At 36.0% G+C, this 144,179-nt stretch overlaps 6 protein-coding genes, 1 long non-coding RNA gene and 1 pseudogene across 8 annotated transcripts; 4 read left to right on the top strand and 4 right to left on the bottom strand.

The window, feature by feature from the left end:
• Positions 1-63,288: 63,288 nt before the first annotated feature.
• LOC143567506 (purple acid phosphatase 2-like) lies at positions 63,289-79,509 on the top strand. Its single transcript, XM_077053910.1, has 8 exons — positions 63,289-63,883; positions 64,365-64,565; positions 64,806-64,917; positions 64,993-65,222; positions 78,175-78,313; positions 78,418-78,638; positions 78,766-78,887; positions 79,219-79,509. Exons 1-8 carry the CDS (start codon positions 63,695-63,697, stop codon positions 79,412-79,414), a joined length of 1,410 nt encoding a protein of 469 aa, XP_076910025.1. The 5' UTR covers positions 63,289-63,694; the 3' UTR covers positions 79,415-79,509.
• A 2,105-nt stretch (positions 79,510-81,614) lies between these two features.
• Positions 81,615-83,231, top strand: LOC143567514 (F-box/FBD/LRR-repeat protein At1g13570-like; annotated as a pseudogene).
• A 3,287-nt stretch (positions 83,232-86,518) lies between these two features.
• On the top strand, positions 86,519-87,435 carry LOC143567513 (F-box/FBD/LRR-repeat protein At1g13570-like). Its single transcript, XM_077053918.1, has 4 exons — positions 86,519-86,602; positions 86,682-86,795; positions 86,880-87,035; positions 87,112-87,435. The coding sequence occupies exons 1-4, from the start codon at positions 86,519-86,521 to the stop codon at positions 87,433-87,435; spliced, it is 678 nt and encodes a 225-aa protein (XP_076910033.1).
• Positions 87,436-87,446: 11 nt separating this feature from the next.
• On the bottom strand, positions 87,447-98,097 carry LOC143567505 (uncharacterized). Its single transcript, XR_013141427.1, has 3 exons — positions 97,849-98,097; positions 87,601-87,644; positions 87,447-87,526 (listed from the first exon to the last, which is right to left on the bottom strand). It is a non-coding gene; the product is annotated as an uncharacterized LOC143567505 (long non-coding RNA).
• A 2,627-nt stretch (positions 98,098-100,724) lies between these two features.
• LOC143567504 (uncharacterized) lies at positions 100,725-107,398 on the top strand. Its single transcript, XM_077053909.1, has 12 exons — positions 100,725-101,018; positions 101,098-101,207; positions 101,952-102,021; positions 102,776-102,917; positions 103,002-103,139; positions 104,630-104,769; positions 105,375-105,422; positions 105,518-105,628; positions 105,979-106,160; positions 106,280-106,401; positions 106,491-106,567; positions 107,212-107,398. Exons 1-12 carry the CDS (start codon positions 100,827-100,829, stop codon positions 107,329-107,331), a joined length of 1,452 nt encoding a protein of 483 aa, XP_076910024.1. The 5' UTR covers positions 100,725-100,826; the 3' UTR covers positions 107,332-107,398.
• A 441-nt stretch (positions 107,399-107,839) lies between these two features.
• On the bottom strand, positions 107,840-110,840 carry LOC143567503 (chromatin remodeling protein SHL-like). Its single transcript, XM_077053908.1, has 5 exons — positions 110,767-110,840; positions 110,316-110,661; positions 110,157-110,225; positions 109,503-109,617; positions 107,840-108,027 (listed from the first exon to the last, which is right to left on the bottom strand). Exons 1-5 carry the CDS (start codon positions 110,831-110,833, stop codon positions 108,001-108,003), a joined length of 624 nt encoding a protein of 207 aa, XP_076910023.1. The 5' UTR covers positions 110,834-110,840; the 3' UTR covers positions 107,840-108,000.
• Positions 110,841-112,483: 1,643 nt separating this feature from the next.
• LOC143567509 (beta-galactosidase 3-like) lies at positions 112,484-119,495 on the bottom strand. 2 transcript variants are annotated; one of them, XM_077053912.1, is made up of 18 exons: positions 119,112-119,495; positions 118,912-119,007; positions 118,691-118,803; positions 118,533-118,599; positions 117,998-118,090; positions 117,742-117,885; positions 117,204-117,295; positions 117,008-117,113; positions 116,839-116,926; positions 116,469-116,587; positions 115,617-115,781; positions 115,364-115,542; positions 115,176-115,279; positions 114,399-114,508; positions 114,089-114,199; positions 113,867-113,980; positions 112,856-113,058; positions 112,484-112,637 (listed from the first exon to the last, which is right to left on the bottom strand). In XM_077053912.1, exons 1-18 carry the CDS (start codon positions 119,340-119,342, stop codon positions 112,526-112,528), a joined length of 2,247 nt encoding a protein of 748 aa, XP_076910027.1. In that variant the 5' UTR covers positions 119,343-119,495; the 3' UTR covers positions 112,484-112,525. The 2 variants fall into 2 exon arrangements, with proteins under 2 accessions (XP_076910027.1, XP_076910028.1); XM_077053913.1 differs by lacking the exons at positions 117,008-117,113; positions 117,204-117,295 and having other exon boundaries at positions 119,112-119,493.
• An 8,545-nt stretch (positions 119,496-128,040) lies between these two features.
• On the bottom strand, positions 128,041-128,816 carry LOC143567502 (protein CASPARIAN STRIP INTEGRITY FACTOR 1-like). The gene is made up of 3 exons (XM_077053907.1): positions 128,644-128,816; positions 128,475-128,530; positions 128,041-128,384 (listed from the first exon to the last, which is right to left on the bottom strand). Exons 1-3 carry the CDS (start codon positions 128,708-128,710, stop codon positions 128,238-128,240), a joined length of 270 nt encoding a protein of 89 aa, XP_076910022.1. The 5' UTR covers positions 128,711-128,816; the 3' UTR covers positions 128,041-128,237.
• Between the last annotated feature and the right edge of the window lie 15,363 nt (positions 128,817-144,179).

Genomic DNA, 144,179 nt, shown 5'->3' with positions numbered 1-144,179 from the left:
CTGGCATCTGAAGACTTATGATGTTATAATTTTAATGCTTTAATGTTGAAAGACAATGGATGTTTTGAGACAAGTTATGAATTATGTAATGTTTTATGAAAGTTTTATATTCCGCGTAAATGTTTTAATTAACTCTGATATTTAGAACTGTGTTTATGAGTAAATCCAACACGAAAGTAGGGCTACCGGTAACGGGGCCTTACAAGTTGGTATCAGAGCATAAGTTCGAGAGATTTAAGCATCATACATGCTTAGACTCGAACAGAGAATGGGATTTAAGTAAGAAAGGAAAGAAGATGCCAGTTCAAGAATGCCATGTGTCGCTCAAGCAAGATCAGTAAAGGTAAATTGTATGATTAAATGATATATGTTAATGAGAAAGAAAAGATATGTGAACGACAGGGATAGGAATAATTGATTGTTGATTTGACTAACTTCTTAAGTAGAACCAGCACAAATAGACTCATAAAGGGAAGTCTATAGGACACGGAAAGCAACGTGAACAGCTAGTCACAGCTGGCCACTGTTATTACCTGTTAGCCTTGCTATCCTTGTACTGAATAGTTCCTTGAGTGATGATGTTTGTGTTTTCCCCTTAGAATACAATGGCTGGAGCTGGAGACATTGTTGGAGCTGGAGGTCGCACTGGACGACGCGGCAGGCCTCGTCGTGTCCAGCAACCTTCGGTTGAGACAGCTTCCAACACCGAAGCTGAAGGAAGCGCAGCTGGAAGAAACCCGGAAAACAATGAAAGAGTTCAACTGGATCCCGCCATTCAAGCAGCTATTGTTCAAGCTGTGGCCACTGCTGTGAAGAATATTATCCCGGGAAGGTCTGCTGGAAGCCGAGAAAGAACTGTTGAAGGGGCCGGTGGTAATGGTAGAAAGGATGACGAGAGGGAAAGGGGTGACTCAAGTGAGGTAAGGTCTGTGAAAGATGATGATAGGAAGAGGGGCCGAGGCGGTTGCAACTATAAGTCCTTCAAAGGTTGTGACCCGCCTAAGCTGACTGGTTTAGGAGACGCAATCGCTACTCTTCAGTGGATAACCGCCATGGATAAGGTTATCCGCATTAGCGAGTGCCGTCCCGATCAAGCGGTAGGTTATGCAACTCAATCATTCGAGGATGAGGCTATGTTTTGGTGGGAGAGTGTGGAGCAGAGGAAGACCCGTGAAGAGATTAAGGAGTTGAAATGGGACGATCTGAAGGAGTTAGTGATGATGAAGTTCTGGCTGACGCCGAGGTTGAAAGGGCGGAGATGAAGTTCCTAAACTTGAAAGCTGGAACAATGACACATCGTGAGTACACCACCGAGTTCAATCGAATGTCTAGGTTGGTGCCCGATATGGTCAACACTGAGGCTAAAAGGATCAAGTGTTACGTGAGGGGATTACCACAGAGAGTCCGCATGTTAGTCAGGACAAGTAAACCTGCTACTTTCGATTCTGCTGTCGAACTCGCAGAAATGGTCTATGCAGACTTGACTGCGGATGATGTGGTGGTGGGAGACGAGAAGAAAGAAAAGAAATGGGTCGCTCCTGCTAAACGACCCGGTACCCAGATGTGGAACCCTAAGAACAAGCAGCCCAGAGTTTGGGAGAAAAGGTCGTGCAAGACCTGTGGCAAGGCACACAGTGGTGAGTGTAGGTGGGGAAAGGGTTCGGATACATGTCATAAGTGTGGAAAGATTCATGCCGGAGAATGTAGATTTGGGTCGAATGTTTGCTACAAGTGTGGGAAGGCAGGTCATTATGCTCATGAGTGCAGTTCTAAGCCTGCATGCTACAAGTGTGGTAAGACAGGTCACTTTGCTAGGGAGTGTACCGAGAGTGAAGCTGGAGGTAGTGGAAGGAAAAATGCCGATCAAGCTAGGCCAAGAACTAAAGCCTACATGCTGACCCAAGAACAAGCCAAGCAGATTCCGGATGTTGTCACAGGTACGTTTCTAGTGAACGGTGTTTCCGCTTCTGTATTATTTGATTCGGGCGCAAACAAAAGTTTCGTAGCCACACCATTTAGTAAACTAGCTAAAATGAAATGTTGCCGAGTGTCTGAAACTTTTGTAGTAGAAACCGCCAGTGACACTTCGGTTAAAATAACAAAAATGGTTAAGAACTGTAAGATAGAATTGGAAGGACATGAGTTCCCGATTACCTTGTACGTTATGACCTTGGGAGGGTTCGATGTGGTTTTGGGTATGGATTGGTTGTCTGAGTTTGAGGCTCAGATAGTATGTAAGAGTAGGATTATAAGGTTAAAGTCATTGGATGGTAGCGCGGTAACGGTCTATGGTGATAAGGAAAGTTCTGGGGTTAATGTCATTTCGATGATGAAAGCCGAGGGTTTGCTAAGGCGAGGGTGTTGTGCCTACCTGGCGTATGTCGTCAACGCTATGGTCGAGACGAAAGAGATGAAAGATGTTCCTATTGTGCGCGACTACCCAGAAGTATTCCCTGAGGATCTTCCGGGGTTGCCACCAGAGCGAGAGATAGAATTTCAGATAGATTTAATACCAGGAGCCCAACCTGTCGCAAAAGCGCCTTACCGTCTAGCACCGTCTGAGATGAAAGAATTGATGTCACAACTGCAAGAACTCCTCGACAAAGGTTTCATAAGACCGAGTGTTTCCCCGTGGGGCGCACCAGTATTGTTCGTGAAAAAGAAGGATGGAAGTATGAGGATGTGCATAGACTATCGTGAGTTGAATAAGCTTACGGTAAAGAATAGATATCCGTTGCCAAGGATTGATGATCTGTTTGACCAACTGCAAGGTTCAAGTTGGTTCTCACGAATAGATCTCAGATCAGGCTACCATCAGCTGAAGGTGAAAGAGGCAGACATCCCTAAGACAGCGTTCCGAACGCGGTATGGACACTACGAGTTCCTCGTAATGTCATTCGGTCTAACCAATGCTCCTGCAGCATTTATGGACATGATGAATAGGGTGTGTCGACCGATGTTGGATAAGTCGGTTATCGTCTTCATCGATGATATATTGGTTTATTCAAAGAGCGAGTCTGAACATGCTGAGCATCTGAGAGAGGTACTTGAGACTTTGAAGAAAGAGAAGTTGTATGCCAAGTTTTCGAAGTGCGCGTTCTGGTTAAGAGAAGTGCAATTTTTAGGTCACGTGATTAATCCTGAAGGGATTACCATGGACCCAGCTAAGATTGAAGCGATAACGAATTGGAAGACTCCGCAGAATCCGACTGATATACGAAGTTTCCTAGGGTTAGCTGGCTACTATAGGAGATTCATCGAAGGTTTCTCCAAGATAGCCGCACCGCTGACCGGTATGACCCGAAAGTCGATAGTATTCAGTTGGGGAAGGTTTCAGGAAGAAGCCTTTGAAGAATTGAAGAAGAGGCTCACGCAAGCTCCAATCCTTACTTTGCCCGATGGCGACGAGGATTTCGTTGTTTGTGCTGATGCCTCGCATCAAGGGTTAGGTTGCGTGTTGATGCAACGGGGGAAGGTGATAGCTTACGCGTCTAGACAGTTGAAGGTCCATGAAAGTACTTATCCGACGCATGATCTGGAGTTAGCAGCTGTAGTGCATGCTCTTAAGATATGGAGGCATTATCTGTACGGTACTAAGTATACTATCTATACCGATCATAAGAGTTTAAAGTACTTCTTCGAACAGAAAGAACTGAACATGAGGCAGAGAAGATGGTTAGAATTGATAAAGGATTACGACTGTGAGATTAGGTATTACCCCGGTAAAGCTAACGTGGTCGCTGATGCGTTAAGTCGTAAGAATGAGGAAGTCCTTGCAACAGTGAAGTCATATAAGTTGATCATGAACTCAAGTCTTTTTGAAGAAATCATCAAAGTGCAGTCAGAAGTGTTAGTAGACGAAGGGTTAGTAAAGAAAGAAAGGATTTATGGCCAGCAAGATGAGTTGATGGAAAACACTCATGGAGTTAAAACTAGATTTGACCGTATGTGGATTCCACGCCATGGTGATCTTAGAAGTCGAATCTTAGATGAAGCTCATAAGTCAAGGTTCTCAATCCATCCTGGAGCTACAAAGATGTACCAAGACTTGAAAAGAGATTACTGGTGGCCAAGAATGAAGAATGATGTAGTGGATTATGTTAGTAAGTGCTTAACTTGCTTACAAGTCAAGGCCGAGCACCAAAAGCCTTATGGGAAGATGCAACCGCTAGAGATACCTGAGTGGAAATGGGAACACATCACCATGGATTTCATAACTAAGCTACCTCGTACAGCTAAGCAACATGATACCATCTGGGTGATTGTGGACCGTTTGACCAAGAGTGCTCACTTTCTGCCCATACGAGAGGCCATCTCGTCAGAAATGTTAGCAAGCTTGTTCATCAAGGAAGTTGTAACCAAGCATGGAGTACCGTTATCGATCGTGTCCGATAGAGATACACGGTTTACTTCGAGGTTCTGGAAGAAATTCCATGAAGCTATGGGTACGAGGTTGAACATCGGTACGGCGTGTCATCCTCAAACTGATGGACAGTCCGAAAGGACGATCCAAACCCTTGAGGATATGCTACGTACTTGTGTTTTAGATTTTGGTGGAAGTTGGGATGATCATCTGCATCTGGCAGAGTTCTCCTATAACAACAGTTACCATTCAAGTATTGGTATGCCACCGTTTGAGATGCTTTACGGTAGACGATGTAGAACCCCGGTGTGTTGGGGCGAGATTGGTCAGAAAGAAATGGGAAGCCTAGAAGTAGTTCAAGAAACGTCTTCAAAGCTTGATCAGATCAAAGCAAGATTGAAAGCCGCGCAAGACAGACAAAAGTCTTATGCAGATAAGAGGCAACGACCAATTGAGTTTAACGTGGGTGACTATGTGATGCTCAAGGTCTCGCCTTGGAAAGGAATTATCCGTTTTAGGAAAAGAGGAAAGTTGAGTCCGAGGTACATTGGACCGTTCAAGATTGTAGGTCGTGTGGGTGAAGTAGCTTATAAACTGGATTTACCCGATGAGTTAGAAGGAATTCATTCAACCTTCCATGTTTCTCATCTGAGGAAGTGTCTAGCTGATGACACGTCTCACGTGCCATTAATGGACATTGAGGTTGATGAACAATTGAACTACATCGAGCAACCGATAGAGATCGTTGATCGCAAGGAGAAGCAGCTTCGTCACAAGATTATACCTTTGGTAAAAGTAATATGGAAACACCGCAAGGGATCAGATGCTACTTGGGAAGCCGAGGATGAGATGCGCAAGTTTTACCCTAGTTTGTTTATGTAATAGTTAGGTTTCGGGGACGAAACCTCTTTAAGGGGGGAAGACTTGTAACATCCTAAAATTTTAATGATGAATAAAGGAAGTTATGTTTAGTGATTTCGCGTAATTGATTAATGTCGGGGAAGGAGCGGGTCTTGGACTTGGATTAATTGAGATGGGTTAAATGAGAATGGGATTTCAGGGATATAAATACCCCCAAAATCCCAAAATATCTTCATTTTCCCCCACTCTCCTAAACACACATACACACACACCAAGCACACCCAAAACTGCCGCCGGCTGGGCCGAGAAAGAAGGAAGGATCGAGCGAGGTCCGGGTAAGAGAGAAAGATTAGTGGTGATACCAAGATAAACGAGATCCAAACAAGCTCAAAAGGTATGATTCTTGATCTTGGAAGTTTAAAGATCCGAGCTTTTAGTGTATAAACGACCGAAAATGGTCGGGAAGGGTAGTGGGTGGTATTGAACCTTAACAAGGGTGTTAAAATCGCCCGAAATGTTGATCAGAAACCGAAACAGCGGACATCTGGGCAACTTCGCCTTCATCTGGGCAACTTCGCCTTCAAGCGATGAACTTCGCCTGCAAGCTAAGTTCGCCTGATGAACTTCGCCTGCAAGCTAAGTTCGCCTGATGACAAGTTCGCCTGAGGTTTAAGTTCGCCTGATGACAAGTTCGCCTGAGGTTTAAGTTCGCCTGATGATAAGTTCGCCTGAGGTTTAACTTCGCCTAAAGCTAAGTTCGCCTGAGGTTTAACTTTGCCTAAAGCTAAGTTCGCAGGAGGTTTAACTTCGCCTAAAGCTAAGTTCGCCTGAGGTTTAACTTCGCCTAAAGCTAAGTTCCCCAGAGGTTTAACTTCGCCTGCAAGCTAAGTTCGCCTGATGACAAGTTCGCCTGAGGTTTAAGTTCGCCTGATGACAAGTTCGCCTGAGGTTTAAGTTCGCCTGATGATAAGTTCGCCTGAGGTTTAACTTCGCCTAAAGCTAAGTTCGCCTGAGGTTTAACTTCGCCTATAGCTAAGTTCGCAGGAGGTTTAACTTCGCCTAAAGCTAAGTTCGCCTGAGGTTTAACTTCGCCTAAAGCTAAGTTCGCCTGAGGTTTAACTTCGCCTAAAGCCAAGTTCGTTTAGAAAATAAATTAAAAATCTAATGAAAAATGTGTTAAGACAGTTAATGGAAATAAAATTTTTCCAAGCTGACCCCAGCCAGGGGCTCTGCCCCTTGGACCCTGCTAGGGGCTGCCGCCCCTAGACCCCGCTGCCAGGGGCGCTGCCCCCGGACCCCCGTTCGTTGTGGGTCATATAAAGATAGAAATACATTATGAGAAGTGATAGTTAATTGATACGTATACTTGTTATACAGTCAGCCGTGCACAACTGAAGAAAGGGATTACGATTAACGGTGAACGTAACCGTGTTCAGGTGAGTTTCTAGCCCCATTTATGTGTTATGTTTTCAGGGCTGTGTGCATACTCAATATGTTTGTTAATACTCTTATCCTAAGAGATAAGTGTATGCCTTATGTGAATAATGTGAAATGTATGAATGATGGCTTGACGGTACGTGAACGATCTTCGGATATTGCACGTACTGTCAGGTTGTAACGCTAAGTTAAGGTAAGTATGATATGTATGCTTATGTGTATGAATGTGATAAAGTTAATAAAAGAAGGAAATGATGGTTGTATGGTTACGAAAAGGGTACCGAGCCCTAATAATACTCGAGGTATGATGTATGGTTGTATGGTAACGAAGAGGGAATCGAACCCTACTAATATTCGAGAACTAGGGAACCGAACCCTACTAATATTCGAGGAAAGAGGGAAACCGAGCCCTAATAATACTCGTGGAAAGAGGGAAACCGAGCCCTAATAATACTCGTGGAAAGAGGGTACCGAGCCCTAATAATACTCGAGGAAGGAGGGTACCGAGCCCTAATAATCCTCGAGGAAGGAGGGTACCGAGCCCTAATAATACTCGAGGAATGTAGGGCGTAATGCTCTTTATAACGTAAGATATGAAAGTAAGTTAATACAAAAGAAAGTAAGTAAGTAAGTAAGAAAGTAAGAAAGTATGAAAGTAAGAAAGTAAGGAAGTATGAAAGTATGAAAGTACGAATGAAAGAATTTAATGTTATGTGAATGGTATGATTATGTGATTATCTAGAACTCACTCAGCGTAGCTGACTTTTAGTATGGACGCAGGTGAGTAGGATGAGACAGCTGGCTTGAGCGGGGACACATGGCAGAAGAATAAGAGCCTGGCATCTGAAGACTTATGATGTTTTAATTTTAATGCTTTAATGTTGAAAGACAATGGATGTTTTGAGACAAGTTATGAATTATGTAATGTTTTATGAAAGTTTTATATTCCGCGTAAATGTTTTAATTAACTCTGATATTTAGAACTGTGTTTATGAGTAAATCCAACACGAAAGTAGGGCTACCGGTAACGGGGCCTTACATGTTTGCAAGATGGCAGTCTAATTTAGCACCATTTGATTTCGACATAATATATAAAAAAGGTACTGATAATAGTTTACCTGATTATTTAACAAGAGAATATCTTAACCCTATTCTGCAGGAATACATTCCTCATCTGATGATGTTAAACTTTAATTTTCTAAAATATGAATATTATTCATTTCAATAGATGAAAATTCTTGAGATTCAGAATCAGATTCAGAATTTATCAAAATATTTGATAAAGTTTCTTTCAACTTTTCATCTGTTAAATTATTAATTTTTCTTTTTACCCAGCAAGTTTTTTCGTTGTGTCCAGGACGACCACATTTTTTACATATAATAAAAGGTCTTGAGGCTTAAATATTCCTCTAACTATATTATTAGAATTTATTCTTAATTCTTCTATTTTCCTGTCAGGAATTTCTTCTCTGATTTGAGAAGTAGAAGCTCTAGATGGACTTCTAACAGTATATTCAAAAGGGGATATATGTTGAGACGAAGCTTTCGAAGACAAAGATCTAGTTATTCTAGGATTTATTTTTTCAAATTGTATTTGGATAGATCCTTCATTTGTTTGTATTATTTCTAATGGATTATTATCTACATACTGTTGTGAAGGAGTACAATTATTAATTACCCAATTTTCTGGAAAATTTATTTCTTCCTATTTTATTTTTCTTCTGGTTGTAATATTAGATTTTCCAAAATTAGTTTCTATAACTATTGTTTCATTTAATGGTTTATCAACCATCCTAAAATGGGGATTCAAAGTAAATAACGGTTTGTAATATATTCTATAGCAAATACACATCACTTCTGACCCTGGAGCATAATTATATCCATGGGTTTTGACATTTAAAGTGAGAGCATCTGTAATATTAACATCAGATAGTGATAATTGTAGATTAGGATATACGTTAAAATAGACTGGACCATGTGCCAGGCTAGATTGAATTATTCCTACTAGGGATTGTTTCCAGTTTAAATTTCTACCATCCCTTAAAGCTGCAATGAAGCTTTCTGGTAACCCTTCAAGGGTCAGTGGTTTGAAAGCAATTTGAACCAAACCTATATGTATAAATTTATATTTATCTTTTTTATATTTTTCTAAATCTCTGTTATTAAGGAGTTTTATTATCATATCTTCTTTATTAAGAGAAATCGTTTCTTCAGTAGTTTTTACTACCTGTTTTAAACCAATTCTTTCAAATGTTCCTAGTTTATAAACTAGTTTATAATCAACCTTTGGAATTGTCCATTTATTTAATAAATCTAAATTATGAGGGATATCATACTCTTCCTCAATACTGTTTTTAACAGTATCTTTATCTTTTAGGATATTCATAATTTATTTCAAGTGTTGAATTTCCCCAATGATACCAGTTAACCACCATGGCTCTGATACCATAATAATTTTTTAATTTTTATACATAAAATTTCATATTAATTTTTATACATAAAATTTCATAATAATTTTTAATTTTTATTCATAAAATTATATACCATAATAATTTTTAATTTTTATAAAAAACCATAATAATTTTTTAAAAACTCATACATAATATAAAAATTGTAAAGAATCGTGTATGAAACTTTAGGTACTATGGTTTCTTTACCCATATTTCAACTGGCTAATAGTATTAACATGCGGTCAGTACAGGCCACGCCCTAGAAACGCCTTTAATCAACACGGCAACAAACGGGCTACCATAATTCGACCACGATATTAATATTATGCCTGTTTTAATATAGAACCAACCTAAAAATTTTTCATCCATGACTCTTTTTTTTTTTTTTTTTTTTTTTTTTGAGTCATGGTTTATGACTTATATCATCTGGGTTAATTCAACACTTTGGGATTTAGCTTGTCATTAAGCTAAATAATAATAAAGAAAAGTTAAGTATACTAACCTTTAAAGGGATTATGTGCAGATTAAGTTGTCTTCACAAACTTCAGACTTTTTATTTAATAGAGAGAATTTTTACAATAGCTAAGATATTATAGATACTAGAGAAGGAAGTGATGCTTTCCTGAATTAATCTGAGCTCCTTTTATAATGAGAGTCTCAGTATACAAACAAACTACAATAATTTATAATAATTCTGCTTTTTGAAAATTTTCAAAAGTCTTCATAATTATGTCTGCTATAATTGAGTAAAGCAGCCTGCTTTATTAAAACAGATTCTCCTTTATTAAAGTAGTCAGCTTTATTAAAGTAGATTCTTCTTTATCCAGTATTATTGGACTATCTTTTTCTTGTCTTTCTGTGTTGTCAGGGATTCCTTTAACGATGCTAATTCAGCTTCCAGAAGTTCTTCATCAAGCTCTTCATCTTCATAAACATTTTGAGCATCTTCAGCTGCTTCATTATTTTCTGAAGATGTTATAGACATATCAGACCTTTTTTCTGGTTGAAGGTTTTTAATTAGGTCCTTCTTGACTTCTTCTAAGTACTTCTGAATAATTTCATCTTTTGATAATTGATCATTTGATAGTTGAATCTTCTTGACAATTTGTCTGAATGGACTAGGAGCCTCTTTCTGTTGTTTCAAACGTATTTGTTCTTCATATTCTTCAATTGTAGACTTTAGTAAGTCTATCGTTTCTTGGCCTTCAATATTACCTTGATCATCCATTTTATTCATTTTCTTCCAGAACTTTGTATAAAAAGTCCTTCTTAAACATAGGATATTTTGTTGAGTATAACCAACTTCTGGAGACCACTTCCAGATCCAAGGGATTCCAAACTGAGTGAAATAATGCAATGAAGATATTCCTTCAATATTTATATTATTATACTCCATTTCTATTAGAGTTGGAGAAACTTCAGACCATTTCTGAAAAAATCCTTTATAAGGTTCAGGTAGAATTTTTATAGCTGGACCATATGACATCCACCATTTATTAAACCAATTTGGAATATCCAAGTTATAAACTTGTGGACATATTTTGAAGAACCAAGAATGCTTCTTCTTTGAATTTTCATATAAAAAGGCTTTATTAAATGCCTCTATATAATCCCAATAATTAAATTTTAATGGTGCCCTAGATTCAGGGTGATAAACTTCTCTTTCTTTAAGAGGAGATGTTCCCCATGTCTCAACGGATATTATCTGTTTAATTATTACTTTGCTGAAATTATAAATCTGGGTATTACCCGAATTATAATGTGTAATCTCACAAGATTCTGTGGATCGTAGAATCGTCTCATAATATAATCTGGGTTTATAAGATCCTGCAGGATATGATCCTGTATCCATATATTTTTGGATTAAAATCCATGGTTGATCTTTATATTTAAGATCTTTAAATTCTAGGAGCAATATTATCTCCTTGTATGGAGTCTGATTATATGCTCCATCATCTGGGTCTTCTGTAGTAATATTCACATATGAGGGTTTATTAGCCTCTTTTCTGGAGTTTTTCCATGAAAGGAATTCTTCTAATAAAGAATCCTGGTTTTCATTACTTCCAGTATTACTAGAAGTGGTTGCAATATTTGCGATATTAGCAGCTATTAGCCTTTGTTGCCCAATTTGCGCAATTACTCTGCTATTATTTTGACTAGCTCTCCCTCTTCCTCTATTAGAGGAATGAAAATAATTTCCTCTTCCACGAGGATACATACCTGAAATAAAATATAAGTTATCCACAAGAAATTATTTTCTTGTTTTCCTTTAGAATCTCAATTCGATCCATGTAGCAGCTATATTGCTGCCATTCGTAATTTAAAAGAAATTGTTTTTGGTGAGATGATAATGAAAAATCCATGTTTAAATTATGGATATGAAAAGCATGCATTGTGCTCATTTGATTATAAAAATTGATTCTTCTATCTATTGATGAAATAACTATTCTCAGGGGTCCCTTATACACCATTATTCCTGCAGAATAGTGTTAAGATATTCTCTTGTTAAATAATCAGGTAAACTATTATCAGTACCTTTTTTATATATTATGTCGAAATCAAATGGTGCTAAATTAGACTGCCATCTTGCAAACATTTGTTTGGAGACATCATGTTTAAAATCTTTACTAAACATATATTTAGCAGCTTGACAATCAGTTTTTATAATAAATTTTTGATTATATAAATCGTCTTGGAATTTCAAAACGCATTTGACTATAGCTAAGATTTCTTTAGCAATAGTAGCATAATTCTTCTGACTTTTATTCCATTTTCCTGAATGGAATCTAACAAGAAATTCCTTCTTATCAATTGGAGATATTTGTTTTAATATGCCACCGTAACCTATTTCACTGGCATCTGTTTCAACAACTTTTTCCCATTCTGGGTTAGCTAACATTAAACATGGTAGGTTTTTTACTTGATGTTTAATTTTTTGGACTGCCTTAGTATGATATTTAGTCCAAGGAGGAGGATTATTTTTTAATCTATCATATAAGATAGCAGTATCATCTGCTAGACCCTGATAATAAGGAGAAATATAATTCAAGCTTCCTAAAAATCTTTGTAATTGGGTTTTATCAATTATTTCATCTGGAAATTTTGAAGCAAATTCTATACTTCTGTTAATAGGAATTATATTTCCTTTTTCAATATTGTGTCCTAAAAACCTTATATTAGTTTGAAATAAAACCATCTTGGGTCTACTTATAACCAAACCATTTTTTATTATTATATTCTTAAATATTTCTAAATGTTTAAAATGTGTTTCAATATTTGTTGATAATTGTACTCCTTCACAAGAGTATGTAGATAATAATCCATTAGAAATAATACAAACAAATGAAGGATCTATCCAAATACAATTTGAAAAAATAAATCCTAGAATAACTAGATCTTTGTCTTCGAAAGCTTCGTCTCAACATATATCCCCTTTTGAATATACTGTTAGAAGTCCATCTAGAGTTTCTACTTCTCAAATCAGAGAAGAAATTCCTGACAGGAAAATAGAGGAATTAAGAATAAATTCTGATAATATAGTTAGAGGAACATTTAAGCCTCAAGACCCAGAATTAACAGAGTCTGAAATGAATTTCTCAATTTAATGGATTCTGGAAAGAAAATAGATTTTAGCCAAGGTTCTTTGGCAAGAAAACAAATTTGTGAAGAATTTAAATTAACCAAATGGGAATCGTTTAGAAAATGGTTCTTTAAAAATTTTGAAAGTCAAGATTTTGAATTCTTTCAAAAAGAATTTTATGATGAACGAGAAGAACAGAATAATATTATTCCGTTTGTTCCATGGTTTTTGAACAAATATACAAATAATATGATTTCAGTTATACAAAGAGAATATAATATAAATGGTCAAATCCAAAAAACAAATTTTCCTCCACAATTACCTTTTAAATTAGAAAGAGATAATGAGGTAAGATATTACCAAGCTTTTCAAAAATTACTTGAGGATGATACATTGCCCATAACAATTATGCATATTAACAATCTTTTCAGACAAAATAATTATACCAATTTATGTTTGGTCGTTATAGGAGAACAATTAGGTGCTTTAAATAACACAATAAATGAACTTATAAAACATTCTTTAAATAAAGATAAAGAATGTAGGAGAACAATTGTGTTATTTAAGCACCTAATTGTTCTCCTATAACGACCAAACATAAATTGGGTAATTAATAATTGTACTCCTTCACAACAGTATGTAGATAATAATCCATTAGAAATAATACAAACAAATGAAGTATCTATCCAAATACAATTTGAAAAAATAAATCCTAGAATAACTAGATCTTTGTCTTCGAAAGCTTCGTCTCAACATATATCCCCTTTTGAATATACTGTTAGAAGTCCATCTAGAGCTTCTACTTCTCAAATCAGAGAAGAAATTCCTGACAGGAAAATAGAGTAATTAAGAATAAATTCTGATAATATAGTTAGAGGAATATTTAAGCCTCAAGACCCAGAATTAACTGAGTCTGAAATGAATTTCTCAATTTAATGGATTCTGGAAAGAAAATAGATTTTAGCCAAGGTTCTTTGGCAAGAAAACAAATTTGTGAAGAATTTAAATTAACCAAATGGGAATCGTTTAGAAAATGGTTCTTTAAAAATTTTGAAAGTCAAGATTTTGAATTCTTTCAAAAAGAATTTTATGATGAACGAGAAGAACAGAATAATATTATTCCGTTTGTTCCATGGTTTTTGAACAAATATACAAATAATATGATTTCAGTTATACAAAGAGAATATAATACAAATGGTCAAATCCAAAAAACAAATTTTCCTCCACAATTACCTTTTAAATTAGAAAGAGATAATGAGGTAAGATATTACCAAGCTTTTCAAAAATTACTTGAGGATGATACATTGCCCATAACAATTATGCATATTAACAATCTTTTCAGACAAAATAATTATACCAATATATGTTTGTTCGTTATAGGAGAACAATTAGGTGCTTTAAATAACACAATAAATGAACTTATAAAACATTCTTTAAATAAAGATAAAAATAAGGATGGAGAAATTATAGCTACACCATCTATTCAGCCTCCTCCAGAGGTAAAAGATTTTAAATTAAAATCTAACAAAGAGATTTCAAAGTTACTTGATGATAAGTTAAAAAATCTTGGAGAAAAATTCCAATCTTTACATATTAATACATTATCAGAAGAATTTGCGGAATCTATAGATAATAATAATTATCAACAAAAGATAAATGAAGAGATTAATAAACTCCAAAAGTTTGCTGAAAAACCTACTCAAAGATTATATTATTATCCTAGACCAACTCCCCAAGACGTACTAATAGAAGAACAAGAATATGTTGTTAATAATTCCTATCATGGAAAAAATATTTACGAATGGAATATTGATGGTCACACAGAAAGACAAATTTATAATGTTGTCCATAGAATGATGATGTATAGTACAATTTGTAGAAATAATGGCAATAATGATACAAACATAGCTAGAATGATAGTAGCTGGGTTTACAGGTCAATTAAAAGGTTGGTGGGATAATTATTTATCTCAACATGATAGAGAAGTCATACTAAATGCAGTTAAGGAAGAAGATAATGTCCAAAAGCCAAATGCTGTCTACACATTAGTAATTAATATAATTGAACATTTCACAGGAAGATGGTCTGATAATTCAGAAAATATCAGAACTCTTTTACAAAACCTTAGATGTAGAACTCTTACATCTTTTAGGTGGTATAAAGATACTTTTTTAAGCAGAGTTATGGAACTCCCAGAGTCCAATAGTACTCATTGGAAATCCAAATTCATAGATGGTTTGCCTCCTTTATTTGCTGAGAGAATTAGAAAGACTCTTAGAAAATGGGAAGTTAACATAAATTATGAAAATTATACTTATGGCAAGTTAATAGGTACTTGTATCCAGGAAGGATTATCTTTATGTAATGAAATAAAATTAAATCAACAAATTAAGAAACACTCTCTTAATGAAAAGAGACAGTTAGGACAATTTTGTTCACAATTTGGAATGGAAGAAATCCATGATCCTAAGAATAAAAAGGTTTTCAAATCACAAAGAGCTAATAAAGTTTACAAAAGAAAACAAAAGAAAGAACAAAGAAAAGAAGATAGAAAATTTAAGAGGAAAAGAGATTTTAAACCTAATAGACCCAAAATTATATGTAAAAAATGTGGTCGTCCTGGACACAACGAAAAAACTTGCTGGGTAAAAAGAAAAATTAATAATTTAACAGATGAAAAGTTGAAAGAAACTTTATCAAATATTTTGATAAATTCTGAATCTGATTCTGAATCTCAAGAATTTTCATCTATTGAAATGAATAATATTCATATTTTAGAAAATGAAAGTTTAACATCATCAGATGAGGAATGTATTCCTTGCAGAAATGGTGAACAATGTTTAAACTCTTCTGATAAAGAAGAAGAAAATCTCTATCAACTTATTGCTCAATTTCAAGACATGGAAATAAATGTTATTTCTAATAATATACTGGATCTTCTTAAAGTCATAAAAGATTCTGAAATAAGAGAGAGAATAATTTCTCAAATGATAAAAGAAAATCAGGGAGAAACATCTGATGAGAAAATTTCTCAAGATTTTCAACCATATACTTTAATGGAAGTTAAGAATCAACTAAATCAAAAATATAAGGTTAATAAACCAGTTAGTATTGAAGAATTAAGAATTGAAATTGATAATTTAAAATTTGAGATAAAAAATTTAAAAAAGAATAATGAATATCTTGGAGAAAGATTAACAAGAATAGAAAAAGGAAAGTCCATTGACAATAGTATTGAAGAAGAAGAAAATTTCTTGTCTGTAATTGAAAGGATAACGTCACAAAAATGGCATATAAAAATTAAACTGTTAATAAACAATGATTTCACAAAAGATTTGATTGCTCTAGTTGATAGCGGAGCAGATTTGAATTGTATCCAAGAAGGTATTATACCAACAAAATATTTCCAGAAAACAACTCATAGACTTAGTTCAGCTAATGGTGAACCTTTACAAATTAATTATAAACTGCCTAAAGCTTATATTTGCAATAATAAGATGTGTATAGCTAATAGCTTTATTTTAGTCAAAAACCTTACTAATCAGATTATACTTGGAACACCTTTTTTAAATCAAATTCTTCCTCTACAAAGGGTGGATAAAAATTCAATTGTTGGAACATATGAGGGGAAACAGGTAATTTTTAATTTTGTTTCTGAACCAATCACAAGGTTCATAAATAATGTAAAAGAATCTTTGTTACAAGCAAAAGAGAATCAAATAAACTTTCTTAAACAAGAAGTAAATTACATTACAATAGAAGAAAAGTTAAAAAATCCTAAATTACAGGAAAAAATAAATTTAGTCCAACATCAATTCTCTTTACAAATATGTAATGACCATCCTAATGCTTTTTGGGATAGAAAGAAACATATTGTTTCTCTTCCTTATGAAGAAGACTTCAAGGAAAGCCAAATACCTACGAAAGCGAGACCATGTCAAATGAATTCTGAATATTTACAATTATGCAAAAAAGAAATAAAAACCTTAATTGAGAAAAGTCTTATTAGACCCTCTAAATCTCCTTGGTCCTGCACAGCTTTTTATGTAAATAAACATTCTGAACAGGAAAGAGGAATTCCAAGGTTAGTAATAAATTATAAACCATTGAATAAAGTTTTAAAATGGATTAGATACCCTATTCCAAACAAAAAAGATTTATTGGATAGATTACATAATGCTGTAATCTTTTCAAAATTTGATTTAAAATCAGGATACTGGCAAATCCAAATAGAAGAAAAGGACAGGTATAAAACTGCTTTCACGGTTCCAATAGGACATTATGAATGGAACGTAATGCCATTTGGATTAAAAAATGCTCCTAGTGAATTTCAAAATATTATGAATGATATATTCATTCCTTATGGTGATTTTATCATCGTATATATTGATGATATCTTAGTATTTTCAACAAATATTGAAACACATTTTAAACATTTAGAAATATTTAAGAATATAATAATAAAAAATGGTTTGGTTATAAGTAGACCCAAGATGGTTTTATTTCAAACTAATATAAGGTTTGTAGGACACAATATTGAAAAGGGAAATATAATTCCTATTAACAGAAGTATAGAATTTGCTTCAAAATTTCCAGATGAAATAATTGATAAAACCCAATTACAAAGATTTTTAGGAAGCTTGAATTATATTTCTTCTTATTATCAGGGTCTAGCAGATGATACTGCTATCTTATATGATAGATTAAAAAATAATCCTCCTCCTTGGACTAAATATCATACTAAGGCAGTCCAAAAAATTAAACATCAAGTAAAAAACCTACCATGTTTAATGTTAGCTAACCCAGAATGGGAAAAAGTTGTTGACACAGATGCCAGTGAAATAGGTTACAGTGGCATATTAAAACAAATATCTCCAATTAATAAGAAAGAATGTTTTGTTAGATTCCATTCAGGAAAATGGAATAAAAGTCAGAAGAATTATGCTACTATTGCTAAAGAAATCTTAGCTATAGTCAAATGCGTTTTGAAATTCCAAGACGATTTATATAATCAAAAATTTATTATAAAAACTGATTGTCAAGCTGCTAAATATATGTTTAATAAAGATTTTAAACATGATGTCTCCAAACAAATGTTTGCAAGATGGCAGTCTAATTTAGCACCATTTGATTTCGACATAATATATAAAAAAGGTACTGATAATAGTTTACCTGATTATTTAACAAGAGAATATCTTAACCCTATTCTGAAGGAATAATGGTGTATAAGGGACCCCTGAGAATAGTTATTTCATCAATAGATAGAAGAATCAATTTTTATAAATGAGCACAATGCATGCTTTTCATATCCATAATTTAAACATGGATTTTTCATTATCATCTCACCAAAAACAATTTCTTTTAAATTATGAATGGCAGCAATATAACTGCTACAAGGATCGAATTGAGATTCTAAAGGAAAACAAGAAAATTATTTCTTGTGGATAACTTATATTTTATTTCAGGTATGTATCCTCGTGGAAGAGGAAATTATTTTCATTCCTCTAATAGAGGAAGAGGGAGAGCTAGTCAAAATAATAGCAGAGTAATTGCGCAAATTGGGCAACAAAGGCTAATAGCTGCTAATATCGCAAATATTGCAACCACTTCTAGTAATACTGGAAGTAATGAAAACCAGGATTCTTTATTAGAAGAATTCCTTTCATGGAAAAACTCCAGAAAAGAGGCTAATAAACCCTCATATGTGAATATTACTACAAAAGACCCAGATGATGGAGCATATAATCAGACTCCATACAAGGAGATAATATTGCTCCTAGAATTTAAAGATCTTAAATATAAAGATCAACCATGGATTTTAATCCAAAAATATATGGATACAGGATCATATCCTGCAGGATCTTATAAACCCAGATTATATTATGAGACGATTCTACGATCCACAGAATCTTGTGAGATTACACATTATAATTCGGGTAATACCCAGATTTACAATTTCAGCAAAGTAATAATTAAACAGATAATATCCGTTGAGACATGGGGAACATCTCCTCTTAAAGAAAGAGAAGTTTATCACCCTGAATCTAGGGCATCATTAAAATTTAATTATTGGGATTATATAGAGGCATTTAATAAAGCCTTTTTATATGAAAATTCAAAGAAGAAGCATTCTTGGTTCTTCAAAATATGTCCACAAGTTTATAACTTGGATATTCCAAATTGGTTTAATAAATGGTGGATGTCATATGGTCCAGCTATAAAAATTCTACCTGAACCTTATAAAGGATTTTTTCAGAAATGGTCTGAAGTTTCTCCAACTCTAATAGAAATGGAGTATAATAATATAAATATTGAAGGAATATCTTCATTGCATTATTTCACTCAGTTTGGAATCCCTTGGATCTGGAAGTGGTCTCCAGAAGTTGGTTATACCCAACAAAATATCCCATGTTTAAGAAGGACTTTTTATACAAAGTTCTGGAAGAAAATGAATAAAATGGATGATCAAGGTAATATTGAAGGCCAAGAAACGATAGACTTAATAAAGTCTACAATTGAAGAATATGAAGAACAAATACGTTTGAAACAATAGAATGAGGCACCTAGTCCATTCAGACAAATTGTCAAGAAGATTCAACTATCAAATGATCAATTATCAAAAGATGAAATTATTCAGAAGTACTTAGAAGAAGTCAAGAAGGACCTAATTAAAAACCTTCAACCAGAAAAAAGGTCTGATATGTCTATAACATCTTCAGAAAATAATGAAGCAGCTGAAGATGCTCAAAATGTTTATGAAGATGAAGAGCTTGATGAAGAACTTCTGGAAGCTGAATTAGCATCGTTAAAGGAATCCCTGACAACACAGAAAGACAAGAAAAAGATAGTCCAATAATACTGGATAAAGAAGAATCTACATTAATAAAGCTGACTACTTTAATAAAGGAGAATCTGCTTTAATAAAGCAGGCTGCTTTACTCAATTATAGCAGACATAATTATGAAGACTTTTGAAAATTTTCAAAAAGCATAATTATTGTAAATTATTGTAGTTTGTTTGTATACTGAGACTCTCATTATAAAAGGAGCTCAGATTAATTCAGGAAGGCATCACTTTATTCTCTAGTATCTATAATATCTTAGCTATTGTAAAAATTCTCTCTATTAAATAAAAAGTCTGAAGTTTGTGAAGACAACTTAATCTGCACATAATCCCTTTAAATGTTAGTATACTTAACTTTTCTTTATTATTATTTAGCTTAATGACAAGCTAAGTCCCAAAGTGTTGAATTAACCCAGATGATATAAGTCATAAACCATGACTCAAAAAAAAAAAAAAAAAAAAAAAAGTCATGGATGAAAAATTTTTAGGTTGGTTCTATGTTAAAACAGGCATAATGTTAATATCGTGGTCGAATTATGGTAGCCCGTTTGTTGTCGTGTTGATTAAAGGCGTTTCTAGGGCGTGGCCTGTACTGACCGCATGTTAATATTATTAGCCAGTTGAAATATGGGTAAAGAAACCATAGTACCTAAAGTTTCATACACGATTCTTTACAAGTTACTTTTTTCAAAATAAATTTTTTATTAAATTAGAATGGTACTAAAGTTTCATACACGATTCTTTACAAGTTACTTTTTTCAAAATAAATTTTTTATTAAATTAGAATGGTATCAGAGCCATGGTGGTTAACTGGTATCATTGGGGAAATTCAACACTTGAAAATAAATTTATGAATATCCTAAAAGATAAAGATACTGTTAAAAACAGTATTGAGGAAGAGTATGATATCCCTCATAATTTAGATTTATTAAATAAATGGACAATTCCAAAGGTTGATTATAAACTAGTTTATAAACTAGGAATATTTGAAAGAATTGGTTTAAAACAGGTAGTAAAAACTACTGAAGAAACGATTTCTCTTAATAAAGAAGATATGATAATAAAACTCCTTAATAACAGAGATTTAGAAAAATATAAAAAAGATAAATATAAATTTATACATATAGGTTTGGTTCAAATTGCTTTCAAACCACTGACCCTTGAAGGGTTACCAGAAAGCTTCATAGCAGCTTTAAGGGATGGTAGAAATTTAAACTGGAAACAATCCCTAGTAGGAATAATTCAATCTAGCCTAGCACATGGTCCAGTCTATTTTAACGTATATCCTAATCTACAATTATCACTATCTAATGTTAATATTACAGATGCTCTTACTTTAAATGTCAAAACCCATGGATATAATTATGCTCCAGGGTCAGAAGTGATGTGTATTTGCTATAGAATATATTACAAACCGTTATTTACTTTGAATCCCCATTGTAGGATGGTTGATAAACCATTAAATGAAACAATAGTTATAGAAACTAATTTTGGAAAATCTAATATTACAACCAGAAGAAAAATAAAATGGGAAGAAATAAATTTTCCAGAAAATTGGGTAATTAATAATTGTACTCCTTCACAACAGTATGTAGATAATAATCCATTAGAAATAATACAAACAAATGAAGGATCTATCCAAATACAATTTGAAAAAATAAATCCTAGAATAACTAGATCTTTGTCTTCGAAAGCTTCGTCTCAACATATATCCCCTTTTGAATATACTGTTAGAAGTCCATCTAGAGCTTCTACTTCTCAAATCAGAGAAGAAATTCCAGACAGGAAAATAGAGGAATTAAGAATAAATTCTGATAATATAGTTAGAGGAATATTTAAGCCTCAAGATCCAGAATTAACTGAGTCTGAAATGAATTTCTCAATTTAATGGATTCTGGAAAGAAAATAGATTTTAGCCAAGGTTCTTTGGCAAGAAAACAAATTTGTGAAGAATTTAAATTAACCAAATGGGAATCGTTTAGAAAATGGTTCTTTAAAAATTTTGAAAGTCAAGATTTTGAATTCTTTCAAAAAGAATTTTATGATGAACGAGAAGAACAGAATAATATTATTCCGTTTGTTCCATGGTATTTGAACAAATATACAAATAATATGATTTCAGTTATACAAAGAGAATATAATATAAATGGTCAAATCCAAAAAACAAATTTTCCTCCACAATTACCTTTTAAATTAGAAAGATATAATGAGGTAAGATATTACCAAGCTTTTTTCAAAAATTACTTGAGGATGATACATTGCCCATAACAATTATGCATATTAACAATCTTTTCAGACAAAATAATTATACCAATATATGTTTGGTTGTTATAGGAGAACAATTAGGTGCTTTAAATAACACAATAAATGAACTTATAAAACATTCTTTAAATAAAGATAAAAATAAGGATGGAGAAATTATAGCTACACCATCTATTCAGCCTCCTCCAGAGGTAAAAGATTTTAAATTAAAATCTAACAAAGAGATTTCAAAATTACTTGATGATAAGTTAAAAAATCTTGGAGAAAAATTCCAATCTTTACATATTAATACATTATCAGAAGAATTTGCGGAATCTATAGATAATAATAATTATCAACAAAAGATAAATGAAGAGATTAATAAACTCCAAAAGTTTGCTGAAAAACCTACTCAAAGATTATATTATTATCCTAGACCAACTCCCCAAGACGTACTAATAGAAGAACAAGAATATGTTGTTAATAATTCCTATCATGGAAAAAATATTTACGAATGGAATATTGATGGTCATACAGAAAGACAAATTTATAATGTTGTCCATAGAATGATGATGTATAGTACAATTTGTAGAAATAATGGCAATAATGATACAAACATAGCTAGAATGATAGTAGCTGGGTTTACAGGTCAATTAAAAGGTTGGTGGGATAATTATTTATCTCAACATGATAGAGAAGTCATACTAAATGCAGTTAAGGAAGAAGATAATGTCCAAAAGCCAAATGCTGTCTACACATTAGTAATTAATATAATTGAACATTTCACAGGAAGATGGTCTGATAATTCAGAAAATATCAGAACTCTTTTACAAAACCTTAGATGTAGAACTCTTACATCTTTTAGGTGGTATAAAGATACTTTTTTAAGCAGAGTTATGGAACTCCCAGAGTCCAATAGTACTCATTGGAAATCCAAATTCATAGATGGTTTGCCTCCTTTATTTGCTGAGAGAATTAGAAAGGCTCTTAGAAAAGGGGAAGTTAACATAAATTATGAAAATTATACTTATGGCAAGTTAATAGGTACTTGTATCCAGGAAGGTATTATACCAACAAAATATTTTCAGAAAACAACTCATAGACTTATAGAATAGAATGATTTCACAAAAGATTTGATTGCTCTAGTTGATAGCGGAGCAGATTTGAATTGTATCCAAGAAGGTATTATACCAACAAAATATTTTCAGAAAACAACTCATAGACTTAGTTCAGCTAATGGTGAACCTTTACAAATTAATTATAAACTGCCTAAAGCTTATATTTGCAATAATAAGATGTGTATAGCTAATAGCTTTATTTTAGTCAAAAACCTTACTAATCAGATTATACTTGGAACACCTTTTTTAAATCAAATTCTTCCTCTACAAAGGGTGGATAAAAATTCAATTGTTGGAACATATGAGGGGAAACAGGTAATTTTTAATTTTGTTTCTGAACCAATCACAAGGTTCATAAATAATGTAAAAGAATCTTTGTTACAAGAAAAAGAGAATCAAATAAACTTTCTGTAAGGCCCCGTTACCGGTAACCCTACTTTCGTGTTGGATTTACTCATAAACACAGTTCTAAATATCAGAGTTAATTAAAACATTTACGCGGAATATAAAACTTTCATAAAACATTACAATATTTCATAACTTGTCTCGAAACATCCTTTGTCTTTCACATTAAAACATTAAAATTAAAACATCATAAGTCTTCAGATGCCAGATTCTTGTTCAGTGCCATGTGTCTCCTCAAGCGAGCTGCCTCATCCTACTCACCTGCGTGCATACTAAAAGTCAGCTACGCTGAGTGAGTTCTAGATAATCACATAGTCATACCATTCACATAACATTATATTCTTTCATTCATACTTTCATACTTTCATACTTCCTTACTTTCTTACTTTCATACTTTCTTACTTTCTTACTTTCTTTTTTATTAACTTACCTTCCTATCTTACGTTATAAAGAGCATTACGCCCTACATTCCTCGAGTATTATTAGGGCTCGGTACCCTCTTTCCTCGAGTATTATTAGGGCTCGGTACCCTCTTTCCTCGAGTATTATTAGGGCTCGGTACCCTCTTTCCTCGAGTATTATTAGGGCTCGGTACCCTTCTTCCTCGAATATTAGTAGGGTTCGGTTCCCTAGTTCTCGAATATTAGTAGGCTTCGATTCCCTCTTCGTTACCATACAACCATACATCATACCTCGAGTATTATTAGGGCTCGGTACCCTTTTCGTAACCATACAACCATACATTATCATTTCTTTCTTCTATTATCTCTATCATGTTCATACACATAAACATACATAACATACTTACCTTATACATAGCGTTACAACCTGACAGTACGTGCAATATCCGAAGATCGTTCACGTACCGTCAAGCCATCATTCATACATTTCACATTATTCACATAAGGCATACACTTATCTCTTAGGATAAGCGTATTAACAAACAGCCCCGAAAACGTAACACATAAATGGGGCTAGAAACTCACCTGAACACGGTTACGTTCTCCGTTGATCGTAATCCCTTTCTTCAGTTGTGCACGGCTGACTGTATAACAAGTATACATATCAATTTAACTATCACTACTTATAACATCTTTCTAGTCTTAATTACTACCCACAACGAACGGGGGTCCGGGGCAGCGCCCCTGGCAGCGGGGTCTAGGAGCGGCAGCCCCTAGCAGGGTCCAAGGGGCAGAGCCCCTGGCTGGGGTCGAGCTGCCTGGTCAGCTTGGAAAAATTTTATTTCCATTAACTGTCTTAACACATTTTCATTAGATTTTAAATTTATTTTCAAAACGAACTTGGTTTAGGCGAAGTTAAACCTCAGGCGAACTTAGCTTTAGGCGAAGTTAAATCCTCAGGCGAACTTAGCTTTAGGCGAAGTTAAACCTCAGGCGAACTTAGCTTTAGGCGAAGTTAAATCCTCAGGCGAACTTAGCTTTAGGCGAAGTTAAACCTCAGGCGAACTTAGCTTTAGGCGAAGTTAAACCTCAGGCGAACTTAGCTTTAGGCGAAGTTAAACCTCAAGCGAACTTAGCTTTAGGCGAAGTTAAACCTCAGGCGAACTTATCATTAGGCGAACTTAAACCTCAGGCGAACTTGTCATCAGGCGAACTTAGCTTGCAGGCGAAGTTCATCAGGCGAACTTAGCTTGTAGGCGAAGTTCATCGCTTGAAGGCGAAGTTGCCCAGATGAAGGCGAAGTTGCCCAGATGAAGGCGAAGTTGCCTAGATGAAGGCGAAGTTGCCCAGATGTCCGCTGTTTCGGTTTCTGATCAACATTTCGGGCGATTTTAACACCCTTGTTAAGGTTCAATACCACCCACTACACTTCCTGACCATTTTCGGTCGTTTATACACTAAAAGCTCGGATCTTTAAACTTCCAAGATCAAGAATCATACCTTTTGAGCTTGTTTGGATCACGTTTATCTTGGTATCACCACTAATCTTTCTCTCTTACCCGGACCTCGCTCGATCCTTCCTTCTTTCTCGGCCCGGCCGGCGGCGGTTTTGGGTGTGCTTGGTGTGTGTGTATGTGTGTGTTAGGAGAGTGGGGGAAAATGAAGATATTTTGGGATTTTGGGGGTATTTATATCCCTGAAATCCCATTCTCATTTAACCCATCTCAATTAATCCAAGTCCCTGATCCGCTCCTACCCGATATTAATAATTAAAAACGCGAAATCACTAACATAACTTTCTTTATTCAACATTATAAATTTTAGGATGTTACAAGTCTTCCCCCCTTAAAGAGGTTTCGTCCCCGAAACCTAACTATTACATAAACAAACTAGGGTAAAACTTGCGCATCTCATCCTCGGCTTCCCAAGTAGCATCTGATCCCTTACGGTGTTTCCATATCACTTTTACCAAAGGTATAATCTTGTGACGAAGCTGCTTCTCCTTGCGGTCAACGATCGCTATCGGTTGCTCGATGTAGTTCAATTGTTCATCAACCTCAATGTCCATCAATGGCACGTGAGATGTGTCATCAGCTAGACACTTCCTCAGATGAGAAACATGGAAGGTTGAATGAATTCCTTCTAACTCATCGGGTAAATCCAGTTTATAAGCTACTTCACCCACACGTTTTACAACCTTGAACGGTCCAATGTACCTCGGACTCAACTTTCCTCTTTTCCTAAAACGGATAATCCCCTTCCAAGGTGAGACCTTGAGCATCACATTGTCACCAACGTTAAACTCAATTGGTCGTCGCCGCTTATCTGCATAAGACTTTTGTCTGTCTTGCGCGGCTTTCATTCTTGCTTTGATCTGATCGAACTTTGAAGACGTTTCTTGAACCACTTCTAGGCTTCCCATTTCTTTCTGACCAATCTCGCCCCAACACACCGGGGTTCTACATCGTCTACCGTAAAGCATCTCAAACGGTGGCATACCAATACTCGAATGGTAACTGTTGTTATAGGAGAACTCTGCCAGATGCAGATGATCATCCCAACTTCCACCAAAATCTAAAACACAAGCACGTAGCATATCCTCAAGGGTTTGGATCGTCCTTTCGGACTGTCCATCAGTTTGAGGATGATACGCCATACCGATGTTCAACCTCGTCCCCATAGCTTCATGGAATTTCTTCCAGAACCTCGAAGTAAACCGTGTATCTCTATCGGACACGATCGATAACGGTACTCCATGCTTGGTTACAACTTCCTTGATGAACAAGCTTGCTAACATTTCTGACGAGATGGCCTCTCGTATGGGCAGAAAGTGAGCACTCTTGGTCAAACGGTCCACAATCACCCAGATGGTATCATGTTGCTTAGCTGTACGAGGTAGCTTAGTTATGAAATCCATGGTGATGTGTTCCCATTTCCACTCAGGTATCTCTAGCGGTTGCATCTTCCCATAAGGCTTTTGGTGCTCGGCTTTGACTTGTAAGCAAGTTAAGCACTTACCAACATAATCCACTACATTGTTCTTCATTCCTGGCCACCAGTAATCTCTTTTCAAGTCTTGGTACATCTTTGTAGCTCCAGGATGGATTGAGTACCTTGACTTATGAGCTTCATCTAAGATTCGACTTCTAAGATCACCATGGCGTGGAATCCACATACGGTCAAATCTAGTCTTAACTCCATGAGTGTTTTCCATCAACTCATCTTGCTGGCCATAAATCATTTCTTTCTTTACTAACCCTTCGTCTACTAACACTTCTGACTGCACTTTGATGATTTCTTCAAAAAGACTTGAGTTCATGATCAACTTATATGACTTCACTGTTGCAAGGACTTCCTCATTCTTACGACTTAACGCATCAGCGACCACGTTAGCTTTACCGGGGTAATACCTAATCTCACAGTCGTAATCCTTTATCAATTCTAACCATCTTCTCTGCCTCATGTTCAATTCTTTCTGCTCGAAGAAGTACTTTAAACTCTTATGATCTGTATAGATAGTGCACTTAGTACCGTACAGGTAATGCCTCCATATCTTAAGAGCATGCACTACAGCTGCTAACTCCAGATCATGCGTCGGATAAGTACTTTCATGGACCTTCAACTGTCTAGACGCGTAAGCTATCACCTTCCCCCGTTGCATCAACACGCAACCTAACCCTTGATGCGAGGCATCGGCACAAACAACGAAATCCTCGTCGCCATCGGGCAAAGTAAGGATTGGAGCTTGCGTGAGCCTCTTCTTCAATTCTTCAAAGGCTTCCTCCTGAAACTTTCCCCAATTGAATATTATCGTCTTTCGGGTCATACCGGTCAGCGGTGCGGCTATCTTGGAGAAACCTTCGATGAATCTCCTATAGTAGCCAGCTAACCCTAGGAAGCTTCGTATATCAGTCGGATTCTGCGGAGTCTTCCAATTCGTTATCGCTTCAATCTTAGCTGGGTCCACGGTAATCCCCTCCGGATTAACCACATGACCTAAAAATTGCACTTCTCTTAACCAGAACGCGCACTTCGAAAACTTGGCGTACAACCTTTCTTTCTTCAGAACTTCCAATACTTCTCTCAAATGCTCCGCATGGTCAGACTCGCTCCTTGAATATATTAATATGTCATCAATGAAAACGATAACTGACTTATCCAACATTGGTCAACACACCCTGTTCATCATGTCCATAAATGCTGCAGGAGCATTTGTTAGACCGAATGACATTACGAGGAACTCGTAGTGTCCATATCGCGTTCTGAACGCCGTCTTAGGGACGTCTGCCTCCTTTACCTTCAGTTGATGGTAGCCTGATCTGAGATCTATTCGTGAGAACCAACTCGAACCTTGCAGTTGGTCAAACAGATCGTCGATCCTAGGCAAGGGGTATCTATTCTTTACCGTAAGCTTATTCAACTCACGATAGTCTATGCACATTCTCATAATTCCATCCTTTTTCTTCACAAACAAAACCGGTGCGCCCCACGGGGAAACACTCGGTCTTATGAAACCTTTGTCGAGGAGTTCTTGCAGTTGTGACATCAATTCTTTCATCTCGGACGGTGCTAGACGGTAAGGCGCTTTCGCGACAGGTTGGGCTCCTGGTATTAAATCTATCTGAAATTCTATCTCTCGCTCTGGTGGCAACCCCGGAAGATCCTCAGGGAATACTTCTGGGTAGTCGCGCACAATAGGAACATCTTTCATTTCTTTCGTCTCGGCCGTAGCGTTGACGACATACGCCAGGTAGGCACAACACCCTCGCCTTAGCAAACCCTCGGCTTTCATCATCGAAATGACATTAAGCCCAGAACTTTCCTTATCACCATAGACCGTTACCGCGCTACCATCCAATGACTTTAACCTTATAATCCTACTCTTACATACTATCTGAGCCTCAAACTCAGACAACCAATCCATTCCCAAAACCACATCGAACCCTCCCAAGGTCATAACGTACAAGGTAACAGGGAACTCATGTCCCTCCAATTCTATCCTACAGTCCTTAACCATTTTCATTATTTTAACCGAAGTGTCACAAGCGGTTTCTACTATAAGGGTCTCAGACACTCGGCAACATTTCATTTTAGCTAGTTTACTAAATGGTGTGGCTACGAAACTTTTGTTTGCGCCCGAATCAAATAATACAGTAGCGGAAACACCGTTCACTAGAAACGTACCTGTGAAAACATCCGGAATCTGCTTGGCTTGTTCTTGGGTCAGCATGTAGGCTCTAGTTCTTGGCCCAGCTTGATCGGCATCCTTCCTTCTACTACCTCCAGCTTCACTCTCGGTACACTCCCTAGCAAAATGACCCATCTTACCACACTTGTAGCATGCAGGCTTAGAACTGCACTCATGAGCATAATGACCTGCCTTCCCACACTTGTAGCAAACATTCGACCCAAATTTACATTCTCCGACATGTATCTTTCCACACTTATGACATGTATCCGAACCCCTTCCCCACCTACACTCACCACTGTGCGCCTTGCCACAAGTCTTGCACGACCTGTTCTCCCAAACTCTCGGCTGCTTGTTCTTAGGGTTCCACATCTGGGTACCGGGTCGTTTAGCAGGAGCGACCCCTTTCCTCTCTTTCTTCTCATCTCCCACCACCACATCATCCGCAACCAAGTCTGCGTAGACCATTTCTGCGAGTTCGACAGCAGAATCGAAAGTAGTAGGTTTACTTGTTCTGACTAACATGCGAACTCTTTGTGGTAATCCCCTCACATAACACTTGATCCTTTTAGCCTCAGTGTTGATCATATCGGGCACCAACCTAGACATTCGATTGAACTCGGTGGTGTACTCACGATGCGTCATTGTCCCAGCTTTCAAATTTAGGAACTTCATCTCCGCCCTTTCAACCTCGGCGTCAGCACAAAACTTCTTCATTACTAACTCCTTCAGGTCGTCCCACTTCATTTCTTTGATCTCTTCACGGGTCTTCCTCTGCTCCACACTCTCCCACCAATACATAGCCTCATCTTCAAACGATTGGGTGGCATAACCGACAGCTTGATCGGGACGGCACTCGCTAATGCGGATAACCTTATCCATGGCCGTTATCCACTGAAGAGTAGCGATTGCGTCTCTTAAACCAGTCAGCTTGGGCAGGTCACAACCCTTGAAGGACTTATAGTTGCAACCGCCTCGGCCCCTCTTCCTATCATCGTCTTTTACAGATCTTACCTCACTTGAGTCACCCCTTTCCCTCTCGTCATCCTTTCTACCATTACCACCTGCCCCTTCAACAGTTCTTTCACGGCTTCCAGCAGACCTTCCCGGGGTAATATTCTTCACAGCAGTGGCCACAGCTTGAACAATAGCTGCTTGAATGGCGGGATCCAGTTGAACTCCTTCATTGTTTTCCGGGTTTCATCCCGCTGCGCTTCCTTCAGCTTCGGTGTTGGAAGCTGTCTCAACCGAGGGTTGCTGGACACGACGAGGCCTGCCGCGTCGTCCAGTGCGACCTCCAGCTCCAACAATGTCTCCAGCTCCAGCCATCGTATTCTAAAAGGGAAAACACAAACATCATCACTCAAGGAACTATCTAGTACAAGGATAGCAAGGCTAACAGGTAATAACAGTGGCCAGCTGTGACTAGCTGATCACGTTGCTTTCCGTGTCCTCTACACTTCCCTTTATGAGTCTATTTGTGCTGGTTCTACTTAAGCAGTTAGCCAAATCAACAATCAATTATTCCTATCCCTGCCGTTCACGTATCTTTTCTTTCTCATTAACATATATCATTTAATTATACACTTTACCTTTACTGATCTTGCTTGAGCGACGCATGGCACTCTTGAACTGGCATCTTCTTTCCTTTCTTACTTATATCTCATACTCTGTTCGAGTCTAAGCATGTAGGATGCTTAAATCTCTCGAACTTTGCTCTGATACCAACTTGTAAGGCCCCGTTACCGGTAACCCTACTTTCGTGTTGGATTTACTCATAAGCACAGTTCTAAATATCAGAGTTAATTAAAACATTTACGCGGAATATAAAACTTTCATAAAACATTACAATATTTCATAACTTGTCTCGAAACATCTTTTGTCTTTCACATTAAAACATTAAAATTAAAACATCATAAGTCTTCAGATGCCAGATTCTTGTTCAGTGCCATGTGTCTCCTCAAGCGAGCTGCCTCATCCTACTCACCTGCATGCATACTAAAAGTCAGCTACGCTGAGTGAGTTCTAGATAATCACATAGTCATACCATTCACATAACATTATATTCTTTCATTCATACTTTCATACTTTCATACTTCCTTACTTTCTTACTTTCTTACTTTCTTTTGTATTAACTTACCTTCCTATCTTACGTTATAAAGAGCATTACGCCCTACATTCCTCGAGTATTATTAGGGCTCGGTACCCTCTTTCCTCGAGTATTATTAGGGCTCGGTACCCTCTTTCCTCGAGTATTATTAGGGCTCGGTACCCTCTTTCCTCGAGTATTATTAGGGCTCGGTACCCTCTTTCCTCGAGTATTATTAGGGCTCGGTACCCTTCTTCCTCGAATATTAGTAGGGTTCGGTTCCCTAGTTCTCGAATATTAGTAGGGTTCGATTCCCTCTTCGTTACCATACAACCATACATCATACCTCGAGTATTATTAGGGCTCGGTACCCTTTTCGTAACCATACAACCATACATTATCAATTCTTTCTTCTAATATCTCTATCTTGTTCATACACAAAAACATACATAACATACTTACGTTATACATAGCGTTACAACCTGACAGTACGTGCAATATCCGAAGATCGTTCACATACCATCAAGCAATCATTCATACATTTCACATTATCCACATAAGGCATACACTTATCTCTTAGGATAAGTGTATTAACAAACATATTGAGTATGTACACAGCCCCGAAAACGTAACACATAAATGGGGCTAGAAACTCACCTGAACACGGTTACGTTCTCCGTTGATCGTAATCCCTTTCTTCAGTTGTGCACGGCTGACTGTATAACAAGTATACATATCAATTTAACTATCACTACTTATAACATCTTTCTAGTCTTAATTACTACCCACAACGAACGGGGGTCCGGGGCAGCGCCCCTGGTAGCGGGGTCTAGGGGCGGCAGCCCCTAGCAGGGTCCAAGGGGCAGAGCCCCTGGCTGGGGTCGAGCTTGGCTTTACACATTTTTATTTCCATTAACTGTCTTAACACATTTTTCATTAGGTTTTTAATTTATTTTCTAATCGAACTTGGCTTTAGGCGAAGTTAAACCTCAGGCGAACTTAGCTTTAGGCGAAGTTAAATCCTCAGGCGAACTTAGCTTTAGGCGAAGTTAAACCTCAGGCGAACTTAGCTTTAGGCGAAGTTAAATCCTCAGGCGAACTTAGCTTTAGGCGAAGTTAAACCTCAGGCGAACTTAGCTTTAGGCGAAGTTAAACCTCAGGCGAACTTAGCTTTAGGCGAAGTTAAACCTCAGGCGAACTTAGCTTTAGGCGAAGTTAAACCTTAGGCGAACTTATCATCAGGCGAACTTAAACCTCAGGCGAACTTGTCATCAGGCGAACTTAGCTTGCAGGCGAAGTTCATCAGGCGAACTTAGCTTGCAGGCGAAGTTCATCGCTTGAAGGCGAAGTTGCCCAGATGAAGGCGAAGTTGCCCAGATGTCCGCTGTTTCGGTTTCTGATCAACATTTCGGGCGATTTTAACACCCTTGTTAAGGTTCAATACCACCCACTACACTTCCCGACCATTTTCGGTCGTTTATACACTAAAAGCTCGGATCTTTAAACTTCCAAGATCAAGAATCATACCTTTTGAGCTTGTTTGGATCTCGTTTATCTTGGTATCACCACTAATCTTTCTCTCTTACCCGGACCTCGCTCGATCCTTCCTTCTTTCTCGGCCCGGCCGGCGGCGGTTTTGGGTGTGCTTGGTGTGTGTGTATGTGTGTGTTAGGAGAGTGGGGGAAAATGAAGATATTTTGGGATTTTGGGGGTATTTATATCCCTGAAATCCCATTCTCATTTAACCCATCTCAATTAATCCAAGTCCCTGATCCGCTCCTACCCGATATTAATAATTAAAAACGCGAAATCACTAACATAACTTTCTTTATTCAACATTATAAATTTTAGGATGTTACACTTTCTTAAACAAGAAGTAAATTACATTACAATAGAAGAAAAGTTAAAAAATCCTAAATTACAGGAAAAAATAAATTTAGTCCAACATCAATTCTCTTTACAAATATGTAATGACCATCCTAATGCTTTTTGGGATAGAAAGAAACATATTGTTTCTCTTCCTTATGAAGAAGACTTCAAGGAAAGCCAAATACCTACGAAAGCGAGACCATGTCAAATGAATTCTGAATATTTACAATTATGCAAAAAAGAAATAAAAACCTTAATTGAGAAAAGTCTTATTAGACCCTCTAAATCTCCTTGGTCCTGCACAGCTTTTTATGTAAATAAACATTCTGAACAGGAAAGAGGAATTCCAAGGTTAGTAATAAATTATAAACCATTGAATAAAGTTTTAAAATGGATTAGATACCCTATTCCAAACAAAAAAGATTTATTGGATAGATTACATAATGCTGTAATCTTTTCAAAATTTGATTTAAAATCAGGATACTGGCAAATCCAAATAGAAGAAAAGGACAGGTATAAAACTGCTTTCACGGTTCCAATAGGACATTATGATGGAACGTAATGCCATTTGGATTAAAAAATGCTCCTAGTGAATTTCAAAATATTATGAATGATATATTCATTCCTTATAGTGATTTTATCATCGTATATATTGATGATATCTTAGTATTTTCAACAAATATTGAAACACATTTTAAACATTTAGAAATATTTAAGAATATAATAATCAAAAATGGTTTGGTTATAAGTAGACCCAAGATGGTTTTATTTCAAACTAATATAAGGTTTTTAGGACACAATATTGAAAAAGGAAATATAATTCCTATTAACAGAAGTATAGAATTTGCTTCAAAATTTCCAGATGAAATAATTGATAAAACCCAATTACAAAGATTTTTAGGAAGCTTGAATTATATTTCTCCTTATTATCAGGGTCTAGCAGATGATACTGCTATCTTATATGATAGATTAAAAAATAATCCTCCTCCTTGGACTAAATATCATACTAAGGCAGTCCAAAAAATTAAACATCAAGTAAAAAACCTACCATGTTTAATGTTAGCTAACCCAGAATGGGAAAAAGTTGTTGAAACAGATGCCAGTGAAATAGGTTACGGTGGCATATTAAAACAAATATCTCCAATTGATAAGAAAGAATTTCTTGTTAGATTCCATTCAGGAAAATGGAATAAAAGTCAGAAGAATTATGCTACTATTGCTAAAGAAATCTTAGCTATAGTCAAATGCGTTTTGAAATTCCAAGACGATTTATATAATCAAAAATTTATTATAAAAACTGATTGTCAAGCTGCTAAATATATGTTTAATAAAGATTTTAAACATGATGTCTCCAAACAAATGTTTGCAAGATGGCAGTCTAATTTAGCACCATTTGATTTCGACATAATATATAAAAAAGGTACTGATAATAGTTTACCTGATTATTTAACAAGAGAATATCTTAACCCTATTCTGCAGGAATAATGGTGTATAAGGGACCCCTGAGAATAATTATTTCATCAATAGATAGAAGAATCAATTTTTATAATCAAATGAGCACAATGCATGCTTTTCATATCCATAATTTAAACATGGATTTTTCATTATCATCTCACCAAAAACAATTTCTTTTAAATTACGAATGGCAGCAATATAACTGCTACAAGGATCGAATTGAGATTCTAAAGGAAAACAAGAAAATAATTTCTTGTGGATAACTTATATTTTATTTCAGGTATGTATCCTCGTGGAAGAGGAAATTATTTTCATTCCTCTAATAGAGGAAGAGGGAGAGCTAGTCAAAATAATAGCAGAGTAATTGCGCAAATTGGGCAACAAAGGCTAATAGCTGCTAATATCGCAAATATTGCAACCACTTCTAGTAATACTGGAAGTAATGAAAACCAGGATTGTTTATTAGAAGAATTCCTTTCATGGAAAAACTCCAGAAAAGAGGCTAATAAACCCTCATATGTGAATATTACTACAGAAGACCCAGATGATGGAGCATATAATCAGACTCCATATAAGGAGATAATATTGCTCCTAGAATTTAAAGATCTTAAATATAAAGATCAACCATGGATTTTAATCCAAAAATATATGGATACAGGATCATATCCTGCAGGATCTTATAAACCCAGATTATATTATGAGACGATTCTACGATCCACAGAATCTTGTGAGATTACACATTATAATTCGGGTAATACCCAGATTTACAATTTCAGCAAAGTAATAATTAAACAGATAATATCCGTTGAGACATGGGGAACATCTCCTCTTAAAGAAAGAGAAGTTTATCACCCTGAATCTAGGGCACCATTAAAATTTAATTATTGGGATTATATAGAGGCATTTAATAAAGCCTTTTTATATGAAAATTCAAAGAAGAAGCATTCTTGGTTCTTCAAAATATGTCCACAAGTTTATAACTTGGATATTCCAAATTGGTTTAATAAATGGTGGATGTCATATGGTCCAGCTATAAAAATTCTACCTGAACCTTATAAAGGATTTTTTCAGAAATGGTCTGAAGTTTCTCCAACTCTAATAGAAATGGAGTATAATAATATAAATATTGAAGGAATATCTTCATTGCATTATTTCACTCAGTTTGGAATCCCTTGGATCTGGAAGTGGTCTCCAGAAGTTGGTTATACCCAACAAAATATCCCAGATATTATAAGGGTCTGGTCCCTAACATCACAGATATTATAAGGGTCTGGTCCCTAACATCACAGATATTATAAGGGTCTGGTCCCTTGCTTTCGAATATTAGTAGGGTTCAGTTCCCTCTTCGTTACCATACAACCATGCATCATACCTCGAGTATTATTAGGGCTCGGTACCCTTTTCGTAACCATACAACCATACAACCGTCATTTCCTTCTTTTATTAACTTTATTACGTTCATACACATAAACATTCATATCATACTTGCCATATTTATAACGTTACAACCTGACAGTACGTGCAATATCCGAAGATCGTTCACGAACCATCAAGCAATCATTCATACATATCACATATATCACATATGGCTTTATAACGTTACAACCTGACAGTACGTGCAATATCCGAAGATCGTTCACGAACCATCAAGCAATCATTCATACATATCACATATATCACATATGGCATACACTTATCACTTAGGATAAATGTATTAACAACACATCAAGTATGCACACAGCCCCGAAAACATAACAAGGAATGGGGCTAGAAACTCACCTGGATCCTGTTACGCTCGCCGTTGATCGTAATTCCTTTCTTTAACTGGGCCCGGCTAACTGTATAATATTTACACATATCAATTAACTACTACTACTCGTTTTGTATTTCTATCTATATATGACCCACAACGAACGGGGTCCGGGGGCAGCGCCCCTGGCAGCGGGGTTCTAGGGGCGGCAGCCCCTAGCGGGGTCCAAGGGGCAGAGCCCCTGGCTGGGGTTAAGCTGCCTTAACACATTTTCCAATAGGTTTTTAATTTATTTTATAAACGAACTTCACTTCAGGCGAAGTTAAACCTTAGGCGAACTTGGCTTCAGGCGAACTTAAACCTTAGGCGAACGTGGCTTCAGGCGAACTTAAACCTTAGGCGAACCTGGCTTCAGGCGAAGTTAAACCTTAGGCGAACCTGGCTTCAGGCGAAGTTAAACCTTAGGCGAACTTGGCTTCAGGCGAAGTTATACCTTTGGCGAACTTGGCCGTAGGCGAAGTTACGCTTGAAGGCGAAGTTACGCTTGAAGGCGAAGTTCATCAGGCGAACTTAATCTTGCAGGCGAAGTTATCGCGCTGCAGATCTGTTTGCCCATAACTCCTTCGTTTCTTAGCCAAATAACTCGATTTTGGTACCCACGGAATCGTATGATCGGCGCCTACAAATCCCAACCATCAAATCGGCCTAAAATCGACGTTTTAGGGGTCCGATTTGGGCAGTTTGGGTTTCGGGTCCGGTTAACCCATCCAATCCTAACCATTTTCAGTAATATTAACTTTGTTGGATTTGGTCTTACCTTACCAACTCAGATCTATCAACGAAATCTCGGGTCTCGGCTTCGAATCTTGATCGGTTAGAAAGCGGTGTTTTGAGGAGTGTGTGGAGTGTGTGTGGAGTTTGGTGAGAAATGAGATATTTTGGGATTTTGGGGGTATTTATATCCCAGAAATCCCATTCTCATTTATCCTATCTCAATTGATCCAAGTCCATGACCCGCTCCTACCCGATATTAATAATTAAAAACGCGAAATCACTAACATAACTTTCTTTATTCCACATTATAAATTTTAGGATGTTACAAGTCTTCCCCCCTTAAGGAGGTTTCGTCCCCGAAACCTAACTATTACATAAACAAACTAGGGTAAAACATGCGCATCTCATCCTCGGCTTCCCAAGTAGCATCTGATCCCTTGCGGTGTTTCCATATTACTTTTACCAAAGGTATAGTTTTGTGACGAAGCTGCTTCTCCTTGCGATCAACGATCTTTATCGGTTGCTCGATGTATTTCAATTGTTCATCAACCTCAATGTCCATTAATGGCACGTGAGACGTGTCATCAGCTAGACACTTCCTCAGACGAGAAACATGGAAGGTTGAATGAATTCCTTCTAACTCGTCGGGTAAATCCAGCTTATAAGCTACTTCCCCCACACGATACAAAATTTTAAATGGTCCAATGTACCTCGGACTTAGCTTCCCTCTCTTTCTAAAACGGATAATTCCTTTCCAAGGCGAGACCTTAAGCATCACATAGTCGCCAACGTTAAACTCAATTGGTCGTCGCCGCTTATCTGCATAAGACTTTTGTCTGTCTTGAGCGGCTTTCATTCTTGCTTTGATCTGATCGAACTTTGAAGACGTTTCTTGAACCACTTCTAGGCTTCCCATTTCTTTCTGACCAATCTCACCCCAACACACCGGGGTTCTACATCGTCTACCGTAAAGCATCTCAAACGGTGGCATACCAATACTCGAATGGTAACTGTTGTTATAGGAGAACTCTGCCAGATGCAGATGATCATCCCAACTTCCACCAAAATCTAAAATGCAAGCACGTAGCATATCCTCAAGGGTTTGGATCGTCCTTTCAGACTGTCCATCGGTTTGAGGATGATACGCCGTACTGATGTTCAACCTCGTCCCCATAGCTTCATGAAATTTCTTCCAGAACCTCGAAGTAAACCGTGTGTCCCTATCAGACACGATCGATAACGGTACTCCATGCTTGGTTACCACTTCCTTGATGAACAAGCTTGCTAACATTTCTGACGAGATGGCCTCTCGTATGGGCAGAAAGTGAGCACTCTTGGTCAAACGGTCCACAATCACCCAGATGGTATCATGTTGCTTAGCTGTACGAGGTAGCTTAGTTATGAAATCCATGGTGATGTGTTCCCATTTCCACTCAGGTATCTCTAGCGGTTGCATCTTCCCATAAGGCTTTTGGTGCTCGGCTTTGACTTGAAAGCAAGTTAAGCACTTACTAACATAATCCACTACATCGTTCTTCATTCCTGGCCACCAGTAATCTCTTTTCAAGTCTTGGTACATCTTTGTAGCTCCTGGATGGATTGAGTACCTTGACTTATGAGCTTCATCTAAGATTCGACTTCTAAGATCACCATGGCGTGGGATCCACATACGGTCGAACCTAGTCTTAACTCCATGAGTGTTTTCCATCAACTCATCTTGCTGGCCATAAATCCTTTCTTTCTTTACTAACCCTTCGTCTACTAACACTTCTGACTGCACTTTGATGATTTCTTCAAAAAGACTTGAGTTCATGATCAACTTGTATGACTTCACGGTTGCAAGGACTTCCTCATTCTTCCGACTTAGCGCATCAGCGACCACGTTAGCTTTACCGGGGTAATACTTAATCTCACAGTCGTAATCCTTTATCAATTCTAACCATCTTCTCTGCCTCATGTTCAATTCTTAACAAGCCCTCGGCTTTTATCATCGAAATGACATTAAGCCCATAACTCTCCTTATCACCATAAACCGTCACCGCACTACCATCCAATGACTTTAACCTTATCATCTTACTTTTACATACTATCTGAGCCTCGAACTCAGACAACCAATCCATGCCCAAGACTACATCGAACCCTCCTAAGGCCATAACATACAAAGTAACAGGGAACTCATGTCCCTCTAACTCTATCTTACAATTCTTAACCATTTTTGTTATTTTCACCGAAGTGTCACTTGCGGTTTCTACTACAAAAGTTTCAGACACTCGGCAGCCTTTCATTTTAGCTAGTTTACTAAACGTCGTAGCTACAAAACTTCTATTCGCACCAGAATCAAATAATACAGAAGCGGAAACATCGTTCACTAGAAACGTACCTGTGACGACATCCGGAATCTGCCTGGCTTGTTCCTGGGTCAGCATGTAGGCTCTAGTTCTGGGCCTAGCTTGATCGGCATCCTTCTTTCCACTACCTCCAGCTACACCTTCAGTGCACTCCCTTGACATATGGCCTGTCTTGCCACATTTGTAACATGCTGGCTTCGCACTGCAATCATTGGCATAATGCCCTACCTTCCCGCACTTATAACAGGCATTCGACCCCATTCTGCATTCTCCACCATGGGCCTTTCCACATTTGAGACAAACATTAGAACTTTTACCCCACTTGCACTCACCACCATGCCTCTTTCCGCAGGTCTTACACGATCTCTTCTCCCACACTTTCTGTTTCTTATCCTTGGAGTTCCATAACTGAGTACCGGGTCGTTTAGCAGGAGTGACCCCTTTCTTCTCTTTCTCTTCGTCCCTTTCCACCCTATCATCCGCGGCCACGTCGGCATAGACCATTTCCGCGAGTCCAACAGCCGAATCAAAAGTAGCAGGTTGAATCGCCCTGACTAACATGCGGACCTTTTGTGGCAACCCCCTCACATAACATTTGATTCTCTTGACCTCAGTGTCAACCATGTCAGGCACCAACCTAGATAGTCGGTTGAACTCCGTGGTATACTCACGATGCGTCATCATACCGGCTTTTAAATTCTGGAACTTCATCTCCGTTCTTTCAACCTCGGCATCTGCACAGAACTTCTTCATTACCAACTCTTTCAAATCTTCCCACCTCATCTCTTTGATCTCTTCACGGGTCTTCCTCTGCTCCACACTCTCCCACCAATACATAGCCTCATCTACGAATGACTGAGTAGCATAACCCACAGCTTGGTCGGGACGGCATTCGCTAATGCGGATAACCTTGTCCATAGCGGTTATCCACTGGAGAGTAGCGATTGCGTCTCCTAAACCAGTCAGCTTAGGCGGGTCACAACCTTTGAAGGACTTATAGCTGCACCCACCTTGTCCTCCTCTCCTATCATCGACTTTCACAGACTTATCCCCACTCGAGGCCCCTCTTTCACCTTCCCCATCCTTTCTACCATCACCACCCGCCCTTTCAGCAGTTCGCTCACGGCTTCCAGCAGATCCTTCGGGATTCAGGTTCTTCACAGCAGCAACTACAGCCTGAACGATGGCTGCTTGAACTGCGGGGCTAAGTTGAACTTCTTCGTTGTTGTTCTGGTCTCCTCCAGCTGCGCTTCCTTCATCTTCGGTGTGGGAAGCTTCTTCTACCGAAGGTTGCCGGACAAGACGAGGCCTGCCACGACGTCTAGTGCGACCCCCAGTTTCAACAAATTCTCCAGCTCCAGCCATTAGTATTCTAAAGGGGAAAACACAAACATCATCATTCAAGGAACTATTTAGTACAAGGATAGCAAGGCTAACAGGTAATAACAGTGGCCAGCTGTGACTAGCTGATCACGTTGCTTTCCGTGTCCTATACACTTCCCTTTATGAGTCTATTTGTGCTGGTTCTACTTAAGCAGTTAGTTAAATCAAACAATCCATTATTCCTATCCCTGTCGTTCACATATCTTTTCTTTCTCATTAACATATATCATTTAATCATACAATTTACCTTTACTGATCTTGCTTGAGCGACACATGGCATTCTTGGACTGGCATCTTCTTTCCTTTCTTACTTAAATCCCATTCTCTGTTCGAGTCTAAGCATGTAGGATGCTTAAATCTCTCGAACTTTGCTCTGATACCAACTTGTAAGGCCCCGTTACCGGTAACCCTACTTTCGTGTTGGATTTACTCATAAACACAGTTCTAAATATCAGAGTTAATTAAAAACTTTACGCGGAATATAAAACTTTCATAAAACATTACATATCAATTCATAATCATGTCTTAAAACATTCCTCTTGTCTTTCAAAATCAAAACATAACTTATAAAACATATCAGCTCTTCAGATGCCAGGCTTTAGTCTTCTGCCATGTGTCCTCCACTCAAGCCAGCCGTCTCATCCTACTCACCTGCGTGCATACTAAAAGTCAGCTACGCTGAGTGAGTTCTAGTTAATCATACAATACCATACAATACCTTATTACATACATACGTACTTAACCTCATAACTTTCTTTCATACACACATAAGTACTCATACCTTCACTCTTACTTATATACTTTCCTTCTTACTTACATACTTTCTTTACATTCATAATCATACGTTTTAAAGAGCCTTTCGCCCTATAACCTCACAGATATTATAAGGGTCTGGTCCCTAACATCACAGATATTATAAGGGTCTGGTCCCTAACATCACAGATATTATAAGGGTCTGGTCCCTAACATCACAGATATTATAAGGGTCTGGTCCCTAACATCACAGATATTATAAGGGTCTGGTCCCTTGCTTTCGAATATTAGTAGGGTTCAGTTCCCTCTTCGTTACCATACAACCATGCATCATACCTCGAGTATTATTAGGGCTCGGTACCCTTTTCGTAACCATACAACCATACAACCGTCATTTCCTTCTTTTATTAACTTTATTACGTTCATACACATAAACATTCATATCATACTTGCCATATTTATAACGTTACAACCTGACAGTACGTGCAATATCCGAAGATCGTTCACGAACCATCAAGCAATCATTCATACATATCACATATATCACATATGGCTTTATAACGTTACAACCTGACAGTACGTGCAATATCCGAAGATCGTTCACGAACCATCAAGCAATCATTCATACATATCACATATATCACATATGGCTTTATAACGTTACAACCTGACAGTACGTGCAATATCCGAAGATCGTTCACGAACCATCAAGCAATCATTCATACATATCACATATATCACATATGGCATACACTTATCACTTAGGATAAATGTATTAACAACACATCAAGTATGCACACAGCCCCGAAAACATAACAAGGAATGGGGCTAGAAACTCACCTGGATCCTGTTACGCTCGCCGTTGATCGTAATTCCTTTCTTTAACTGGGCCCGGCTAACTGTATAATATTTACACATATCAATTAACTACTACTACTCGTTTTGTATTTCTATCTATATATGACCCACAACGAACGGGGTCCGGGGGGCAGCGCCCCTGGCAGCGGGGTTCTAGGGGCGGCAGCCCCTAGCGGGGTCCAAGGGGCTGGGGTTAAGCTGCCTTAACACATTTTCCAATAGGTTTTTAATTTATTTTATAAACGAACTTCACTTCAGGCGAAGTTAAACCTTAGGCGAACTTGGCTTCAGGCGAAGTTAAACCTTAGGCGAACCTGGCTTCAGGCGAAGTTAAACCTTAGGCGAACCTGGCTTCAGGCGAAGTTAAACCTTAGGCGAACCTGGCTTCAGGCGAAGTTAAACCTTAGGCGAACCTGGCTTCAGGCGAAGTTAAACCTTAGGCGAACTTGGCTTCAGGCGAAGTTATACCTTAGGCGAACTTGGCCGTAGGCGAAGTTACGCTTGAAGGCGAAGTTACGCTTGAAGGCGAAGTTCATCAGGCGAACTTAATCTTGCAGGCGAAGTTATCGCGCTGCAGATCTGTTTGCCCATAACTCCTTCGTTTCTTAGCCAAATAACTCGATTTTGGTACCCACGGAATCGTATGATCGGCGCCTACAAATCCCAACCATCAAATCGGCCTAAAATCGACGTTTTAGGGGTCCGATTTGGGCAGTTTGGGTTTCGGGTCCGGTTAACCCATCCAATCCTAACCATTTTCAGTAATATTAACTTTGTTGGATTTGTTCTTACCTTACCAACTCAGATCTATCAACGAAATCTCGGGTCTCGGCTTCGAATCTTGATCGGTTAGAAAGCGGTGTTTTGAGGAGTGTGTGGAGTGTGTGTGGAGTTTGGTGAGAAATGAGATATTTTGGGATTTTGGGGGTATTTATATCCCTGAAATCCCATTCTCATTTATCCTATCTCAATTGATCCAAGTCCATGACCCGCTCCTACCCGATATTAATAATTAAAAACGCGAAATCACTAACATAACTTTCTTTATTCCACATTATAAATTTTAGGATGTTACACAGATTATACTTGGAACACCTTTTTTAAATCAAATTCTTCCTCTACAAAGGGTGGATAAAAATTCAATTGTTGGAACATATGAGGGGAAACAGGTAATTTTTAATTTTGTTTCTGAACCAATCACAAGGTTCATAAATAATGTAAAAGAATCTTTGTTACAAGCAAAAGAGAATCAAATAAACTTTCTTAAACAAGAAGTAAATTACATTACAATAGAAGAAAGGTTAAAAAATCCTAAATTACAGGAAAAAATAAATTTAGTCCAACATCAATTCTCTTTACAAATATGTAATGACCATCCTAATGCTTTTTGGGATAGAAAGAAACATATTGTTTCTCTTCCTTATGAAGAAGACTTCAAGGAAAGCCAAATACCTACGAAAGCGAGACCATGTCAAATGAATTCTGAATATTTACAATTATGCAAAAAAGAAATAAAAACCTTAATTGAGAAAAGTCTTATTAGACCCTCTAAATCTCCTTGGTCCTGCACAGCTTTTTATGTAAATAAACATTCTGAACAGGAAAGAGGAATTCCAAGGTTAGTAATAAATTATAAACCATTGAATAAAGTTTTAAAATGGATTAGATACCCTATTCCAAATAAAAAAGATTTATTGGATAGATTACATAATGCTGTAATCTTTTCAAAATTTGATTTAAAATCAGGATACTGGCAAATCCAAATAGAAGAAAAGGACAGGTATAAAACTGCCCTCACAGTTCCAATAGGACATTATGAATGGAACGTAATGCCATTTGGATTAAAAAATGCTCCTAGTGAATTTCAAAATATTATGAATGATATATTCATTCCTTATAGTGATTTTATCATCGTATATATTGATGATATCTTAGTATTTTCAACAAATATTGAAACACATTTTAAACATTTAGAAATATTTAAGAATATAATAATCAAAAATGGTTTGGTTATAAGTAGACCCAAGATGTTTTATTTCAAACTAATATAAGGTTTTTAGGACACAATATTGAAAAAGGAAATATAATTCCTATTAACAGAAGTATAGAATTTGCTTCAAAATTTCCAGATGAAATAATTGATAAAACCCAATTACAAAGATTTTTAGGAAGCTTGAATTATATTTCTCCTTATTATCAGGGTCTAGCAGATGATACTGCTATCTTATATGATAGATTAAAAATAATCCTCCTCCTTGGACTAAATATCATACTAAGGCAGTCCAAAAAATTAAACATCTAGTAAAAAACCTACCATGTTTAATTTTAGCTAACCCAGAATGGGAAAAAGTTGTTGAAACAGATGCCAGTGAAATAGGTTACGGTGGCATATTAAAACAAATATCTCCAATTGATAAGAAGGAATTTCTTGTTAGATTCCATTCAGGAAAATGGAATAAAAGTCAGAAGAATTATGCTACTATTGCTAAAGAAATCTTAGCTATAGTCAAATGCGTTTTGAAATTCCAAGACGATTTATATAATCAAAAATTTATTATAAAAACTGATTGTCAAGCTGCTAAATATATGTTTAGTAAAGATTTTAAACATGATGTCTCCAAACAAATGTTTGCAAGATGGCAGTCTAATTTAGCACCATTTGATTTCGACATAATATATAAAAAAGGTACTGATAATAGTTTACCTGATTATTTAACAAGAGAATATCTTAACCATATTCTGCAGGAATAATGGTGTATAAGGGACCCCTGAGAATAGTTATTTCATCAATAGATAGAAGAATCAATTTTTATAATCAAATGAGCACAATGCATGCTTTTCATATCCATAATTTAAACATGGATTTTTCATTATCATCTCACCAAAAACAATTTCTTTTAAATTACGAATGGCAGCAATATAACTGCTACAAGGATCGAATTGAGATTCTAAAGGAAAACAAGAAAATAATTTCTTGTGGATAACTTATATTTTATTTCAGGTATGTATCCTCGTGGAAGAGGAAAATATTTTCATTCCTCTAATAGAGGAAGAGGGAGAGCTAGTCAAAATAATAGCAGAGTAAATGCGCAAATTGGGCAACAAAGGCTAATAGCTGCTAATATCGCAAATATTGCAACCACTTCTAGTAATACTGGAAGTAATGAAAACCAGGATTCTTTATTAGAAGAATTCCTTTCATGGAAAAACTCCAGAAAAGAGGCTAATAAACCCTCATATGTGAATATTACTACAGAAGACCCAGATGATGGAGCATATAATCAGACTCCATACAAGGAGATAATATTGCTCCTAGAATTTAAAGATCTTAAATATAAAGATCAACCATGGATTTTAATCCAAAAATATATGGATACAGGATCATATCCAGCAGGATCTTATAAACCCAGATTATATTATGAGACGATTCTACGATCCACAGAATCTTGTGAGATTACACATTATAATTCGGGTAATACCCAGATTTACAATTTCAGCAAAGTAATAATTAAACAGATAATATCCGTTGAGACATGGGGAACATCTCCTCTTAAAGAAAGAGAAGTTTATCACCCTGAATCTAGGGCACCATTAAAATTTAATTATTGGGATTATATAGAGGCATTTAATAAAGCCTTTTTATATGAAAATTCAAAGAAGAAGCATTCTTGGTTCTTCAAAATATGTCCACAAGTTTATAACTTGGATATTCCAAATTGGTTTAATAAATGGTGGATGTCATATGGTCCAGCTATAAAAATTCTACCTGAACCTTATAAAGGATTTTTTCAGAAATGGTCTGAAGTTTCTCCAACTCTAATAGAAATGGAGTATAATAATATAAATATTGAAGGAATATCTTCATTGCATTATTTCACTCAGTTTGGAATCCCTTGGATCTGGAAGTGGTCTCCAGAAGTTGGTTATACCCAACAAAATATCCAATGTTTAAGAAGGACTTTTTATACAAAGTTCTGGAAGAAAATGAATAAAATGGATGATCAAGGTAATATTGAAGACAAAGAAACGATAGACTTAATAAAGTCTACAATTGAAGAATATGAAGAACAAATACGTTTGAAACAACAGAAAGAGGCTCCTAGTCCATTCAGACAAATTGTCAAGAAGATTCAACTATCAAATGATCAATTATCAAAAGATGAAATTATTCAGAAGTACTTAGAAGAAGTCAAGAAGGACCTAATTAAAAACCTTCAACCAGAAAAAAGGTCTGATATGTCTATAACATCTTCAGAAAATAATGAAGCAGCTGAAGATGCTCAAAATGTTTATGAAGATGAAGAGCTTGATGAAGAACTTCTGGAAGCAGAATTAGCATCGTTAAAGGAATCCCTGACAACACAGAAAGACAAGAAAAAGATGGTCCAATAATACTGGATAAAGAAGAATCTACTTTAATAAAGCTGACTACTTTAATAAAGGAGAATCTGCTTTAATAAAGCAGGCTGCTTTACTCAATTATAGCAGACATAATTATGAAGACTTTTGAAAATTTTCAAAAAGCAGAATTATTGTAAATTATTGTAGTTTGTTTGTATACTGAGACTCTCATTATAAAAGGAGCTCAGATTAATTCAGGAAAGCATCACTTCCTTCTCTAGCATCTATAATATCTTAGCTATTGTAAAAATTCTCTCTATTAAATAAAAAGTCTGAAGTTTGTGAAGACAACTTAATCTGCACATAATCCCTTTAAAGGTTAGTATACTTAACTTTTGTTGATAATTATTATTATCTATAGATTCCACAAATTCTTCTGATAATGTATTAATATGTAAAGATTGGAATTTTTCTCCAAGATTTTTTAACTTATCATCAAGTAATTTTGAAATCTCTTTGTTAGATTTTAATTTAAAATCTTTTACCTCTGGAGGAGGCTGAATAGATGGTGTAGCTATAATTTCTCCATCTTTATTTTTATCTTTATTTAAAGAATGTTTTATAAGTTCATTTATTGTGTTATTTAAAGCACCTAATTGTTCTCCTATAACAACCAAACATATATTGGTATAATTATTTTGTCTGAAAAGATTGTTAATATGCATAATTGTTATGGGCAATGTATCATCCTCAAGTAATTTTTGAAAAGGTTGGTAATATCTTACCTCATTATCTCTTTCTAATTTAAAAGGTAATTGTGGAGGAAAATTTGTTTTTTGGATTTGACCATTTATATTATATTCTCTTTGTATAACTGAAATCATATTATTTGTATATTTGTTCAAAAACCATGGAACAAATGGAATAATATTATTCTGTTCTTCTCGTTCATCATAAAATTCTTTTTGAAAGAATTCAAAATCTTGACTTTCATAATTTTTAAAGAACCATTTTCTAAACGATTCCCATTTGGTTAATTTAAATTCTTCACAAATTTGTTTTCTTGCCAAAGAACCTTGGCTAAAATCTATTTTCTTTCCAGAATCCATTAAATTGAGAAATTCATTTCAGACTCAGTTAATTCTGGGTCTTGAGGCTTAAATATTCCTCTAACTATATTATCAGAATTTATTCTTAATTCCTCTATTTTCCTGTCAGGAATTTCTTCTCTGATTTGAGAAGTAGAAGCTCTAGATGGACTTCTAACAGTATATTCAAAAGGGGATATATGTTGAGACGAAGCTTTCGAAGACAAAGATCTAGTTATTCTAGGATTTATTTTTTCAAATTGTATTTGGATAGATCCTTCATTTGTTTGTATTATTTCTAATGGATTATTATCTACATACTGTTGTGAAGGAGTACAATTATTAATTACCCAATTTTCTGGAAAATTTATTTCTTCCCATTTTATTTTTCTTCTGGTTGTAATATTAGATTTTCCAAAATTAGTTTCTATAACTATTGTTTCATTTAATGGTTTATCAACCATCCTACAATGGGGATTTAAAGTAAATAACGGTTTGTAATATATTCTATAGCAAATACACATCACTTCTGACCCTGGAGCATAATTATATCCATGGGTTTTGACATTTAAAGTGAGAGCATCTGTAATATTAACATCAGATAGTGATAATTGTAGATTAGGATATACGTTAAAATAGACTGGACCATGTGCCAGGCTAGATTGAATTATTCCTACCAGGGATTGTTTCCAGTTTAAATTTCTACCATCCCTTAAAGCTGCTATGAAGCTTTCTGGTAACCTTCAAGGGTCAGTGGTTTGAAAGGAATTTGAACCAAACCTATATGTATAAATTTATATTTATCTTTTTTATATTTTTCTAAATCTCTGTTATTAAGGAGTTTTATTATCATATCTTCTTTATTAAGAGAAATCGTTTCTTCAGTAGTTTTTACTACCTGTTTTAAACCAATTCTTTCAAATGTTCCTAGTTTATAAACTAGTTTATAATCAACCTTTGAAATTGTCCATTTATTTAATAAATCTAAATTATGAGGGATATCATACTCTTCCTCAATACTGTTTTTAAAAGTATCTTTATCTTTTAGGATATTCATAAATTTATTTTCAAGTGTTGAATTTCCCCAATGATACCAGTCAACCACCATGGCTCTGATACCATTTTATTTATTTTTCATTTATTTATTTTTCAGACCCAGCGTTAATAAAAATTTTATTTTGAATTTTTCAGACCCAGCGTATTTTTCAGACCCAACGTTCGTGTATGAAACTTTAGGTACTATGGTTTCTTTACCCATATTTCAACTGGCTAATAATATTAACATGCGGTCAGTACAGGCCACGCCCTAGAAACGCCTTTAATCAACACGGCAACAAACGGGCTACCATAATTCGACCACGATATTAACATTATGCCTGTTTTAATATAGAACCAACCTAAAAATTTTTCATCCATGACTCTTTTTTTTTTTTTTTTTTGAGTCATGGTTTATGACTTATATCATCTGGGTTAATTCAACACTTTGGGACTTAGCTTGTCATTAAGCTAAATAATAATAAAGAAAAGTTAAGTATACTAACCTTTAAAGGGATTATGTGCAGATTAAGTTGTCTTCACAAACTTCAGACTTTTTATTTAATAGAGAGAATTTTTACAATAGCTAAGATATTATAGATACTAGAGAAGGAAGTGATGCCTTCCTGAATTAATCTGAGCTCCTTTTATAATGAGAGTCTCAGTATACAAACAAACTACAATAATTTACAATAATTCTGATTTTTGAAAATTTTCAAAAGTCTTCATAATTATGTCTGCTATAATTGAGTAAAGCAGCCTGCTTTATTAAAGCAGATTCTCCTTTATTAAAGTAGTCAGCTTTATTAAAGTAGATTCCTCTTTATCCAGTATTATTGGACCATCTTTTTCTTGTCTTTCAAAAAGCAGATTCTCCTTTTTTTTTTTTGAGTCATGGTTTATGACTTATACCATCTGGGTTAATTCAACACTTTGGGATTTAGCTTGTCATTAAGCTAAATAATAATAAACAAAAGTTAAGTATACTAACCTACATTGTAGCTCGAGAGGAAGTGAATGGAATACATACATATCTTGTCGCTCACAAAGAACTCGGGAAACAACAGATAAGGAGATAGACAAAACATATGAGGAAGAAACATATGAGGATACTGAAGAATAGATGGATAACTTCACTTGTAATACGCTTTTTTAATTATGTTGTTTTGTTAAATAATGTTTTACATTGATGTTCAACTCAGGCATTACTATTAGTATGCAATTGTTATGTCAACATAAGACATTACTATTTTTTTTATCAGTATTTGTTTTGAATAAAATTATTACTTTTCGATTTGAATGTTATGATAATATGTAAAGATTGTACATATATGTGTATTATAAAGACTGTACATATGCTTATATTATATTGATTATATATTTGTAAATTTAGAAAGTTATAGATATTCCATCTAATAAATCTATAAAAACACGAGTCAGTTTCCAGAGTTCTATACACTCAACTTAGATTACCACTTTAAGGAAGTTCTATTTTACTTTGTTTTTTTTTGTTTCATTTATTATTTCTTTACACCAACCTATATTATTATTTTACAATTTTAATTGTAGTCAATCTTTTATTTTCGTGCAGTATTACCTGTGTTTTTCTTGTTAAATATAATAATACACCATCCTACCACAAATTATACTTATATGTATATTTGAAAATTAAACATTTTATACATTTAATATATGTATTAACAAATTTTTAGTAGGAATATTGATTTTAATTTCAATGAAATTCCACACACACACACACATCTAACTATACTATTAAAGCAATAAGCTTTAAGTCCGTATACCCCATTCCTATTGGTTGATTCTCATAGTTTCAATTTATATCAATGTCTTCTCTAATTTTCAAGTTAATAAAATAAATCAGTAATATATTAAATTAAGATTCATCAATGCTATTAAATTATTATCTTTCCTCTTTCTCTTAATCTTTAATTTTTCATTTTGAAAACTTAAATAATAAATAATAATGTAATAATGTAATAATTTAATATTACATTTAGCTAAAAATGTAAATTTAAATTAATTAAATACGAAATATTATTTAGCTATAGTTTGAATACGAAATATTTAAGTATTCAAAAATGAAAAAAAGTTAAGACAATAATACGAAATATTATTTAGCTATAGTTTGAATACCAAATATTCAAAATTTCTTTTTGAAAATTTAATTATTTTTGGTTGATTTCATTCACCACCTTTGTTATTTTTTGCTTGATTTCATTCACCACCTATGTTAATTTTATAGATAATATATAATAAATAATTTAATTATTATTTGTTATTTCATCAATAGAAGACATTACAGATAATATATATATATATATATATATATAATATAGAGATACCGATATAAAATATTATAATTGTGTTAAAATATTATATTATTTAAATTTAAATAAAATAATTTAAATATGTCAAATTCGTAAGGAAATTAAGGAAATTAGGAAAGGATGACCCATTTTATTAAGGTAAGGTTTAATTACGGATTTGTAAATTTTAAATTTTGATATTCCCTCATTCCTATTTGAATTAAGTTTTACTATAATATATAATAAATAATTTAATTAATTATTTGTTATTTCATCAATAGAAGAGATTACGAATATATATATATATATATATATATATATATATATATATATATATATATATATATATATATATATATATATATATATATATATATAGGGTAAGGATCCTAAAAGAACCCTTTGCAAATTGAGAACTTTGAGAACCATTTTGGACCACTAAAAACACCTTTAAAAAAATTACTTAAAAAAATCATAAAACAAAAAATAACGAAAATTTTAAAAAGTAAAAAAAACCAAAATCTTATATTTCATTCCGGTTTCATTAAAAAAAATAAAAAAAGTCGTATTTTACACATATGTATAAGTTTATTTAATCTTTAGTTACGTAATATACACATATGTACAATATCATTTACCTTAAATTATACACATGTGTATAAAAAAACATGTAAATGTACATATATGTATATATTATACATATGTGTCTATAATTTAGCTAAACCGAGTTTTTTTATTTATTTTTATTTTTTTTATTAAACCGGGATGTTAAAATAAGAATTTTGGTTTTTTTACTTTTTTCATTTTTGTTTTTTTTTTATTTTATGATTTTTTTTTAATTTTAGGTTTTTTGTGGTCTAAAATGGTTCTCAAGGTTCTCAATTTCAAAAATGTTCTCTCATGATCCTGATCCGATATAAAATATTATAATTCTGTTAAAATATTATATTATTTAAATTAAATTTGTCAAATTCGTAAGGAAATTAAGGAAATTAGGAAAGGATGACCCATTTTATTAAGGAAATTAAGGAAATTACGGATTTGTAAATTTTTAAATATGATATTCCCTCCTTCCTATTTGAATTAATTATTGTCTAAATTATGGTCTAAATTTGAATGTAAATTTTATTTAATTTACAATCATTAAGTTTTACTATAATTACGTTAGTTGACCCATTGACCCATTGATCCATTGACCCACTGATTTCATTACAGTCATTTACTTTTAAGAATTAAAATACAAATCCATTGACCCTTTCACCCATTCACTTATTATTGTCAATATATTACAACAATTAGTAACTTTTTTATTTTCACACCTTATATGAATTACAACACATAATTAGTAACTTACATTTTTACATTATGTAACATTGCATTTTACAGAACTACCATTACATAAAATTCAAAAATTTGTAAATATATTATTTGTATTTCGAATCTAATTATGTAACATTGCATATTATTTGAAAATCCATTAATTACGATATCAATTCTATTCCTTCTTACTATATTTTTTTTGAAAATTTTTGAAATTTCCTAAATTTATGTTTCTAATCAAGAACATTTATACCTTCCTTCTATAATTTTCTCTACCCTAATTCATTTGGTATAAATATGTACACTTGATAGGCTAATTCTTACACCATCAAGGTATATTTAGCAAAAACGAGTTGCTTTATGCCAAGGTTTTTAGTTTTTATTGTTTATATATCTTCCATTTTCATATTTCATTTTTAGGCTTAAAATTGTTATTGTTATTTAATTTTATTTTTTTTGTGTTTTTGTTAAATTTTACTAGCAAGATGGAGCCAACAAATATCATCATGTTGAACCAACTCGATGTTCTTAATAGTGAGTGTATCCTAAAGGTCCGTATTTTGAAACTTTGGTGGCTGAAGGACAACTCAAATCCCGGGCAATATTGGTCCATCGAAATGATTGTTCAAGACGAAATGGTATTCTTAACACGTTCATTAATTTACTATATATTCATACAACTATTTACTAATCTTAATAATAATGTGGCAGGGCAACAGAATGCAAGCCTATGTAAGGAAGCCTTGCATTCTCAAACATGATGTTTGGCTTGCAGAGAATAAATCTTTGATTGTTCGGAAGGCCTCGCTCGGTGCAAATATGTCTACATACAAATACATCGATTGCCCACGCAAACTTTGTTTCACAGCCTAGACGCATCCCTCTAATTCCTATGAATTTGAAGGCCACTTTTATGGGCTGAAATTTGTTACTTTTGATGACATAAAAGCCAAAAACTTTCCACATAACAGAACTATAGGTTATTTGTATTTATTTTTTACCACCTCATTTTGATTATTAAAAATTTTGTGACTAACTTTAAACATAATAACCCTCATTATATGTATAGTTATTTATATATTTTATTTCTAGATGTCATCAGACATGTTACCAAGTGTTTTAATAATAAGAACTCATTCTTAAGGGAAGCTCAACATCAAAACCAAAGAACAATGGAGTTTTGTGATTTGAGGTATAAAGATTATATTTTTTTGCTAATATTTTGTTATTATATATATATGTAAAGGTTTGTACAAATTCATAAAGTTGTAAAGGTTTGAACCATTCATGTTAAATTTAGGAAAGGATGACCCATTTGATTAAGGAAATGGTTTAATTACAGAATTTGTAAAATTGAATTAATTATTATCTATTCTTTGAATGTAATTAATTTGTAAATTTGAATTAATTACTGTTTAAAATATGGTGTAAATTTGAATGTAAATTTGAATTAATTAACAATCATTAAGTTTTACTGTTATTACGGGTGTTGACTTGTTGACCCATTGACCCACTGACTTAATTACGGTCATTAAGTTTTAACAAATATACAACGGATTTTGACTCATTAATTTATTCTAAATTAGCAGTTAATTATTTAAATATACAATTTTGGCCCATTTTAATATAATTTCGCAAATTATCAATTAATCACCTTGTATATTTATTTACGGCAATTGTATATTTTAATTAAAATTTTTATATTTTAATTATAAGTTGTATATTATTTGAATAATGATTTGAATATTTGATTAAACATTTAAGTGTTTACTATAAATACACCTGTTGACCCATTTAATGCTTCTAAATTAAGTAAACATTGATATAAATATATTGTTTTGATTTATACTTTTAAATATTCAAATTCTAATTCATATTATTCTAATTGATAATACAGTTCAATTCTATTTAAAATGTTTTAATGTTAATAAATCAAAACCGTATTGGTTAGTTATTTTTTCACACCTTATATTAAGTTTAGAATTATTTAAATGCTGATATATACCATAATTTTATATTTTATATATAACCTATTACATTATTTTCAGTAATTTTATAATTTTCAATCAGGGTATTCAGTATATAAATATATACCGTAAATTTGTATTTTAGATATAACCTATTAAATTTTTTCAATCATTATATTTGATGGCATTCAAATACATATTTTTATATAATAGTAAATACATAAACTTAATTTATATTTTTACGTTAGTAACTTTAGAGACTTTAATTGCCTATTTAACTATAGCCTAAATTTAAATATAGTATAGAATTATTTTAGGAACATTACATTTAAGGTTTTCACCATTTTTCCCTAATTTATGAACTTTTCATTCAAAATTTAAAATTTTAAAAATTCATTAATCATAATTACCTTATTTTCGTCCTTATTTTAAGTTAATTGACTTTTCATAAATTATTCTTCCTAATACAATACAAAATTCGTGTATAAATACTTAGCATTCATATGCTCATTCTTACATTATCCAAACTTCCTTAGCAACAACGATTTACTTTCTTTTTAAGCTTTTTAAATTTTGTTCTTTTTATTTCCTCCAATTTTGTAATGTATTTTTCGGCTTAAAATTCATATTGTTCAGAAATCAAATTTGTGTTTTTATTTTTTATTTTTTAACCACTAGGAAAATGGAGCCAAAAGACATCACCATCTTGAACCAATTTCGGTAAGAAAGATTAATTATTTTCCGGTAAGGTTTTATTTGATACTTTAATGACCGATTCTCATATTATTCATTATTTTATTAACAATTCTTTTTCTTTTTTATTTTTTTGTATTGATTTTAATTATAATATAATTTTCTTATAGTCTTTTTAGGTTCTATATGAAAATCAAAGATTTAATGGAGATGTTGAACTATTATGGGTTTCTGGTAAGGTATTATGGAAAATACTATTATTCCCGATTCTCATATTATTCATTATTTCATTGTTCATTCATTTCTTTGCCATTTAAATTATTGGTTTTATTATTTTTATTATTTCTGTTACATCCATTTGGAATTAAATTATTTTTGTTATTGTTAATTATTCAGGTTATAATCATTGCAATATCAATTTTTCCGGCTATTGGTAATTATTCCGGCTATACATTATAACAACAATTTTACATTTGTTCACATAATTCAAATATTCCATAATTGGTAATTTTTTCTATTATTTTACATTAATTGTTATTGTATTTAATTATGATTATTCCGGTTAATAACAAAAGTTCCGTTTAGTTAGAATAATATATTATTTAACATTTATTTAATTTTATCATTTCAGCTTATGGCTCCCAACTAGAAATGCTAATGTCATGGATGGAGTATTTGTTGTAAAAATGTCTTACTTTTTGTACAAGATTAGATGTATATATTTTTATTATTAATGTATTTTTGTATTTTTCACAATTCATGTAATTTAATTGGTTTTTATATATTTAATCTTATATTGTTGTTGGCCAAAGTGTATTTAATAAATTTCCATGATTTTGAATAATTTCAAAATCGTTTTAATATATTTCTCTGGTTATCATTATTGGTCAAATTCTATTTAATATGTTTCCATATTTTTAATTTAAATTTAATATCATAGGCAATTAAATCACCAATGTCAACGAAATTAAACAAATTTGTATACTTTCCAATATCATCAAACTTTATATTTTAAAATAATACACATTTATGTGCTTATCTAAACTCATTTTCAAAGAATACTGTAAAAAGAAAGCTATGCTTCCATTTGAATTAAATTATATTTGTTATTGTTAATTATTCAGGTTATAGTAGTTGCAATATCAATTTTTCCGGCTATTGGTAATTATTCCGGCTATACATTATAACAACAATTTTACATTTGTTCACATAATTCAAATATTCCATAATTGGCAATTTTTAATATTATTTTACATTAATTGTTATTGTATTTAATTATGATTATTCCGGTTAATAACTAAAGTTCCGTTTAGTTAGAATAATATATTATTTAACATTTATTTAATTTTATCATTTCACCTTATGCTCCCAACTAGAAATGCTAATGTCATGGATGGAATATTTGTTGTAAAAATGTCTTATTTTTGTACAAGATTAGATGTATATATTTTTATTATTCATGTATTTTTTATTTTTCACAATTCATGTAATTTATTTGATTTTTATATAATTAATCTTATATTGTTGTTGGTCAACGTGTATTTAATAAATTTCCATGATTTTGAATCATTTTCAAAATTGTTTTAATATATTTCTCTGGTTATCAATATTGGTCAAATTCTATTTAATATGTTTCCATATTTTTAATTTAAATCTAATATCATAGGTAATTAAATCACCAATGTCAACGAAATTTAACAAATTTGTATACTTTCTAATATTATCAAACTTTATATTTTAAAATAATACACATTTATGTGCTTATCTAAACTCATTTCCAAAGAATATTGTAAAAAGAAAGCTATGTTTCTATAATATATTAAACTATTCTCTAGCCAAGGTTATTGTGCAATTTGATTTTGTATTATCAATATATCATATGTTGGAGACACTTGTCTTCGTGGATATAAAGATTATTAATATAGATCAATAACTAAAACCAATAATTTAAGATTTATACATACTGTTGGGCTCAATGAGAACTACTATATATTTACGAACCACTAAAAATTATTTAGTTCACCTTTTGTATGTATTAAAAGATTAAACATTATTAGTATCTTACTAATGGAAAATAAAATGTGTCACTATATCAAATGGTTGCCACATCCGGACTGTTATTAGTAGCCATATGGATATGTAGTTAGGCATGCCAAAATGTATTGTTGTGCAAGTTCTTGTCAAGATTTAGAACATGTTTTTTAGCTAATATGGGTTATTAGCATCTTGAGTTCAAGTCATAACAAGTTCAAGTCAAGATTAAAGTGTATACAAGTTATGACTCTATGAATCGTTAACAAGTCATATAAGTCAATTGATGTTTCTAATTGTTCAATTATTAGCTATTAAAAAAACCAATTTATTCCTTTTTATATTAATCTTTGACAACACTGAAATACTACAAATTAAAGTATAAACCTTGTATACAAGGAAGTATTTAGGGAGTTGTAAATACTAAATTTATGATACTATTTTTATTTAATAATTAAATTGTATAGACTTTTGTTCGTGTTTATTTTAAATTACACTTCAAGTAGTTCTTCCTACATCTTGTCAAAGTGAAACGTACTTAAACTATAAAAAAAACACGAGGCTCACAGTTGGATGTCAATCCTTACATGTTGAAGAGATAAAGTAATTTGCGAATTAACTATTGGATATAGGTGAAGGGAATGTTGGGGGGGTCCAAATGACGACGAATGAATGTACAAATTCCCGATGATATTTTAATTAACAATTCATTATATCCAGTATATGATTTAATAGACTTTGTATATCATTCGATTTTAGACAAGTTCAATGAACTTACTTTCAAGAACGGACGATATTGTCGATTAAAATTATATATGTTTATTAGACGATTTCTATATTTCCACCCGTGGCGCCCACGGGTTAATAACCTAGTATATATATACAGATCAAGGTTATAATAAGAAGTAGATTTTTCCTAAGAAGTGTATGAAGTGTGTTTTCACCATTAAATCTAATAAAACATACCACAAAATAAACACACTTTCCATATTTATTGTCAGATCAACATATCTAACGCAATAGATTACATGTTACAATTATTAGGCACACTCCACTTCTTATTTATCCCTACCATATATATATATATATTATACTGACTATACATATATGTATGTTTAATAAATTATACATATATGTACATTATGTCATGTTTGCCTTTTTAACATCCTGTAAGGCCCCGTTACCGGTAGCCCTACTTTGGTGTTGGATTTACTCATAAACATAGTTCTAAATATCAGAGTTAATTAAAATTTTCGCGGAATAATATAAAACATCAACCATTCGTTACATATATCCATAATTTGTCTTTCAAAACATAACATAAATCATAACATTCAAAACATCATGACAATCTTCGGATGCCAGCCTCTTCAATCCTGCCATGTGTCCATCTCAAACTAGCTGTCTCAATCTGTTAACCTGCGTGCATACTAAAAGTCAGCTACGCTGAGTGAGTTCTAGTTAATAACATCACTTACTTTACATACACATATACGTGCCCGAGGGTACGCATTACATACTTAACCTGTCCATAAATCATCATACGCAATCATAACTAACCTTACGTTATAAAGAGCATTCGCCCTACATACCTCGGATATTATTAGGGTTCGGTACCTTCCATCCTCGGATATTTTTAGGGTCCGGTACCCTTCATCCTCGGATATTATTAGGGTATGGTACCCTCCATCCTCAGATATTATTAGGGTCCGGTACCCTCCATCCTCGGATATTATTAGAGCTAGTTCGTTGTGCTCTCAACTAACGAATCACCCTTCAATTCGCTAAGTTACCATAGCGAACTAGGGCTAGGTCAGGGAATGTTCTGACATTCCCTGACACCCCTAACCTCGTATTAACTTTTCCGGCGCCGTCATCGCCGGGGAAAACGTGTTTTAACTCGTTTTTTCACCGTTTTTCGTCCCGTTCGATCCATATCTGAGCTAGGGTTGCCTAAGATCATCTTAGGTTCGGTTTATACCCGATTCCATCCGGATCTCGTGACTTAAACGGTTTAACGGTGTCGGCTCGTAGTTTCGCGATTATATCTAACGGTTTAAGTTAATAAACATCATACTAGTAATACCTCGGGTTGGTGCTCGGTTTCCTTCTTGGTTTCGGCTAGAGAGAAAATAGAGAACTATAGAGAAGCTTAAGTGTGTGTTTTGGGTGGTGTATGGAATATGTGTGAAATGAAATTAAATGGTGATTAAGGGTTTATATATTTATCGATCTTGGGCTTAAGCCCATGGTCTTTCCTTCTTTCTTTCCTAACCCAAGTCCATAACCCATATCCATTTACCCAACACTAGATCAACTCGTAATCTATTTATTTAAACCGGTAACGACCCACTATAAAATAGACGAAATTTATTTTATTATTATAACCAAAAGTAGGATGTTACACATCCTAACCAAAAATCGAACACATAAACAAATAACAAATGTCGTATGATAGATTCACTAAAACATATAAACAAAAAATAACATCAACATGCTTGACTACCACAGGATCATATAAATTGTTATAAAATCGATTTTAACAACAAATTTGTAGAAATGACAGCACTATGCCACATAAACAATGTAGAAGAACTGTGAATGATCACATTCTTTACATAAGCAATGACGGTGAAACTTAGCATGCCTTGTGAGATCATGGAAAATTTCTAGCTTGAAATTTGCCATGTCTTCCATGAAATCTGGTTGTACATATTTTTCCTTAATTGTTTTTAACTTTTTAATATATTTCTCAAACTATAGGTATAACCTTGTGACGAAGTTGCTTCTCCTTGCGGTCGACTATCTCGATCGGTTGCTCAATGCAGTTCAATTGTTCATCAACCTCAATGTCTATCAGTGGCACGTGAGACGTGTCATCATCTAGGCATTTCTTTAGGTGAGAAACATGGAAGGTTGAATGAATTCCTTCTAACTCTTCTGGCAAGTCTAGCTTATAAGCTACTTCACCTACACGATCTATAATCTTAAACGGTCCAATGTACCTTGGACTCAACTTTCCCCTCTTCCTGAAACGAATAATTCCTTTCCAAGGCGAGACCTTGAGCATCACATTGTCACCAATGTTAAAATCAATCAGTCGTTGCCGTTTATCAGCATACGACTTCTGTCTATCTTGAGCAGCTTTCATTCTTGCCTTGATCTGATCGAACTTCGAAGAGGTTTCTTGTACAACTTCTAGGCTTCCCATCTCTTTCTGGCCAATCTCTCCCCAACACACCGGGGTCCTACATCATCTACCGTGAGTATCTCTAATGGTGGCATACCAATACTTGAATGGTAGCTGTTGTTATAAGAGAACTCTGCTAGATGCAGATGATCATCCCAACTTCCTCCAAAGTCTAAAACACAAGCACGTAGCATATCCTCAAGGGTTTGGATCGTCCTTTCAAACTGTCCATCGGTTTGAGGATGATACGCCGTACTGATGTTCAATCTCGTTCCCATAGCTTCATGGAACTTCTTCCAAAACCTCAAAGTGAATCGAGTATCTCTATCAGACACGATCGATAACAGCATTTCATTCTTGGCCACAACCTCTTTTATGAACAAATTTGCTAACGTTTCTGAAGAGATGGCCTCTCGTATGGGTAGAAAGTGAGAACTTTTGGTCAAACGGTCCACAATCACCCATATGGTATCATGTTGCTTAGCTGTACGGGGTAGCTTAGTTATGAAATCAATGGTGATGTGTTCCCATTTCCATTCTGGTATCTCTAGAGGCTGCATCTTTCCATAAGATTTCTGGTGCTCTACCTTGACTTGCAAACAAGTTAGGCATTTACTGACATAATCTTCTACATCATTCTTCATGCTTGGCCACCAGTAATCTCTTTTCAAATCTTGGTACATTTTTGTAGTTCCTGGATGAATCGAATATCTTGACTTATGAGCTTCATCTAAGATTCGACCTCTGAGATCTCCATGGCGTGGTATCCACATACGGTCAAACCTAGTCTTAACACCTTGAGTGTATTCAATCAACTCGTCTTTCTGACCGAAAATCCTTTCTTTCTTCACTAGCCCTTCATCTACCAACACTTCTGACTGTGCTTTAATGATTTCATCAAACAGACTTGAATTCATAATCAACTGGTATGACTTCACTGTTGAAATGACTTCCTCGTTCTTACGACTTAGCGCGTCGGCGACCACATTAGCTTTACCAGGATAGTACTTAATGTCGCAGTCGTAATCCTTAATCAGTTCCAACCACCTCCTCTGTCTCATGTTCAGCTCTTTCTGTTCGAAGAAGTACTTTAAACTTTTATGATCCGTGTAAATGGTACACTTAGTACCATACAGGTAATGCCTCCATATCTTTAAGGTATGCACTACTACTGTTAGCTCTAAAGAATGCGTAGGATAAGTACTCTCATGGACTTTCAACTGTCTAGACGCGTAAGCTATCACCTTTCCTCGTTGCATCAACACGCAACCTAACCCACGATGCGAAGCATCAGTACAAACAACCAAGTCCTCGTCACCATCGGGTAGAGCAAGAATTGGAGCTTGCGTGAGTCTCTTCTTTAACTCCTGAAAAGCTTCCTCTTGAAACTTACCCCAACTGAATACTATCACTTTTGGGTCATACCGGTCAACGGTGCGGCTATCTTGGAGAAACCTTCGATTAATCTCCTATATTAGCCAGCTAACCCTAGGAAGCTTCGTATATCAGTCGGATTCTGTGGAGTCTTCCAATTCGTTATTGCCTCAATCTTAGATGGGTCCACGGTAAACCCTTCAGGATTAATCACGTGACCAAGAAATTGCACTTCTCGCAACCAGCACGTGCATTTCGAAAACTTAGCATATAACTTCTCTTCCTTCAGAGTCTCCAATACTTCTCTCAGATGCTCAGCATAGACAACAACGAAGATTGAAGATGATGATAATGATATTTTTTTAGTTTTGGGTTTTTTATTTGCATTCCCCAATAAACTAAAAATTTGCAGTGAGAATTGGGAAGATTTCTTTTCCTGGCAATGTTAACTTGATTGAAGTCTCGTTCCTGCCTGATTCTTCGTGTTTCCGGCGATGATGCTCGGCCACCGTTCAAGTACCTAGTTAGCTTAACTTTGGTACCCAAGTCAAGTGAACTCGACTTTATAGTATTATGCACTTTAAATCGTTAACGTAGTTTTTCAATTTTGGACATAAGTAAAAATATTAATTGTGGTTAATTAAGTACTAGCCATTTTGTTTGAGTTCTATGTTGTTAGAGCTTCACAACGAACTAAACCGTATTCAAAATGAAGCTAAGATCAATAGGATATCAATTCTCGAAGTTATGTGTTTGATGTAGCGAAAGACAAGTTACAAAAATATGGAACCAAGTATAAGACAAACTAAGAGTGGAAGGGGCACTCGTGGGTATTACTCATGCATCGGCCAATCCTACATCGTCATTTCATATATAAAGTTTGGTGACCATGATCGATAAACACAAAAAAAGAAGAAGAATATTTAGATTATAAGCTCGATCTTTGTAATTCTCATTAGCTCGAAAATTACAATACACAATTCTTCTTAAACTCTCTTAATGATATAACCCACAAGCTCGAGTATATATACTAATTTAAACTTGAAAACCTAATTAGACTAGCATACAAACATTTATCATACTCAAATACTAATTAGTAAAAACAAATTTAAATAATAATTAATAAATAAATTTCTTGTTATCCAAGTCATTGACTTACAAGTATGATAAGTCAAACACTTATCATACTCAAATACTTATCATACAAACACTTTTCACCAAGTGATTTATTCTATGTAAACCAAGTCACGTGCCTAACTTGATAATCAAGACACCAATCCATCATAGGCTCGATGGGTCAGCCCAACCCGTCTCATTGACTCGAGGAAGGGAATTATCAATCAATCAATCAAGCCCTGTATATCCCACCGCATAGCACGCTATCGGTAGGGTCAACAGAGAGTAGATGTAGACAAGTCTTTCCTCTATCCGTGAGAATAGAGAGGTTGCTTCCAGAAATACCCTCGGCTCATAAAACTACATACAAGTAAACAGAGTAAACATGCATTTTACAAGCAAATACACTTAGCAATATATAGATAGTAAACTACCAAATAGCAAGGAATCTGTAACCTACTAAGAATATGGCATACGAAGCAAAAAGTAGCATCAAACAAAATATATACATAAACAACAAGGAGTCAGGCTAGCCAACTAGACCCTAAATACAAAGCTAAACTAACTAGGTACCTGAGGAAGGGAATTAAGTTCAACAATATATACCCTCAAGTCCAACAATATATAACTAGGTACCACAATTAATATTTTTACTTATGTCCAAAATTGAAAAACTACGTTAACGATTTTAAGTGCATAAAACTGTAAAGTCGGGTTCACTTGACTTGGGTACCAAAGGTGGGCCCGCACGTGAACCCCAATTATGCCAATGTAATGACAACAAATTAACAATATTCTTAACTTCAACAAACTTCGATGATACAATCAAACTGAGACAAGAACAGAAAATGGTACAATCAAACCAAGACAAAAACAAAAAATGGTACAAGTCATTCTACCTAGAAATCACCGTAGTTATTGAGTACATGTCAAAATCCAAAGTTTTGGACATGTCACACCGTAAAAAACCTCTATAAGTATCCTCCTTAATAAGATAACACCAAGAACACCATCTAGTGTGTTATTTAAATTATTTTATTTAGAAAATGGGATTTTGCAAGTGGTTTTTGCTTGCATGTTTATGTATTTTGGCATTGGATAATGGAGGTAATTTATTGCTGCTCTCTAATGGAGGTATTACAAGCTCTTTTGTTAGGAATGAAGAAAGAAGCATAGACATGCCCTTTGATAGTGATGTCTTCAGGGTTCCTCCTGGCTACAATGCCCCTCAACAGGTGATGCTAAATTATTTATATATTGTTCTTACAATCTTTTTTTCTCAATATTTATATATTGTTGTTAAAGATATATTCTGAAAACATCCTAAATGATTTTGGTAATTATTTTGTTGCAATGGTGGTCTGTTATATATAGAGACATTTTACAAGCAAGACCCTAAACTTATCACTAACCGACCTTTCAGGTAAAAAGGTTCGACTTGAGGGTCACAGTCGAATTGAAACTGGAGGGTCACGGTCGAATTAAAATGAGTTGGTTACAAATGGTAGGATTGAAGCGGGTCAACGGTAGGATTAAATCTTAAAGCATTATAAAATAAATTTTTTTGGAAGCTACTGATAAAAAATGTTTTAAGCATTTACTAATAAATTACACAAAATAATCAACTTATTTGTGAGTCATGCTAATAAAACTGGAACTATTGCATTTAAAATAAACAAGACATGTCATTAATTATGATGTTTTTCATTTCTTAAGGTTCATATAACACAAGGAGATCATGTGGGAAAAGCAGTAATAGTGTCATGGGTCACGGTGGATGAACCGGGTTCAGGCAAAGTTCTCTATTGGCCTGAAGATGGCACCCAGAAGGACCAAGCTACAGGCCAAATCAACACTCACAAGTACTACAATTACACCTCTGGTTACATACATCATTGTACCCTCCAAAATTTAGAGGTCTATTTTCAACCTCTTTACATTTTAGATCATTCATGTGATATAGTAGTATGTTTTTTTAACTTTATTTGCATTGCTAGTATCGGTATATATATATACTGCAATGAGGGGGAATAATGCAAGTATTATATTATTTATTGTATATCAAATTAAAAGTATGAAAATACATTATTATTTTATAATAGTATCCATTTCTTTGTTATTAGTTTATTAACACAACTTTTAACAAACTTATGACAGTCTAATACCAAGTATTATTACGAGGTTGGGATTGGTCATACTACAAGGAAATTTTGGTTTGTGACTCCTCCTGCAGTCGGTCCAGATGTGCCCTATACTTTTGGAATCATCGGTATGTTTATTGGAACTAGATCTTGTGTTTTGTTGCACAAAATGTGACTTGCTTAATTAAGTTGACATTGTGTAGGGGATCTTGGTCAAACATATGATTCAAATGTCACACTTACACATTATGAATTGAACCCGATTAAAGGGGAGTCAGTGTTGTATGTTGGTGATTTGTCTTATGCCGATCACTACCCGTATCATGATAATCGGAGGTGGGATAGTTGGGCAAGGTTCGTTGAAAGAAGCGTTGCTTATCAACCTTGGATCTGGACAGCCGGAAACCATGAACTCGATTATAATCCTTCCATAGTAAGTAAACGAAAATGATTATTGTATTTGGTAAGATGGGAAGGTTAAACTTCATGTGAAAATGGATCATCTTGTAAGTGAACCTACCCGTAAACATAAGTTTGTCCAATTTAAGTTTATTATAAGTAGTTAACGTGTTAAGTATTGAAGAGGTATGTACCCGCCTCAACACCAAGCAAGGCGGGTCAACCCACAAGATAAAGACATTATGAAGGCACAAAGCCAAAACCCAGGCGCATGGCGCATACAAACATGCTCAGGCATCATATGCTCGCGCATCACATATGCGCGCGGCGCATATCGCATGCTCTTGCACATCACATATGCTCGCGCGTCACATATGCGCGTGGCGCACCAGCGCGCGGCGCATATCACACGCTCGTGCATATCACACCTGCGCATGAAATATCTGCGCGTGAGAATAAAAAGAAGACTTCGCGCATCCTCAGGATGGGCGCATATCACACGTACACATAATCAACCTCGTCCTTATCCAAATCAGGATCAGGGCAACCTTGATTGTGCACGTCAGGCACTCTTCTAGAAGGCATCTTTTTAAGGAGTAAGAATATGCTGATGTTGACAGCTGCCAAATGAAAGGTCGACAACTCAGCATGACACATGTGCTACCACATGATTACAACCAACGAGAAAGCGCCAGGTGTCCCAGAGGACACGTGGCGCAGTGCGATTGGAGGAGGCCAACGAGGCTGAGCCCAACCAGTGGAAACCCTAGCACTATAAATACAGCATCAACTCCACTTTGATGACACATTCATTCACACTCAATCATTGACAGTTACAAGCAGTGATATCACATTCAATCATATTGAATTATATTCACTCACAGTCAGTTACAGAAAAACACACAGTCACACAATCAAGAGTATTCAGCGATTCAGCAAGACTCTTGAGATTCACTGACTCACACATTATTATCTTCTCCACAAAGATACTGATTCTCACGCCGGAGGGTTACCCCAAAGAGGACCCCTCTGTCCCTTTCTGAGGGGTAAGTAACGGCGCTGTTCATTTTGTAGGTGGAAGAACACGGATCCAGAAGAACCATCGGTGAAACAGTTTAATCATACCCGAGGAAAGTAGATCTGCTACCAGTGAGTAGATCCACGTTTCTTCATTGGCGCCATCCACTGTTACAAACGGCAATCAGATCTCATCCAGATCTACAAAAAATCAATCACCATGGTTTCTGGAGTTCGTAACGTTGATCAAGCTCTGGAGGATATTGAACGTGAGGGTGTTAACGACGGACAGCAGGTTCTGAGGGTTCCGCGTGATTCTACGCGTACCACCAGCAACCGTCCCTTCGTCACAACCCCTCACGGCCAGACTGAAACTCCTCCAGACGATCACACGTTACAAAATATGGCCGGCGCGAAGCTGAAAGGACCAATGGGTCCAGAAGATGAAGCAAATGATCCGAATGAATGGCTCATAAACGAGCAGCGGCGTCTGATTGAAAAGTACAACGACATGGTCAAGCAGAAGAAGCTAGCCGACCAAGCACAAAGGCAAGCTTTTGATAAGCAGACTACAAAGAGGCCGCGCGCGCCGGAAGAGGGACATTCTGTTCACACTGCACACACTGAGTTCAGTGATGAAGAAGTGCATAGCATGAGGAAGACACGGGATACTCATGCAGGAGGCTCACAGCTTCGCGCGCCTGTGAACATGGCGCCTGGAGCCAGAGCAGATCTGGATCTGCACATGCCGTACAGCCCACCGATCAGAGGGCAAGTGGACGTAACCACGCCCTATAGACCAGCCATCCTGGTAAAACACTCAAAGTTTACTGCGCGCATCGCGCAGGCTCCCATCCAGCACAAGACAAAGATGCCAAGTGGTCTGGGCAAATATGATGGCACAACAGATCCAGATGACTTTTTGCAAGGTTTCTATAACACGGGAAACCTAGAGAGCTGGACGATGCCAACATGGTGTCATATGTTTGCTCGCTGCCTCACGGGCGCAGCGCGGGTATGGTTCGAGAGCTTGCCGACAGGGCAAATTGATGGGTTCGAGGAACTATTAGAAAAGTTCCAAGCCCACTTCGTACAGCAGCGCAGGCACACGCGCGATCCTGATGACATCATGCACTGCATACGCAGGAATGATGAAACGATTGAAGATTACATCACTCGTTTCAATCAGGAATCCCTGGCAATCGGGGGCATAACTGAGCAGCTCCTGCGCGTGGCCTTTATACAAGGCGCGCGCAGTGACCAACTCCGCCGGGCTCTTGTAAGCAAAGATGGTATGCCCACCACGTGGGCCAAGTTAATGGAGGCATCGCGAGTTTTCGCGAGAAATGAGAAACAGATTGCCCAAGATAGGGCAAGAGAAAGAGCGCATCAGGCAGAATCACCGCGCAGCAAAGATAAGAGGGCCAAACAGAACTCTGTATGGTCCAGGTTGCAGCCAACAAGTTTTTCTTCCGCGGAAAAACAAGCGCAACCAACCTCACCACAGCCCCAAAAAGAAGTTCGTAATCGCGGGGAGGGTGACAAGAGGGAGGGCGGCAGAGATCCTAGCAGACCTTTGCCAAGAATATGGACGCCCCTCACTAAAACACCTTCACAGGTGTTAAGTACTGAGAATGTCCAATTCAAGCCCCCCAAACAACTACACTACAAGGGACCGCAAAACAGTGGCAAATATTGTGAATTTCACAGGTCCCCGGGCCACAACACCGACGCATGCCATCATTTAAAGGATGCGATCGAGAAGGATGTAAAGTCGGGCAGGCTGGCTCACTTGGTAAAAAACCAAAGAATAGAAGATGAGCAACCGGAGGGAGCCTCTGCCAACAAGAAGTACAAAAGAATCTGTGTGGCTGAGGGGGGACGACAAGGGCAGACGTCAAGAAAGAGAAGCGCGCAAATCCACGGAGATTGGCGCGAGCAGCAAGTCATCTTCCCAAGAATCAGGGGAGGCCCTTCAATAAGCAGTCCTCTCGTCATTACCACACACATTGCTCATTACGAAGTGTCAAAGGTCCTGGTGGACACTGGAAGCGAATCTGACATTATGTATGAGCAGTGTTTCAGAAAGTTAGACCCGGCAGACCAAGCGCGGCTCGAAATTGTGAACGCACCAATCTGTGGTGTCTCAAATGAAATCATACATCCCCTAGGCCAGATTCAGTTTGAACTAACTATGGGGGATGATGAGCACAAGCGAGCCGAAGTTGTCAACTTCTTGGTCTTGCCCACCACGTCATGCCACAATATGATCCTGGGTAGGGGAACGATTGCCCAATTTAATGCTGTACCGTCGCCAGCGCACGGCGCATTGGGGATCCCTACACCAACAGGCGTAGCATTTGTTTACCGCGATCATTTGTGCGCAGTGACAAGCACGCCGCGGGAAGGGAGAATGAAACTTACAATGGCTGACAATGCGCCAGAGAAGTGGATTTTAAACCCAAAATTCCCAGAGCAAACGGTCACAATTGGCGCTACCATTTCAGACGAAACGAGATTGAGAATGAAAAAGTTGCTCACAAAATACACGTCGGTTTTCGCGTGGCAACACTCCGATATGACGGGGGTCCCGCGAGACTTGGCGCAACATTCTCTTAACACGTTTAAGTCGGTGGAGCCAATTGCACAGAAAAAGAGAATCATGGGGGATGAAAAGGCGAAGGCCATGAATGAGCAAGTGGAGGACCTGTTGCGCGCAAACATCATCCGCCCGATTCGATACCAGACATGGGTAGCCAATCCTGTGATGGTAAAGAAAAGCAACGGGTCATGGAGAATGTGTATTGACTTCAAGGACCTCAACAAAGCATGTCCGAAAGATTGTTACCCCCTCCCAAACATCGACGCAAAGGTGGACTCCGTGGCGCCATTCAAGCTCAAATGTTTCCTGGATGCCTACAAAGGCTATCACCAGATTCAAATGGCACCACAGGATGAAGACAAGACGGCCTTCAGAACCGACAAGGGTGTTTTTTGATACACAAAAATGCCCTTTGGTTTAAAGAATGCGGGCGCAACCTATCAGAGACTTATGGATTCGGTTTTCAGTGAACAAATCGGAAGAAATCTAGAAGTCTACGTCGATGATTTGGTGATCAAGAGCAGGGAAGAGAGACAAATGCTCAAAGACATCGAGGAAACTCTTCAGCGCCTAACGGAGGTTAACATGAAGCTCAACCCGAGCAAATGTACTTTCGGCGCAGAAGAGGGGAAATTTCTTGGTGTAATGGTCACTAAGGATGGTTTCAAGGTGAACCCTGAAAAGGTGGAAGCCATCCTTGACATGCCTTCACCATCCACCATGAAAGAGGTTCAGAAGCTGAATGGTAGATTGGTGTCAATCAACAGGTTCCTAGCGAACCACGCCAGCAAATCTACTCCATTCGTTAACACCTTGAGGAACTGTTTGAAGAAGAGCCAATTCAAGTGGACGCCTGAGGCCGAGCAAGCTTTCACTGAGATAAAAGAATGTCTCATTAAATTGCCAGCGCTCACAGCTCCACTTCCTGGCGAGACCCTTACATTGTACCTGTCAGCTGGAGACCGCGCGATCGGCGCAGTATTATTGGTGGATCGCAAGGGGATACAAACGCCGATATACTATGTGAGTCGGGTGCTCACAGACCCTGAGACGCGCTATTCCATCATGGAAAAGTTAGTTTTGTCACTAACACACGCGTCGCGCAAGCTCCATAGATACTTCAATGGTCATCCTATTGAAGTTCTGACTGGTTACAACATCCAGCAAGTCTTGCGACGTCCCGCGCTCTCCGGAAGGCTGACAAAGTGGGCGCTGGAATTAGGTGAACACACGATCACTTATAAGCCCCGTCCAGCGATAAAGGGTCAAGTTTTGGCGGATTTCATCACGGAAATCCCAGAGGGAAAGATTGAAGAAGCTCAGCGCGAGGTAGACCCTCCGCGAGCAAATGATGAAGAAGATGTTTGGAGGCTATTCACTGATGGAGCCTCCAACAGCGAAGGGTCCGGCGCAGGCCTCAAACTGGTGGACCCTGATAATCATGAATATACTTATGCTATCAGGTTGGACTTCAAGAGTACCAACAATGAGGCTGAGTATGAAGCCCTGCTGGCTGGTCTGCGCATCGCGCGCAAGTTTGGGGTTAAAAGACTAGAGGCGCATGTTGATTCTTACTTGGTAGCTGCTCAGGTCAACGGCCTATATGACGCCAAGGAGAACACAATGCCTCTGTATCTAGAGCAGGCAAAAAAGCTCGTTGAGCAGTTTGACTTCTTCAGAATCATACACATCGCGCGCAGCGAAAACAAGTCCGCTGACGCGTTGAGTAAAATGGCATCAACTAATTTTGATCACTTTGGCAAAGATGTCAGGGTGGAAATAATGAGCAGCCCGTCAGTGCAAACGCAATCGGTCCTTGTAATTCATACAACTCCTTCATCCTGGATAACTCCAATAATGGAATTCCTGAACGAGGGGAAGTTACCGGATGATCGCGCACAGGCGAGAAAGATAAGACACAAGGCACAGAACTATGAATTACTTGATAGTACATTATATCGGCGCTCTTATCTTGGACCGCTCATGAAATGCCTGGATGCTGAAGAAGCAACCTATGTGATTAAGGAGATTCATGAAGGAATCTGTGGAATTCACGCTGGTCCGCGCATGGTGGTTGCCAAGGCGATGAGCTCAGGCTACTATTGGCCAGGCATGTACTTGGATGCGCTAAAAGAAATCCAAAAATGCAAGGCATGTCAGAGCTACGCGCCAAACACCATGCGTCCAAAGAACAACTTGATTCCAGTCACCTCCGCATGGCCTTTCCACAAATGGGCCATTGATATTGTGGGGCCCCTGCCGCAAGCGCAAGGGCGAGTGAAATTTTTGGTAGTGGCGATAGACTATTTCACAAAATGGGTTGAAGCCAAGCCACTAGCAAAAATCACAGCTGAGGCGATGAAGCAATTTATCTGGAGCCACATCATTTGCCGTTTTGGCCTTCCTATGGAAATTGTGAGCGACAATGGCAAACAATTCACTGACAGGAAGATATCAAGCTGGCTCAAAGAATTGCACATCAACCAAATCTTCACGTCCGTCTACCACCCTCAGGGGAATGGCCAAGTGGAGCGCGCGAATCAAAGTTTGCTAAATGGGCTGAAGAAAAGGTTGGAGGGAGAATCCCATTCTTGGGTCGAAGAGTTACCTAATGTCCTGTGGGCGCACAGGACATTAAGCAAAACTAGCAATGGCGAATCACCGTTCAGCCTAACCTATGGGACAGAGGCTATGATCCCAGCGGAAATTGGATGCCCATCCCATAGGGTACTCATGATGAGCAAAACTGATAACGAGCGTGAAAGAAGATTGGACCTTAACTTGCTTGAAGGGCGCAGAGAAGCGGCTATCATTAATGAAGCCAGATACAAGAAAAAGCTGGAAAAATATTATAATCAGCGCGTTAAAGAGTGCCACTTCAAGAAAAATGATTTTGTCCTTCGAAACAATGAAGCTAGTCGCGCAATACCCCCAGGAAAAATGTCCCCCAATTGGGAGGGACCTTATCAAATTTCAGAAGATTTGGGGAAAGGCGCGTACGCTTTAAAAGATTTGAATTAAAAGATTTGAATGGAAAAAAGATACCGCGCGCGTGGAACGCGGCACAACTTAGAAAATGCTTCATGTAAAAAGTTCAAATTTGTAATCAAGGCTTTTAAGCCATCATGAATGATGATTCGCGCCATCTTTCAATATTTGTCGCGCTATCTTTCAATATTTGTTCTATTACCTTTGCATACATGTTTCACACTTCCTTTATTAAATTGGAACAATATGACAACACTATATTGACTTCAAAACAAAATAAAGCGAAGTAAAACATACATGCGCGAGCCTTAGCTCAAACGCGTTAACGAGTCTTAACTCTAAAACGTCAGGGCCTTAGCCCAAAATTACGAGCCTTAGCTCAAACACGTTAATGAGTCTTAACTCTAAAAACGTCAGGGCCTTAGCCCAAAACAAAGAGCCTTAGCTCAAAACACTCACAAACATCCATCTTACATCCCGCGCAGCCTGATCATAAAAATCCTTAAACAAAACTAAGGCAAAGTACATGCCATATCATGTTAAGGTCTCAGGTCGAGGCCGCGCGCGGAACCATAGTGGATATCTGAGTAACACAAGCTGACATGTAATGGCTAAACTCATACTTCCATACCGCGCGACAACGACGCGCGAAAAAGAAATAACGAAAAGTTAGCGCGCATGTCAGCATGAGCAAGATACTGCGAGAACCACAAACAAAATAGAACAGAGGTTAAGTGAATAATTTCCTTACAACCTTGTTCTTATTTTAACGTGCAAGCATATCTTATATCTATACAACCAAACATGAAGAGATGAATGGAAATGCGCAAGATATGAAAAGGAGAGAACAAGTTTCATTCCATTGGATCGAAATTTACAAGTATGATGAGTTACAAATTACAAGTATAAAAAAATAAATATACAAAATTTGATGAAGGGCTTCTCAAGTCTCCACGTCGACGTCAGCCGCTTCATCACCCTCATCATCTCCCGCAGCATCTGGCGCGGTCTGCTCCTCATCCCCGAACTGACCATAGTCAAGTTCTTCCTCCTCATTGGAGTCTTCGATCACAACGGTGTCACGAGCAGATTCTTTCGCCGCGCCAGAGCCGCTGGCAGGGGCAACATCCCCCGCGCCACCATCATCGCCACCAGCCCTCTCGCAATCATCAAGCAACTTCTTTAGCGCGCCGAGGTCGGGCTGGTCAGCAAGCGCAGCTATCTGTAAATCATTAGAAAAGTAATGAGTACAAAACACTTAGAAAAGTTAGTAAAGTAAAACTCATTAAGATCAAGGTACCTGCATAAGGATGGGGATGGGAGTATTCATATACTTTTCCCCCACCGCGGCCATGTCCGCGCAGGCCGCATCGCTCTTGTAAGGGTACTCGGATGGGTTCTTCCTCAACATGCCATACTCATACCCATCCGTAAACCCTTCAGCTCGGCCCACCAAACGCGCGGCGGCATTGCAGTCCATCACAAGGGCTTGAAACTCGGCGGAATATTTCATCGCCAAAGCGCAGCGAGCCATGCCCTGTGACACCAGCCATTGGCGATCCTGCGCGAGGCCAGCAACAGACGTCTCGAGGGCAGGAACCTGAGAGTTTAATAACTCAACAGTTTCCTTAGCCTTTTTTAGTTCCTCCTTATCAGACGCTGCTGCCGCCAAAATTTTTTCTTTCTCCGCCTGCGCAGCACCAAGTGCTTCCTGGCTAGATGCCGCCGTGGCCAAGGCCTCATCTCTATCGGCCTGCGCGGCCGCCAAATCCCTTTTCAGGCGCGCAACCTCGCTCTCCAGTGATGATTTCTCAGTGATACTCTGGATGATAGCTTGGTCACGCGCCTCGGCCTGCTGTTCCAAGACACGCACTCTGCGCGCGTACTTGGCAACTTCGGCCTCCGCCAACTGCTGCTTCTCCCGCGCAGCTTGGAGCTCATGCCCGCGCTTGATGTATGCGGTGTTGGCACTTGCTCGGTTTTCACTGAGCTCCGCCTGGAGTTTCTCAGCTCGCGCGCGAGCATCAGACAGGTTCCAGGCGGCCACCTTAGCCTCTCGCTGGGCTTCCACAAGAGCGTCGCGTACTTTAATATAATCACGACGAAGCTCTTGGGAAGCAGCGAAGAAAGCCGACCCAGCGAAAACATGGTCGTTCAGCAAGTCCGCGCGGGTGCGCTCCTCCTGATACCTCCTTTCAGTAGGAGGCACGGCATGAGCCCAGAAGTCCTCGCATACGCCCATGGATTGAAAGGAACTCTCTTCATTAATATTCCATCTCGGGCGGTAAACGTGGACACCTTCCTGCAAAACACAAGAAAAGTTCTAAGTCATAAAACATACTTATATGGAGGTACGCGCAGCGCACCAACAAATCAATACATACCTGCGGGGATGAAGCAGGAAAGGCAGCGCCAGCCCCACCAGAAGTCCGCGCTGCGAACACTTGCGGCATCACAGGGCTGGCGCGGTCTCCCAAGGAGTCTTCAACTTGAACCCCCTCGTCCTCCTCATCTTCTTCAACAGGCCTCTTCTCCTGCGACCTGGAAGGCTCCAAGCCAGCCTCGCTGGGAGGGCTGCGTGCAGGAGGAGGCGAGGGAGGTCTCGACACCGCCAGTTCGGCGCGCAATACGGTTTCCTGCTCCTTGGTAATCCCAATAAGGGGAGACTCAGCACTAGCAGGAGCAGGACCAGAACCAGCGGCGCCGGCAGCGGCGCCAGGAGTATCACCAGCAACTGTTGCGCCAGCTACAACTCCTATGAACAAATAAACAACGAAAAATTGTTTATGACTGACTCCAAAGGGAAAAATTCAGAAGACATATGTGCAAAACTTACCTTGGCGCAATTCTGTTCGCGCATCGAACATCGCCATAAAATCCATTCTACCCTTTTCAGAGGGTAGAACAGGGGACTTCGATGGAGTCCCCGGCGCAGCCGTGGCACCTTGTGGCGCCTGCGGCTGATCTGTTACCGTCGCTGCCTCTGCAAACATTTAAAGGAGCAAAGGTTTAATAACAATTCAGCCAGATGAAGATAAATAAAGTATACCTGTTGCAGGCGCGGCACTGCTTCTCTCTTCAGCCGCGCGAAAGGAGGAGGCGACGCCACCATACCTCAAGTGGACAGGAGGTCTGCCCACTCTCACAGGCAGAGAAGCTAAAGAAACCTTTGTGGTAAACACCTGGGTTTCCTTAGGTCCCTTCGTTTGAGCATGGGGATGAGCGACAGGGGTGTCCTCTTTCTTCTGTTTCTTACTGGCCCCTGCGCCAGATTTCCCCTTAGCTTTGCGCTTTAGTAGAGGCGCCTCCTCTTCCTCCTCCTCCTCTTCCGCGAGCTCTAGCTCGTAGTTTTCAAGCGCATCTACAAAAACAAGCGACAGAACTGTTAATAAACTTGGGTATTCTAAAGGAATGAGCAGGAGTGCGAAGGCTTACCAGGCGCGTCACCGTCAAAGTCAAAATCCAGATCCACTGGGATGAACATGTCATCGAAGCGATCCGGGAAACCAACCTCCCCAACGCCAAGTTCGACGGAGCCGCCCTCCACATGTTCATCATAAGCGGCAAGGATGTAATCCTTGGTGACTGCGCAAAGACAAGTTAAATGATATCAGCAAAAGAACGATGTTCGCGCAACGAAAAAAAAAAAAACAAAAAAAAAAAAAAAAAAAAAAAAAACTTACACAACCCGTCGACTTGGATAACGGGCTCAAGCGCGCTGTCGGCCCAGAGCCTGCTCATGCCGACCCCAACCAGCGCCTCCTCGCAAATTTTCTTCGCGGGGGATGGTTCAGCGGTCAGTTTCTTAACCCATGCGCCAGTTGGGTTCTTGAGGACACCCTCATCCGCAGGCGCAGAAGTGATAGAGCGCATGGTCATACGGATGGGGATCACACCGGCCTTAATGTAAAAAAACCTCTCAGACCAGTCATGAAGGCTCTTGAATGAAACAGTGGAGCACTTCACCTTCTGACTGCGAGGAATAAAAGAGATCCAATTGTCTTGGATCTTGGCCTTATAAAAATATTGAAAGCGCCGAGGAGTGGGTTCCTCGCGCTGGGATTTGCACATGAACTCAAAGTGAGTCACGCGCACGAGTCCAAACAGATGGACTTGGGATATGTGAATCCCATAGAACTTCAACAGTGCACCCACAAACCTTGTCATCGGGAGACGAAGGTTGCAGTGAGTGAAAAAGTGGCTATATAGGGATATATAGCCGGCAGGCGGGTCCGCCGCCGTTTGCCCGGACCTAGGCAACATGCAGCCAAACAGGGTGGGAAAGCCCTGAGAGGTGATGAGGTTGTCGAGATCTGCCTGCTTCAATTTGCAGGGGATTTCATTCCACCTTTTGGTGGCCTTGGTCCTCCCTACTTCCTCCGATGTGGTCTCAACAACCTTCTTCCCCTTCCCCTTTTGCTTCAATGTCGACATCACCACAGATTTCACACGGCGTCTTCGAGAGGCAACGGAGGTGATTGAAGGGCTAGACGAGTATGAACTATCAGACATACAACTGTAATAGCCGATAATCGAGGATTCGAATCGATGTAAACACTCAAATCAGAATGTGAAAGCAGAAATTTGAATTTTAGCAACAATGAAGATGAAGATAAAAATTTCCTAAGGGCCTGCTTTTATAGGCCCAGGAGAGAGAAATGTGGCAGCTGATCGGATTTCACGCGCCCCCACTCGCAGGGGCAACCCAACGAAGGCGCGACACGTGTCCCTAACAGCTGTGTGAGGGGACAAAATGATGTAACCGACCTGCCACGGAACAGAGACGCGCCCCCACTCGCAGGTACTAACCAATGCGAGTGCGACACGTGTTCAAGACAGCTGTGTGAGGGGACGTGAAAGGCAACTGTAGCACCTCGAGCACACGAAACGTCTGACACGTTTACGGCGCACGTCATCACCAACCAACCACGTGTTTGGACCTTTCGTTTTCAACCAAATAGATAGAACTTCGCGCGACGATGGAAACAACCAAGAAAACGACAAAACCCCCTATAAAAGGACAATTCAGTGAGTCTAATATCTATCTTACCACGCTCGCGCAAGATAAGACACACATTAGACTGGGGGGGCTTGAAGAGGTATGTACCCGCCTCAACACCAAGCAAGGCGGGTCAACCCACAAGATAAAGACATTATGAAGGCACAAAGCCAAAACCCAGGCGCATGGCGCATACAAAACATGCTCAGGCATCATATGCTCGCGCATCACATATGCGCGCGGCGCATATCGCATGCTCTTGCACATCACATATGCTCGCGCGTCACATATGCGCGTGGCGCACCAGCGCGCGGCGCATATCACACGCTCGTGCATATCACACCTGCGCATGAAATATCTGCGCGTGAGAATAAAAAGAAGACTTCGCGCATCCTCAGGATGGGCGCATATCACACGTACACATAATCAACCTCGTCCTTATCCAAATCAGGATCAGGGCAACCTTGATTGTGCACGTCAGGCACTCTTCTAGAAGGCATCTTTTTAAGGAGTAAGAATATGCTGATGTTGACAGCTGCCAAATGAAAGGTCGACAACTCAGCATGACACATGTGCTACCACATGATTACAACCAACGAGAAAGCGCCAGGTGTCCCAGAGGACACGTGGCGCAGTGCGATTGGAGGAGGCCAACGAGGCTGAGCCCAACCAGTGGAAACCCTAGCACTATAAATACAGCATCAACTCCACTTTGATGACACATTCATTCACACTCAATCATTGACAGTTACAAGCAGTGATATCACATTCAATCATATTGAATTATATTCACTCACAGTCAGTTACAGAAAAACACACAGTCACACAATCAAGAGTATTCAGCGATTCAGCAAGACTCTTGAGATTCACTGACTCACACATTATTATCTTCTCCACAAAGATACTGATTCTCACGCCGGAGGGTTACCCCAAAGAGGACCCCTCTGTCCCTTTCTGAGGGGTAAGTAACGGCGCTGTTCATTTTGTAGGTGGAAGAACACGGATCCAGAAGAACCATCGGTGAAACAGTTTAATCATACCCGAGGAAAGTAGATCTGCTACCAGTGAGTAGATCCACGTTTCTTCAAGTATGATTAATAATAATCAAAGTTTTTAAACAGAACAATATGCAAGATTGCATTTTTTTTTAAAAAAATATACTTCAGATGATTTTAATCTGTTTTCATTTTTTTTCCTTTCGTTTTAAGTAACATTTTACACGTAGTAATTATCAGAATATACAAAACTCATATGAAGATATCGAAGATATAATTATTTTGAAAATATATTTGTTTAAATAAGTGTTTGATTTCTTTACGTAATGATATCTTCATATGAGTTTTGTATATTCTAATAGTAATGATGTATGGCTTGATATAGGGCGAAAGCGAGCCATTTAAGCCTTTCCTTCACCGATATCATGTCCCTTTTAACTCATCAGGGAGCACCAAACCCCTATGGTACTCAATCAAGAGAGCTTCGGCATATATCATTGTATTGTCTTCCTATTCGGCATACGGTAAGACTTATATTATTTATTGTTATAATTAAATAATCTTCCAATACGAAAAACTATTAACTATGATAAAACTATATATGTAACAACTAATTAAACTGGTGTAGGAACTTACACTCCTCAATTTATGTGGCTCGTGGAGGAGCTACCTAAGGTCAATAGAAGCGAAACTCCGTGGTTGATTGTTCTTATGCATTCGCCATGGTACAATAGCAACGCGTACCATTACATGGAAGGTGAGACCATGCGAGTTATGTTTGAGCCATTGTTTGTGGAATACAAGGTTGACATCGTGTTTGCTGGTCATGTTCATGCTTATGAGCGCTCAGTAAGTTGGATACAATCTAACATTTATTAGATATATGCATCTAATTGTGTCGGCGTGTCGCGTAAATCTTTAATGAAATTGGGACACAAATTTCTCACCATTTTTTTTCAAATGATTACACACACAGAATCGAATATCCAACATTGCTTATAACATAGTGAATGGGAAATGCACTCCTGTATTTGACCAAAATGCCCCTGTGTACATCACCATTGGAGATGGAGGCAACATTGAAGGCCTAGCAACTATGTAAGACTACGTTTTATTTAAAAAAATTCTCTCTTTTGATATTATTTGTTTCTTTCTTCTTCTATTTAATCCATCTTTATATTTATATATTGTCATATAAGGCCCAAAATGATTAAACATGATTCTACACTTGATCATAGAGTGATGGTCATTTCAGTTGGACCATCAAGTAGTAGCGGCTCGATTAGCTTTTATTTACCTCTAATAAGATGGGTATGAGGTGGTTTAGCGTGAGCTGGTTGGGTGTCGAGCTAGGTTGTGGGGGTTCGACGTTTATCTAGAAGCTATACATGGAAAATAGACCCTAATGCACTATTTTTTGTTCATGCAGCATGACGGAGCCACAACCAAGCTATTCAGCATTTAGAGAAGTGAGTTTTGGTCATGCAACAATGGAAATAAAAAATCGAACACATGCGTACTACAGTTGGCATCGTAATTCAGATGGATATGCTGTTAAATCTGATTCAGTAGTGTTTTTTAATAGATATTGGTATCCAAAAAACGAATCTGAATTTGAAACTTAATAAAAAAGTAGTCGTTTTGGATTTCTTGGCAAAAAAATAAATAAGCTTGTGTTTGATTGATTATTTGGAAAATGTATACTTGTTGTAATACTTCAATTAAAATGTGTTCCCAACTCCATTTTACACATATGATTCCTTTGACCCAATAAACCCAACCTATGGAACTTCTAACTTTTTTTTGGACAAGCCCAGTATGTTAGTAACATTTCGGTACGTTTGGTTTGGTATGGTTTGATTTTATTTCACTCTTTCGTACTCCAATAACATTTTGAATTGAAAACCATAAAAATCATATTTAAAGAGTACCTCCTGTACTGTTAAGCCGTTACTATGTACAAAACCGTCTATTGAAAAACTTGCTCGATCATACTCTTTTAACATTTGTTCTACTAGATTGCGTGTTACCATTGATAATGAATCAAGTACGTAGAGTGTCTGACGACTCAATAAGGAACTAGTGAGACATTGAGACAAATTTCTATATTCATTCATAACCAGAACAAACCATACAGTAAACATACTTGAACTAACAGAGAATGGATACGGTAGAAACACTAATTTGTGTAGAAACTATAAGAATAGATCTTGGTCATCCATTTTTAAATCTAGTGGATGAAATTCTTTCATGTCAAACTAAGGAAATTTACGTTTAACAATTGGAAGCAAGGGTATAATAGTCAAGTTATTTTTCTTATATTCAAAAACTACCAGAAAATCATCCGAAATCTTCGTACAATCACATGGCTTTGAAATTTCATAAACATCTTAGAGGATTTCTTTGTGATTTTAACCCACCGTATTATTATCAAGATGAAATATATAAACAATACTAGCACATGTGATATCATAATTCATAACAACACAAGAAGTTTATAATTCTTTTTTACCAACGACATTTTTATCTTTTTGTTCATACCAAAACCATATTCTTAACAAGCTTCAACTATGTGTTCGATAACTACGCAACATCTAGTTAGGAGCTTTATCTTTCGTTTCAATGCCAACACCATAATTTTATTTACAGGTTTCATCTCCATGTTCAATACCAACATCATAACTTTCGATAAATTCCGTCACCAACTACATCTTCATCTTCGTATACCAACACCATATTTTTCATTACTAACACCATAATTTTCGTTACCAATAATTGTCGTCACCAACTACATCTTCATCTACGTGCTCGATACCAACACCATCCATGTTTATAATTTCCCTCACCAACTTCATCCTCATCTTCGTAATAATACCAACACGGTATTATTCATTACTAACACCATAACTTTCGTTACCAACACCATCCTTGTTCATAATTTCCATCACCAGCTTCATCTTCATCTTCGTGTTGAGTACCAACACCACATTCTTCATTAGTAACACCATAATTTTCGTTACCAACATCATCCTTATTTATAAATTAATGGTAGTAGCACTTATAATATCATTACCGCACAAACCGTTTACAATACCAACACCACATACCTTGTTGAATGGGATCGTCCATCGCTAATCAGATTTTGGAAAACCTTGAATGTCGAACGAATATCATTAAGCACAAACCATTTACAATAAAACACCACATATATGGTTGAATCGGATCGTCCATTACAAATCAGATTTTGAAAAATCCTGAACATGGAACGAAGTGTGATTAAAGATCATGAAATAATCAGATGTTGAATAAATCGTGGATTGAATAAATCGTGGATTGAATTTTGGTAACTGGTGATGCTATTATTTGCATGATTATAGGAATTGAGATTTTGGCATTTTACCATAATGCCTTTTTTTATTTAATTATAAATTTTCATTTGTCATAACCTAATTGGTTCCTACAATTCTTACCAAAAAACCATTTTCTATTTGATCCTACCTCTGAACTAACAATGGTAATTATTGGTAATTATTACCCTAACAACCCTTAACTTCCAACAAATGACCCTAAGGTCCTATTTCTATTTAGGGACAACTCATTTCATAATAACCTCTCCTATTTGCGGACGACATACCTAATTTAGCCGATCAAAGTCGCTCGCCGTGGACTAACCGGCAGCCGATTCAAGCAGTTAGTGTTACCCTCGACCCTTGTCTGTGTTACGGATTTATTAATCTAGGGTCTCTTTTACAATAATGGTAAGTGTAGGGACTCCTTTGTAATGGTTGAGGGTACAGTTGTAATTTAGCCGAGAATGAGAATGGATTAGTTTTGTGACCTATTTATCTCTCTTGTTATTTTACATTCCGGCCGGCCTAAACCCTAGTATGCAATTCATATTCAGCTTCTATTTATTTATTTTTCAGATGTTGTCATGATCAAAATATCCTAAATATAATTTGTTCCGTATATGTTTGCAAATCCTAGGTCTAACTCTAGTTATGGAGTATGAAAACCCAACAGGTAGTGCTAAAAAGACACAATGCCTAGATTCAGATATCATCAGCAGCCTTCCTCAAAATATAATTGAATGTATTCTTAGTCGAATGCCGATCCGAGATGCGGTGAGAACTAGCGTCTTGTCAAAGAAATGGCAATATTGTTGGCAAAGCATGCCCAAGCTTGAATTTACAGGAGATATGGTCGAATTACCGCCTAATTCTGATTACACACCAATTGTGAGATACAAGCTTGCATCTGTCATCTTCCATGTTTTGTTATCACACAACGGTCCAGAAGTACTAGACTTCGACTGTCCGGTTACTCGTCTTGATTTTGAATCTGAGGTTGCCAAGATGATGAGTTATCTTGCAAAGGGAAATAAATTAAAAGAACTATACTTTGAAAATGTTGGTGTTGATGTTCGCCTCTACAAGCTTCCTGTTTTTTTCTTTTCATTGCAACGACCAGAGGTTATACATCTCCAAAACTGTATTTTTGAACCTCCACTGGCGTTTAATGGATTTAGTCGCTTGACAACCATGGTTTTTTGGGATATTGAGGTTTCTCCTCAAACGCTTCAACGGTTCCTCTCCAAGTGCCCGATGCTTGAGAATATCCATTTGGTAACCAACTATTTACAAAGTTCCTTTAGTTAATGATAGATGTTAATCTGTTAGTATATATAAAGGTATTTTAATGCAGTGGGATCTAGAGAATGTCTTTATAGCAGGCGGAAACAAGATTACATTCGCTGATGTTTTACAGTGTGTGCCTTTGATTAAGACTTTGCATGTCTCAAAGGATTACGTGAAGGTAATATTTAGGTTAAAGATTATATCTAATGTAAGAATACCCTTGTATTTGTTTGCTAATTTTGGCCTTTGTATTCGGTTAAAGTACTTATCTGCAAGTGGCATGCCACGCACGCTTCCAACTTCACTCGTCCATCTCAAAGATCTTGAATTGTGTGTGTGCTTGATGGATCGAAACGAAATGTGTTCTGTCATTTGTATTATCCGAAGCTCTCCTGTCTTGGAGAAAATTGTTTTTTGGGTAAATAGTATTATTCTTATTTATGGTAGTGAATAGTGATTCTTTAAACTTTTTCATTTTTTGACATTTATAACATGTTTTCTGATTAGATGTATGATAATGAGAAGTTGCCTGATCAACATACTCCCAACTTTCTTGATCCAAAAGACAGATTTGAACTTGAATCATCTTGTGATATTGGAGATACGAATGATGAGTAATTACTCACCTATTGTGATGGAATTTGCGAAACTCGTCATGGCCAAGTCACCTGTGCTAAAGAAAGTACAAATTCACTTTCATTGTACTGATCCTGTTAATCGTGAAGAATTGAAAATGCTACTACTCTCATTTCCTCGAGCATCACCTTCTGCGAAGTTAATCATTGGCCGCCCACCAAGGCTATAAAGGCTGTTGTTTTTTTTGTGAAGCTACTTATTTTCCTTTCCAGAATGCTTTTATGGACTATTTTGCGTGTGTTTTGATGATTTCGTTTTGTGTTCTTTATGAAATATCACAAGTTGATCCGAAGCTTTCATTTAAAGTAAATCATCTTGGTTTTGAACCTAAATATATGAGTTCATTATTTAGCTATAGTCTCCAGTGATACAGATCTTCATGGTTAAATTATCGAGAAAGTCCAACTCATAAGCCATTACATATTGCAACTAGTTTTCAATTGTTTAATCTGGTTTATCGGGTTGTCACGGCCAATCGTTCTAGTTGAACTTCATTCGAAATGAAGTGAAACTCGACAGATCTTCATTCTTGAATTTAACTCCATCCTTGTTTTTGAAAAGAAATTGAACCAATATACACCCTTACCAATTTGTTGGAAATCACTAAGATTTAAAAAGTTGTAAAGAAAGTAGCTTGAAACAACAACTAGCCTTCCTCAGAGATGAGGCTATATTTTGTGACACTCTTATTTTCACGAGCTACATTTTTTTTTTGGACAAATATTAATAACATAAAAGAAATTAGTAATTAAAGTGTTCTTGATGAGTTATTCAAGTTAAATCTCTTGCTAATTCTTTTCAACTCCAATCTAACCCGTAATTTTTCATATTTAGTTTTCCTTTCAATTTGTACAACTTATGACTTCGTCGTCATGATCAACAGTGGTATATATAAACATCAATCCAGTTGAAGTATATGATAATCAACCACATAATAAATTGATTTGAATAAATTTATAAAGCCCCCGATTTTTCTATTTGTGAGGCATCTAAGTGTGATAACAAATGTGTGTTCACTGTTTACAAACTATTTAGTTAGTCGATATTTTATACTTATGTATGCTGGCTTGTTGCTTTGACTAAGAACAAAACATCCCAAATTTTCTAGCCACAACATTTGATTTTCAAAGAAAACGGGTAATAACTAATTTAGGTAAATAGTAAATTAGTAATTGGTTTAACAGTACGTTGGACTTATTTTTAAAAGGTTCAGCTAATTCTAGCCCATTAATTAATATAAAAATGTATCCATCACTTGTGGCCCAATGGTAGTAGGCTTGACTCTTGAGTTTTCCCAAACCCACCCGGGTTTTCACCCACTGTGTTTTACGCTAGAGAGTCTTGCTCTTGTGTCAGTACAGTGACTGTCAAGTGTCAGTCGGCGTGGAATGCCAAACTTTTAAGCCAGTGTGGATCCGGTTAATTTGGTTGGGTGTCGAGGTTGTCCGGAACATTTATCTAGAAGCAATACATGGAAAATAGACCTTGATGCGCTAATTTTTGTACTTGCAACATGACGGAGCCGTAACCAAAGCATTCGGCATTAGAGAAGCGAGTTTTGGTCATGCAACAATGGAAGTAAAAATTTGAAAACATGTGTACTAAAGTTGGCATCGGTATTTAGATGGATATGTTGTTAAATCTGAATCAGTAGTGTTTTTTAACAGATACTAGTATCCAAAATAACGAATCTAAAGTTGAAAATTAGTCGATAAGTCATTGTTTTGGATTTCTTGGCAATGTAGATTTGTTGTAATACATCAATTAAAATGTGTTCCTGACTAGGGGTGTTCATGATTTAGTTTTAAACCGTGAAACCCGCTCAAACCGCCGAACGGTTTGGTCACACGGTTGGCTTTTAATTTCCGTAAGGTTTCAGTCGGTCAATTTCAAAACTTACAAACCGTGATGAACGTTTTAGTTTATGGTTTATACCCAAAACCGCCCGTATAAAACCGGACCAGTCCGTTAAGTTTATGCATACATTTTTATTTTAAAATTATTTATATTTTACATTTTATATTTAATATTATGGTTAATAAAGATAGATTGGATCTAATATTGAAATGCTAATATAGCCTACAAATCAACATCAATATGGTTCAGAAAGCTTTTGTAACAATACCCTCTTATTTCAGTAGACATATGGCCAATAAGTCAATAACAGTAAACTAATAAATGTTTTTGCTTGCATGATGTGTTAACACGCAAGTCCTCTAACAACAAAACTTATTTATTCTCCATGATGAATTCTTTCCATTATTTTGTGCATTTTATATAAAGTCTAAACCGTGAAACCAAACCCGTTCATCACGGTTCGGTTTCAGTTTTGGATAATCAAAAACCGTTACTAACGATTTGGTTCACGGGTTGTCATAAAAATCATCAAAACCGGACCCTATTCCTGACTACATTTCATACATATGATTCCTTTGACCTAATAAACGAAACGACCCGATAAACCCAAACTGTGAAACCTGTAATTTTTTTGTTTAAGCTAGTAACATTTTCATTTGGTTTAATATGGTTATTTGAACAAAGATCATGCTCTTTTAACGTTTTTCTACTATAATCACGTGTTGCCATTGATTAAAATTATTTAGTTGCTTTCGATCTTTATTTAGTTCCAAATAAAAGGATGCAAATACAATAAAGATGCAGGTAAGCGGGCAACAAGCTGCGCCGCCACCCCCTTTTGAATGGCAAAACCGATCCTACTGAAAATAAAATTATCGTTCTTCGGCGTCGTTGAGTTACTGTGCACGACCCGCTGAACTCTTTTTAGAAACGTAGCAGCATCGGGAGCAAAAGACCCAAATGTATCAAAAGCAAAAGGAAAGAAGGCGTGTTGATTCACCGTACACGCATTCTCATGCTTAGCAATTTTTCCTGCTTCTGCCTTTAGCACGGCCTGCCTAGCAACAAACCCGGTGTCCCTAAGACCGACAAGAGGGGACACCCCAGTAAGGTCCACACAAGCATGCTTCCCCCAGCCCATCCAAACACAAGAATGTCAGTTGGTCGGAGAGTAGACCTTCCTTCACGCAGATCCGACAAAAAATTCACAGGAGCCTTTTTCTTGCCATTGATTGAATCGATTAGAGCGTTTGATAAGAACAACTCCGATACTAGTGATGTGATTTAAACAGTATTGAACGTAACTCGAGAGAAGAGCTAGAGAGACAACGGGACAATTTTCAAATATTTCATTCGTAACCAAAACAAGTATACAACCATAGTTAGACAATAGGTAATGAGCAATAGTAATTATTACTCCAACAGCCCCTAAACTTCCAACAAATGATCCTACAGTCCTTATTATCACACAAAATAATATATATCTATCGTCCACTTCATGTTTCTTTCTTTTCATTGGAAGGAGTAGAGGTTATACATCTCCAAAACTGTATTCTTGAACCTCCATTGGCGTTTAATGGATTTAGTCGATTGACAACCATGGTTTTTTGGAATACTGAGGTTTCTCCTCAAACGCTTCAACGGTTCCTCTCCAAGTGCCCGATGCTTGAGAATATCCATTTGGTAACCAACTATTTACGAAGTTCCTTTAGTTAATGATAGATGTTAATCTGTTAGTATATATAAAGGTATTTTAATGCAGTGGCAGGGTCCAGAGAATGCCTTTATAGCAGGCGAAAACAAGAATACATTTGTTGATCTTTTACAGTGTGTGCCTTTGATTAAGACTTTGGATGTCTTAAAGGATTACATGAAGGTAATATTTAGGTTAAAGATTATATCTAATGTAAGAATACCCTCGTATTTGATTGCTAATTTTGGCCTTTGCATTCGGTTAAAGTACTTATCTGCAAGTGGCATGACACATACGCTTCCAACTTCACTCGTCCATCTCAAAGTTCTAGATTTAAGTGTGTGCTTGATGGATCGAAACGAGATTTCTGCTACCCTTTGCATTATCCAGAGCTCTCCTATGTTAGAGAACATTGTTTTATCGGTAAATAGTGTTCTTCTTATTTTTGGTACTGATTCTTTATACTTTTATTGGCATTTCTAACCTATTTTCTAATTAGATGGATGGCAGGGCAGACTTTCCTGTTCAACAAACTCCCAACAACTTTCTTCATCCACAAAACCACCCAGATCTGAACTTGAATCATCTTGAGATATTGGAGATAAGCATGATTTATAGTATGTCACCTCCTGTGATGGAATTTGTGAAACTCATCATGGGCAAGTCACCAGTGCTAAAGAAAGTACAAATTCGCTTTGATTATAGCGTTTCTGTTGATTTTGATGTAGAATTGGAAATGCTACTACTCTCATTTCCTCGAGCATCACCATCTGCTAAATTAATCATTGAATGCCCTCAAGGCTATGAACCTTTCTATTATTAGAATTAAGGATTGTCATAACATAATGCTTTTATGGACTATATTGTATGTGTTTTGATGGTTTCGTTTTTGTTATTTATGAAATATCACTAATCTAAGAAACTTTTATTTAAAGTAAAATCATCTTGTTTTTTTTTTTTTTTTTTGTTATTTATGAAATATCACTACTCTAAGAAACTTTTATTTAAAGTAAAATCATCTTGTTTTTGAACCTGTTTGCTACAACAAAGATAAGACCATTGATAGTGAATGGACTGGTTAGGCTAAAAGACTTCAAGGGTTCAGGTTAGCCTAACGCAGGCCGTGGTGTCCCTCTACGTTTGCTAAACGTAGAAGGAGGTTCACTAGTTTGTTGTTTGATTGCTACAGTTCACCAAGGAAGAAGAACCGTGATGTTTGAAGCCGGTTCTTGAAGGATGTTCTTGGTGAAGCTATGAAGCCATTGAAGTAAGAAAGAAATAAGCTAAGAGCATATTTCTCAAGAAGGAAGAGAAAATAAGGGAGAGTGTGATATCTGCCCAGATCTTGTTCTGTTCTTGTTTATGGCTAAGTCTCCTTTTTATAGAAGGAGAGATCAAGCCTTTCATCCAGTGTACAAACTAATTGACCTCCAGTCTGCATAGAGAGTTGACCTTTATGGGCAGGAAGCTTTGGACCGCTGGTCCATAGTTAAAATAATAATACTTTATTTAAGCATGTCCTTTGCTTAGAGGGGAGAAGGATGTGAACAGTGATTTGACATCGTACTGTAGCACGTGGGTACTTGTTTCATAAGTTTGGGCAGGAAATGAAGCCTTTAACCTTTTAACCCTTTTAGCGTTAATGTGTTTCAGCCATTTTATTATTTCCTTGGGCTACCCCCGTCATCAGCCCCCCAAGTCAGAGGTGTTTGAGAGGTAAGCTCAAGGGCTTCTGATTTTTTCACACATTTTGTTTATTGCTTAAAGGCTTCGAGGCTTGTAAGCTTCGAGGCTTTGTTCGGATTTGATTATTTTTTGAATTACTGATGTGACAGTTGATTTGATGGTAACTGCCATATTGTAGTTCTCAATAACTGTTTTTTCATTAATAGTTATCAATAGGATAACTATTCACTTTCTTCCAGATTTCTTTATTATCATAAACACATTCAAGTTTCTTTCAATCTTCTTATCAGGTTATTTTCAATCTTTCATCTTTCCTTCAAAATTATGGTTTCCAAAAAGGATCTTTCGGTCAGTTTTTCTCGATTAACCCAAGAAGAGGTTGAATCGTTCTGTATTGAATGGGGAATAGGGTTGAAGTACAAACCGGTTGCTCCGCCGGTCGATTCTTCGATCGATCGTTGTCCGGCGGGCTTCATTGCTCTATATTGCCGTCATTTTGAATTTTCCAATCTCCGGCACCCTTTTCTGTTTTTGTTTTGAATATTTTGGAGTATTACCGTATATCGTTCAGTCAAATCCATCCTTTAGGGCTTGCTAGGGTATTGCATTTTGAGGTTTTGTGTAAAGCCCTCGGTTATGACCCTTCATTGTTGAGTTTTGGCCGTTTCTTTCGCTTAGCAAAGAACGGCGATTGGTACACTTTTGAACATACTAAGGTCGATACGTGTCTGGTTTCCTCAGCGGTTACAACCCTCGGTTCTTGGAAGGACCGTTTTTTCTTTGTTTCCGATTCTATCCTTCCATTTAAACCCGTTTGGAGACAACCTGAGGCCGTCTTAAACGAGCCTGAGCCGGCTGCGTCGGAGTTGAACGATTTGTTCTTGAAACGTATTAGGGAGTGTCCATCACATCTTCGTCCTTTTCCCGAACACCTTCTTGTGTTATTAGGAATTAGCAAACTTTGGGATAAGCCTAATCGGGATCCCGTGCTTATGAGGGATAATAAGGTATGCATTTGTTTATCCCGTATTTGTTTTATCTTGTTGATATGTTTGCTAATGATTTTCCTTTGTATTTTGTAGTTATGTCAGCCTTAGATTTTTTGAAAAGTGATGACACTTCGGATGTTGGGTTCACTAATGTTGCGACTGTTGTTGGGGACGACTCGGTGACTCGGGGGAAGGAGGGTCGATTTGAGGACACTGAGTATGCTGGGGTTGCAAACGTTAAAGGGTTCACCAAGACCGTTGTTCTAAAATCTTCTACCCGTCGTTCCACACGTCGTTTGTTGAAGTCTGTTGGCACTTCATCTTCTCGTGAACCAGTTGAGGTTAGTGATGATATTCAAGTTTCTGAAGACCAAGGTCCAACTATGGAGGTTGAGAAGGATCAGGGTTTGGTGGTTTCCCAGAAAAAGAAATCGGCTGGCAAAAAGGTTGCGATGCCGTTGGTTCAAGGGTTGGATGGTGATGCAGTTTATGTGCCAGAGTGGAATGTGAAGGTTGAGGATAGCTTCAAAGATCCCTCAGTTTGTGCTGGTGTGTTAGCCAATTTTGCTCCTCCGGGAGTGCGTAACACTATTTCTGAAATGGAAGGTGATTCCATGTTGTCAAGGTTGATCCTGAGTTCTTGCAACCTTTCTGCCCTTTTGGCAGAGGGTGTGACTCGTTTTAGAAAGGGAATGCAGGAGTATGAGGATTTTCCAAGAAGAAGGAGGGAATGAAAGCTTCCATGGTGGAGATGAAAAAGGAGATTGAGGGTTTTTCGAAGAAAGATGAGGGTTATGTTGAGAAAATTGATGAGTTGTCTCGTGGTCATGAGATTGAGCTGGCAGGGTTGAAGAAAGCCATGGAGGCTGACAGGGCTAAGTTGGATGCTGACCGAGAAGCCTTTGAGGTGCAGAGGAGAGCTTTCGAGATGGAGAAGGAAGGCTTGAAGGTTTCGGTTTCCCAGACCTCTAACGACAACAAGTGGTTGATTGAGCACGGGTTTCAGCAGGTTGTGGCTTACTTGCTTCATTTTAGTGGGTTCAACTCGGTGCTGGGCGGTGTGTATACGAAGTTGTTGGCCCATGGTAAGCATTTGGGCTTCGTTGCGGGCTTTAGTCATCACGAGTCTGGCCAGCCTATAGAGAAGTCACCCCTGTTCAGCCGCGACGCTTACAAGCTTTTCATGGATTCAGTTCGTTCAATGGAGAGGCTCACTTACCCTTATGTGGGTGAGGTTTCCTCATGCTATGGTAAGCCTCTTTCTGTGTTGCAGGGTTTGAAACCAGTCGGCCTTGATGAGAAAGTTGCTAAAGAGGTGCTCGAGTCCTTGTCGAAAAAACGCTCCCGTTCTGGTGACAGTGAAGAAACTTTTTCTGGGGGTAGCGACGGATCTCATGTTGCAAGCCTTAAAGGCTTGGCTGTTGCTGATGTTGTCCCACAAGCCAAGAAGTCCAAGAAGGGTAAAAGTGTTAAAGGTGGTAAGGCTAGTACTTCGAAGCCTGTTTCTGATGTTTAAATACTTGATTCGTAGCTTTCTTAGCACCTTAAAACAATGTTATGTAATCTTAAACAATGTAGGTTAGGCATGAAACTCTTAAAGTTTCTGCCTTGTGGTTGTGTTTGGCCTTTTCGGCCCTTTGAACATTTTCTTGGGAATCCTTGTGATTTCCTTGTTTAGCCTTAATTGGCTTATTATGTATGAATGTTGTTGGTTATGGCCTTGGAATGGCCTTGTTTATGAACTATGATATTCTATGTATTTGTGTATTAGTTGCTTGTCTTGTTATTTTGATGTGATTTTAACTAACTTTCCTTAAGAAGTTTTAGTGCTGCAGTCACTTTGGCTTCAAGGCTTCATTAGTTAAAAAGCACATGTTGATTATCCTTTGTGTCATTACTTAGTGTATGTTTTTGTTTCGTAAACTTGTTCAAAGCTTAAGGAACGAATTGATGTAGGCTGTTCAGACCCGTCTATGAGACAAGTTTTTAGTTAAAAAAAATTTTTAAGTCTCATGGAGTTGGATTGATATAGGAACTCACCCCTTATATAGGTCCATTTAACCCTTGAACCTATTGAGCGATGTGGCCTGGGAGCTCATCCCCTTACATGGCCCTTGCCATGGAGTTTCCTGCTAGGTTCTCAACCTGATTATAGGATAGTAAAGACAAGTTATGACAAAAACTTTATCATTCATTCAAGAGGTTGATGTTCACAAAAAGGAGAATTATACATCTCTTGAGATACATTTTAAGATTTTGACTACGCATGGAACCTTTTAAGGGTTTTGTCGTTCTAGTGTCTTGGAAGCTTTTTGCCTTCTGTGTCGGCCAGCTTGTAGGATCCTCCCTTGTGAGCTTCAAGGATTGTGTATGGCCCTTCCCACTTTGGTCCAAGCTTCCTTGGTTTTCTTTCTTGCTGGCCTCATTGTTTCGGAGTACAAGGTCTCCAGGCTTGAAACGTTCATGTTTCACTCTTGCATTGTAATAAGCTTCCATTTTCTGCTTGTACTTAGCTTCTTGTATTGCGGCTTGATCACGAACTTCTTCAAGGAGTTGCAAATTCAACATGGTCTCATTGTTGTTTGATTCTAGGTCCATGTTGAGTGTTCTTTGAGTCACAACTCCAACTTCGGCTGGGATTACAGCTTCTGATCCGAACACTAGGTTGTAAGGTGTTCATTTGTGGCTTGTTTTTTTGGTTGTTCTTATTGCCCATAGAACATTTGGGAGTTCTTCAAGCCAGTTGTTGTTATGCCTTCCCAACCTTGTTTTGATTCCTTCTAAAATGGTTCTGTTTGTTCTTTCAACTTGGTCGTTGGACTGTGGGTAAGCAACCGAGCTGAACACTTGGGTGATTCTGAATTCCTTGCACCATGTGCTAAAAGGCTTCTCGGCAAATTGCTTCCCATTATCCGTGATTAACACTCCTGGAAGCCCATAGCGACAAATAATGGTTTCCCATACGAAGTCGATGACTTGTTTGCCTGTTATTTTTGCAAGTGGTTTGACTTCAGACCACTTGGTAAAGTAGTCAACAGCTACTAGCAAAAATTTTACCCCACCCTTGGCCGGTGGGAATGGACCAACAATATCCATTCCCCATTTGTAAAATGGCCAAGTCGAGGAGATGGGGACTAGATCGTGTTTAGGACTTTTGGGAACTGGTGCATGAATTTGACAGGCTTCACACTTTTTGAGTTGTTTCGTTGCATCTCGGTGCATAGTGGGCCAGAAGTATCCGAGGTTCATCAATTTTGCAACCACCATTCTTGGCCCAAAATGAGCTCCACATATTCCCTCACGAACCTCTTTGATCAGATATTGGCTTTGTTCAGGGCCCACACATCTTAGTAGCGGTGCAAGGTAAGCCTTCTTATAAAGGGTTTCTCCTTGCAACACATACTGTCGGGACTTGATTCGAACCCTTTCAGCCTCTGTCTGGTCCAAAGGTAACTCACCACTTTTGAGGAACTTTTCTATGGGAGTCATCCAACTTGGACCCTCTTCAGTGATTACATCTTGAACCTCCAATTCTTGGATTGAAGGAGTTTTCAACACTTCCACCAAAACTTTCTTGGTGAGGTGTGCAAATGTGAGGGATGCTAGTTTGCTCAGGGCATCAGCTCTCTTGTTTTGTGATCTTGGAACTTGCTTGATAGTGCACTCTTGAAATGTGGTCATCAACCCTTTTGCCTTTTCAAGATACTTCTTCATGTTGGGCTCTTTTGCTATATAGCTATCATTGACTTGACTTGAGACAAGCAACGAGTCTGTGAAGACTTGTAGCTTTTGGATCTTCATCTCTTTGGCAATCTTCAGACCAGCGATCAATGCTTCGTATTCAGCTTCGTTGTTGGTGGTCTGAAATTCAAGTCAAAGAGCATATGTAAATTCTAACCCTTCAGGATTGATTAAAACGAGCCCAGCTCCTGACCCTTCGATGCTGGAAGCTCCATCAGTAAAAAGCTTCCAGGCTTCGGGGTCAGAAGGTTCAGTGGCAGTTGTGTGTATTTCAGGAGTGACTTGCTTCGGGATTTCCACAATGAAATCCGCGAAGACTTGGGCTTTGACAGCTTTTCTTGGTACATAGGTGATGTTATGTTCACCTAGTTCTACAGCCCATTTGGTTAATCGGCCTGAATTTTCTGGTTTTTCAAGCACACTCTTGATGGGTTGGTCAGTGACCACTTGTATAGGGTGTGCTTGAAAGTACATTCGAAGCCTTCTGCCTGTTTGAATTAAGGCCAGAGCAAGTTTTTCCAAAGGAGGATATTTGATCTCTGCCAGTTTTAGTGTTTTACTAAAGAAATAAACGGGTACCTAAACTTTGTCTCGTTCGATGGTTAGAACCGCGCTTAATGCTTCTTTAGCGACTGAGAGATAGACAGAGATCAGTTCTCCTGTTTCAGGGGCTGCAATAGCTGGAAGTGAAGCTAAGTGTTGCTTCATTTGGTTGAAGGCTTCTTCTGCTTCTTCCGTCCACCTGAAGTCTTTCTTATTTGTGCAACCCTTTAACGTTTTGAAAAAGGGGAGGGATTTCTCAGCAAGCTTGGAGGTAAAACGCTTCAAGGCTGCAAACCTTCCATTCAGGCTTTCCACTTCTTTTTTGCTTTATGGAGATTTAGTTTCAAGAACAGCCCTGACTTTGTTGGGATTGGCTTTTATGCTTTGTTTACCCACAATGTGTCCCAAAAACTTGCCTTCTTCGAACCCAAATGAACATTTTCCAGGGTTGAGCTTCATATTGATCTTCCTCAAGTTTTGGAAGGCTTCTTCTATGTCTTCAAGCATTTGATGCTCGGTTTTGCTTTTGATTACCAGGTCATCGACATAAGCTTCCAGGTTTCTACTGATTTGGCTAGCAAATGCTTTGTCGATCAAACGTTGGTAGGTTGCACCGGCATTTCGTAGGCCAAAAGGCATCTTTTGATAACAGAAAATGCCCTTGTCTGTGTGGAATGCGGTTTTTTCTTCATATTCCACCTTCATGAGGATTTGATGGTAACCCTTGTAGGCATAGAGAAAACACTTGAAGGGATGGCCTGTTAAGGAGTAGACCTTGAGGTCCATCTCGGGTAATGGGTAGCAATCCTTTGGGCATGCTTTGTTCAAGTCCTTGAAGTCGATGCACATCCTCCAAGACTTGTCAGGCTTTCGAACCATGACTGGGTTAGCCACCCAATATTGATATTTAACTTCGCGTAGGATCCCTGCTAGGACAAGCTTTTCAACCTCTTGGCAGGCTGCCAAGCTTCGTTCAGGAGCCAGGCTCCGTTTCTTTTGGACAACAGGCTTGACATCAGGTGGTATCTTTAGCTCATGCTCTGCAATGCTTCGATGGATGCCGGTCATATCTTCCGGGCACCAAGCAAAGACATCATTGTAGCATATCAACAACTTCTCAAGGTGCGAGAGTGTTTCTTTAGAAAGGCTCGTGTTTACCCGTACCTTTTGTTCAGGATACTTTGGGTTTATGATCAAGCTTTGTTCTTCGTTTTCACTTTTTGAACTTCCTTCAACCGTGTAAACCTCTTGGGTAGGTTGAAGGGTTGCAATTCCCCTGTCAGTTGGGAACTTCACAGCACCTTGACCAACTGAGACAACCATGTTGAACGCACACTGTCATGGCCTTCCTATGATCACATCATAGTTGGAAGGTATGTTGATAACCACAAAAGTGAGTGGTTTGGTTTTCTTCATCTTGCCTTCGCTAAAACAGACATCAAGGGTTACGTTGGCCTAAAGGTTTCAAGGGTACATCGGCAATACATTTTATAGAAGACCCGGAGGGTTGAAGCCTTGAACGTTCTTCTTTGCTTAGTTGATTGAAGAACCTTTCATACATGAACTCTGTGGCCGCCCCTGTGTCGATGTAGGCTTTGCTTGTTTTGAGTGTTCGCACGTTCGCTTCTACCACCAAAGGGTTTGAGTGTAAGTTACCTTGAGGTGGTGGGAAGCAGACACATTGAAGCTCCCAAGCTTCCAAGCATTGCCGTTTATGGGAGACACCATCATCTATATTCACCATATTCACTTCTTTGCTTTTTCTTTCAGCCATCTTGTCTTTGACCCCTTTCACCAAATGAGCCAATTCTCCAGACTTGACAGCTTCCTCAATTCTTCTCTTGAGTTGAAAGCAATCATTTGTGTGGTGACCTTTTTCTTCATGAAAATCACAGAACTGGGTGGAGTTTTCGTTTTTCTTGCTCTTGGGCAAGGGTCGAGGAGGTCGAAAGTTGTGTTTCACCTCTTCGGTAGCCAAGATTTCCTGAGGTGTTTTGGTTAAGGTTGTAAAGTTCACAGTATTTTCCCTGCTTGGAGGGTTCCGACCTTCAGGCCTTCGTTGATCTGAGCTTCTTGAATATTTGTCATAGGGGTGGTAGTTCCCTTTCTTTCGGTTGGGGCTGTTGCCTCGCCAACTAGGAGCTCTTTTTCTTTGTTCTTTGAAATCAACGGCCTCTTCGCTTCGGATATGAGCTTCAGCTCGTTCAAGAGCTTCTTCAAGGGTTTTAGGTAGGCACTTGTTAAAGTCCCTTGTAAGGTACTTGGAGGTGATGGCGTTCATGAAGCCTGCCACCCTCATTTTTTCGTCAGCCCCTACATATTGTAACCCTTCTTTTTTGTACCTTTCGATAAAATCTCGAAGGCTTTCATCATCTTTTTGTTTTATCTGGAAAATGACCGTGGCATCCTTGACATATCTCCTTTGTTGTGAGAAGTGGGCCAAGAATCCATTGCTCAAATCATTGAAGCTTCGAACGCTTTGAGTAGGAAGGTCATTGAACCATATCCTGGTTGATCCAACCAATGTTTGCATGAACATCAAGCAACATTCAGCGTGGGACCACTTTTCGATTCTTGTTGCCCCAGTGAAGACCTGGAGGTGGTCTTCGGGATCCTCGGTTCCATCATATGTTTTTATATGGGGTGGCATCTTGATCTTTGCTTGGGAGTCATAATCGGAAATTTGTTGGGGGAAACAATAAAGGTTGTCGGGCTTTTAAGGTTTCGCAAGGTCTTCATCTACCCTGGTATTATGACTCGTTGTTCCTTGGTGAGTACCCAGTGCTTGGTTGATGAGCTGGGTCCAAGGGAGGTGTGCCATCATTTGAGCTATCATCTGAGGCATGAGGTTGAAGCCTTGAAGGCTTTCAGGGGTTGCTGCTGCTTGGCTTGTTCCCATGGGAGTGCTCATCGTTGCATTCCGAGCCAAGGGTAGGACCGACATGGCATGTTCCCATGTGGTGGCTGTAGGAGGGGGAACACTTGAAACTGGTGACTGCCATATTTGGTCGAGAGTGGTCTCATGCCCGAGGGGTTGTGAAGTATACAAAGGGAAAGCCGTTGGGCTTGGCCTTGCATAGGTATAAGGAGATGGGTTAAAAGGTTGGCAGGTTACACTCGGACCAGCTTCTAAACTAGAAGCAGCAGGTCGTGAGCTGGTTAAAGGGGAAGGCGGACGTCCAAGTGACAGTGAGGGTTCTTCGTCGTCATACTCCAGCCTTAGTCTTATCCCCTTTTCTTTTTCTTGGCTCACGTGTTGGTTAAGAAGATGTCTTAGTTGCAAAAAATGTCGTGATACACCTTCCATCGTCAAGTCGACACATTCCGGGGTGTTCGTGACTCCTGCATGAGGAGAAGAAACCCCATATCGTGAAGGAGTCGGAGTTCGAAAAGGTGACGACTCAAGGAACAAAGGTCCCGTCGAGGTTCCTCCCGGAGTGGAGAAAATCGAGGTTGTCGCCGGAGTTTCTTGACCGGCGCTTGGTGTCGGTGTTCTTGACACTTGGTTAACTTCTTCGGGAGATTCACCTTCTGACATGATGGTTTTAGTGAAAATGGAGCTACACTACTGGTCTTTAAGATAAAGTAAGCGGCGTAGCCCCACGGCGGGCGCCAACTTGTTGCTACAACAAAGATAAGACCATTGATAGTGAATGGACTGGTTAGGCTAAAAGGCTTCAAGGATTCAGGTTAGCCTAACGCAGGTCGTGGTGTCCCTCTACGTTTGCAAAACGTAGAAGGAGGTTCACTAGTTTGTTGTTTGATTGTTACAGTTCACCAAGGAAGAAGAACCGTATTGTTTGAAGCCGGTTCTTGAAGGATGTTCTTGGTGAAGCTATGAAACTATTGAAGTAAGAAAGAAATAAGCTAAGAGCATATTTCTTAAGAAGGAAGAGAAGATAAGAGAGAGTGTGATATCTTCCCAGATCTTGTTATGTTCTTGTTTATGGCTAAGTCTCCTTTTTATAGAAGGAGAGATCAAGCCTTTCATCTAGTGTACAAACTAATTGACCTCCAGTCTGCATAGAGAGTTGACCTTTATGGGCGGGAAGCTTTGGACCGCTGGTCCATAGTTAAAATAATAATACTTTTCTGAGCATGTCCTTTGCTCAGAAGGGATAAGGATGTGAACAGTGATTTGACATCGTACTGTAGTACGTGGGTACTTGTTTACATAAGTTTGGGCGGGAAATAAAGCCTTTAACCTTTTAACCCTTTTAGCGTTAATGTGTTTCAGCCATTTTATTATTTCCTTGGGCTACCCCCGTCATCAGAACCTAATTGAGTCCATTATATAGCTATAAAGTCCACAGCGATAAGTTATATACCAAATTCTTTAAATAGACATTTGTGGTATGATCTTCATGGTTTAATTACAAGAATATTGTTGCCTCTATTGACTTATTGGTATGATGTGGGTCGTCCAACTCGTATGCCACTTCATATTGTAACTTGTTTTCAGTTTGTAAGTGTATGTCATTTCTTTTTGGAACCTACTTGTACTGGCCAATTGTTTAATGTTTATTGGATTGTCACATCATGTTGATAGCAAATCCAAGGGGATGCCAAAATTGAGGTTAACAAGGGGTTACAAGGTTGGATGTTTGTTTACATCTTAATGGAATCATTCAGATGTAAACATCTGATTCATTCAGACTATTTGGTTCCAGACAGAATAACATCTGAATGGTTAAATTAGGTCTGAATCATTCAGACTTGTTGTTGCTGCTGAATGGGACAGAGGCTCATTCAGATCTGAATGAACCAAACAGCCCCTAAGTCAGACTGCCAGTTACGCAATGATATGGATACACACACGACACGAGTGTTAGGTGACGTAATAGTTTCGAAGATACTCATAACAGTATGGTGGATGTATAACAAAATAAAGTAGTATAACTAAGAATGTAAGATAGTAATGAAGAAAATTGAACTGTTTCAACTAATAATATTCCTAGATACTGATCACTAATGATATGGTATACAATCCACATATAAATATATAAGCACACATGCTGGTGTGTCACCGTACCTATGAGGTACAATATACACATAATTTTTATGACTTGAACTCTTTTATCCTAAACACTATTCCGTTTAATTTTGTATTGTTTAATTGTGTAAACATGTGTAATATATTGTCGGCTCATGTTACTCCTCCATCGCCTCCTTTTTAATGCAGTAGTATCACTTGTTCCTGAATTATCTTTACTTAATTACCTTATTAAATTTTGTTAAAAAAACTATCTAGCTTAACTAACTTAGTGACTATAACATATCCCATAAAAATGATTCCGTTCCCGACAATCGGATATGAAAACCCACCGAATGTAAAACTATTGGAATGCCAGAATTTGAATATCATCAGCACATTAACATAAGCCAAATCATTCTAAACTGGCATTAGTTACTTCAACGGCGTTTGAATCCTAGCGGTAGCGATGGTGACAGATTTTGACCATAGATGGGGATGACTATAGCGAAAAAGAGAAAAAGGCATGCGTCTGATGTATATGTGAGACAGAGGCGAAGCATAGTAGAGCCAAGGGTGCCCCCCCTTTCGCGCAGTAGTATAATTTAGCCGTATTTTCATCCTAAAAATTTTATACGTTAGGTAAATTAACACGTTTTCGACCAAAAAACTAAGTGCCCCTCCACCCCACTCGTTTATGAATTTTTTCAATACATTTTCAGTCCGTTCTTGACGTTTTTGTCCAAGCTTCGCTACTATGTAGAGATCTATGTTTGGGTTTAAAGGGATAAAGATATGTGGCATAGCCTAGCTTATACAGTTTGTACACAATTGCACACACCTATTAACCATCATACCGCCACGTGTCAACTAGCGTAACTATAACTTTACCGTCACAGGCTGAAGTTTTTTTTTACCAAAATGGGATATGGGGTTTGGGTAAAAAGTGTTTACTAATATGGGGATTTTGAAACTTATTTACCAAAATAGATTTGAACTTAAAATAAAATATATAAAGTCTTATAAACGGCCACACCACCCTCATCAACTCTCCCCATCTTCTTCTTCAATTCACCGGCTACCGAATTCCGGTGACCGGTATTTTATTCGGCGATCCCTTTCTCCTAAACCGATCACCAAAATGTTAAGCTTCTTCGATCGGTTGAGCAGCAATGGGTCTGCAACAGTCGGTTCGTAAATCGCAACAGCGGGTTCATTAGGCGTATGCTGCCGTCCACCATCAACCGAACTACAAGTGACGGAAGCTGCAACGTCATCATCCTCAACAAATACCATCTCACGCGTTGCTGCATATCTTAACATAAAATCGTTGGTTCTTAAGAAGGCAAAAGCGATGGTTGTGCAGTTTCCTTTGGAAATCGATGAGAGGGAGAGCGACTGGACCTGTTAGTTTGTCCGAATATTCATTCCATTTGATTAATAATATGTGAATTCACCTCGGAATCAAGTTTCTTAATATACATTCCCTTTGATTAACGATCTGGGAATGTATATAATTAGGCATTAGTTACTGATGATACTTCATTATTTCATGCTTTTGAATAGTGCATTTGTGCCAACATTTGTAAAGAAGAAAAAGACCTGGAGAGCATGTTGCATTTTTTAGCGAAGAGTTGAATAATAATAATAATAATAATAACAATTACGGTTCGACTAAAAAACCAAAATAATTTGCACAGTTAAAGAATAATCCGTCGATTTGAACAACAATAATAGTCAGAGAGTTTTGCTAATAATTAATTGGCATTTTTGTATGATTTATATATAAAATAATTAGTTGAATTAATTAAATGAGTTATATTAACAAGAAAACAAATAAATAAAGAAAAAACCTATTTTGATAAATAAGTTTCAAAATCCCTATATTAGTAAATACTTTTTATCTAAACCTCATTTTAATGTTTTTGTTCAAGCTTAGCTAACGTGTAAAAATCTATGTTTGGGTTTAAAGGGGTAAAGATATGTGGCATAGCTTAGCTTATACAGTTTGTACACAATTGCACACACCTATTAACCATCATACGGCCACGTGTTAACTATAGCTTTACCGTCACGGACTGACTGTAGACCGACGAACGAAACGGCACATGCTCTCGTTGTCAACGCAAATTTCAAACTCCCGTGAAACTTCGATTTGTTGCAAAATCGTAGACGCGATTCGATCTGTAACGAATTAGACAGTGTAAATTCATAACGAAGGATCTCGAAACCCTAGATTTATGCATCATTAGTGTGAATGAAGGATTCTACGGAATCGTAGAGATGGCGGATCAGACGATCGAGCAATGCGCGTCTGGAATCAATGAAAATCAGAAGAAAAAGGACGTAACCGAAGATCCAGAGACGTTTAGCTGTTTGCTTCAACCGTGTCCTGCTGATTCCGATCCTAATTACATCGGAATTCGCCGTATTCTTCTCTTTCGCAAGGCGAAATCAGGCCTTCTTCGCCGGAAGGTACTCTGATTAATCATTCAATTTAATTTGATGATTAATGAGTATAGCTGTTGATATGTGTTGTTGTTGTTGTTGTTAGGATTGGAGATGTAATGGCAAAGGATATGTGGCGTATCGTAATTTCATCAACAGGCCGGATAATTGGTTGAATTCACAAATGCCTAGTCGCACTAGCACTCCTGGAACCAGGTGGCTGAACTTTTTACTTCCTTCTTTCTGTCTGATTATAACTGCACTTGTTGAATTGAAAATGTTCATCACTAAGCATAATGTGGTTGGATTAGATGCGGTGACGTTGTTACTTGCTAGTTTGTTTACTGGTTAGAATATGGTTGGAGAAATTGCAAATGGATTGTCATGAGTTTGTTTGTCAATGAGGATAATGTGGTTGGATTAAGGTGCAGTGACATTGTTAGTTTGTTCACTGGTTAGAATATGGTTTGAAAAGTTGCAAGTAGATTGTCATGAGTTTGTTTGTCAACGAGGATAATGTGGTTGGATTAGATGCAGTGACAATGCTAGTTTTTTTACTAGTTAGAATAGAATATGATTTGAAAAATTGCAAATGGATTGTCTTGAGTTTGTTTGTCAATGAGGATAATGTGGTTGGATTAGATGCAGTGAAAATGTTAGTTTGTTTACCAGTTAGAATATGGTTTGAAAAATGCAAGTAGTTTATCATGAATTCGTTCATCATGGGTATAACGTGGTCGGATTAAGGTGCAGTGACAGTGTTAGTTTGTTCATTAATTATAATATGGTTTGAAAAGATGCAAGTAGGTTAAAGTGAATTTGTTGTCACTGAGTAAAATGTGGTTTGATTAGATGCATTGACGTTGTTAGTTTGCTCACTAGTTATGATATGGTTTGAAAAGCTGCAAGTAGATTATCATGAATTTGCGATAATTGCTAATCTACTGGTTGGTTTATCAGTGGGCGATGGATATCTTCTCCAAGTCAACTCTCCCTTGCACTTGAGGCGGAAAGCTGGGCTGGTAGCAGGGTATGTTTTACTGCTTCAATCACCCTAAATACATATATATTGGGATAATTAGGGGTTGTTTGGGATTATTTTCTTAAAGCCATTTATTTGATAACTGCTTTTTAATACAACTTATAAGCATTTTGAGGGTACCTGGAACATCTTATCTGATCATTTGTTAAAAAATTTATTTTCAACCTACTTATATTATAGGGTTAATACCATAAAAAAACCAACAAACCTCGCATTTTGCACAAAACATTTCCTCAAAGGAGTTTTGGAGTGTTATCATCCCTGAAGTTATTAAATTTATACAAACCTGTGAAATGGTTCTTGTTACCTGCACACCCAGCACATTTGTGGACACCACGTAGGCACTTTTAGCTGATGTGAATGCCATATAGATTCTTTTTGTGTACTTGAATGGTTTTGTTGTTGGCAGGGTTCTAAGAATTGTTAATTGTTGGTTTGTTAAGGTCAGCAAAAAAGCGCATGCATGGCATACATGTAAAAAAATGCCTAAGTGGCATTCAAATATGTGCTGACTGTACAAGCAGCCAACGTTCCATCCCTTAAAATTATAGATATTTATAAAATTAGCAAACTCAGTGACTTCTAATGTGCCAAACTTTTACGTGCAAAATGAGAAAGTATGTTATTTTGCATTTTCTATGGTACTAACCCTGTCTCAGAAGGCAGTAAGCAGATATTGAGTTTTAATAAGCAATCCAAAGAGTCCAATTGGTGTGTTTTATATAATCCGTTATATTTTCAGGATATACGTGAAAGTCAAACACTAAGCCGTACTGTTAGTTTGGGTGCAAATTCAAGTGATTTTGATAACCCACGTCGAAAGGTTGAACCTGCATATTCTTTTGTGGGAATGCATTGCATATTTGATGAATGCAAATCAATGGGTAACTTTTAGGTTAATTTTTATGGTAATTTAATCTTTAGTTTCTCTTAAATTCATGCAGTGAGTGTTTTAAAATTATTTGCAGTTACTGTTATAAAGTTTGGGCATATGTCTTCTGATATACTTGCCTATGGAGCAACAGAAGGAACAATAACAGTTTGCACTGTTTCTGAACCACCTTCAATCATGAAGAAGTTGACTGGACACTCTAAAGATATCACAGGTTGGATCAACTGGTACTGACCCCTGAGTCTTTGCTTTAATGTCTTTTGATGCATTCTCCATTTTCTAGTTTTTGGTTGCCAAATATTCTTGTTATCTGTTTGTGTTGTTCATGTTTAAAGTTAGTGCAAACAGAACGAAGTTGAAACAAACATCACACTTTTTCTGATTTAGGAACCGCCAATCATATGCACATATCATTGTACAGTTCATTACTAGTTTTAGCAACCCCAACTTCATTTTAACTGATATTTTCTGTAAATTACTGTTGTGACAGTGGTGGTTGTCATGTCAGCTGCCACATGAGATGTCACATATGCAAAATAAAAAGTTCTTATCTGAAAAAAAAAAACTAAAAAAGTTGTTTATACATAGCATATACACATACACTAAAATGCCAAATAAGATTTCACTTAAAGTTTTTGTAAAATAAACAAAAAATGACCTGCTGCAGGTTGAACAAGCCATTCATTGTTACAATTGGTAATAAAATGTAACTTGGTTGATAAAATTGGTTAATATAAGTTGGTTTAAGGCGTTTACCAAAATTGGGAACAAAGTTCGATTCGATTTTAGTCGATTTTCTCTTTAATTTGCCGAATGATGCACATACGCTATAACGCGTTGAAATTTTTTAATATATATATATATATATGTTTGAAATGGTTTTTCTTACAAGTTATACTTTCAAATGGTCATGAAAGATTACATCACATGGTATGTCGCATAAACAAATACTGAAATACACTAACCTGACATGTAAGATGCCGCATCAACAGTTTTCTTTTTAAAGAAATCAGCAAAAGATGGCCTGTTGCTGCTGGTTGAACATGTCCATTGTTGCTACAATCGGCTATAAAGTATAACTTAGTTTCTAAAACTGATCATTAATGAAAATCGGTTTCTTTTTTGCGCCTAATTGTTTCTCCTTCGTGCAGTTTACCCCTTCAGTTATGATTATATATCATTTATTTGGATGTCAGTCTGCAAAAACTTTGTACTGGGACAGACATTTATTAGCTTTATAAATAGTAACAGAAAAACTATATAGTGTCTGTGGTCAATTTCTAGCATATATCTGTATAAAGCTACACTAGTATCTACACATACAGAATCATAAACAACCGGAACGAATTAACAATCTTCATTTTGGGCCGCTAATCGATTTATAAAATGCCTTGCTAGTGTAAACTTTAATATTTTAAATGAATTTTGAAACAAGACAACTTGAAAACAAAATGTTTAGGTGATGATATACGTTTTTCATCGGGTAAGTTGGTAAACTTTAAGATGTGAAAGTACGCATATATTTGGAGCACATTGTTGTATTAAACATTTAATGAAGCTTAAAAGCACAAACAATATTATGTCTCTAGGATGTAATAAGACATTTGTCCTGATGCCTTTATGTCGAAGAAAGGACACTTTAAAGTTTTATGATTTCGTTTATACTTTTAATATATATATATATATATATATATATTTTTATAGATTTTGACTTCTCACTGAACAATCAATACATTGCATCATCTTCACTGGACAAAACTGTGAGGGTATGGGATATTCCAAATGGCCTCTGCCTTCGAGTAATATATGGAGTTGCCTCTCAGCTTTGTATTCGATTTCACCCTGTAAGTGCAAATCAACATTTTATAGTTATATTGTAGGGAAAATTACATAAATCCCACCCTACTTTGTCATCTTACTCAGAAAAATCCCACTTGTGTCAGTAAAGGGTAAACATTTTGTTCCACATCAAGCCATTTGGTAACCTGATGACACAGCATTTACTTTCGTTTACTTTTTGTTCCACTTTGGTCATTCAATGACCAACACATCAGTGTATTTAGTGGAATATAAAGGCGTTTTTTAATGAGCGAAGCGGTATTATAGACCTTTTAAGAAACAAGAAAAAGGCAAATTTGCAAAATTTAGATTGCATAAATGCATCAGTGTATGTACTGTTTGTCTTTAATACAAAATATACTTCAAAGTTCAAATATTCATTTAAGAAAAAAAAAGGTTCTTAAATTTGCAAAATTTAAACTGCATAAGTGTATGTAAGGTTTTTTTTTTGTACAAACTACACTTCAAAGTTCAAATATTCGTTTAAAGAGTGTTAATTTGATATAATCTTAGGATTATGGATCGTTGATACAATTAGTTCCACACATTTAAAGACAAATATAATTGGGTTATGGGTATACACTAATTTAATTTGTGTAATTAATTGCAGGTGAATAATAATTTTCTTACAGTTGGAAATGCGAACAGAGAAGTCTCGGTAACAATGCAAATCTTTTGCTTCCTTTATTTATATGAGGTGGTTTCTAATTAACTAATCAAGTAGACAGTCTGATAATGTATTTTCTTTCTCAGGTATTCAATTTTAGTACAGGAAGATTAGTAAGTAAGATCGTTGTTGACGGCGAGGTTCCTGCCCTTGATTATGACCATACAGGTCAATTAATTTTCTGTGGAGATTCACAGGTCAGCCTTTTTCAAACAAAGTCAACTTTATCCTGATATCTAATCGTGTTTTATACGAAACGGGTCAAAATTTTTTACTAAAAAAGGAACAGGTCAAAAGTTGCCCAAAGTCTATCTTTGATGCTTACAACCTCCTAAATTGTTTTTATTCAAAGATTTAGATTGTTATTTCAATAATATTGTCTTTTGTTTTTTTTTCTAATTATTATCAACACATTGATTATTTATAAAAAGCGGATAATATGTGCGAATCGTTTTGACCCGTACCAATGTCAGTGTGTCCTCTCCCCCACCCCGCCCTCTCTCCACGCACACAGACATAGACTAAACTGTAAGTTTTGATTTGTTAGGGATCTATGTACACACTTAAAGTGAATTCTCATCAAGGTACCTTATCACGGACCCACCGCAGACGAAGTATAAGCAAACATAAAACTGAATTTACAACAATACAGTATAGAACATTTTCTCTTATGACACAAGGTCCTGTCTTGCTTTCTCTTACTCGGGACGGATGCTTGTCTTTCTTCAGGTATTTGTTTTAATAAAATTGCTTATATTTCTGGGATTAAAACAGTGTCTTACTTATCAGTGGTGATCAAATAGTTTAAAGTTTAAAATGCTGATCAGTTTTTCGTTTCATTTTGATAGTGTTTCTTTGGAGTTACAAGGTTATTTGACTCTTCGGTGCTCTTTAAAGTTGGACTCACGGGTTCACAGTATTCGGGCTTCTTTTTGTCCTTTGCTTTCCCTTGATAAAGGAGAATACATAGGTATCTTATCTCTCTCTTCGGTTCCCACTATTTAAGGTATTTCCATAATATGTTGATTTTGGTATTTCCATAATATGTTGATTTTGAAGTTATTGGAAGTGAAGATGCGGCTGTGTATTTCTATGACTTAACTCGGCCCAAGCATACATGTGTCAACAAGCTACAGGTTTCTTCCTCTTATATATGCGTGTGCGTGTGTGTGTGTGTGTTTTATACCGCTGACCTAGTGGTATGGTGTTTGCCCCTCCGAAAGTGAGGTGGTGGCTTCAAATTTTTGGGGGAATTTTTGGTGGAAAACTTTGCTGTTCAAATATATATATATATATATATATATATATAGGGAATGGATCTTGCGAGAAGTGATATTACAGCGAGAAGTGCGAGAAATGAATGTGTAACTCCATTAATCCCTAATTTTTCACTCACTTGCTTATGATGTTACCTACATGTATGTAGGTTGGTTGTCTTTATGTCTTAATACACATTCAAACCTATCTATACACATACAAATGTACTGAGCCACATTGAAACCTACGTACCTACACACATACAAACATACATACACATATACAAGCATACGTATCTACACACGTACATACGCACCTACAAAACTCACCTACACATAAGAAATGGAGTGAAATTAGGGATTAATGGAGTTACACCTTCACTTCTCGCACTTCTCGTAAAAAAACTTCTGAAATGATCCAATACCTATATATATATATATATATATATATATATATGTTATACAAATGGTTAAACATGGTTTTGCCAAAAATAACAAGTTTGGGCCTAACTTTGTATGCACAGGGGCATGGATACCCAGTGATTGCGGTTGCATGGAATCATGGTGAGACCCTACTAGCATCCTCTGATTTTGGTGGTACTGTAATTGTGTGGAAAAGAGAAAAAACAAAGCAAAAAAGGTAAATTTAGTTACTTTTAATGAACTTTATATGTATATTGAACATTGTATATTACCGATCATTGAGAAATTTAGTGTAACCAACATTCATATATACTTTTATGAAAGCGCGACGCTATAATTTTTTCTTAACATGTGAAAATGAGAAGTGTATTTTCTTTTCATTTCCTTTTAATAAAAGTTATAAATGAATTAAAGGTAATAAGACACAACATAGCCTTAACAAATAGGGAGCATAGTTATGTTGTTATACGGTATGACTTGTTTAGGGAGCATTGACATTGGAGCTTCTATATCTTAATAATTCTTGGATAATATATAGGAAAAATAGAGAAAACAAATAGAACACTACTACATTAAAATCTCTATAATAGATAAAAGTTTATTAAAAACTAAAGCACACTCTATATTCTATTGTGAGGGTATGAAATAATAAAAATTAATAAAGAGAAGGATTGAATGAGGGAGGTTTTTAATAAGTAACTAAAATTTAAAGAAGAATTAATAAAACAATTGTTTGTAACTAAGATAGACATATCTCAACTAGTAAGCAGTTGAAACTTGAAAAGTTATAACAAGGCAACAACTACAACCAAGTATAGGCACAAAATTTGACATGTATAAACCATAGTTCCATGTTAACACCCCATTCTTTCTTTGTTAAAACTTCTGCATCACCTTCGACCACGCTTTGACGCCACCTATAAATAACACGATCATAGACATCAGTTTTATAACACGTAATAATAAAAGAGTGAATATTAATAGTATCAATATACTCTCGACGGCAGTATATCATTATGTTTAACTCACAACTTTTTTCAATCCATTTTGGTAAGTAATTATGGGTTTTAGAATAGTAGGTATACAACACTAGTATTTTATATTTGATTATTGTCTCCTTGGGTTCTTATATTTTATAATGTTTATGACTTTATATGGTTCATAAATCTGGTTCAAACAGTTAAGTCTGGCTGGTTCTGAAATATCGGATGATTAACTTTTATGATTTTACCTATGATTAAAAGAGTGAGCCATTAAGAAACATGTAATTACCAAAATGGACCACTTAAAAGTATATTCGCTATTTTATGACATTTTTTTGTTTATTAAAACAGCTAACAAAAAAACAGGTTTTGGCAGGTCTTGTTTCTTAAAAACAATAAAATTTTGATTGGTGTTTGGCATTGTGTTCCAAAAGTAATTGTGCAATAATATGAAATATAGAATAAGATAATCCACAATCTGAGTGTTTGAAAATTTCTGATTATAAGGATTTGCATGTAAAATGAACCCCTAAAAAACCAATAAAATAGATTATCCAAATTTGAGATTATTTGGCCCCTAAGTTATCAAATTAATTACAATCAGTTTCTCTTATACAAAAACAAAAGGGGGTCATGTGTGACTTGAAAAATGAAAACGTTATAATCAGATATCTTTTTCAGAACACACAATCCCAAACGCCCCCCCTATACAAATCTTCCCGTGAAGATTCATAATAAACCAATGGATCTGATTTTGTCCAGTATTACCAGCAATGTTAAGAGTTATTGTAATATATATTGTTTATATAATCATGATTAATGCACTAATTATTTATACAAAACCATTAAATGGCACAATATTTAGGTACCAAATCTCAATCTTCATAATTGTCATAAATATAAGTAATGTGGCCTTGACTATTTACCATTTTAAATTTTCATATGTATTAGTCCAAAGGCGTGTAAGGTAATATAACATCTATGACTCGCTATATATAGCTAATTACCAAATGGCCCTTTTATGTCATTAAGATTTTCACCAGCTTTTCTTTATAAGAACACATAGTCATGTTCAATGAAATCAGATTAAGTTTATGTATCCTGGTGAAAAGGAAACAAGATACATACTTGGGTGGCCTATAACTAGTTTTAATGTTTGGGTGGAATGTAAAAAAGTCAACTACTCAGTGACTTTCACATACATTATACCACTAATTTTAATGAACAGACTTGCAAGATTATAGTCATTTTTCCTATGTTTATGTTCATGTATTAATCACTAAAGCCTAATGTTGTTGAATATACTAGTGCCATACTGCCATGAGATATTATTATTCAAGGCACAATAAGCAACTCCCATATAAGTGAAAGTATAATAAGTTTAAATAGCGTGAGAATGAATTAATCACCTTCATGGATGAATGCGTGGGAATAGCATGAGAATTTTGTAGACAGTTTTGACAGAAAAAGTGTTCCATTCCATTAGCCTCTTCTGCGGTCATACCTATACAAGCAGGATGAAACCTGAACCAAAAAAGCTGTTATTATCATTATACTTCAAAAAATGTTATATCAACAAAGTTAACTCAAAATAATATCTGAACTATGATTCTTGTTCTTAACCTAAAATCATGCCAATCTTATGAATAAAGCAACACTAGGACCAATCTAACCATTAAAATAATAATAGCCATAGTTATAATACTAATAACAACTAAAGCAGAGTCTTAGAAGAGCATATCAGGATTCCAGATATACACAAGGAAGCAAATATTATTATGTTTGACAAAATGGATATAACTATGTGCCTTGAACGCCTTCGAGTTTCTAACCAACCTAATGTTTTATGAAATATTTGTTCACTAACATCAAACATTTCACATTTTAGTTTTCAACAAATAACATCAAATCAGCACGGTTACAAAAAACGTTGTTTATCAAACACAATAAAAGCAACCAAAAAAAGCAAAAAAAATAGGTCAAATTCAACTTAATACACATTCAACATTAGCATAAAAAAACAAAAGATATGAAATTAACAGTAATAAAATAATGAAAATTACCAATCTTTGCAGCTCTCACATTGAATCATCAAATCATCAGGATTATACGGCATCTCACACTTGCAATACCTAAATCAAAAAATATATTAATAAATAAATAAATCACCAATTTAATCCTTTAGCAACTAATTAACAGCATAAAAGTAATTAGTTACATACACAACTGCTCTATTGGGATAAAACTCTCCGGTAGCCGAAGCATACTCAAAACGACAATAAAAATCGTCGTTTTCAACCGCCTCAAGCTTCGTATAACTCTTAATCGAGTGAACCGTACACTTTCCTTCAATCGTATCAGCACTCTGGACATCATGATGATCGGAAATAAACAACTCTTTACTTCCATGATACCGTTTCCGGCCACCGGTTGTTTCCTCCGGCCAGTAATACCACTGCACGTGGACATTCACATCACTTCCTTTGTCGTCCGGTTCGATCCTCTTCACCTTCGCTATGTACGGCCGGTTCGACGACTCAGGCGATCGCATGTACACGCAATCGCCGGCTGAAAACAGAAATTGATTAGAATATGAATAACAATAATAATAATAATTTGGGGAAAATATAAAGGAGTTGAAATTGATAAGAGTTTAGTGGGAATTGAACGAACGTTGAATGGATTTACGAATGCATTTGATGAAATAAGAGTCTAGGGTTTGTCGTTTTCCGGTGGACATGGACTGAGAATGACTTCCGGCTGACATGCAGACGATCAAAGAGGTTTATGTTCTTCGGTTACTATTATTATATTATATTGTCAGTTTAAATATTTATGGGATTTTGATTTTTTCAATAATATTCTTATATCATAAATGTAGGTTTTAACTTTTAATCAGTTGGTTAGTAATTAATTAATTATAATCTATACAAGTTATTAATTCAATTTAATTAGTTTAACTTAAATGGTTAGATATTAGTTAATTATAAGTAATATTTATAATCTATAAAATTTATTAATTCAATTTATTAGTTTAACTTAAATGGTTAGATATATTTTAATTATGTGTGTATAATAAATTAAATTTATACAAACCACATATAGTAGAAGTCTAATAGAGTAAAATACAAAGTGAGAAAAAAACAGGAAGTGTGAAAACGATTTGTGGTCATAACAAAAATTTCTCAAAACAAAAGTTGAAAAAAATAATAAAAAAATCATAACTGAAAATGTAAATATAAAAAAAAGAACAAAAATGTTTTTCACGTCATTCCCGTTAAAAACGACGAAAATACAAAATGACGAGAAAGAGACACAATGACGCAAATAAATAAATAAAACACAGTGATAAATAAAAAAAAATCAATAGATCACAAAATATAACATGATGCCGAGCAAAATATAATACAATGTTAAGTAATACAACACAATATTAAGTAAAAGGACAAAATAAATGACGTAAATAAACAAAAAAACACAATGATAAATAAAAAGACGCAATGGTCTTTTTTCCTCAACATTTTTTTAGAACGAGGAAGACGGTAAAAACATTTTTATGCTTTTACTTTTTCGTTTTTTTATTCATTTTTTTTAGTTATGATTTTTATTTTTATTTATTAGGGGTTTTTTATTAAAAAAATTTCTTATCTTTCTTATTTTTGTCTCTATCTACAGAATAATCGGACTGCATTTATTTGTGCAAATTGTACATGTTCATGTTTTATTGTATTATATTATGACAATTAGTATAATATTGTGAATTTTGAACCATTTTTAGTTTGATTTGTATTTGTGTAGTTGGGAATCTTAAATAATTTTACATAAGAGATGACAGGGATTTTTAAAAAGGATAATGTTTGTTAACTTCTTTTGAAGCAATAGTAAATTGGTCATTAGTGGTGCAAAGTATGTGTTCGCAAAACGCTCATTAAACATGTTCGCAAGATACCATACCTTTGTTGCAAAGCAGTCGCAAATTAAAATTTGTCAGTATTTTTGTGTAATTCAATTGCAAAAAGTCATTTCCAACCACCAGCAAATAATCAGTTTTCTAGTGGTTTACTAATAGTAAGAAACCAAGCGTATTAAAATTTGAATTTATAATTTAATCTTTCATTGTTAGTTGAATATATTGTTAAGTGTCAAGATATTGAATGTAAAATACAACATTATAGAATGTAGACTTCACAAAACTTGAGATCTTTTAAGCATTTGTATAAGAGTCTCACGCTTTCATTGTGTGGTCCACGTTCCTCTTTTGGTCGCAATAATTTAAATCAAACGATGAAGGTGGGCATGATTGTTAAATAATGACATCCATAACACATTAGTTGTACATTTCTAAAAAAACTCATATGCTATTCGACTTCTTATGCTAGTTAAGAGTTCTTGATCAACCCGGCATCAAGTAACATCCTTCTATATGCACTTCTCACCTTAATGATCTTCTCATTATAGAAATGGCTGATGCATCACCACCTATTTCCTCAAAAACAACCATCAAGTTTTGGGTCGGTTTTAACCATGATCGAGGAATGTGGTACCTATATAAAAAAATTAAAATAATATAACTTCTATAATCATATATGATATTTGTAAAACAAAATAAAAGTTTTGGAAGATAAGTGTTTTTTTGTTAAAACCCGTTCCACCAAGCCGTTTTTACCCGTTCCAAAAACAATCCATTTTGGCATGTTACCCAACTCATCCGACCTCCCATTTTGGCACATCTATGGTTTATTATCTAGACTGTAAAGTATACCATCGTTGAGTCGGTTCTCCACATTGAGTTTGACACTTGACGGGTCGAAAAGTTCCAGCATAGTTGCAATCAGAACAACTACCCTTTGCATTAATGGTCCAATATCTTCCTATGCTCTCACCATTGATCCATACTTGACCCTTTCCCATACTATTCATATCAATAGCCAAAGGCTCCTCACCTTCTGGTGCATTGAAATAAGCCTAAAATGTTCACAAAATTTCATGTGATTAATACATCTTTCATATAGAAATGCAAAACAAAACGCTACAATTTGTGAGTGAATAATGAGAAAATTTTCTTGTGAACGGGTCGATTTGGATCATATTTATATCCATTATGTCAAGTGGGTTAAACCCGCTAAGCATGATGAATCATCTAAAAAATGTGAAAAGTTGATAATACTTCAACATGCGTACTCATGGTAAGTACCGTAAGTTATGGCGTTATGGCTGAACCCCCCCCCCCCCCCCGAGACATTGTTGGCCGCCATTTTCTTAAAGTGTTTTCTACTCTTAAATGACACGCATTTTGATGAATTTTGATAAAATTGTGTGTGGGGAGGGGAGAGAGAAGGAAATACATGTAAGTAATGTATGAGAGGTGTGACGTTTTGCCCACTACGCCACTTTTTGCAAAACTCTCCGTTGATGACGTGGATGCCACATGGCGCAAAATGTCCAAGGATGTGACGTTTTTACTACACATTGTCTAAGCTCCTAAATTCCTTAATTAAAGTGGGTTAGATTTTTTTTTTAATAATGTCAATTAAAAGTTTAAAATTAAAATCTTATCGGTTCTTATGGTCAACTGTAATAAATATTAGTAGATTTAGGTGTAAAAGAAAATAGACTAGCGTTTGGTTAGAAAAAACCCTTCTTAAAATCATAAAAATTTGTTTGCAAATCCAACCAGCTCGTTTTAATCTCCAAAAAGGATAATCCCTTTGACCAGTCAAAGCACGTCCAACAGGCCCAATCATTCTTTTGCCAAACTGTATAACAACCGTACCTTGTACCATGTAAGTGGCCTATGTATTTGTCCTGATAACGACAATTCTGTCCACTCTACTGATGACATTCCTGTTGGTGATGCTAAGTTTTTGGATTCACCTTTCAAGCCAATCTGTAGAAAGGTATCGAAAGCTCAAAAAGACGAAAATGACTCTCGCTTTGATATAGAGATATAGTTAGAATTTAAGGTCGAACCGGCTAATTTTGAAATGAAACACACCTGGTATGACCACTTCTGATGGGTTATATCCCTCGAATCGTCACCTACGCCATGCAACACAACGGGTCCCAAAACTCCTGTTTTTGATAGCTCAAAACGTGGCCCGTTGTTCTTGAACATAAAGATATAGAATTTAGACACGTTTAAATATTTAAATAACGAAGTTCTATATATGAAGCTCATGCTCGAGCTCGTTTATTAAATTAGCAACATCTTAGGCTCGAGCTTTTAGGGAGCCAATCTGGGTTGCTTGACTCATTTACACCACTTATATATTTGCTCCTAAATAGGCATAACTTAAATGACTCACTTGTAACCCGACAGCAACACTAAGGAGTTGAATCTTATTCATTCCGGCCCGTAAATTGGCTTTTCCTGTGAATCTTATTTTCCTACTTTCTTGATTCCCAAATGCTGAACCTGTTGATTTCGTGACAAATAACAATAATAATAAGTTAATAATAAGTCAACAACATTAATACATGTGAGCATGGGCTTAGCTCATTGTGGTGTGCCAGATTGGCAGATTGAATTGTTCAACCTAGAACAACCCAATGTCAAAAACATTGACTCTAACCCGCAAAATTAAAACCACGTAATATGAACACAACACATTTACCCATTTACTTAAAAGTGTCAAGTGAGTTGACGGGTACAGCAATCAAGTTGTAAACGTGTAAATCAAGTTGAGGAGTTGTAAAAAATAGGCTAAGCGGGTCATTAATGGTAAGTAGGTCAACTTGTTTAACTAAACAAGTAGACAGTTAAACAAGTCGACCTGAACCATTAACAGATTAAAAAACTTTAACGCAGGAGACAAAAGTTGGTTAGGTTAAAAAGGGCCAGTTAAAACAGCAAATAGCCCACCAAAAATATATTATTGGTTGCAGACTAAAAGGTTATCTCTTATGGGCTTATGGGGGTCCGCCTTTGGCCCGATCACCGCTCATTCGATTAAATAGGTTTACTTAAACACGATCCTTTTATTAAACAGTGTAAATATAACAACTCAAAACCCAATATTTTTTGTGTCAGTGTTTCGGGTCGTGTCATAAATTGCCACCTAAGGTGCTTCTTAGAGTTGTACCTACAAGCTCGTTGTTCATGAAAACATGTAACGCATGGCCTTCGGATTGGACGGTTATGGTCGGAACACTATCCGCGTGTAATTCTGATGGATCTATCACAAGACTACAAACCAAGTGCAAGTAAATAAGTTACAAGCTCTACCGAACAACGTACAACCTCTAAAGCATAACGTACAACTTTCCTCACCTGGTTGAATACCAAAGGTAATCACTTGCATCCCTAGTCACACTCAACTGATCCAAAAGCCCAAAAACCGTCATCTTTGAATCAGAATCCACCGATGAAACATCTTCACTAAACGTTTGCCAATCAAGTTTGTTAACATTTGTTGGCAACCAACTAACAACTGATGTTTTGGACCCAACCTTAAAACAGCCAAAAAAAATTATAAGAAATGTGGTTTACATGCCTGCACCTTATGCAATATTATACTAACTACCTGGGCTGTGTTGAAGGCCACATTTTTGCAATCAGGAAGAATGCTGATGGACCATGGTGGTAGATCGTAGTGGTTGTTTCTGAATCTAACGGTTGCGGATGAATTGATATGATAGTTGGCTAGAAAAGCAGCACAACCACCTGTTGTTGAAGAAAATACATGGGCCTGTAAGATTTGAACATTGGGATATGATTTAGTGTGGATGAGTTAGCGAAACACATCACTATAATATGAATGTAGTCGTATGGAGTTGAATCGAGCCAAGCTGCGCTGAACTCATCTAAGCTTTAACTAGGAGTATATAAGTACATGACACAATACATGTTATTTAGTTATTCTTATCATAACTTTGTATTTTATTCAATATATTAAATATAGTTACAGTTATTTAATAAGCAAGCTTAGGCTAGCGAGCCTAGTCTAGCTCGATAAATGAAGTTTTGGCTCAAATTAGTTTATTAAACGAGCCGGGCTTTAGGTCGTTCAAGTTCAGATGATATGATCTTTTCACAAGCTTATCACGAGTAGCTCAAGATCAGCTCTATTACACCCATAGTTTGCAGGTATGTACGCGTTGTTGCTAAAAATGTTTTTATTTGTAGATATTTGATATTTCAAATAACGTGGAGCAGACATAAATTCTTCAAAACAAATATAAGTTTAAATTTAGTTTTTTTCTTCACTACACAATATAGCAATTATGTTCAAGTGAATGGAAGACATGTGAACTAGTGGTCACTTTATCATATACCTTGCTTTAAAGTACAAAACTCTAATTCTATACTCAATTTTATACTATGTATACTTTTTGTGTTAATCTATTTCCTAATAAATAATTTTATTTAACAAAACCTGTTCATAGGATCCTAAAGAAAAGAAAGCGGGATCGGCTGAAACGATAGCTCCCTCGCATAATTTAATGGCTTTATGAAGCTCCTTTAGGTGATCATATTTCGGTTGCCTAACCAAACCTGCGCATATAAATATAAGAACTTTAGAGCGGGATCACATACATGGCAAAACTAACGAGTCAGATGGGTTAGTTAACGATAAAATTGGCTAGCAAAAAGATATATTAGTTACTTATAATAGTATGTTTAATCAAATAAACGAACTTCAAAAGTATGTTTCTCTCAATAAAGTTCTACGCTTCTAATTGTTTACTCAATTAAATGTTTTTATGTAACGTTTGATTTTATATAAGTGTAAGTCATTTTAGTACCGTATTCATCTATAGGAGCGTCATAGTCGTAGCTAGTAGTAATGAAAGGGCCTCCGGCTGTCCTTCCAAAGTTCGTTCCTCCATGATACTATTTTTACAATAAAACAATATTAACTTTTCAAGGAACTTTAATCCAGTTTCTATTTTAATTTTTAAATAAAATGCTAACCATGTAATAATTCGTGAATGAGCCCCCCTTTTGAATGAACCGGGCCACCGCAAAGGCCAAATCTTGAACTGGCCGATGAGGTAAAGGTCCACCAAAGTCCGAGAACCTTAAATGATAAAGTTCAAATTAGTAACATGTTTCCATAAACATGGTTTTGACTTTGAAAGTCAAAATTGTTGTTTGTAGTTTGACTTACCAACCAGTCCAAGCCTCGGTCCACATTGTGGGTTTGGTTTCTTTGTTATTTGGTGAGAAATAGTCGCAATAGAACCCGTTGCAAGTATTTAGCTAAAACAAAATCCAACAAATCAGAAATATTTAACATTAGTTATATTGTTATTGACACTCAAACTAGTTTACCAAATGTGGTAATTTTGGTCTCGTTTTACATACGAATACATCGTGGAAATAAGCACAAAACAACCCGTGACAAATTGGTTTAAAGTTGCCCAAAGTGATAAAATTGTGAATGTCAAGATAGTTATTTCATAAACTAAGATTATCATTAAAGTAACATTTATTATGCAATTAAATTTGGCATTCTAGTTATTTAAAATACATAATTTAGTTTAAACAAAAAGTGTTTCTGATCAACCCAAACCGAACTTTTCGATCTTATATAAAAATGACCCTTTTGACCCTGTCTAGTGTCTCCTAAGTCCTAACCCACCAAGCACTCACATTTTGTAAGTGGTAGGTCAGAATCATGGGCAATAAATAAGAAAAGTACATACAATAGGATCAGGAGCATCATCTTGTTTGCACATAACCCAAGGGACACCTGTGTCTAAACCAACAGCCATTTTAGCTGCCCATGTCATGTAAGCATGACCAGCTGCCCCATATGCTTTAGTGTCTGCCCCATATTCATTCTCTATCTGTCCCATTTAGCAGAAAAATATGTTAAAAAGCCATATACATTTGTTGTAAAACTGGTAAATTATTTAAAAAGAAATGAAATGTTGATAATAAAAAGAAAGCATAAGAAACCTGAGAGAGGATGATAGGGCCCCCTTGAGATTCAAACAACATTTCATCCTTAATCATTTCCACTATTTTTGTGGTGAACTTTTGCATTGCCATCTGAATCCATAAAACATATGCATTTTAAGATGGTAATCTTTATGCGTTTATCCAAGAGTGCGGAACTCTTAGCCGAACACACTTAATAGAGTAACTGGGATGTAAATGTAATTAACTTGTAAATGCGTTAAACGGGTTAACCTTAAAAATTGTATATTTTATTTTAATTTTCAAAGGATTGACCGGTCAACCTGTTTAATTGAATATGTTAACCCTATAAATATATATCTTTTATTTAAATTTTAATTTGGATGACTGTCAACCAGTTTATTTGATCACGTTATATAGGTCAACCTGAACTCGAATTGCTAACTAAACGGATTAAAACTGACAACCGAAAATCTGACTATATTTTAACTGACCAAGACTCAATACTCATTAAAGATGATGATTTGAGTGCATAAAATTGAAGAAAACAGAGGATTTGAGGTAAAAGATATACCTTGAAAGGTTCATTATCAGTTCTGAAGCTAATTCCAGGAACATACTTCAACCAAACAGGAAAACCCCTTTACAAAAATAAGAATCACTATTAAAAATCACAAACAAACAAAAAAATACAAAAAATGCATAAATCAAAGTGTTTCTAAATCAAATTACCCAAAATTCCACTCTGCACAAACAAATGGTCCAATTCTTAGATGCATATACATCCCAGCTTTGTGAACCAGCTTTACAAAATGTACCAAATCATATCTTCCTTCAAAGTTATACTACAAAAACATAAAATCAACCCAAAAGTTAACCAAAATAACATCATTATACCACATTTAAAAAGAAAATCATATAAAAAAATATATATGAAAAGAAGAACAGTGTACAATGCCAGGTGAAGGTTCATGGACATTCCAAAAAACATAAGTGTCAATAACATCCAACCCTCCATCTTTAGCTTTTTGAATAAGATCTTCCCACATCTGCATTCAGTTATTATTATTATTATTATTATTATTATTAATTTTTTTTTTGTAAAAAATGGATTAAATTTGAGGGACATGTGAAGAACACAGAGAGAGGTTACTTGAGGAGTGCTTCTTGGATAATGTATAGAACCAGAGAAGAGGATTCTCCTTTGGCCATTGAATATGAGAGATTTCTTGTCATAAGTCACAATGCATTGAGTAAGTTCAATGCATAATACCAATGAAATGCAAACTAGATAAACCCATTTGGAAGCTGAGCTAGCTGCCATTTTCTTTTCTGTAGATTTCACTAGAAAAAAGTGTGTGTGTGTGTGTATACATACATTCATGTATGTGTGTCAGCGTGTGTGTTTGTATGTATATATGTATAGAGAGAGAGATAGTTTATGTCACTTATTCTGTTTTTATTGGCGAGTCATTTTGAGATCTAGTGCTAGATTGGTTTCTTTTATTCATAGAAAATGACAAGTTTTTTGGGTAGTTTTTTAGTATTTGATACTTAGCTTAAACCAATGGAAGTGCTCAAAACAGGGGAAGAAAAAGTATTTAACTAATGAGGTCTTGGTTGAAGTTATATTGAGAAGAGACTCATTATAGGAAATTGAATAGTATAGAATGGATTTACATGTTCTTCCTTTTTTTATTTTTTACTTTTTTTTTTGTCATGTTTGTTTAGAGTTGTACTAGTAATTTAGTATAGATTCTTTTTTTTTAAGTTCAGTTGAACATGTCTAAAGATCAAATTAATTTGAACTTTCTGCTAAACTAATCTCGAGTAATTCACAAACACATCTAATTTATATAAAAATGAAATATCAATCATTAAAATGCATGAAAGATGAATTTTATTTCTTGTTTATGAAATTTTATTTAAAATTAAGATTATGACCGTGTATGAAATCTAAAACCAAATGTCATCAAAGCGAAAAAGTATCATGTATCAACATAAGATCTACTACATTTATTTTTATAAAACCTAAATGACCGGACCATAAGACAAAAACTTTAATTAAGCACATGGCTTCAAACTTCTAGTGTAGATAACCCAAATCAATACTCCAATAGGTCAAAAGAAAACATTAATGTATGTTATAATATTTCTCAACTAAGTCAACTCTTGTTCTTGATAAAAAAAAACACCATCTAGATCACTTAGACCCCTCGCTATGGGGCGCTAAGGAGGAAGAAGGAGGGTGCCGATGCTGCTGGTAATTGGGACGCCGGGCGTGGAAGAGAGGAAAAAGGTGGGTCCTCTCTCTCTATATAGGATGGATCATGCAAGAAATGATTTTAGAGTGAAAAGTACGAGAAGTAGATCTGGATCATTGATTGTGTTTAATCAATGGTGTACAATCCAAATGACATATTTGTAATTAATTACACATTATTACAACATATATTTAATTCAAAAGGGTATAAATGTATTTGGTGTTTTGGAATCATTAAATTAGACTTCAATGTCTCCATCCGTTACCACCATTTACGCCTTAATTAATTAAATCGTAACAACAATTATCTTGTAATCAGGAGCTCTTATTCAAGAAATTTTAAATCTTTAAGACATTCAACCATTCACTACATTATAAGTAATAGTTTTGGTGGTGGACTTTTAATCAATTTTTAACCTCATCTCGATTATTATACCTACACACATACACACGTATATACCAACGTACATACATACATATATACTTACGTACGTACATACACATACCACATACATACCTACATACGTACATACCAACGTACATACATACATATATACTTACGTATGTACCTACACATACCACATACATACAAATGTACATACGTACATACATACATACATACGTTCGTACATACTAACCTAAATACATTCCTACACATATCTGCATACCTACATACTTACGTACTTACCTACACACCTACACATACTTGCGTACCTACATACGTACATACATTCATGCGTACATACCTACACATTAATACAAACAGTTGGCGAAACTAAGTAATTAGGGTGATGTAAAATTTTGTTTTATAAAAATATATGTGAAGTATTATGGTGAACACATGTGAAAAAAATATGCAAACTCATGTCTATGGGATGTGTAAGTAAAACATAGTATGTTGTCATGTATGGTATTTAGTGCTTTTTTCGTAATATAAAAAATAGTTTATCATTTACAACGGTTTGTACAAAAATTAATAGTTACCATATTCTCACATTTATGGATATTACAATTATACCCTTCAACATAAATTAAAGATAAAATTAAAAGAAAAATTATGATTGGTTATAATGATTTCTCGCACTTCTCGCACTAAAAACACTTCTGAAATGAACATAATCCTATATTTATATATAGGGTTAGTATCATGTGAGAACTTCAAAAAAGTTAAGAACTTCTAGAAACTCATAAGAAACAAACATTTTTTTATTTTTTTTCATATATTAACATTGTTTAAGACTAGCTTTACCATATTTTATATATAAATTTGTTATTACATATATAAATCACAAGTTTACATATGTGTAAAATTTATGTAATAACAAATTTACATATATGCAGAAAAAATTTAGATATGTGTAAAAATTAATTTTCATAATTGTAATCGTAATTATAGATATAAAAAATGATAAAACTACACTCAAATAAAACTAACATACAAAAAAAAATTGTAAAAAACGTTAAATTTCAAAGGTTCCTTCAAGTTCTTAAATAATTTAAGAGTTCTGTAATGATACTAATCATATATATATATATAATGGGCGCCCTTGGAGCATTAAATCATAGCGGGACATCTTTGAGGTGGAGTTTCGATACCCTCGGTGCTTACGTGGCACGATGGAGGGGCTTCGAAGCCCCCCACCATAGAGTATAGCCTTAAAAGTTCACCAAGATTTTCTTGGTGACATAAATTATTAATTGTTTAGGGTAGCGAGGGTGCATCGAGCACTACCCGTAGGCCCACAGTCATTGGCCACCACCGAAACCCGAACCCAACAACGCCACATTATCCACCCAAACCTCTGCTCCCGCTCTCTCCTACATGCACATACATTCTTCTCTCTCATCTCCTTTCTCTGGGTTGTATCACTCACACAAGCTATCCGGAAAAGAGAATGAAGGGAGTGGTGGTGGTGTTGCTGGACCACTGGCACCACCCGCAAGCCACTACCCGCTCCCACCCTCTTCATCCTTAACACGTCAAATTATCAACATTCATAACAAAAAAATAATAGAAATATATCAGTTTATCTAGTATACTTATACGTCATTATTTTATATCAAATATTTTCTTACCTCAAAAGCTATACAAGACAGTGAAAAACGTTTCAAATACTTTATTTTCACGATTTGTGGTATCCTTCTCGAAATTAAAACTATGAAAAGGTCTATTTTTTCATATCTATCTATATAAATGTCTACCCAATAAATCTTATGTGTTGCTCTCTGGTTCCCCCCTCCCCTGAATTTGCAGGTATGGGTCTCACCAAACCGAGATAGTTTTTAAATGGGTTATAACGTCTCATTTACTTGTAAAACCCTTTCATCATAAACCCATGAAAGCAAACATTGACAGTGATCGGGCAGGTCAAATTTGTTGGGTAACGGTTTGGTAAACTTTTGGGTTAAAAAGTGTTTGGTTAGAATGATCCACAAACATGCTTTTTAACTTATAAATAACTTGGCTAGTTTTGATACAAAAGTTGGTTCAAAAGTTGTCGGAGCCGACGGATTTGGATCAAAAGTTGTCTGAGCTGATGGATTTGGAGTTTTAATTGGCTCTAACAAAACTCGTCGGCTAAGATGGATTTGGCTCATAAAAGTATCTTTGTCGATGGTTTTTGGATGAACATATATGAAATATTCAAATTAGGCCATTTGAAGTTTCTTCTCCTATATTGGAATATTTCACTCTTTTGTCTATAGTATATTAGCATATATATAATCCAAATTAACCCGTTTATATAAAATTTTAAATCACTCATTCTACAAGCAAGTAGAATTATGAGGGTTTGACTTTAACTATCAACCAATCAGATTTTGACTTCTTTTGGACCCATGCAGTCAACTTTTGTAAAATTATACTGTAGAAGCAATGGCAAGATCTTGGGAACATGAAATTGATTAGTTTAATGGTTTGACATAATGTTTTGTTTTTGTTGCACATTCTTGAGATGCATGAAATGGTATTTTTTGGAGATGAAAGTTGACTTTCGGTTTTGTACTTGTTTTGGAGGGCAAACATGTAATATTTGCAGCTTTACCCTCAAAAACAAAATCAAACCATAAAGTCGAACCATATTTAAAATATGATGGTGGAAATCCAAGTGAGGAATTGTAGGCCCGTAAAGAAACGAATTCTTGAGATGCATGTGAAAAAGAAATAAAACATGTTTTAGTCTATACATTGATTCGTGTTCTCAAATAATTAAAGATTATAATTTACAGGGTATAACTCTAAGGAGTTGTTTGGTAGCCTCTTAATGGAGCTTCTTAATGATTTAATTAACAAAAAAACATCTAAATTGGTCAGAGTTAGAGTGTGTTTGGTTAACTAAGAAAGACGCATCCTAATGGGTAAAATTCAAAAAATATGTTGAATAATTCAAAAGTCAGTCAGATTTCTTAATGATTTAGCATAAGATTGCTAAACGACTACTAAATGTATTTGGCTATATATACATGAATATGTTTTAGATATCCTTTTCCTAAAGTATAATTAAGCAACATATGGTTTTCTGTTATAATTTGAAGGACTTATTAGACAAGAGATTATCTTAATATTTATCTGTTTTTGCTCTTTTAAGTTTTTTATTACGGTGTATATTTTTTAATTTCTAAAATCTAGTGAATTTAATTAAAATCTCAAGGCCTGCTAAGAGAACAAGTATACAACGTTTCCAGCCCACAACATTGTCAGCCTACTATGTTTTGGGTTATTCAATCGGGTCTTAAAATAAGTAGGTTTGACGAATAAAACAAAAAACGATGTGTAATTACAAAAATCTAAAACTAAATTCAAATTGAACAAAGAACAATTTGCTGGTAAAAATACATGTCACAAAAGCGTTTACATTATCATCCTATTTCTATCAAATCTCTTTAAATAATAAAAACGTAAAAATCTTACATTTTCGCCTTATGTCAATTTCTCTATCTCTATTCTCCATCTCCAAATTGTATGAGAAAGGTATAGGAAAACCCTATATTGGAGGTTCCACAATTCTTCTAAGACCGTGTGTTGTCGTTGAAGCCGGTCTCCGAATTCATCTAATATAATTGTGTCATGCAATGCTGACTGACCTTCGCCGAAGCCACCGCAAGCCGCCTGAGCCTGTTGTGGTCCAGGCAAGTGGTAACTTCAGCGAATTATCTGATTTTTTTATAAATATAACATAATAATATAACTAAAAACTAATTTATATAATAAAAATACACACACACACATATATATATATATGTATAGAAAAGGGTTCAAATAAAAAGAAGTTGTTTCTTAGGAATGGTAAGGAGCAATAGAATTTTGACATTTGGCATTAAAATCTATGGTGAAAGAATAATTCTAGGAAACTATATCGGTTATAATGGAGAAAGAGTAATTCTAGGAAACTATGACGGTTTTTAGTAAGAGAAATCTGCATTTTGCCTCCCTGGTTTATATCGTCGAGCAATGGGTTAACCCCTAAAAAGATTTTGCGAACTTTGACTCCCTGTGTTACTCCGGTGGGTTCAACTGACGGTCGTTGACTGACCAAAAAAGGTTGAAATAACTATTTTACCCCCGAGCCTTTAATTAATTCTAAAACTAATAATCCAAATCGTGTAGAGGGTGGGGTTCGAACCGACGACGTCTCGGCTAACAACAAACAGAACAAACCATTTGAACTAAACTAATGTTTGTTATAACTATATAATATAAATATATATTACCACTTTATAATTTCATCAAAGGTTTATCATCATCATCATCTCCAGATTTTATTAATCCAAAAATCCAAGTTCATTATCATCATCATCTCCAGATTTTATCATCATCATCATCACCATATCTTCAACAACTCAAGTTCATTATCATCTCCATATTTACAAAACAATTAAGATCTAAATATCAATATTCATCCAAAAATCCAATAATAACAAATATGACACAAGAATTAATACTTATTAATAAATTTTTTGAAATAGAAAAACAAAAAAATTAAGATATAAATCAATATTCATCTCTTTTACCACCAGTGACAGGAGAAACGGGTGCGTCGGGGGTGGGTTTGCGACGGGGTGGAGGTGCGACGGAGGTGGTGGCTTCCATGGATGCCGTGGTGGTGGTTGCCGTGGCAAGTGCTGCCGTGACCGGAAAAACGAGATGGTCGGAATCCATGGCGGCGGTGGCTGCCGTGGCGACGGCTTGGTGCCGGAAGTTAGGGGTTTTGATCGAAATGATTTATGGGTGCGGTGGTTGAATTATTGAAGCGATTGGTGGTGGAATTTGAGAAATTTGAGGGTTTGAGTGATGAAATTTAGGGTTTGAGAATTTGAGGTTGATGATGATGAAGATGAACTGCTTGAGTTTGAGGATATACTCTGTTGTTTTTATATAATAATAATAATAATAATATTATGATGTTGATGAAGATCTGCACATAGCAGATTCTAAAATTTATTATTATATTATTACTATTATTATTATATTTGTTATTTATTATTACTAAAAATAATAAGATTCAAATTATTATATTATTACTATTATTATTATATTTATTATTTATTAGAAGAAGATTACTAAAATACCCTTAATATGTTGGTATTATTACTAAAATACATACGGTCAACTGACGGTAGGAGTCATAGGAACCCGCCGGAGATATACAGGGAGTCAAAGTTCGCAAAATCTTTTTCAGGGGTTAACCCATCGCGCGACGATATAAACCAGGGAGACAAAATGCAGATTTCTTTTTTAGTAATTTTAAATCACAACCATTAATTGATATGATCCAATGACTATGATTTATTTTTAGTCTTACTAGGAAACTACTTATTTTTAGGATAACTCACCCGCACACACACACACAATATATATATATATATATATATATATATATATATATATATATATATATATATATATATATATATATATGTATATAAATTAAAAATAAATTAAACATCTTAAAAATATAAGTCTCATGATAGGCATGAAAAGCTTCATTTGTAATCATCCAAACATTTTTACAAGTCTATCAACTAATATATTATTTTATTGTGAATAAAATCGAACGATTAATAAGAAATAATATACTCCATCCGTCTCATTATAAGTGTCTTAGTTTAACTTTTCAAGTCTTTCTTATGCAACTTTGACCGTAAATATTTTTGTTCGTGTCATATAATAGTTGATGAAAATTATATCAATGTAAAATACATTTAAAACCTAATCCATTCATACATTTTACATCAAGTATTATATAACATAAACAAAAATATTGTCAGTCAAAGTTAAACAAGAAACACCGAAAATGTCAAACATGGACACTTATAATGGATGGAGGGAGTAACATTTTAGGTTAGTAAATACATATGGGCTACAAATTACTCAAAAAAATCCCATTTGTTTGTTTATAAAACTAATGACCCAAAAAAAAAACCCTAACCATCTTCTTCTCTTCTTCATCTCTATCCCATGGTTCATCGTCTTTCTTTTTTCTGATATTTTTATTACTAAACTAAAGAAGTTACAAAGATCAAGACCCGACTTTCCTTTCCCCACTTCCAAATTCCTTTCACTAGCCGCTAGCAGGGTCGCGGCCACTCGCTCGTGCCATCCATCGCGCCACCAACGTGGCTAGCACAAGCCACTCGTGGCTCCGATGAAGCCAACACAATACACAGTCTAATAATTATTTATTATATTCTTTTATTATTAGTTGTTAGTGGAAGAAATAAAAAAAAAGTAATAAAAATAGTTTAAATATGTATTATTTAATTGAATATAGAAAGTTACGGGGGGGATGAAATGTAGAAGGTTTTTTTAAAATGTTCAATTTGTAAGAATACATATGTTATTTAGTTAAACTATAGAGAAGAGATGGGAAGCTAATGTGAATTCTTTAAACCTATGTGATATGTTTTCTTTTTTTTTATGTGTGGTCACTTTTCTTATAAAAGCTATGATCTTAATAAAAATTTATGGTTATTTTTTTGTTCTAACTAGTACGGTAATTTACCAACGCGTTGACGCGATGGAAATTGGCTGATATTGGTTTGGATTTCGAAATTCAAAACAAAAGAAAGTTTAGGGTTGTTTGAAACTTTATAAAAATTGATGGTTTATGTATATATGCAACCTTTGAGTGAGAGGTTGTTTGTATAATAACCTTATGAAGATGTACAAAGGGTATCATATGAAAACCTTATAAAACTTTAGGGTACCAAATGGAAACCAACAACGGGGCACCCCCACCGACAACCGGTTTATAATATGATGTAGACTATGAACTAGTATACAAAATAAGGAAGAAACATGTAGCAAACTTGATTAGATACAACTTATAATAGGTAAAAGAGATGAAAGAGTGATTTAGTTTCTTGTATTCCATTAAAGTTGTTGAATCCAATCACAAACCCGGCGTACCTGACGTACGTGGCTTGTTTCATAGTAAATTAAGAGGAGCATGCAGTTCAAAAGTGAATTTAATTTTCAAATTATTTAATTAAGCTACTGAAAAGAAATCGTGTCATGTAAGTATTATACGTCCAAGCAGAAGACGCCAAAATAAGACATTGCATGTATATATCATGTATGCATACTTTCTCACCACAAAACACATGCATGATCGATGCATGTGCTGCAAACCCTAAATATATAAACACGTACATAGAATCTAAAAGTATTAACATCCACATATTCACACACACACACACACATATATATATATATATATACACATATATAGTTCATAGTTCAACTTCATTAACACATACACGTACACGTACACATCCATAATTCAAAAATATTTTACATGCATGATCGATCGATACTTGCTGGCCGGGCAGCATAAACCCCAGCTACAGCACGTAGTCACCACATATAGATATTATGTATATATTTATACATAGGGAAAGTATTATCTTTAAAACTTATAAGTGCAACCATAAGTATATATACTCCCTAGGGATATATCGCTAGTTTCTTTGCTAATTTTTCGATAACACCATGAGCTGATCGATCCAGCTCTAAATCTAGTTCGGTATGAGTTTAAACGGAGGCTTGACAAACGTTGGTGCAGGATCCGGTCGTCCATAATCTTTTGTATTAGCCCTTAGAAGCCTCTCGTGAATTATATCATCCCTCTCTAAAACTTGATCATCTTCTAGATGTAAAGATTCCTATGTATACATATTCACACATAAACTTATATGATAAAAAACCATGAAATATAACATATTTGTACAAAAATTGATCTTATAATTAATTACTTGATTTTGATCAGTTGCACCAAGTTTCACAATTGGAATGGACGAACCGCAACGTGCTGTTTCATATACGAACATGGTCAAGAATGATTCATAGACAACTCAAAACATGTGTTCATAAAGATTAGTGTAAAGAAGAAAAGATAAGAAATTGATTGAATATATTATGAACCTGCGAATGATGATGATACAAGTGAGGCTACAATGAGAAGAGTTAGGAGATAATTCTTGTAACCCATGTTTGTTTTCTTTAGCTTGATTGCTTCTCTCTCTTGAGATCTTCTTTTTGGATTAAAGGATTCAAGAAATGATGCAAACTTTGTATCTTCTATACAAAGGGTGGGGTAGGGAGGGGGTTATAGATAAAGTTAAATAATTAATAATTAATAACAGTAGTGGTGTTGGGGATAAGACCTAATTAAGAAATGGTAGTTTAATGTAAAGAATCCTGACAAAATGCAATGCTTTATCCTATGCTTAACTTTTAGATTAAATTTAAAACCTAAAAGGTGAGAAGAAAACACTTTGCTGTTGTTGGGGGCACTAAGTCCAAAGGATTAGTGGAAATTTTAATCTATAAAACATTAATTTAATGTCTTAATGGGTAATGGACCCCTAATACAAAGTGTGACCAATAATATTATGTCCTTTATTATCTTTTGATTGGGTAAAGAGGCGAGACTTGAACCTAATATTGCGTGGACTTGAAGTCTAAAGTAGCCAAATATGTTGTTGGTAAGAGTTTCTTTTCATGATTTATTTATTTGTTTGTTTGATTGATCTCATTCCATGGATCTCTAAACACCAGTAATCAGTTAAGGTGTTTGTACTTCTTTCATTAATTATACAAAAACTATTGTTGCATATAGATGAGTAAAGCATATTTGCATTCGTTTTGATATAATCTTAGAGATTAGAAGAAATTTATTTCGCCTTTGGGTCGAATAATGAAGCTTGTAGGGTAGATATTTCGTAACAAGACAAGTCTTGTTAGATGACAAGGATCCTTTAGGGTATTCAATTGTTTCGTGTGAAGCATAACACACGATGCTAACAAATTAACTGGTATGAAGTGTAGCTTTTGTTCATAGGGTGCTACTTGCTAGGGGAATGTCTAGGATTTAATTAAAAACAATGCCATGTAAAAAAAGTTATGATATTTGGTTGAACAAGAGGGATTAAATGAGACATAGATACTCGTGTGGTGTTTACTTGGGCTAGTGATCAATATAGGAATGTGATCGGGTCATATGGATGTGAGCTATATTTGGAAGTGCCCAACCGACAGTGAAATTATTTTATGGACAAGTGTACGTCTGTCATGTCTTCAAGTTAAACTCTTTGAGTATCTCTCATTATCGGACAACTGTATCCTTGCCCCTCTCATCCTTTCTCGGACATATAAAGGCATGAATGTAGTTTTTTATATTTTTATGAAACCATAGATATCTCCTTAAATCGCGTACATAGCACGGTTATATTTAAGTATATTGGTGGTTTAAGACGATAATTCAAACTAAAAACAAGAGCGGGAATACTTTTTAGGTTTCAAAGTACGTTGTATAAAAAGTTTTATATAAAATAGACTGAAGTTTTTCCTTATAATATATGTAGCAACAATCAAAACATTTTGTTGAAACGTTACAACTCTTCGTGGGAAGCATGTTGATCGGAGGTTAGAAACATCAATGGTTCTTCGGTTACGAAAGCAATAACTCTATTAACAACTGCATCCTTTAACGATAACTTAGTTACTACCGATGATATATTGACATGCCATAAATAACTGAGTTATTGATGATTGTCTATGTTGTTGTTAATGAACACTTACTAATGCACACTTATGCAAATAGTAGTTGCTCCAACTTGTAGTTGTCACTAAAAACATTCATAACCCGTTTCTTATATTTTGTGAGGGTTTTTTGTAAATTATAGGATATGATTGGGAATGAATTTTTAGTAGATAATAGAGAAAGTGAATTACGTAGGAAATTTAAATATGAGAACACATTATTTTATTCCACCGTATAGTTTTTAGATATTTTATGAAATGTGTGAGTGGAGAATAGAAAAAAATAATGATAACGATATAAAAACTATTATTTAATTGAAAATAAGAGGAAAATATGATGTTTTTTAATATAATTATATAAATATGTACATGGAATGGCGGCCTAGAGAGTTATTTTTTTTATCACAATTACAACTAATGAGATAATTAGCTACCACTAAATAACTGAAGATTGAAGATCAATTCATGCAACTTTTCAACAATCATGCAAATTTAAAGCAACTACAACTGCAAATACGTGACAATGGCCTTGAATCTTCCGAAGGGGACAGTGGCCCCTTGAAACGCCTTGGTCACTGTGGGGATGTGCCGTCTTAAACCACCAACTTTGTTGTGCCACATATCGTAAGTTATATTGATGTTTACTATAGTTCTACTTTTGTCATAACTTTATAGCACAACTGAAATATCTAAAACTAAAACTAAAATCTCACGTGACAAATGAAATTTCTATAGCACAACTGCACAAGCTCAATATACATCATTCAAGCAAAAAAGCTAAAGCATTTTCATGGTTTGCTAGATAATTTGATAAGTTAGTCTTTTTTTTTCTCGGGTTAATTAAAATGCAGCTAACCAACATGTTTATCAACTGTTTACGATAAATCATATATATTAGGTTTTGTAGTTTTTTTTTCTGCAATACGCCTATGTGACATGAGTGTGACAGGGGTACTTTAAAGATAAGTTGTCTTATTTTGATTTCTTTTACTCGTGCACACATTTATCTCTTTTCTAATATGGATTATATTTATTTTTATCGTAATTCTTTTGAATATACCCGTGTTCAAATTTAAAATCTTCATGGATTTTAAGGCGTACGGAGCAAATTACTGAATGACTTTGTTAGTTAAAACGAAAAACATGTTAAATGTTTAATATATTTACTCAAAAATCAAATACATATTTGACAATAATTTAAAACTGGATACTTAAGAAAACCAAAATATAATAAAAAAAAGTCTTTTGTACAAAAAACGGTATTTGCTAAATCAAGCTTAAAAAACTTACGTGCATCATCAAAAGATAAGTAAAGAATTAGCATTATCAATTTGGTTCCATATGAAGTTTTAACTTAACCAACACAACCTAGCTTTATGAAAGATAAAGAAGTAAAGTAAACCATTTTTTTAACCGTGGTTGAAACTACCGTCAATATTGGAGGAAGCTTTTTTTAGATGGGATGTCAATCGTTCATACTGATTTTGATGCTCTACGCCTGACTCACCCAGGCAGCATCAATGAGAAAGCCCATCATGGGAACAACCCCCCCCCCCCCCCCCTCCTTGAGTTTGGTTTAGAACGAATCTTAGACTATAAGATCTCAAATCTTAACCATCACCTCCATGCCATTGGACCGGAAAATCAAATACAAAATAAGCCATTAAACCATCTTGATGAAAGATAGGTAAAGAATTAGCATTATGAATTATAAGTTAGGTTGAGTTCTTGGGATGGGTTAATTACAAAGGTTCTAATGTTCTATATTGGATGGTAGTGCAGTATTACCTGAAATATCTCAAAAGGCAACTAGTGGCCACTTTAGAAACATTAGGGTTTATGTTTTGTCTTTTAATTTATGAGCTAGGGTTCCTAAAAGATTTAAAAATAATTAGTGGGATTTTCAAAGGGTTTAAAATTTGGATGGTTAGTCATTAGTGCTTTCAATTACATATGGACAAAGACTTGGCACCAAATACCACTGAGATGACACTGATGGAGAATAAAGATGCCACCCTCTTCATTATTATTATTATTATTATTATTATTATTATTATTATTATTCAGTCTTTTCTTTTCTATTAAAGCAGTTTTGGACAGCTCCACGCCTCCCAAAAAAAGAAAAAGACTATGAATAAAAATTTGATTGATATAAATATAAACGAATTTGTTATCAGTGGTTTTTATATTTTAAATTTTTTATGTTAATATAAGTTTTAATTTTGTAATTTTCACTCGATCTATACATGATGTGTAGATTATATCACCTACATGATATAACGCACCATTCTTGATGTTACAACTAAGGTGGCTTGAAACATAATACAACGTACACATGTGTTGGGTATATAAAGAAGTAATCTTTCCATTCATCTTTCTACTTTATATTTTAATCTCTTTCAGTGTTATCATGTGATCTGATCCAATAAAAAATGGTTAAAAATATTGCAGTAGAAAACTAAAGTGAAGTAGACAAAATGATCCTGAAAATGATTCACAAGCCTAATCACAAGATTTATAGTTACAAATTACATGGGCTTTTATAAAGGCCCGCAATTCTGTTTATATGAGCCTTCATTTTCATCACTTTGTTTTGCACCACCATATTTACACTTTTGCAATGTTTTCAGACCCGGCCCGGGCGTCGACCCGGACACCTTACCGGGTCAAAGGTCGGACCGACCCGGGAGGGCGGACCGGTGTTTGACCCGGATGATGTCATAAATAATTTAAATATATATATATATATTTATATATATATAATTCATATACATATAAAAATTAATAACAACAAAAAATAATAATAATAACAAACTTTAATGTTTATTTATGTTTAATACATTGTTTTTTGAATATATATGATATATATTTTATCAATAAAGACAACAATAAAGCTTGGTTGATTGGCTCATGGGTAATTATTTAAACTTCTACTTAGAAAATGATTCAAGTTCAAATCCCACCACGCACATTTCATTTTAGATATAATAAAAAATGAGTTTTAGCGGTCGACCCGCCGGGTCACCGGGTCCGGGCCGACCGCCACCTGCCAAACCCGGCCGGGTTTTTCAAAAACAGGTCAAATACCTCACCCAGCCCGGTTTTGAGACCGGGTCCCGGTCGGACCGGTCCGACCGGCCGGGCCGGGCCAGGTTTCAAAACAGTGCTTTTGCCCACCAAAACAAAGTCAAGCCGTGAAGTCAACTTTCATCCAAAAAAAATACACTTTCATGAGTTTCATCCGACTTAAGAATATGTGCCAATAACAACACAAATTATGTGTCTGTGTTCGTCTGTTAAGCTTTTATGTAATTGAACTGAACCGGCGAGACCTTGTTCGTCCGTTAAACTTTTTTCGGACAGACGGACAATTCACAAACACTTTACTCGTATCTGTGTTCGTTTGTTAATTTGCATGTGTCCATTCATTAATCATATTGATCGACCTTTCAAAAACGGGTGTTCGTTCGTTAATTTTGTAAACAAACACTAACAAATGCAAACGTTACGGTACACTAAAGGACACTATATTATGGGATCAATAATCACGAAATTAACACAAAATCACCCAAAAATAGAAAAGTACACCACATAATATCCAAAAAAAGCTTAACATACTAACATAGTAATCATGAACATAATTATAAATCCATATCAAAATAGTAATAGTAAAATTCTAAATTCTAATGAACGAGCATTTATATATACTAGTTTTTATCCCTCGTATTACGGGGGTTGTTTTATATTGTTTGTTTCTAATATTTATTTATTTTTTGAATTTTTGTATTTTTTTATTGTATGAAAGTTAATAATATACTTATGGTTTGTTAATAAATTGTTTCACAAATAAATGAGATGTCATAACCCGGTTTAAAAGCTATATGGGTTTGATGAGACCAAAGACCCGTTTATTTTTTTACTACAAATTGGTTTTTTAATTATAAATAATATATATCTTTTTTTTAAATAAATCATATATTAATTTTTAGTGTATCCCTACTTTATAGGATTATTGTATCAAATATTTGGTGAGATTAGTTTTTAATTTAATGAGATGTTATAACCCATTTAAGAAATATATGGGTTTGATAAGACCCATACCAGTGAATTCGGGTCAAATGCATGAGAAGCCTCCATTTAAAAATCAAGCAAATCTGGTGACTCCAAAAAAGGGGGGAACGACCACATCGCGGCACATAGGATTTTTGGGTTTTCATTTATATATATATATTATATATATATATATACTGGTTTTTATCTCCCGTATTACGGGGGTTGTTTTATATTGTTTGTTCTAATATTTATTTATTTTTTTAATTTATATTTTTTTATTGTATGAAAGTTAATAATATATTTATGGTTTGATGATAAATTGTTTCACAAATAAATGAGATGTTATAACCCGGTTTAAAAGCTAATATGGTTTTAATGAGACCTAAGACCCGTTTATTTTTTTTACTATGAAATTGGTTTTTTAATTATAAATAATATTTATGAAAGTTAATAATATACTTATGGTTTGATGAGACCCAAGACCCGTTTATTTTTTTTACTATCAAATTGGTTTTTTAATTTAAATAATATATATATCTTTTTTTAAAATAAATAAGATATTATTTTTTATTATATCCCATTTTATAGGATTTTTACATAAATAATTTGGTGAGAATAATTTTTAATTTAATGAGATTTTATAAACCGTTTAAGGAATATCTGGGTTTGGTAAGACCCATACCCATGAATTATGGTCAAATGCATGAGAAGCCTCTATTTAAAAATCAAGCAAATCTTGTGACTCCAAAAAAAGGGGGAGCGACCATATCGCGACACGTAGGATTTTTATGTTTTCGTTTATATATATTATAGATATATATATGGGAGGGTTATCCTAAAAACAAGAAGTTTCCTATGAAGACTAGGAATAAATCATAGCCATTAGATCATGTTAATTTATGGTTGAGATTTAGAATTACCAATAACCGACATAGTTTCCTAGAATTGTTTTTTCACCATCATTTGTAATGCCAAATGTCAAAATTTTGTTGGTTTTTACCATTCTTAGGAAACTCCTTATTCTTATTTGAACACTTTTCTATATATATATATAAAAACGAACGTAACCGAACGATCATAAACGTTTCATTAAAGAACGAACTTAAACGAAAAAAATACCACGGCCCATGAACAGGTGTGATGGTTCACTAAAACCACTTTGATTCACATGTGAAACTAACAAATAGGTGAGTTCTTTTACGAACAGCCATGATGGTTCATGAAGGGCTTCATGTTGACTATAAATACGACCCCCTCCATTTCATTTTTCTTCATTTTGTTTTCAACATAACTATACAAATATTGAAAAGTTAAGCTTGTTGTCTTCCGTATATCTATTTTCTTGATATTGAAAGCTCGTAATGTATAACACAATCCAACTATACAAATTTTGTTGTAGTATATAAATAACCCATCTTTTTTAAACAGGAAATTATGTTTCTCAATTATGAAACGTCTTCCTTTGTTATTTATATATCTTTTATCGTTCATGTAATTCAACGTTTCGCTGCTGTAATCATGAGGATAAGAAAACCTAAAACAACAGCCTTAATTTTCGCTTATCCGCATGACTACATCAGCGATCGTTGAATAACAACAAAATACTGACTATAAATACATCATCAACAAAAACATGATTACCACTTTATATAGGATTATAGGAAGAGTTTTTCTAGCTTGCAATCAAGATTCAAAGTCGGCTAGTGAAATGATATTTTGATGATGCAAAAGGCCACATAAATCCTAAAAAAATACCATAAATAGTTAACATATCTAAGGGAAACAAATCAAACATACATCTAACGCCTAAACATATTCAAATATTCATCAGATCAACCGGAAACAAATAAAATACTACGATTCATCATCAAGTTCTTGAAATACAAAGACAATATAGATCACTTGGGTTGACAGAAAGATGATTCACAAGAAAACAAAACCGAAATATGAATTCCCACTTAATTAGCCTACGATTTTGCAATTCGATATGAACATCGAGAAAAGGGTTGATATTTTGAATATTGTGATTTATTTTATACGAATTGTGGGGAGATATTTGAGACGAGAAATTGGAATTTATAATGGGATAACAAACGAATTTAGAAAAAAAAAACATATAAATAACATTGCGCTTAGCTCTCAACTGTATTTTAACGAACTTTTAAATTGAGTTTACAAAATTGACACAATTATTATAATAACCCGAACTTTAATAAATAAATATATATACGTATAATATATATGATAATAATAATAATAATAGTAATAATAATAATAATAATGAAAATAAATAGAATATAATATGTGAAATAGGGGAGTTTGCTCAGGATATCGTTGGATACATATTAAATTAAACTTCAATCCTCATCTTGTCATCAACTCAATTCAATATTTGCCAAATTAATTGGGATAACTCCAAAGCAACAACTACATCCTTATAAATTCCCAACAAACACAACAAACTCCATCGCACCTTATCATCTGCTCTCACTCTTCTCGCCTCTCTCTCTGTGTGAACCGGGCCGGCGACTCTATTGCCGACGAAACCATCACGAACAAACCACTTAGCGATCAATCCAAGTTGTTCGTATTTCGCCATATTAGTTTCATATCCCCACATGAACGCCACCACCTTCACGAATAGTGTAACTAGCGACCGCTGCAAGTAAACGCAACCGACGTCTTCGTTAGTTCGCATCTAGGTAAATTTCGAACCCGCTGTGAATTCTTGTCACATATTAGTTCATCGTGTCGTCAGTTAAAATCTGATGTCAGTTGTTAACGGTGTCCTATCATAGTTCCGCTGATGTATTTCGTGCACCGCCACCCGTTTCAATTTCCCGCAAGCACCGACCGTTCGATTTCTGATTATTTACCCGGATCAACCCGCTTTTTCCTTTCTAATTATTTACGCGGATATTAAGTTATTAATTCAGTCTGATGGCATACAGTCACCGTTGATACAATCACCGTCTCACGCAACGCTTACAGCCACAATTATTCCCGCCTCCGTTTAGCTTCCCTCCGGTTATTGAGGTAATTGTTACCGGTCTGTTGATGGATACTTGTACTAATACCGTATATATATAATCGTTGATTTCTTCTGGCGACTAACACGTTAATTATTCGAAGATTTGATTTACAAATAACATAATCATGCAACGATTTCAGTAGTCCAGGAGGTTGATTCGAGACACATAAAATTGTTAATGTTACATGGGTCTTGGTTTTTAATGCATATGCATATGCATGTGCATATGCATGGCAGATTGATAAATTAATTATAATATATTCTATAGTAATACTAAAACAAGTAAAAGAGTTTTATTACTTTTAACAATCATTTAAGTTATTTTATTGTAAACATGTCTCTTTATTTAATGAATGAGTAATCTGTATGGACGCTTATAATTTTCAAAATAAATCATCATCATCATTATCATCGTACTCAGTATATCCCACCAATAGCAAAGCTATGGTAGGGTCTGAGGAGGGTAAGATGTAGACAGCCTTACCTCTACCCCGTAGGAATAGAGAGGTTGCTTCCGGTGAGACCCCCAGTTCGATGGTAGTTTTGCATCAAGCCTTGGACATAAGGCACATAACACTCAACCATTGGGACACCGGCCGGTTGGTGCATGTACCCTTGTCTTTCGGCTATCAACGCTACCACATGATGCCTGATTAACCTTCCGCCACTTTTAACGTTATTTTCACGAGATTAGTAAAATAACGTCAAAATTAGTGCAATTTCACTTTAGCCCACCTGAGGGTTCACACATATACACATTATATGGGCGCACCCAAGCAGGGCATTATAATTTTCAAAATAAACAGCTAACAATTTGTCGATGAATTATAAAAGAGAGTTGTCGAGAAAATCAACCCAAGCAAAATTAAATTCGTAAATTTAATTTCAACCTATTAATAAATGTAGGTGTTAGTACGGCTTAACCCGACTCGACTTTACTTGTTAGCTCATCGACTATCAAGGTACGGATTCTGTTTCTTGTTACTTCATAGTACGGTTTCTGGTTTCTTTCACTCATAGTATAAATTCTAATCCGTTACTTTGTAGTACGGATTTTCGTTACGTTTCGGTTATGTTTTGAGTTCAGTTATATTATATTATATTTTTGTAGCAGGCAATACATTATATATTTTGTACTCTTTATTGCATGTTTCCTTTTTAATATGTTTAGTTATATGAAATTAGCTTTTGTACTCTGTCACCCGAGCATGTCTGAAATGTCGTATGGGCGTCAACGGCATGCACTTATCGTGACAGTGCGTAATAAAATTTCACGGCGTCTCTAGTTAGTGCTTACGTAGCACTTTGACTCCTAGAGGCGTATAGATCGATCTTAGCTCTGAGTTTGCGTTTGTTGTGTGGAGATGGAATAATGGGTGTACGCCACGCTCACCGTCTCATAGGTGCATGGACTAGCTAGCTGTGTACCAGTCTGTTCTGTTTTTGCTCGTGGGTGTTTCTGTTTCACTTGACTTTGAGTTTTTGATATATGTAGTCATGTGGTTTGATGTGTGTATATGTTATGATATGTTTCTGATATGCTTTCGTATGTGTTTGATTATGTCCTGGCCAAGTGTCGGATCATACGTTCGAATTTTATTAAGTATATGTTTCGCTAAAAAGTTGGTTTCGAGTTTGAATTGAAGTCCGTATATTTATTTTCTTACGTATGTCCTTACGTATACTATTGTTCTTTCCGTTACTGGGCAATTTTTGGCTCAACCGTATTTTCTTGATTTGTTTTTCTTATTTTGTTTTCAGGTAATCTGGAATTCGGGGAATTTAGTGATGAGAGAGTATAATGAATTTCAAGCTTTTAAAAGTTAATTCATTTGGTTTAATAATATGACATAGGTTGCATTGTTTTTGTTGTATTTTGGATTGTGACGTTGATTTGATATCTATAATAGTGACACGTCAGCCTGTTACGGGTTGGGGTGTTACAATTATCCCTTTTACTTTTAAAAGTTACAAAACGAATCTTATACTTTCTAACACTTATCACTACCCTCCCTTAACAAAATCCTTGACCACAAGAATGTATTACACGTGTTAGTGTGTTACAAAACAAATAATTACAACTAGAAATCTGGAAAACGTAATAAGAGATCATGACAAATTTCCCATGTAGCGTCCATTGAAGCAAAACTTGTGCAACACCTTTGTGGCCCACTCAACATTCGATGATCTTACACTTTAGTCGGTTGTAGAGAGAAACAAGGAGCACTCGGAATATATAGGGATATTATAGTCATTGGAGGATCCTTGGATTGCTTTAGAGACACATAAAACATTGGAAGAAGTTGGGACTAGGAATAGGTATATCCCGTTTATAAAGCAGCTTCCCAAATCTTTAAATCACCAATTAAGGTCCGTCGTACTTCAAAGAAAAAATGTTATACCGATGCATACATAAAGACGACTGAATAGAGGGTTTGTGTTTAAGTTAAACCCGAGATCCTCTAGTAAGAGTTCAATCACTTTTCATTAATCGATAAAAACATCCGAACGATTTACCATGGAGTGCCAGGTAAGCAGACAACAAGCTGCGCCGCAACCCCCTTTTGGATAGCAAACCCAATCCTACTAAAAACAAAGTTTCGGTTCTTATGGGCCGATACATTACTATGCACGACTTTCTGAACTCCGTTCAAAAGGTCCACGGCATCCGGAACTAAGAAACAAAATGTGTCAAAGGCAAAGGGGATAAACACGTGTTAATTATCCAAATAGGCTTTCTCGTGTTTAGCAACCTTGCCCAACGTCGCCTTCAAAGTTGCGTGACCTTCTAAAAAGTTCAATCACTTCGATTCTTATTGGCGAGCTTGCCTTAATCTGTTCTAAGCCATATGTAACGTACAGATTCTTTTTCACAAGAACTAGGTTTAACTGAACTAGTTATGACATATTACACAACCTGACTTGTTCATTTACCATGTGGTTGAGGTTCAGTCTCATGGTGGACAAACGTGTAGATTTCGAAGTAGGTGTGACATTCGTCAAATTCGAATTTCGATTTTCTTTCACGCTTTATTTTAATAAGTTATACTTCAAACCCATCATGTAGGCGTGTACAAATCGTTGTTCATTTAACATAAAAATTAGTTTATAAGTTGTAAGGGGTAATCTTTGCCGTTTTTGAACCTATATTAACTTTTATTAAGTTTTATACCATTTTTGTAAAACAATTAGAACTTGAGGGGCTAAAATGTAACATTTATATACCATATATATATTAAAAACTCTAACCCTATTTTTATTATAACCACCAGCCGCCACAACCCCCCCCCCCCCAACCGATTTCCGGCGAAGAAGCTGTCGGCCACCACCTCTCCACCGCACCACCACCTCACTCTCCCCTGTTCACCGCAACCACCACCCTCCCCTTTCTCCCTTCGTTTTCCGGCGAGCCTCCCCTCCTTCGCTTTTCCGGCGACTGGAAAACCGGCCGCCGTGGTCACTCTGTCCCGCAACTCTCTCTCTCAGTCGCTCCCTCTCTCTTTCTCTACCTCTCTGTCTCTCTCGGCTTTCTCTCTCTCTATCTCTCTCGGCTTTCTCTCTATCTCTCTCGGCTCACTCTATCTCTCTCTCTCTCTCTCTCCGTGTTATCTCTCTCTCGCAGCTCTCTCTCTCTCTCAGCCTTCGTTTTCCGGCGGTTGTTGTTGCTTCGTCTCCAGCGGGTTCGGTTCGTTTGCTTCCCGATATCGAACCACGACTCGTGAACACGAAAAAGGTATATAATTTGGGGTTTGGTATTGTTAATCTTTCATACATCGATTTGTCAGAATTAGATTGTTAATAATTGGCTTGGTAGTATCGGTTATGTTTTTGGTCAAATACTTTGAAACGAATCAGGTTTGCGTTGTTGGTATGAATTGGGTAAAAGATGAATACCCGGGAAATGGATATAATAAGTTCTTAAGTTTAGTTATTTTGGTTCGGTTTGGTTGGTACGTTTGTTAAATTAGAGGTCTCGGGTTCGGGTCATCCTAGATCGGTTTTTGGTATTGTTTCTTGTTATACTTAATAATTTATTATTACTATTAGTATTAACATAAATATGTAAAGATTATTATTATTATTATTAACTAGATATAGTATTATCATTATTATTATTATTATTATTATTATTATTAACAAGATTATTAATATTATTATTATTACTATTATCTTTTAACAAAACTATTATTATTATCATTATTATAAATATTAAAGTTATTAATATTATTAAAGATCATCTTATTATTATCTTCATATTATTATCATCAATTATTAGTAATAATATCATTATAGCTATTTTATGAATTCGTTTAGAAATCAAACCGACATCGAGTATAATATCATTATTTACTATCAATATTATTTATTATTATTATTATTATTTTTATCAACAACATTTTAACTAATACTAAGATCGTTATTCTTAAACTAATATTATTAGTATTATTAATAATAATTATTGTTATTATTATTATTATCATTTTTATTATCATTATTATCTTATATATCTATATATATATATATATATATTCATAACATGTTCTAAAACTATTATTATCATTACTATCATTATCATTAATAATATTATTATAAACTTGATTATCAATTCATTTTTTATAAAACCGAACCATTGATTAAAACCCGTCTTGTCCTTTTTAATATTAGTTTAGCAAATTAAAAGCCTCAATAAAATAATATTATTTTTATTTTAATTATCAATTAAGTGTGAGTCCTTAATCGTTAACAAATTAACCGGTAACCCGATTAACAACCGAACCGTCTCATTCAATGTTTCCAATATAGTTTCATTATGGCTTCAAGTTCATTAATATATATTACATTATTTATTTTAGCTAAGGTGTTTATCGTTTCAAGTCGGATCTGTTCGTTTACCGTTCGAGCTTCATTTATTTATCTATTTATTTATCGGTTCATTAATCGAGGTGAGTACTTTCATACCCCTTTTTCCATCTTTCGTTTTGGGTTGACATTTCATACTTATCAAACTAAATGCTTTAATTACTTGCATCTTCAACCCACAAACGTGATTGTATACCTTACTTGAATAATTGCTCGATTTGGTGTTGTATGCTTATTTGACTATGTGTTTACAGCTTTTGGATGGTGAAACTATAAATCCTATACCATTTGGCAATGGCAAGGTGTCGTTAACGTATGCTATTAACGATAACTATAAATCCTAGACTACTCGGCATCCCCTTGTAGTTAGGTGGTGCTAATGTAAGCTTATTAGCAACTGTCATAAAATCCTAGACTAATTGCCAAAAGCTAGGTGTCGCTAACTTGTTTAGCGATAACTATTTATTCTAGTTTATAGCTCTTATTTATTGTTTTGTATACAAGTTTTGTGGATTTTCATACTATACACTTATATGCTCAAACTTATGAATTGCTCACCAACCTTTGTGTTGACAAACTTTATTTTATGAAATGTTACAGGTTTGACTTTTGTTGACTCGAGTGCTTGACGGAAAACGTTACCAAGACCTTTAGGATATTAGCAAAACGAACAATATAATTATTACTTGTATTCAGTTTGTTTGTGTAGACGAGAAGTGTTGTTTATCGATTTGTTAAAATAAAATGAGTTAAATGAATATTGTCACTTTAAATAGTGTCTTGTGTATTTGTTCAATCACGTTGTACCTCGACATGTTCCGCCTTTGGTCGGGGTGTGACAGTAGGATCAAAGAATGTGTGATAGCCATTCAAAAAAAGAGTTTAAGAAAACTTATTATAGGTGTATGGTACGTTAAACCAGGTATGACCTTTTATTTATTACATTATGTATTATGTTTATTACATTATTATTGTCTACTAACTAGGCCCATTGGGCTGGGATTTTGTGGAGGTAACCCCTAACTGGATCTGGTGTCACACCCCCATCTTAGGCCTAGGAGTGTGATCAATAGTTGGTACCATATTTGTAAATAAATCAGAGTTGCGGATTAATGCGGAAGACTTTAATAAACATGTGGATTTAAAGTTAAAATATTTATATTACAAAAGACGAGACGAAAGTCTCGTTTAGTTTTACTTGTTTATATGTTTTACAAAACCACCATATTTTAATATTTACACAAAGTTATCCGAGCCATCGGATTCTTGAGCTCTTCGTCTTTCAAGCTCTAATCTTGGTTACCTGCAAAATATTATAAAATACGTCAGCAACGAATGCTGGTGAATATGCTGACGCTAAAACATTTACTTTACTTAATCACCCCTTGAGACCACCTAAGTCTCGGCCCATCTTGGCTTAGGAATAATCAAGTTACAACAAACATCATTATAAATTTGAGTCTCTACACTAGGTCACCTCAGCAAAACACCGCAACGTTTCGACATAACTTAGGTACCATAAATATACACATGGTCAGTCTCACTCGGACATAACTTAGGTCCGGCCCATCGTGGCTGGAGGTCGTGACCAGGCGTGGTGCAATGTGCCCACTGCATACCACATATGTAAGGATCCAGACAAACGTATACTACAGCCTGAGGGCTAGGCTCATACTCTTATTTACAATATTTTTAGAGACACGTAGCCTCATGTAAAGTTTTACATATAACACATTTGATTTGTTTGAAAACAAGTTGTAAAAGTGGGGCGTATTCACCTTTTGATATGGATCGGTTTCCAACACCGTCCGTGAGTTCTTCTCTTGCTATCTCGCACCTATAGTACGAGTATAACTTTTGTTAGTCGGATACACGATCCGGCTTAAGACCTTTAGTCTTATTTATCTCGATGAACCTTTAATTCATAATCTCTTTTTACTTTAAAACCTTTAGTTTTAATAGTAATTTATAA

This window comes from Bidens hawaiensis, unplaced genomic scaffold, assembly GCF_021521415.1.
Source record: "Bidens hawaiensis isolate Kalapana, Puna unplaced genomic scaffold, B.hawaiensis_p1.1 tig00023415_1, whole genome shotgun sequence".
Classification (NCBI taxonomy): domain Eukaryota; kingdom Viridiplantae; phylum Streptophyta; class Magnoliopsida; order Asterales; family Asteraceae; genus Bidens; species Bidens hawaiensis.
Note: the sequence above shows the minus strand (reverse complement) of the source record. Positions and strands in the feature narration are given on the sequence as shown.

Coding starts and splice junctions, on each gene's coding strand:
- LOC143567503 (XM_077053908.1), bottom strand. CDS start 110,833: ATGTCCACCGGAAAACGACAAACCCTAGACTCTTATTTCATCAAATGC. Junction 109,618..110,156: donor TGTGAGAGCTGCAAAGATTG/GTAATTTTCATT, acceptor TTTTTGGTTCAG/GTTTCATCCTGCTTGTATAG. Junction 108,028..109,502: donor CCACGCATTCATCCATGAAG/GTGATTAATTCA, acceptor TGTTATTTATAG/GTGGCGTCAAAGCGTGGTCG.
- LOC143567506 (XM_077053910.1), top strand. CDS start 63,695: ATGGGATTTTGCAAGTGGTTTTTGCTTGCATGTTTATGTATTTTGGCA. Junction 78,314..78,417: donor GTCTTCCTATTCGGCATACG/GTAAGACTTATA, acceptor AAACTGGTGTAG/GAACTTACACTCCTCAATTT. Junction 78,888..79,218: donor ATTGAAGGCCTAGCAACTAT/GTAAGACTACGT, acceptor TTGTTCATGCAG/CATGACGGAGCCACAACCAA.
- LOC143567513 (XM_077053918.1), top strand. CDS start 86,519: ATGGTTTTTTGGAATACTGAGGTTTCTCCTCAAACGCTTCAACGGTTC. Junction 86,603..86,681: donor TGCTTGAGAATATCCATTTG/GTAACCAACTAT, acceptor ATTTTAATGCAG/TGGCAGGGTCCAGAGAATGC. Junction 86,796..86,879: donor TCTTAAAGGATTACATGAAG/GTAATATTTAGG, acceptor ATTCGGTTAAAG/TACTTATCTGCAAGTGGCAT.
- LOC143567502 (XM_077053907.1), bottom strand. CDS start 128,710: ATGGGTTACAAGAATTATCTCCTAACTCTTCTCATTGTAGCCTCACTT. Junction 128,531..128,643: donor TGTATCATCATCATTCGCAG/GTTCATAATATA, acceptor TATATGAAACAG/CACGTTGCGGTTCGTCCATT. Junction 128,385..128,474: donor GTGCAACTGATCAAAATCAA/GTAATTAATTAT, acceptor ATGTATACATAG/GAATCTTTACATCTAGAAGA.
- LOC143567504 (XM_077053909.1), top strand. CDS start 100,827: ATGGCGGATCAGACGATCGAGCAATGCGCGTCTGGAATCAATGAAAAT. Junction 102,918..103,001: donor TGATGAATGCAAATCAATGG/GTAACTTTTAGG, acceptor AATTATTTGCAG/TTACTGTTATAAAGTTTGGG. Junction 106,568..107,211: donor CATGTGTCAACAAGCTACAG/GTTTCTTCCTCT, acceptor TTGTATGCACAG/GGGCATGGATACCCAGTGAT.
- LOC143567509 (XM_077053912.1), bottom strand. CDS start 119,342: ATGAATGTATGTATACACACACACACACACTTTTTTCTAGTGAAATCT. Junction 115,280..115,363: donor TACCTTTGGTATTCAACCAG/GTGAGGAAAGTT, acceptor CTTGGTTTGTAG/TCTTGTGATAGATCCATCAG. Junction 114,200..114,398: donor GTGTTGCTGTCGGGTTACAA/GTGAGTCATTTA, acceptor TTTATGTTCAAG/AACAACGGGCCACGTTTTGA.